At 41.3% G+C, this 124,082-nt stretch overlaps 1 protein-coding gene across 2 annotated transcripts; it reads left to right on the top strand.

The window, feature by feature from the left end:
- Nucleotides 1-2,563: 2,563 nt before the first annotated feature.
- MTR (5-methyltetrahydrofolate-homocysteine methyltransferase) lies at nucleotides 2,564-92,252 on the top strand. 2 transcript variants are annotated; one of them, XM_075596481.1, is made up of 33 exons: nucleotides 2,564-2,991; nucleotides 20,752-20,966; nucleotides 23,784-23,873; nucleotides 24,676-24,745; nucleotides 25,931-26,023; nucleotides 27,778-27,884; nucleotides 30,998-31,057; nucleotides 31,696-31,790; nucleotides 39,414-39,514; nucleotides 40,887-40,948; nucleotides 41,468-41,535; nucleotides 42,742-42,821; nucleotides 44,507-44,619; nucleotides 44,946-45,086; nucleotides 52,169-52,354; nucleotides 54,026-54,205; nucleotides 56,294-56,410; nucleotides 62,713-62,853; nucleotides 63,664-63,753; nucleotides 65,060-65,212; nucleotides 66,145-66,252; nucleotides 67,673-67,773; nucleotides 68,145-68,212; nucleotides 68,803-68,923; nucleotides 69,810-69,891; nucleotides 71,022-71,120; nucleotides 71,813-71,888; nucleotides 74,591-74,746; nucleotides 75,889-76,085; nucleotides 76,628-76,828; nucleotides 78,864-79,056; nucleotides 83,346-83,458; nucleotides 88,299-92,252. In XM_075596481.1, exons 1-33 carry the CDS (start codon nucleotides 2,958-2,960, stop codon nucleotides 88,386-88,388), a joined length of 3,801 nt encoding a protein of 1,266 aa, XP_075452596.1. In that variant the 5' UTR covers nucleotides 2,564-2,957; the 3' UTR covers nucleotides 88,389-92,252. The 2 variants fall into 2 exon arrangements, with proteins under 2 accessions (XP_075452596.1, XP_075452597.1); XM_075596482.1 differs by lacking the exon at nucleotides 2,564-2,991 and adding an exon at nucleotides 23,096-23,234 and having other exon boundaries at nucleotides 20,837-20,966.
- The last annotated feature ends 31,830 nt before the right edge of the window (nucleotides 92,253-124,082 follow it).

Here is a 124,082-nt window from a genome sequence, read left to right as displayed (position 1 = left end):
GGTGGTGGAAGGGAGGTGAAGGGGGGGGTGGAAGGGAGGTGAAGGGGGGGGGGTGGAGGGGAGGTGAAGGGGGGGGTGGAGGGGAGGTGAAGGGGGGGTGGAGGGGGGGAGGTGAAGGGGGGGTGGAGGGGGGGAGGTAAAGGGGGGTGGAAGGGAGAAGTGGAGTGAGGGGAGGTGAAAGGGGTGAGGGGAGGTGATGGGGGGTGAGGGGAGGTGAAAGCCGCTCACTCACCCGTCCGGCAGGTCCCACGTGGATCTGAGGCGGGAGGCAGCGTGTTGTGGCCGCTCTCCCGCTGTGTCCCGGGCGCTCGCTCGCTCCCCCGCTGACTGTAGTGGCGCCGGGGGGGGGGGGGTATCGGGGAGGCACTGACACTGGAGGGGAGGGGGGGGTGGAGGGGAGGTGAAGGGGGGGTGGAGGGGAGGTGAAGGCCGCTCACTCACCCATCCGGCAGGTCCCACGTGGATCTGAGGCGGGAGGCAGCGTGTTGTGGCCGCTCCCCCGCTGTGTCCCGGGCGCCGCCATCTTGGGCACTCGGCGCCGCGAGGCAGCCTGCCTGGCCACTGGCTGTTCCCCCGCCGGGGAGGGGTGAGTTGTAGCGCCGGGGAGGGGGGGGCATGTATATGTGTGGGGGGGGGAGAGGTGGGAGATATAGAGGGGGGGTCTCGCACGGCCGCTGACACTGGGTGGGGGGGGGGGGCGCTGAAGGGGTAATAATAGTGTGTGTGTCCCGCTGACTGTAGCGGCGCCGGGGGAGGGGGGGGGGGGTCGGGGTGAAAGCGCGGGAGACACGGGGAGAGGAGGAGGTGCGCGCGGGTGCTGCTAACACTGTGAGCCCCGCTAATGTATGTAACAGTGTGTGTGTGTGTGTGTCACTGTGTGTGTGTCTGTCACTGTGTGTGTGTGTCCCTGTGTCCCTCTGTGTGTGTGTGTGTGTGTGTGTGTGTCACTGTGTGTGTGTGTGTGTGTGTCCCTGTGTGTGTGTGTGTGTCTGTGTGTGTGTGTGTGTCCCTGTGTTCCCTGTGTGTGTGTGTGTCCCTGTGTGTCCTTTGGCCCGTCACTCCGCCTCAGGCCAATGAGAGGTGTGCGGGGGCGGGCGGGCCAAGGGACCAATGAGATTTCCCCTAGGGACACCGGACATCCAGGCAGGCAAACATACAGTGCTTTCACTAATATAGTATAAGAAGATACACACACTTCTTTCCTCCTATGTCATGCTGTGAAGTCCTTCACTGCAACATGTCTGCCTTTTGTATTCTGAAATAGGCCCCTCGTCCACACATTTTAACAGTGCTAGTAAACCAGGCCTGCACAACTCGTAAAGTGCGAAGGGCCGAACTGCTCCAAGGAAAAAAAAATTGGGCCGCACGTGTAAAATCATCATCATCGTCATCATTATCATCGTCGTCATCTCTATCTCTCCTCCAGCACCTCTCATCACTCTCCCCCCCTGTACCTCCCATCACTTTCCCCCCCTGTACCTCCCATCAATCTCCCTACCCTACACCTCCCATCACTCTTCCCCCACTGCACCTCCCATCACTCTCCCCCCTGCACCTCACAAGGAAAACAGAGTCCGCCGCACGGGTAAAACAGCATTTATTATTCAAAATAACACATTTATTTACTATGTTTACTTGAAACAAAATTACATTTAAAATACTTTCATTAAAATTAAATTAATTTGCACATATCAGCCCCCACAGCCCATGTCAGCAGCCCCCCACAGCCCATGTCAGCACCCCCCCTCCCATGTCAGCACCCCCTCTCCCATGTCAGCACCCCCTCTCCCATGTCAGCATCCCCCCACAGCCCATGTCAGCATCCCCACCCCAAGGCTGCATCCCCCACCCCAAGGCAGCATCCCCCACCCCAAGTCAGCATACCCCCCCCTCCCAAGTCAGCACCCCCCCCCGCCCCCAAGTCAGCATCCCCCCCCCCCCCCGCCAGCACCCCCCCCGCCCCCAAGTCAGCATCCCCCCCCCGCCCCCAAGTCAGCATCCCCCCCCCCCCGCCCCCAAGTCAGCATCCCCCCCCCCTCCCCCAAGTCAGCATCCCCCCCCCCCGCCCCCAAGTCAGCATCCCCCCCCCGCCCCCAAGTCAGCATCCCCCCCCCGCCCCCAAGTCAGCATCCCCCCCCCGCCCCCAAGTCAGCATCCCCCATGCCTACCAGATGATGTTGGCGGCGGTAGCAGACTCTGTTGCCGCCGACGGTGGCAAAAGGAGGAGAGGAGGTGGTGGATGGCGGCGATGGCAGGTGAAGCAGGGGGAACCGCGCTCTACTAACAGACCCTGAAGTTCCGGGTCGCGGGACTGGTGGAGCGCGTTCCCCTGCTGGAGCCGGGAAGGGGGGTTAGGGGGGTTACAGGAAGCGCACGCGTTTGCTGGTGCGCGCTCCTAGAGGGCACAGACAGCATGCGGCCCCGAGGGTTTACCAGTGAAGGAGAGGAGTGGGGAGGGGGAAAGAAGGGGGGCCGTCGCAGGGGGGGGGGGGAGCGGGCCGCAGAGGAGCTGCATGTTGCTTCCCCTTCCGCTCCACGTTGGGAGCAGGGGGGGGAAAGGGGCACCCAGAGGAGCTGAGAGTTGCTTGCCCTTCCACCCCACGTTGGGAGCAGGGAAGGGGGGGACCGCAGGGAATCGGCGCCATTTTTTTTTTCAAAGTTTTTTTTTTTTTTTTAATCTCATCGAGGGCCGCGTGCTGTGCAGCCCTGTAGTAAACGATCACAGCTATTGAGGGCAACATGAAAGCTAGCTTCAGTAACTGCTGCGTGCCCAGAGCAACTGCGCATGCTCAGTATTAGTAAGTCAGACATTTCGCACATGAAGCAGTTCCGGTCTGCACCAGCTGTGTGAGCCATGTGTCCGGCGAGAGCAGGGATCTGACACGCTGTTCCTGCACCGCTGCTCTGTGCTGAGCCTTGTTGATCATCTCCTACCCCCTGTGTGCCGGACTCGCACCATGCCTCCCACCATCCTGCACCACAATGCTGCGGGTAATGCCAACCACTGTGTGTGTTTGTCTCAAACAGTGTGGAGTGATTGTGTACGCAGTGCCATGTGTCATTTTGTCTGTTATTGTGTCGTGTGTTCTGCTGTTATATCATGCAGTGCTATGTGCATGTATGGTTGTGTATTGTCATTGCGTCTTGCTGTCTTGTGACTGTGGCATGTTGTCATTGCATCATGCAGTATCCTGTTGTGCTTTTTATAATTGTCAGGAATTAACAAATGTCTTCTGATCTGGAGAATGGCATTTAAGTTAATAGTTGTGATTTCAAAGCCACTGAAGTGTTGGATGCTATTTATGCTGGAAATAACAAACTGCCTTAAGTACAGTAGTGAGTGACATTTAACCGTGTGCCAATCATATTGAATGACATCTGGTGTGGGCTGTCCATGTTGTGTAACCCCACTTTGCGGTGGTGGCCAAACAATTTCAGATTGTGACCACATTCCCTATAATACTTAATTTTCAGTGCAGTGAGGCACTGATTGTTATCTCCTGTTCGTGTTATTTTGTACATTAGTACAGCAATACAATTACAGATTACCTGATAGCTGTGCAACATCTGAGTGTCATGTGCCCTGGACCTTTGTAACTACAAACTGGTCTGCAATCCTCTGATATGATGACAGGCTGCCACACACACTTCCACATCACAATTCTGCCTGTGTTTTCAGTATTCTTGTTTGAACAGACACTAAAGCATAAGGTAACCCTACACAGGCAGAATAAATCAATACAGGAAAAACTGCTATAGATGAATACGTGGACGTTTGCTATACAGTGTAGGTGTAAACATTAATTGGGAGCCTTTTACAGGTGTGAGAGAGAATGCATCAAAGCCTGTTACAGGCGTATGAATGAATAAAGTTGCTGGATGCCTGCAATAGGTGTATAAACAAATTATTGAAAGGGAGTGTGCTATAGATGTAGGAATGACTATAAATGGGAGTTTGCTATTGAGTAAATGGGAACTGCTAGAATTGTATGAATCAATTCTAGCCTGCTGTGTGTGTGTGTGTGTGTGTGTGTGTGTGTGTATATATATATATATATATATATATATGAGTATGTATGTATGTATATGTTACAGGTCTATGAATGGGTGGAATCCTGCAGCATATGCATTAGTGGGCGTAAACTGCTACAGGTGAATGAATGGGAACCTTGTCTAGGTGAATGAATGAAAAAAAAAAAAAGTGCTTCTGGTATATAAATGAGACAGCGGGAGCCTATTATAGATGAATGGGTGGGAGCTTGCAGTAGATTAATGGAAGGCTGCTATAGGTGGGAAAGTGAATAAATGGGAACCTATAACAAGTATACAAATGAATCTACAGACATAGTTCTCTTGTTATTAAAAATGTTTCATGCACTGAACTTTTAGAAACGGAGTTCTATTGTCGTGCTGGTCAAAACAGCACTAATTTCTTGGGGGGGAAGGGGGTGTTAAATTACCATTATGAGTCTGTGCATATATCTCAACTTTAAGGAGTTTTAAGCATATATCCTGATTTTATAAGTAATAGGGTAAATTACATTTTTTTGTTGTACAATAATAACATTCGTGGTATTGGTAAACTTTGCTGCCAGTGATCCTGTTTTCACATAGACTTAGAATTAAGTTCCACTAACAAGTATTAACTTACAAAGCTTTAGGTACCTGTGCAAACTGCTACATTGTAACAAACATAATTTTAATTGGGACGGAATGGGCGGCTGTGATACTATACCCCCTATTTTCTCTTCACACCCGCAGGCCCCTAATCAGGGAAAGTGCACTGTCAATAACCATATTCGACGCACTGTGCCAGCATCTTAAGGGTGAATTCACGATCTGTCACGTTGCTGGGTAACTCGCCTGATCCAACATTAACTGCCATTCAAGTTAATGCCAGTTAACGCCGGATCGCATACGGTATCGAACAATGGACCCTCGGTAATCATGCGGTCCTCGGGGACTTTACTTGTGGACCCCAACCCAGCAGCCCACTCTCCCTTTTATACTCAGTGCAGAGGGAGAGGAGATGTTGCTGGTGTGGATTGTAGCTTCTCCACATTTCCTCAGCTGCTCCTGTCCTGTGCACCATATATGTGTGGGTAATGTGCGGCTCTTTTGTGGTACAGTATATCATGTTGCCTACCACTACTCTGAGTAGTTAAGTAAGTCTATTTGTCTATGAGCGTGTGAACTGGTGGAGCTGTTAAGATGGGATCTGTAGCTTGCTGGAGCAGGCAGAGCTAAATGAGATGCTGGAAGGCAGAAATTCCTGCAGCTACCTTTTCCTTTCCTCAAAAAGGCAGAAGTATCTGCTGCAGATTACACAGCAGAAGTCTAAATGAGGGAAGTAGTGTATCATTAATACTGATGTAGAGCCATAGTTCCCAACCTTTTTAACATTGTGCACCCCCTGTAGAAAATATTTGTTAAGCGAACCCCGAATATTAATCTGATTGCTTATCAGACTATTGCTAACAAAACAGTTTGACCGATCCCAGACAGTAGTGTCCTGAGCCTCAGTGCGTGCAAGCAGCATGGGTAGTATAGCTGTTAATCATTGCGGGAGCTTTCAAAGTCACGCCAGACAATATCTTGCTATTGTGGGAAGCCACTTCGGATACTCCTTCTGCAATTGACCACCCACGCTAAGGGGCAGTTTGTGCTCTTACTGTGTGCAGTTCCTACATGAACCCACTATACTGCCTGGGATCCGCCATTACTGTACATGTTATTTTGAGTGAACACCATGGAGAGACACCTTACGAACCCCTAGGGGTTCTCTGACCTCTTGTTGGGAATTGCTGATATAGAGGACATCTTTGAGTAGCTGTATTTTGTAACCTTTGTTAAAACAGTTGTACCGGATAGTGTATTTGTTATACTATCTTTAATATCTCTAGGACTTCTTTTTCTACTTCAATATATTAGTTGACTTGGTTCATTTCCTACCCCCCTACAAGCAGCAAAAAAATCAGTCGGTGAGAATGCACCTTTTATCTTCATCTACTTAAGTTTGAATGCAATGACCTTTTGTTCTTAAAGGTGCAATTCCACATAGATGGCCAAAAAACGACCTTTTCTTGATTCCCTAAGCAAATCTAACCATACTACTAGCAAGGGTTTGGTTGCATAAATAATAATAATAAAAAAAAAATACAGGTTGTATTTCTTAGACGCCTCTGAATAGGGAAGTAGTTGTCAGTGTTTATTTACCCTAATCCCACCCTGTGCTTATCGGAGAACCAATACAAGTATTGGGGCAGATAAATAGGGAGACACTGGCTATACAAGCACACATAGGGTAGTAGCCAGGGAAAGTCGAAACCCTCCCAAGATTCGGCTCAAAATGTTTTCCTAGTATGTATGTCAGATTTGGGGAGAAAAGGCTTTGATTACCCAGATGTGAACCTTAAACATGACACTAGTACAGTTTTTAGTCCACGACAGTATTGCACCTTTAAGCTTTTCTTCTGGATAATGGAACCATGTTTATAACATTACAAATCTTGATATAGGTATTTATCATACCTACACCATTCTTCTATCAGTGTGTGTACATATTGAGGTCATTGGGTTTTTTCCTATGTAGTCTTATTAGGGATTTCTCATGGTTTTGGGCACAACGTTGGCTCATTAAAACTTTTCGTGGTTACGTAAAATATGCTGCCGCCAAAACTTTTCGGGCGCGTTTCTGTATTTTTTGTTTTGTTTCATACAGTGGATAAAATGCCTTAAAGTATTGGTACTGTGTCTGATTCAAACCAAAACTAAACCTGTTGACCCTTTGGGTGGCCTATGACGCAGCCACTATGTCATGGCTCTGGCACCCCAGGGGCTGCGCCATTACCTTTTTACGGCTAGTTTGCCCGTGTTGATCGAAAAACAGAAGCAAAAGATACTGTGAGTCGAAGTCATGTGATCGCGATGTGCCAGCGGGAGAATCCCCTCTGGCACCGAAAAGGATATTGGGAGAAAAGCTCTCTTGACCTCATTTTAGAAAGGTTCATACAGTCTTCCAGCTCTAAAATTAAAAAGGAAAAACACCTTATTTAAAAAACAAACAACCTAAATGCTTTTTAAATAAAGTATATATGCTTCAAAAATAATACAGTCCGCTTTATGAAGAAACAAATAAATGCTACTCTGTGCTTATAAATAAAAATAAAGCACAGGTGTTCCCTAGATCTTCATACCATCTCTCTAACGTCTTATGCTGTAGAAAACTTAGATTTCACACTATTTCTTTGCATTTGCAGTGGTAAAGTAGCTTTCTACTTTTAAGCTGACTTGTTAATGATTGAATGGAAGTTATATCTTGGGTCCTATCCCCTTGAAGTATAATTTGAGTGTCCATGTGCTGGTCATCAGTGCCTTCGTCTTGTGCATTTGTTTAGATACTAGATGAAAGCAGCAGTCCGTGCTGATTGCAAAAGAACAATGTTTATATTTATTTTAAGAGATCTCCTCTTGCCCTTTCAGGGAATGTTTGTATTTTTTTACGTCCTGTGCTTCCTTCAGGAGAGGTGAGCAGTTGAAATATTAGGTGTCTGGGAGGGCAAGATGGAGCTCTCCCAGAGCCGTGTGCACTCATTGGTTACCATGTTAACCTCAGACAACAGTAGCATTGTGTGTTCTACTTGTAAGCTCCTGGGGGGTTATTGCTGCTTTAAACAATCCAAACAATGGTATTTTGACCTCTGTTTTCTTTTGGGTTGTATATACGGACTACAAATAGAATGATTTCAGCTTGCCTTCTGTTGTTAGTCAGGCTATTATTATCATTATTATTATTAATAATATTGTTTAGTTGTTAAGCGCCAACACATTCCGCAGCTCGGTACAATGGGGTTACAGAGAAAGTTAATTTATATAAACGGCTGCATACCAAATAAGGACAAACATGCATGGTGAAGGGGGGTTTTCATTGTTTCATCCACAGGTAATAGTCTTGGTGGCATGCATCTGTGTATCTCCTGTATTATCATTTATTTCTTGGCCACCATAACATCCTGCAGTTCCATACAGGGGTTAAGGACAAAATATGAATATAGAAATCATACAGAAATGGTTTAATAGGTATTGTATCCCTACTCCAAAGAGCTTACAATCTACATTGAGTACTATGAGGATTGTGGGGCTCCTAGTATACCAGGAGTAAATGTTTTGGCAGTCAATTGGCCAAGTTCCTTATTTCAGCTGCATGCTATTCCGTGTCGGCCTGTATCACACATGACAGCTGCTCACCAGCTAGTACTAGAAGCGAAACTACTCCCTGCAGAGAAATTTTGCCTAAGGGCTTAAAGGGACAATCTATCCATGGACCAACGTATACTAATGGTAGTGACATGCTTTTAAAGAGTCACATCTGGGTGATTTGAAGGTTATTTTATTTATTTTTTAACCAGAATTTGAAACCTATGTGTATCTTTGACATTCTATTTTGTTTTTAAAGTTATTTTATAAACATGGTGCCTTGTTGGTCCTTCCATACCACCTACTCCCTCTCCCTCCCTTTTTTGTTACTTTATAAACATGGTGAACTGAGATTTACAGTAGGAGGGGTTAGATTTCCTCTGGTGTCTCCCTTTTTGTCTGTCACTGTGTTCAACAAGTGTTAGGCCCGGGCCATAGAGGGGTGAGGCGATCCGAGCCGCGCTGAGGCTCGCCTGCTGAAATCTGGGCTATTTCATGCCCATACAGGCGAGCCAGCGGGCGCGATCGGAGCCGGGGGGAGGTGGTTGGAGGCGGGGCAGTGACGTCGCTGGGCCAATCGCCCGCGATGCACTGACGTCGACGTCACGGCGCAGTGACGTCGACACTGCTGTGCTGTGATTGGAGGTTTTCAGCCGACAGCGCGCTGACAACCAGCTTGGCGCTCGGCTGAAACCTCCATCTCGTTAGCACGCGTGCGGACGCTCGCGTGATCCCCCTCTCAAGGCATCCTCATTGAGGATGCAGGGGCTCAGCGCGGAGCGTCCGCACGCCTCAGCACGGCCTGTCCATCTATGGACTCGGCCTTAGAAGGGGGCTAATTACATGGTGACTTTATCTACTCCAGAGATGCCAAAAAAGGTTAAATATTTACTGTCCACATGGGTGAAAGATACATTTGTTTACAAATGTTTTTTTTTTTTGCTAGCCACATGACATTGTACATTTAAAAGTACAGTACTATTCTGGACTAAACTGAGCTAGTGGCAAGTTGAAGGGGTTACATCTGGTTTATTCATTGCATATATACATACATACATACACAGACAAACAAGTTTATTATAGTTTCTGTAGTTTGATCATATCATCAAAGTTGGAACTTTATCTGCTACCTTAAGGCCTCGGGCATGGTCAGCGCTGAGGCGTGCTTACCAGTGAGCCCCTGCAGCCGCAATGAGAGCGGCTTTAGCAGGGGTTCGTGCACGCTTCCGCAAGCGTGCGGAAGCGTGGGTCTTAAGAAAATTTTAGATTCAAGCGCTCCCGGGAGCGCAGGGGCGGTCACGTGAGCGGTTCGCCCAATGAGGGCGAACCAGCTCCGTGACGTCACTGGCCCGCCCCCGGACGGTGCGCTAACCAAGGCCAGGGAAAGCACCCGCTTTCCCTCGGCCTCAGCGTGTCTCCGCACGGGCTGAGTCACCATGGACTCAGCCTAAGTGTCATGTCACGGTTTATTGAGCAAGACTTGCTCTGCTTTTCCACAGGCAAAGTGTCCTAGTGTTCCGCCTTTTTGACAGGGAGGGGGCTAGGAGTGGAAGGTACTTAACACACTTTTCTGAGAGGCCTGTTGTAATTAAACAAAATGTTCTTGGTTTTTAAACACAATAAAAGTGTTTTAATTTTTTTTCGTGGTGAACTAATTAGGACTGTCTCAGAAATCTTGCTCTGCATATTTTCTGTGCTTGGAGCTGTGCTAGATCATCAATTCATGGATGCAAACACAGGACTAGCTGTATGCATGTGTGCGCGCACACACATACGTCCTTAACAATTGAAGTGTGATGAAGTACAGTATTACTAGGTAGCAATCTTTTCTTTGTAAGCGGCATTTCAAAATAATAATAATAATAATAATTTACACTATGCACAAGTGCATGTCATTTCCCAGAATCCCTAGCTGCATTGGAATCATAGTATGCTAGGAGTTAATGGTGAAAAGCAGGGTTGCAGACCTGTCTGGGACATGTGAATGTGCTCATACGTGATATTTTTTACACAGAATTCAAACCCAAGGTAAGAGGATCCTTCAGAACTGAAACACATTTTTAACTCCGGGAACCCTCTAATTCTTGGCTTTTTTTAAGTTGCCGGTTTACTTCTTGGATGTTCAAATATGATGCCCACAGTCAGCCAATAGGAAGCCGCCACGTCATCCGTCTGCTGCTTCTTATTGACCTGCAGGATTTGGCGGCTATTTTGATTTCCTTAATCGGAGTTGAAACGCTGACAACTAAACGGTAAATATCTCGGGATAGTTTAGCTCTGGGGGACCCCCTGGCTCTTAAAATTCTGTAAAAAATATTGTAAGTATGTAGAGCAGGGGTAGCCAACTCCAGGCCACCAACAGGTCAGGTTTTCAGGATATCCCTGCTTCACCATGGATGGCTCATAAGTGGCTCAGTCTTTGACCTGCTTTTTGTGCTGACACTTGGATGCACAGGGTGGGGGGGGGAAGGGAGCGGTATTGTCAGGAACACACCAAAAAATAAAAAATATACACAATAATGGTGCAGTATATTAAAACAGTGGGGGAATGGGTAAATCTTGGCTCTCATGCAATGCCTACTTACAACAGGTCAAATAAAAGCAGGCAGTGGTCTGACTCTGTCAGAAGGATGTAGGTTCGGATTACAGCAGAGATGGGAATCTGATGGTATATAACTTCATGCAGGATGCTTTCAGGGTATATCGACTCAGATGCACGCAGAGTGGCATAAGAAAGAGAAACGGACCATAGTACAGATCACTAAGTACAAATTTATCCAATCAAAAACAGGGTGCAAAAAACGTACTTACAATAAGTACTTTAAAGATGTTCACGTAGCAGTATCGTGAGACAGTAGAGGGCTCTTTCACGATGATAAGCTGGCTGGATGTCTTCCCTTAGCTCCCACCTCTCCGTCGCGGTATGGCGTCTGACGTCAGTTCCGGCAACACGGGTGATGACATCCGGTAGGCAGCGGGGAAGATGGGTCTCAGCAGATCGCTTGTGTGGACAGCAGGCACCTCACACGTCTTCACGCTTCACGTGCCTGCTGTTTACACAAGCGATCTGCTGAGACCCATCTTCCCCGCTCCCTACCGGATGTCATCACCCGTGTTGCCGGAACTGACGTCAGACGGCAATACCGCGACGGAGAGGTGGGAGCTAAGGGAAGATATCCAGCCAGCTTATCATCGTGAAAGAGCCCTCTACTGTCTCACGATACTGCTACGTGAACATCTTTAAAGTACTTATTGTAAGTACGTTTTTTGCACCCTGTTTTGATTGGATAAATTTGTACTTCGTGATCTGTACTATGGTCCGTTTCTCTTTCTTATGCCACTCTGCGTGCATCTGAGTCGATATACCCTGAAAGCATCCTGCATGAAGTTATATACCATCAGATTCCCATCTCTGCTGTAATCCGAACCTACATCCTTCTGACAGAGTCAGACCACTGCCTGCTTTTATTTGACCTGTTGTAAGTAGGAATTGCATGAGAGCCAAGATTTACCCATTCCCCCGCTGTTTTAATATACTGCACCATTATTGTGTATATTTTTTATTTTTTGGTGTGTCCCTGACAATACCGCTCCCTTTCCCCCCCCCCCCCCCTGTGGATCAAGACTACTCCTGTAAGGAATCAGTACATATTCCTTGGAAGGTGGAGAAGTGTGTTTTTCTGGGATACACACCATTCCTAAGTATTGTATTTAAAAAAATTTTGTTATCACATTTATACTCTATTAAGGTGTTTATGAGCGCCGATACAAGTCATTTGGTTGCACTGACACTTGGATGGCCATAAAATCTGAATTGTTGGGGGGGGGGGGGTCTTGTTGGCCACCCGTGATATAGAGTCTGTGTGTCACAGGTACATACCCCTACTCTCCCAACATTCCTAACAAAATGCTGACTCCTAAAAATTCTGTCTGGTGTGTGTATGTGTGTATATGTATATATATATATGTGTGTATAATATATATATAACCATCATATTTTAAGTTATGATGGGTGAAAAAGGCAACAAGAAACCTCCACCGTATAGCATATAGCTAATAAAAAGATCACTTGTGAGCATATTCACATGTCTAGACAGGTCTAAGGCCTCGTTCAGGGTGCCAGAGGCAGGAGTTGGAGGGCATTTCAAAATAATGATCTTTTTATTTGCTGTATGCTATACGGTGGAGGTTTCTTGTTGTCTTTTTCAGCCACCATAACTTAAAATATGAAGGTAAATCCTACAGCCTTGAAAATTGCAAAGTCAGTACAACCAACCTGTCATGATAGGCTTGCCAGTCGTGTAATAAAGGGGTCAACCCCCAGTTGGCAGCCCCTACAATCGTGCAGGATGCGAGGGGTTAATGGAATCGTATACATGAATTTCTGCAGTCCCCTGCTTCAGCACAAAATGTATTCCCCTTTGTTTTATGTGTTCCCGCCCTGTGACGTGATTGCACCAAACATCTACACTGGGATCAGGCCGGGAGGGAAGGGGTTAACTGTGTTTGAATGTTTATGGCCCTGTGTTCCCCTTTGCCTTTTTGGCCACCATTTGCAGTGACATACAGAACACCATGTATTCCTATGCAGACGTTACAAGGCTGTTGCAATTACTGCTGGTTTTGAAATGTGGTTTGTGCAACGTGAGGTTTTAAAACCCAATATTGCTATCTCCGGTTCCGTGATAGCTGCAAGTCTGAAATTTGGCCACGAGGCACAGACCCCGAGTCAGGATTGCATGGCAGGTTTCAGCCCTCTCAGATTAACCGAACAGAGTATTTTTGATATATATAAATTGTGATATATTTCTGTATAGTCTGGGCTACCCAATTAGCCCATGAAAGTTCCTGGCCATGTGGAATTGTAATGAGCCATCAGGCGCAGATGAGTCTGCGTGCTTTGTCCGGATCAAGGCTTCAACCCCCAGATTGAGTGTGCAGGGGGGAGAGATAGCAGGATCTGGTTGTGTATGTTTAGGTGCTACAAATCACACCTCCAGTCAGCCTTTCCTCTGTGAAGAAATACAGACGGCAGACTCAGAGGCACCAGGCTTAGGAGTGGGGTGCACTAAATGGGACTCTGACTGACAGTATGTGCACATGTCACACCTACTAGGGGGCATGTACCAGCTTGCTCCCACGTGAGCTGGCAAAAGTTAATTGGGTCCAGATAATTGTTCTCCAATACCTGGGTCCCAATGTTAAGGAGTAGAGACTAACATCTATTTAAGTGACTGTAAGCCCCTCTACCCAGTTGTCTTCGTTTGTATCATGTATTGCTGAATTGATTGCTAGCCTGAATCCTGGCTACTTCATGGTCCCCTTCCTAAGTAAGTGTAAATATTCCGTTTGTTATTTGTCCAACATTGTGTGTCCACCTTATTTGAAGGAATAAAATCTCTTTATCATATCACAGTCGTATTCAATTCAACCCAATAATTATGTGTATATTATAACCCTGTAAATTATCGTGACAGGCTTATAAAAAAACTGGTGGCAGCGGCGGGACTGAATTGAATCTGTTACAGTTTACTGTGGGACTCTGTAACGCAGTGGGAACGCGTGAAAAGTGCGAGTCGTGACACAACGTCTCACTGATGAGATCCATTAAGGTTGAAATATGTCTGTGAATGGTTTCTCTGGCTTTGCATCTGATTCCCACACTGTGCTTAAAACTGTGTTAACAGAGAGCATTACCGCAGGTGTGCGCAAAGTTTTTAACTTGCGCCCCCCCTGCCTCTTTACCTTCTGCCTTGCGCCCCCTCTCCTCCTTGGCTCCGGTGTCAAATGACATCACGGGGTCATGTGACATCACGTGACTCCGCTGCATCATTTGGTGTCTGTTACCATGGCGACGCATCGTCAAAGATCAGATAAGTGAAGCTGCAGAGGTCTCACGCCCCCCCCCCCCCCCGGCACTTAATTTAAGTGCCTTGGGGGAGAGTGGGACCTCTACCCGCCGCGCCATGGCAGAATAGGTACCTGACAGCTCCGCTGTGGAACAAGCAGGAATACAAGGGGGAGCAAGGGTTAAACAGATTTCAGCAGTCTTCAGGTCAGACAAACCTCAAGGGTTAGAAAAGCCAGGAGGGCGGGGGAAGGGGAGAAAATGAATGGGAACAGTATATATTAATAATACTTACACGGCCTAGTGTAAGTACAATCACATCAAGAGGTATCTGTCACAGTCCAGTACTCATACCCCGGTCCGTACATCAGAGGGGCCGGATAACTGGAAGGTAGGGCAAAGGGAATCCTCGCTCTGTTCCTCTATCCTCTATCCCCGCGTCTCCCACGTGGAGTACACGAACAGATGGAGAGGCAAGTATTTTAGTAGAAAATCGCCAATTTAATCAATAATTGAAAAATATAAAGGCAAGGCACTCACATCACAACAAAGTCCTGGTCAGCACCCGTAATGCGGGCGCAAGTCCTACAGCTGCAGTCCCTGCTGTTTAACCCTTGCTCCCCCTTGTTTTCCTGCTTGTTTCTCCTGTCCAGGGTTTTGGATAACCCCTATTGGGGTTGTAGCAGAAGGGTTCATCAACTTAGGTTTTTTAATAAACTGCCTAGGGGTATTCGTCACCATCAACTGGTAATATTTAACCCTTTCTTTCTCCTTGGGGTTCCCTATTGTGGAGATTAGCACCAAGGTTTTTCGTTGTTTTTCTTGGGTCCGCTGTGGAAACCGCAGCTCTAGAGCGGATCTCCTGACACTTTCCCTCCTGAGGACCGGGTCTTGTCTATCTTCTCACTGCAGACCTCTCGAACCGACCGCCCCAAGCCCGCCTCTTAATGTCTCACTGCCATAATGCTCTTTGTGGGGATAGGCCTGAAGACTCCAGCGTAGGCCAGCGCCATTTTGTTTTGCCTTGTGTGGGTCAAGCATCCAGCACCCCATGGGGGATGTAGAATGGTTGGCCGGCCCCTCGCAACATTGGTGGACCACTGACCTTGAGTAGAGATATCCCTGTTGGTTTGCTTTTGAAGGGGTAAGTGACCCAAGACTGGTATGTCCCTGCCAAAGCTCTGCTAACAATCTGTGCTCTGTTCAGCTGCTGGCAAAACACCCAGGGTGCTCTCTATATCGGTCTCCAGGTCTGGATTGGTGTCCGTGGGGTGCACCCTGTGGCAGGTTCCAGGGTCCGCTGCGCCCTGGAATAAAGGCTCTGGTTCTCTGTGATCTCTCTGGCAGCACAGTCCTCAGTGCTCCAAGACAACCTTGTGCAGCACCCATTTAAACCTCCTTGATGAGCCAGGTGGAGACTTGTTAATTAACTCTAGCTGCAATTAAACAGCTCCTTGCTGGCATCATCCACTACAGACAGGCTTTAGGTTTGCTGCCTTCTTAAACCCGAGAGAGGCCCTGTCACATCTTACAATGATGTCACAGCTTTCTATTGGCCACCGATGGCAAGCTGACCGCAGTGAACATATTGAGCATGTATTTTAAATTAATAATATATTGTATTGTGATTTAAAGCATGTTTTGATAATTAATTGGTGCAACACATTGCATTGAATTATACGGCTGCGCTTCTAGTGCCGGCGACAGCGACTTGACGGTGATGTCACGCTGCGGTTGCTGGCAAAATCAAATTGGCTTGACTTCCAGCGCAATCGCATCGCTTCTTCTACAAGCGCACGCGACGGCGGCAATACGTGTGTTTTGCCGTGCCATCGCCGGCCCTATAAGCGCAGCCTAACACAACACATTGCAGACCTATCCTACCTCTTCTTTTTTTTTTTTTTTTTTCAATTTTTTTTATTATTTTTCAAGAGAATGACATCTTATAAACAAGTATTCACGTACAACTGTTACAACTTCAAATTTTACAGCGAAATGAGGTAATAAACGTTACATTCCACCATCAGTCGGATTTGGTTGTCTTCATTCCCTACATATTTAGTTTACGCCTGTTGTAATTTACAGAACTTTTCTTATTTTATTTTCATTTTTTTTTTTTTTATCACATCTTAGGGAAGCGGCCGCTTCCATGGATGTCACTCTCAGAGAGATTCAAGAATAGAAGAGAGAAAAGCAAGAAGGAAGAGGGTGGGGAAGGTGGGGAGGGGCTATCCTACCTCTTCTAACACGAGTGTGACCTTGTTTATAACTGTTACATACACCCATAATCCTATTATCTCTTGCTGTCCATGAAATGTCTGTAAATTGAATGTATTACCAATGTTCATTTAATGCAACCATGTGTTAATTGTATTATTTAAGTAATAATCCCCGAAGAACAGGGCATTACTGGCCAATAATGCCCTGGCTGGAAGAGTTGAAGGCCCGAGTCAAAGCCCAATAATGCCCTGTTCTGAGGGGATTATTACTATTATAGGCTAAATGTAGGCTTATTTAATAAATAATAGACACTTTTGTATAGTTAAATAGATTTTTTTATTAAAATAAAATGGTAAATACATGAAATTACCTCTATATATACGCTTACACTGCAGATATCTATATCCACACACTGCCGCCCCCTCTGTGTACGCGCACACGCACATGCGTGCGCGCACACACACACACACGAGCTCTAGACACACAACACAGCACCTCCTCTACACTCAACACAGCACCTCTACACACACACACGCACACACGCGCTGCTACACACACACACACACACACACACACACACACACACACACACACTGCTGCTACACACACACTGCTGCTACACACACACACACACACACACGCTGCTGCACACACACACACACACACACACACACACACACACTGCTGCTGCACACACACACACACACACACACACACACACACACACACACACACACACACACACACACACACACTTTTGCTACACAAACATGCTACACCCATATACACTGCTGCTGACACTGACACACACACACACACACACAAACTGCAGCCACAAACAAACTGCAGACAGCCACTTACTACTTTGCAGACTTCCCCCCAATTCAACTGAATCTGCTCAGAAAATCTCAGTCAGCTCGGGAGGGGGAGGTGTGAAACTGTGTCTGATACTTTTTGACCAATCCCCTGCTCGGTCTCAGAGCTGTTACTTAATTTGAACCAATCCCCTACCCTGTCTCAGCTGTTCTGATAGCTGATTTACTGGAAATAAACAGATTGAAAACGGCACTTTGCATGCTGCTAAAATTCCGGGCATTACTGATTGGTTAAAATTCCGGGCATTATCCAATCAGAGCAGGGTTTTCAATAATGCCCTGAATTTTACTGCTTTTGCCTATAATTCCTGGTAAAACATTTTTATAAATAAAACGTGAGCAAATTATCACTCGGGTTCAACGATATTCCTATAACTCTGGTATAGAATATAAAAGAATTGAACAACACTAATACCTAAATTGCATACAAAAAAGCGTTTCAGCGTAAAATACCCGTGAGCTAAGTGTGCCTACTGCACTAGTAATTGTAATGAATGTGCATACAATGAATAATATCAACCACTAATAAAGTGAAAATATCAAAACAGTGATGATTCCCTGGAGTGGTGTAAAACCCTTAATAGTAATGGCAGCCAAGAGGAAATGATATACAAGTTTTCCCAAACTTGTTACAACAACTGATAAACAACAAAGCAGATCCCTGGTGCAAAATGATACTGTATTACCAGTCCCAAGAGTCCATGAAATAATCCATAGCCAAAGAAGGTAAAACAGATCCTGGTATGTCCTTTGAGGTGTTCTCCTATGATTTAAAGCTGCAGTTCAGTCTTTTTTTTTTTTAAATTAATTTTTTTACTTCAATAGTTTCATGTGGGCAATCTCTAATTACCTAAAGAACTCTATAGCTGCAGGTCAATTCTTTCTCCATGTATTGATCGGCGAAATTTGGTGACATAATTAGTGAAGGGATCTGTTTATATTCTGCTTCTGTCTCTCAGTGGAAGCTCATGAATATTCATGAGCACTCCTGCACTGACATGTGCTAGAGGGAGGGCAGGGCTGACAAAGCGGTGTGCCAGGGCTTATGACAGGACATGAAGGGGCAGTGCCTTAGCAAATGGCTGTTAAAATAGAATACAAGAAAATTGGTCTTTCAAAGTTGTTTTTTTAAAAACAGAAAATGCTAAAAGTATTTTTTCTTACTACAGAACTGATTTATTAAAAAAAAAACCACACATGCAGGATATTGACTGAACTGCAGCTTTAAAACAGCGAAATCAGACCATAGCCCAGTAATCAGTCAGCAGAAAAAAATACTCCCATACGGGTTTGAAATGCCTTCTTACAGCATTCACAGTGGTTAAGGGCAGTGGATATAATCTGTGCTTTAACCTCCGGTCGTCTGGCTGAATCCACGAATCCCACGTAGTTCACGGCAACGATCCTCAATGTAGTCCCTCACACCAGTCACCAGCAAATGTTAACCCCAAATAATGAAATAAACACAGCGTGGTACAGTGGGGACAACTTTAATAAAAAGCGCAAGACCAATTTAACACTTACAATGTGCCAGATCTTGTCGCATAATAACAATTGCCGAAACGTTCTATCTTTACTTGAGAAAGACCACACAGTTGGTTGAAAAGTTGTGTTTAATGATTGAATAAATTCTTCTTTTGACAAATTCCGCTGTGCCCTGGAACATCTATTTTTCATATCTCTATCTGGGAAGGGCACTGTTCCCAATGCCAAAACAAGAAATTGGAATCCCAGCTCTATTATAGGATCATCTATACACTAACCTATATACGCTATGCACAGTGATGTCCCTCCACAGTGAACTTCTCTCAGGAACCTAACCGCAACAACTTTTTCCCTCACTATATACTGTATACAGGCAGTCCTCGTTTTACAACGCTTCGCTTTACAACGAATGGCTTATCCAACACTATGCAATGCATACCTATATTCATTTTTACAACGCCAAAATGGTTTATCCAACGCTCTTACGACGCTTTGCAACGTTGTGTATGTGTGTATATATATACACATTCACATAAACAACGTTGCAAAGCGTCGTAAGAGCGTATATATATAATATACTATATAATATTATATTATACTATATAATATATTATTTATTATGTTATATTATATATATAATACAGTATATACACTATATAATGTGTGCGCTGCATATGTTATTGCCTGCATAAAATATTTTGTGTATTTTAGCATTAAAAATGCCTTCAGGAACGGAACCTTTCATTTAAACAGTGTTCCTATGGGAAAATGTGTTTCCCTTTACAACGCCATTTTGAGTAACGCATTGTGTCGGATAACCGAGGACTGCCTGTACACTAATGTGATGTCACTGTCACCTGGTAGAACTGGGTGGGGCTTACTTTGTGAGAGATGTTTTTGCATAAGTATGAGCTACCCGAGTAAGGAATACATAACATTCTAATGCTTTGCGGTAATCCCTAAGTAACAGGATGATGCTGAGAGGGCACACTTAACCCTTTCATTACACTTACGACATTCTCCTAACCTAACAAGGGCTGTGACCGTCATGACATTTTTGCTGGTTTCCTCTGGACTTTAGGTACACCAGACGCCGGTAGAGGTGACCATGATATAGGTGGAAGAGTACTGTCCTGTTATGTTCCCTTCAGCAGGAAATACATTGTGGCAACATAATTGCCACCCAAGCATTCAGTCACAATCCTGGCAGTCCAGTAGCATTGATGTTATGTCTTCAGACTTCCAGCATCAAAAGGATTAAGTGGCACGTTCTTTCCTCTCGCTCACTCCTCCTCACCTTTTTAACTTGGGATGTCTTTTCACTTTGCTGCAAGAACAGAATCTACTATGGTTCTTTCCCCTCATACAGAGGTAAAAGGAAGGGTTCACAGTGTAGTGTAGGACCTGCATTAATTTGGTTATACCTTGACGTTGGTTTGCAGGCTTATGATGCTTTTGGCCAAAGGGTTTAACTAAATAACCAAGTTATTATTATTTATTATTATTATTGAAGTATTTAAACTTTATACTTATTACCAGTGTTCGACAAATCTATACATTTGCTCGCCCCGGGCGAGTGGATTTAACCCCCGGGCGAGTAAATATTGGCCCAAGCAGCACACGTTTGGTACTAGGTGGCGAGTAGATTTTTTTGTGTGGCGAGTAGATTTTTTGGTGATTTGTCAACCACTGCTTATTAACATATATGTTTTGTCAATTGGATGTAGCATTGGGCACCCCTGTCTTTTGTTGTATGCATTTGCCACGCTCAGTAGCACTCTTTTTGACATAAATATATATTCTTGATGTGGTGGGGGGTGTATGACTTTGAGCTAGCTGGGAATGTGTGTGTTAGTCCAGTAGCATTGATATGTCTTCAGACTTCCAGCATCAAAAGGATTAAGTGGCACGTTCTTTTCTCTTGGTAATATATATGATCTTTAGGAGGCTGTCGGGCTATTTGGATTTTGCGTGAGGCATATGAACAAGCTCTGTAATTTTGTTTTCTGTACTATAATATATACTGCAATTTTTTTTTATATCAATTTTTTTGTACCCTCTATTTTAATGTATCCATCGGATGAGTTGCAAATTCTAATTTTTGTGCGGGGTTGTTTTCTCTTTCAGCCGTCGGCAAGATAAGTTTGCAGGAAGAACTGGATCAGATACTGAAGGAGAGGATCATGGTTTTGGACGGTGGTATGGGCACCATGATCCAGCAGCATTCCCTAACGGAGGAATGCTTCAGAGGGCAAGAATTTGTGGACCACCCCAAACTTCTAAAAGGAAACAACGATCTTCTAAGCATCACTCAGTCGGACATAATATACAAAATTCACAAGGTATTGGCGAAATCTATGGCGAAATTTGTCAACTGTTTTTACCTCGACAAATCAAATGTCTGCATGGATTGTAACATGTAGGTTTGTGAAAAAAGGAAAAGACGGTGTATAAATAGCGCTAATGAAAGTGAGTGAATGGTGACCCCTCTATAGGGATTAACCCCCTAGTGGCGGGCTAGGCTGCCTGGTGGAAACTGATTTGTACAAATCAGAGTGGAACATAAAAACAAAAGAAATACCGGCGCCTTATGAGTCCAATGTAGTAACTGTCCTGGAAGTCCAAAACGTGAGGAGAAACGTCCAAAGGAGCAACCAATCAATTCGTAGACCGTCGGATGGTCAGATGCGACTTTCTCCATGCGTTGCGTAATATGAAATGAGATAAAGAAAAATATAGTGCAACATAGCCAGCACAGGATCAATTGATCAAAAACAATGACTAACACGCCTACATGACGATACAAAACAGACAAAACAAACATAAGACATACAATAGCAAGGCTGAGAATAAAAGCTAATTTAATACAAAATAAAAAAATATAACATTGGAAATATGCGAGTGACAGAGAGACCGCCAATCCGATGGAGTAAAACCGGAGCCCTACTCACAGGATGGTGGATGTAAACAGGCAGTGGATATCGGCTGTGGAGAGATGTAAATCACACAGTAGCACGCCTATGAGCGTCAATTCATGAGTCAATTCACAGGCTTTGGAGACATTGCAAGTCTTTTCTCTTGGTGTACTTTTTACCTGTTCATTAATCCTCTGGATGCAGTCTGGACGTGGCTACTATGTCATTGGGTCTGTCAATCCAGGGGTTCCATGACGGTAGCTATCTCATAATGTTCCTGCTGGTTTTTGTAGGGTAGATAGCGCTCGAACGCTATATTTACTGTATGTGGGAGCGGATTAGGAGGAGCACTCCTGTCCCACTCCCTTTGTCAGCAGCGACAGAGCGATCACAAGCAATCGTGATGGTGCATGCCGGAGAGGCCGTGACTCTGATCCCGCAGCCCGTTCCGGCACTGAAATGGTTTAAATGTATTACTACCTGCAGCCTATCTTAACTTCACTAGGACTGATGCTATACATTTTCTCTGCTGTTGGTTAAAAAAAGTACTTACATGGTCAAGTGTTCTTTTTTTTTTTTTTTTTTCTCTTGCTTTTCGTTAGCATTCTTATAAAAGCCATTTTACACAAACCCATTGCTAACATTTACCAACTAGTGAGGCAGAAACTGGACACCAGCATACAGCATTTTGCGGTATATTGACCTCTAACAAATGACAATACAGAAAAATGTACATACACACCGGCATTAACGCAAACATCTTCCTATTCAACCTGTCCATTCAGTAAACGTGCCAGACAGTAAACATTTTGCGTTTATTTTTGCTACGCTAATAATATGGCCATCTTTTGAGAAAGTGATGAGTATGTATCTTATTATTTACCAATGGGAGTATAGGTGTTTTGAGTGTATCCTTCTTTACATTTATTACAGAACCACCTAATTGGTCTTTCCGTTTTCTTTATTTTTATGCGTGAGGACGCGACTCTCATAACTGGTAAAGAAAAACATTAGGGAAACCAAATACTTTATTCCCAAGAAGATGTTGCTATTATTATTATTATTATTATTCAAAAACAATGTATAGAGGAACCAAATAAATATGGTAACACTTTTGGTGCTGCTGCCACAACAACTTGAACATGCCATGTATTCCTTCTGAAATTCAGAACTGCAGGCACACGCTTCAACCTCTCAATTCGGTTTAAAAAAAGATATCCAAGAAGATACTTCTCTGAAACCGTCTGCATCACTTCTATTTGTCCGAATGATTGGGCCTGAAGATCAGCTTCATTAAGTCACTGTAAATCAGATTGCTGGCGAGGATTCCAGATAATCGAGCCGCAGACATGATCTCCAGTGAAGTTAACAAAAGCTGAAAAAAACCACAGAACGATACTTTTATTAGGCCCTGATAAAATACATTATGTCCATGTTGTTCGAGGTGAAGAGTGTATTTTATCATGGCCTAATAAAGTACAGTATTGCTTTTTTTTTCACCCTGATCTATGGTGCCATAAATATTTGCGTAAGCACAGAGTTCTGTGTTTTTTCAGCTTTTGTCAACTTCACTGGAGATCGTGTCAGCGGTTCGATTATGTGGAATCCTCAAGCAACCTGATTGACAGCAACTTAATAAAGTTGATCTTCAGGTCCAGTCATTCAGACAAATAGAAGTGATACAGATGGTTTCAGGTGAGTATTTTCTTGCATATCATTTTTTTATTTTTTTTGTCATTTTTTTTTAAAAACCCTATTGAGACGTTGAGTGAAGAGTGTGACTGCAGTTTTTGTACCTTGCTGAATTTCAAAGGAATAGATGGCAATCAGTACCATTATTTATTATTCATTATATTTTTGCCATGCAGAATACTCCGACCTCAAATGGTGGGGCATAAGGGATGGTAATGGTAGTTAGTGTAATCACAGGCTCTTATATCAGCACCTCAATAGCAACTCCAGGATGGCCACAAAACTGTTTAATATCTTGGTCTGACTTGAATTGTTGAGTCTGAGAATTCTCAGTGGTACCTTTTACTCTTGCACGATCGATTTAATGTTCTGTTTTACAATACAAGAAGTGCAAAGTCTTCTAGCCTTATTAGTCCCATGTGTACTGTTCAGATGAAGAAGAAACATCTGAGGTTTCAAAAGCTCTGTATACACTTCTACATCTATGAAATACTTTATGTTCACTCATTAAAAGGTAACTAATGGCAGAATCCTTACTTTGTCCTGCTGCAGGAATACTTGCTTTCTGGAGCCGATATCGTGGAAACAAACACCTTCAGCAGTACCAGCATCGCACAAGCAGACTACGGACTGGAACACATGGTTAGAATTCCTTTTGCCATAACATTGTCTGCAGGCGCCTGTAGCTTTCCTTGCAGTGGGCAAGTTACAGTTCTGTTCTAATGCCCATCACATATTACCTTGCAAAGGCAATAACATTTTTCCTTCACATTTAAAGTACAACATCTAAAGTAACACAAAAAAATCATCACTGAGCTATGTGTAATGCCTTCTCTAACATTTAAGTTCAGAATGTAACCTTGAATAGCTTTTGGCTTGAAAGCCTGTTTCCAAATACAGTAGCATATTACTGTAACTATTACACCAACAAAATATACAAATACATATACATTGGATTTAGGGCCAATTAATTGTACCTGACTGAGTGCCACATGAATTGGAAATATGTGAAATGATGAACCATACAAATATAATGTCCTAGCCAACCTTAGGACTTCCCAAATGACCAAGTATTTATCACTTGGAATATACAAATCTCTTCTTTGTAGATTGTAGTAGAATAATATAACCAGATCAAAATCAGAGTTGCATCCATATATTATTAACCTTTTTAAATGTCAATAAAGACTAAGACTGGTACCCGCCTCCCCCACCCCATTTTTGTTTGATCTATTTTGATTTCCAACCACTCGCAATGCTCGATCGTAATCAAAGCATATTCACAGTTAACTCCCCTGAAGAGCAGACGTCATTAATATACCTACTGTAGATGTGTCCTGGAAGGGGCTGTATTATTATTAAGCCGTTTTCTTACGCTAAAATGCAGACCTGGGCATAAGTTTTGCAATGATAATTTTACTAACAAGATGCCATCTTTTTCCAGGCATATCGTTTGAACAAGATTTCAGCGGAAGTAGCCAAAAGAGCAGCTAAAGATGTAACATCTGAGACAGGTGAAATTTCCTTTCTCGATTTAATGTTCTTTTTGATACTGCTTTGACCGTGATCATAATGAGCTTATGATTGTTATGGCAGGGCAGTGCATTCTAAGGCCGAGCTCATGGTTGTGGCGCGGGTGTGCACTCCTGAAGCCCCAGTGATGTGTGTGTTAGCTGCAGGAGATTGGGCGTGCGTGGCGAACTCTTCACGGAGCTGGTTCACCCTCATTGGCTGAGCCAGCTCACGTGATGCTGACATCACGCGACTGCAGCCCGAAATCTCAATTTGAGTTGTGGAAAAATGTAGCAGCGTCAATGCGGGCACTGGAGGAACTACCATAGGCAATCGGGTAAGAGTCCCGGAAGTGCGCGCGCACGTAACGAAACCGCCACCATGCGCTCGGCCGAACAACTGATGAATTAAAGCAGACTCTGGGGTTTTGCGTGATGGAGAAGTGCACACATTGAGACAGGACTAGGAGTGGAGTGAGAGAGCTTATTAGGGAGGCACATGAGGACGTTGGCTTGTTTTTCACGTCTGCACCTTATCCTGTACTGTGTTCTTCATAGATGTAATAGTGTGCACAGAGCATTGAAAACCTCACCGTTCTCTTCCAGCGACCCAGTTTTAAAAGCTCTGAATACACTACTAAATCTGCAAAGAACTCTCTTGTTGGGTTACTAAAACGTATCTCAATCAACAATAAATCTGCACTTATTTGACTGCTGGAACTGTCCTGTACATTAGTGGTAATGCCAGTAAACAACTTGGCGCTTCTTTCCTTGGAAATGTGATATCTGAGCGCTAGGAAAATGAAGGCAATGGAAAGAATGAATGCAGTGGTAATCCCAATGAGAGAATGATTGAGATTAGGAGAATTAACGTGATAGTGGCAAGACTTTATTTTACAAGTTACTGAGCTAGAGAGTAGTTCACAACTTTTTAAAATTATGCATCTGTATGAATCACCGTAATATGTTGCACTATAGACAGACATTGCAGACACAGTACATTTATCCCACCTGTAAATTCTCCATGTCTAGTGGTTTATACAAAGGTAACTTTTAGCTGTAAAAAAGCTGCGCCTGTGAGATTTCCTCCAAAGTACAGTAACTCCAAAACCGATTGTTACCCTGTGCTGTTAGTTGATTTGTTATGTAGCTTAGACATTTACTTATAAGCTGTCTTTATTTGTTCAGGCGTTAAGAGATATGTGGCAGGAGCCATGGGACCAACAAACAAGACCTTGTCTGTTTCCCCGTCCGTAGAAAGACCTGATTATCGTAATATTAGTAAGTACAACACGTCTTTCTGTGGGATCAGTGTTTAAAGGAAGAGAAAGCACAAGGTGGTAAACTCCCTTTACGTTCAGTGAGGATGTTTTGTTAAAAATGATGCCGTTTTCTTTTGTGCAAAACTATTTTTGACATGTGACCAGTACTGACTGGCATCTTATAAACCGGCAGGTACATTGATATAGTGAGGAATCGCACTGAAAAACAAATATAATGCTTCTATACATGGGCAAAAATAATATACAGAGGTGGTGCTACATAACCCTGAGGTCACTGTCCATGACCCACAAACAAGTACAAAAATAAGAAAATATTGTTGTAAAAAAACTTAGTGCTACGTCTAACCTGACATATTATATACTGTAGTTAAATAATTTTCTGTTTATAAGCCAGAGTCTTTTAGTTCAATTCTATGGCCAAAATTATTTAAGCCTACAACCAGTTAACGGTATGGCCGATCAGTAGGTCCTAACATTGCTGCACCTGCAAAAAGCTCTCATAACCTCTGTAACGGAGGGAGAACTGTCTTTAATAGACTGGTCATTCACAGGTGCTTAGCAAGAACTGCAATTAAAAAGGTGGGATGAGTGCGCTTGGAAGCAGAGAATGAGGGGTCACTAACCTCTAAGTTGCTCTGCCGACTGAAATTAACACACACAGCCCCTGTAAGCTCAGGACCAACAGAGGGGCCATACCATGATGTGGTTGTAGGCTTAAAATACTTTGGCCAAAGAATTGAACTAAATGACCCTTTGCTTATTAACAAGTATTTGACTATATAATATGTCAAGTTAGATGTAGCACTAGGCCTTTTTTTGTCTTATGTTGTATACATGAGGTCACAATCCTAGTAGCACTCTTTGACGCAATATATTTATGATGTGGTGGATTTGGGTTCTGAGCTTACAGGGGCCGTGTGTATGTTACTAATGCATCATACTGGGTTAGGTGTACAATGTTTCTTGGTCGGGAGGGAGGCTAACCCCGGAACCTCTTTGTCAGGTGTAACTATCCCTATGTGATGTAAAAATTAAATGCAAGCCCCCTTTTTTTGCTAAAATATTTTCTGTATACAATTGTCCTTTATTTTCTTCTTACAAGCAGGTAGACATGGGTCATTAATAGAAAAAAAACCAGCTAATTTTAACAAGACCATTAACTTTGTGAGCCATATAAAAGCATTAAGTGAAATGGTAAGCAAATTAAGATGGCTGTATCTAATATTGGTTGTATTGAACATATAAAGCGGAAGATTACCCTAAATTGTAAAAGCTTGCACATCTCTTGGGCTAGTCCAAGCCTCTTTGTGTATGTTGGTGTCTTTTAAATGTACAGTAGCTCCTATGTTTCAGTTCTGTACATCTATAATTATTCTACATGATTTGAGACTCTAATCTAAATACAGTGTAATTTGCAAGATTTGTCTGTGTGCCACAGTGTTGCTTATGTGGGGTTGGTGTGATGTAGGCATCATAATGCATTTCTGCAGTATTCTCTCATATCTGAGATTCAAATCCTAAAAGAATGTCAAACTAACAGATGAAAACGTAGCTTTCCTGTATTAACCACTTTTTATGGAAATCTGCATATTGTCCAGTAAGGGGGAAAAAAAACACAGGATAAACTGGTGCCTCAAGACTGCAGGGAGATTTTGGTATGATGACTTTGATTTCCCATTCTAGTCGGGCATGGGTGATTTTAGGCATTTGATGGGACAGTGACAGAATTCACCTTGTTGCTCCATTCTCCAGCTTTTGATGAGCTTGTGGAAGCTTATACAGAGCAGGCAAGAGGACTTCTGGATGGAGGAGCTGACATCTTGCTGGTAGAGACTATATTTGATACAGCTAATGCTAAGGTGAGTGACTATGTGTAAAGAAGATGCAGTGCCACCCACTCATTTTATTAGAACCTTTGACAAATAGGCATTATTTTTAAAAGGACAATCTCCCTTAGCAGCGGATATAACGGTTTATAAACAATGTTACTATGTAATTGGCTTAATTACACACATCCATTCCAAAGCAATTTCCACTTCTGTACCACAGGCATTTATACAGCCGTCTGTCTCATTTTCCTTACCGCACTTTCCTGAGGGTACAGGAAAAAACAGCTTGCGATCTGACAGACAAATTTAACATTAAAAAGGCAAATAATATAAACTACACACAATACATGTTTTTTTTAAAATTTATTTATTTATTTTTAATGTACATACTCGAAAAACAATAGGGACTCTCTTAATCGTATTCTGATTTTTATGACTTGAATGCACTTTAAGAGATCCCAATCTGCCAATTCTGTCCAAAAATACGAATAATATTTACTTTAGTTAGGCGTCATTTTTAGCTGTAGGTGCTAGACTGCAGAATAACGTGTTTGCCTTTTGTAGAAAAGGTATTTTTATTCCTCAGAGGGCACAAAAGGCACGCTTCAGGCTCATGGTACACACTGCAGTATGAAATGGCAGTAAGTGTCGCTGTCAAAAATGTTAACCCCTTTGCTGCCAGGGGGGGCATTCAATGTGTTGCAGACCCACCTGGCAGCAAAAGGTGGTCTTAGATGATTGGGTGCTCCGTTAACCCCTTCAGTGCTGGTCATGTAAGACCTTGCAAAGCCTGGTCTTCACTGCTAATAGTGTGAGTTAAAGTGAGAACTTTTAATTTGTTTTTTCCAATTTGTCTTTGTATTTTTAATAACACCAAAGTGCGACCACCATACTTTGGCAAACATATTACAATATGGTGGAGTACTGACATTTAGATCAGTGTGAGCTGCTTAAAGCAGCAAAACATGGGAAATCTTATGTGTTTAAAAAAAAAATCAGTTCTGTAGTATTGGATAGTGACTACTTTTTTGTTTATACTTCAACTTTTCATGCCATTTTTAATGATTTCTATAGCAGGATTTAGCCCACATCCCAAGCAGTACAAGATCTTTGCAACACTTTCCTGTTTGGAAAAATATATGGCAAATGCTCCCAGCAGTTTGAGCTATAAACCGTAAAAATAAATAATGTTACATTGTAGGTGAGGTTGAAAGACATATGTCCATCAAGTTCAACCCATTTTTGTAATATAATGAATGGTACATTGGCAAGGCGAAGTGAGTAAAGACACTGGCACTGAGTTTGAAGCAGGGGAACCTGGTTCAATTCCCGGTGTCGGCTCCATGTGACCTTGGGCAAGTCACTTTATCTCTCTGTGCCTCTCTCTGTGCCTCGGGCACCAAAAACATAGATTGTAAGCTCCACGGGCAGGGAACTGTGCCTGCAAAATGTCTCTGTAAAGCGCTACGTAAAACTAGCAGCGCTATACAAGAACACGCTATTATTATTATTGTAGCAGTCGAGTTACACCAACTGAAGCAGACATTATGTTAAACACACTATCAGGATTGTTCCAGATTTATACCCGGAGCACCAAATGATTTCCTACCTAGGTAATAATGTAGAATTATACATTGTCACATGCTTTACATATTAAAATAATAAAATACAAAAAGGGGAAAGTTGTATTGCTGCTTTAACTAAAAGTTGCTGAGTAATTCGGGAATACACCTTTCATCAGGACAAAGTGTTGTAGGTGATATAAGCATGTATATTACCTGGTTGCGTAAGAACTATAGGTGAAATGTTAACAGTTCCAAAGCACAGATACTACTGTTCGGAGATCTGATTCACAATGACCTTTTCTCCTGATATAATTACTTTTTTCAAACTAGCTAGGGTTTTGTGTGTTGATATGATGTTAAATATTTCTAAAGTACGATAACACAACTAGTGAAGCATGGTTTGTTCAAATTCAAAGGTCGCTTGTTCGACAAGTTGCATATGGTCTAAAGTTCATTGTGATGAGGTCATCGAACTGAGTGTAAAAAAAAAAAGAGAGGAATAAATAAAGCAAATGGTTAAAAACTAAATAAATTTAAGGGATTTATACCTAGTTGAGGGATTTGCTATGGGAAAGTTCTGCAGTTCCACAGAGTGCGTTTTTCTGTAAGACCGTATATTACAGATGCAATAACATTCAGTGTCCATTCGTTCTTGTGGTACTTTGATGGTCAGGTGTGTAACACACTAGTGGTGTGGTTATATACAGTAAATCACTGCCACGAAATGTATAGAAAATAATTTGACGTTGTAAGATGTATGTATACGCAGACATACAGCACAAGCACGTTTCCGAAAAGAATAAGATGCAGTCAGAATTAGTATATTTTCATTGATTTTTGCTGCACGTGAAATGCGTTTTAATCAATGGTCAACAATTATGTCCACAAGTTAGAGGCTCTTAGATGACTGTAATTGAGTATTTGACTGGCTATACTGAGATTAAAACAAATTTCTCGAACATGACAAAATGCATCTTTTAGTTTTATAAAGACATGCTGTAATTTAACGTGGCATTAGTCCACATGTGATGTACAGAGAAACATTCACCCTTCCATACTTGGGAAAATGGCCAATTCCAGTAGTCTTATCGTCCAGACTTATCACAGATCATAATGGGACTCAAGAAGTATCTGCTATAAATAGTTTTCCATTCTATGCAAGTACACTACCATAGAAGTGTTTTTTTTACTTCTATTGTGTCATAATGCCCAATATAACTTTTCAGGAATGGAAATCAACCCATGATGTTGCTTTGTCACTTGATTTCTATTGTTATTTTTCTGTAAACGTACAAAGATTGTTGAAAAAAAGAATTGTTGAATATCTGACATCACGGTACTAATGTGTGTGTGTGTGTGTATATGTATATACCACACATTTAAGTTGTGTGTTCATTTGCATGTCATTTCCCAGAATCCCTTGCTGCAGTGGAAGCGCTGTATGCTAGGTGATAATGGTGAAAGGCAGGGTTGCAGACCTGTCTAAGACATGTGCATGTGCTCACAAGTAATATTTTTTTGTGTGTGTGTGTGTGTGTGTGTGTGTATATATATAAAATTTTTTATTTTATTTAATAGGCAGCTCTCTTTGCAATCAAGAAACTCTTTGAAGGAGAATATGAAGCTATGCCCATTTTTGTAAGTACATCTGATTGACCTCTCAAACATATTGTTTGCAAAGACTGAAAAATCTAAGCATAAGTATTGTAGTGTGTAACTAACGTAAAATACAGTAATGTTTACAACAAATGCATGTAGATAACTCAAAGGCCTTTTTGCCCCCAAAAGGACTAGTATTAATAATATCTTAGTTCAAATAGTCATTTTTATAGCACAGTGTATTCTGCACTAGAGGTGTGCACATGTCTGCAAATATGTTTTGAAAACTTTTTAGATGTTTTTCCTTTAATTTTGCGTTTTCTGTGAAATTATTTCAAAAGTTCACATTTGCCAAAAATGGCAGTATAAAGGATCATATGACCTCGGGTCAAATATCTCCCCCCCCCCCCCCCCCCCTAAGCTGCAGACACTGGGATTTAACTTATGTTCTCCCATTTCAAGGACTGTGTTCTTACCACTAGGTAGATCCTACTACAACTAGAGGTTGAAATGGTGAAAGTATGTATGGGCCATAGTCCCTCCCAGTTCCTTCTCATGCAAATCACACTAAACACGGTTTCTGTGTGATATTTTATATTCTTAAATTATAAAAATAATACATTCCTGTATATGTTGTACATGTGTTTGTTTTCTTTTTCTCCTTCACACCATTTTAGATATCAGGAACCATTGTAGATAAAAGTGGACGTACCCTTTCTGGCCAAACGGGAGAAGCGTTTGTCATAAGCATGTCCCATGCTGAGCCACTTTGGTGAGGGAGAACCTTTATTATTCGTTTACTGAAGGAGTATTTGTTTGTGTTCTGCTGTCTAATAAAACCAAGGGGTCACATAGCTGCAGTAGATCTTATTGATCACTTGCTTGCATGACCATTAACTTTCGATGAAGGTTAACATACTGAAAAGACCCCCATTCAAGACAAATCCAACTTGTGGGTAGATAAGAATTTATGGGGCATATTAGGTAAGCAGTGCTACTCCATAAGACTCCTTACAGCACAAGAAGACCCTGAATGACATGCTTGCATGGGTTGAATTGGTTGACTTCTTCTGCCCGAAGGTGTCGTTTGGAAAGCACTGCTAACGTAAAGGCTCCTATTTATATGTAATGCTTACTTTGGTTGCAGGAGCATTGAAGTGCATTCTGGTTTCTCTTGGTTTCTCTATCAGACATGTTTATTCATGACCTCTCAAACCATGAACATTGGTGGCAGAAAGGAACTGTTGTCTGATTTCCCTGATTTAGAATACCGGTGACGCAACATATTTTTACATCTCTAGTCTTCTGGGAAGCATTTCTATGCATCCACTAACCACAAATAATTTTTTTGGTTTATTTTTTTCTTGCAGTATAATTTAAAAATCAGAACATACATCAGCTTGGTGTAATTGTACAGAAATCTTAATTTAAAAATATATATGTTATGTTGGGTTTTTAGTTTGTTTTACATAATAAAATTAGTCTTTTGGGGAGATGGTGTTGGCATTTAATTACTTTAATGATTAATACATATTAAAGTATTCTCCCTTGCATGTTCTATACAAGTGTTGGTCTTGTAGGTATGGTCTTTAGATGTATCTACATGGCTCTCTGCAATTATTTCTTACCATGAGTGATGTCTCATCCTGCCCAGCTTTATATACAAACTCAAAGGGTTCTTTTTTTCTGTGTCCTTAGGGCAATGCACCCAAGTGGGAAATGGGTTCCTCCTCTAGCTGAGGTTAGGACAAAGTTCTTGGACTCAGCATAAAGATTGTGATCCTCCCTTCTGGGCCATTAACTTTGCCCATTTGGGGGTAGGGGCCTTTAACCATCCCTTCTACATTTTGTTATTTTCTTGACCAGGCCACCTTTCTGTCGCATATAGCAAGCACATTTGCTTGAAGCTTACCCAAACACCATAAATCGGTTGCCGCAGGGGAAGATGCACCGTTGGGGTGAAGGGGGGAAGAGAGAGCGCTACTTTGGTCTTCTGTTTTCCTGCCATTTAAATCTGAAATGGCAGCCATCTCAGAAAGGACCACATACCTGGAGACCACGGTGGAAGATATCTCTGAGCGGCAGATGGATGAGATGAGGACCCTAAAACAACAAGTCCAGTTGCTGAAAGAAAGGCAAGAAAAGGCTGAAAATCGCTCACGGCAGAACTATTTCAGGATTAGAGCCATCCCAGAGATGGTGTCCCCAGAACAATTAAAGCCTTACATGTTACGCTGATCTCACGCTAGAAAATGCTGAAGTGGACAGTGTCCATAGAGCTCTGAGACTCACAAATAGGGATAGTGGTAGATAATGGTAGACTGAGGGGCGTGATCTCAAGGGCACATCACTACATACCTGTAATTAAGGAGAAAGTCATAAGTGCCACAAGAAAACTACCGGAAATCCTATTTGAAGAGACCAGCCTTCAGATATTTAATGACATCGCCCTTGTAACACTGGCCCGAGAGAGATCATGGAGATATGTCTTGCGAAAGCATGAGGTAAAATACAGGTCAGGCCACACACGACAATAAGGAAGCAAGTATGAGAGATGTGAATGTGAGCCCTAGGAACGACTGAGACCTATCGAAATGGTGCAGGATGAACATTGTGACCGCTTCCCTAACCCTCCAAAGGCATCCTTGCTCCAGAAAGTGACGGCAATGCCTAAAGCTCTCTGCTCCTGAAAAAACAGTGGTCTCTCCCCGGGTTTGATACCAACCGGGCTCGAAACGCAAAATTGCAAAATATATATATAAAATATTTGAATTTGTATTCACCAAGTCCTCAGTGGTCCTACAAACATTCTGCGTTTAGGTGTCCTCGATCCTACACCGCTAGGTACGAAAGCTCCACAGAAATGTATCAAAAAGTATAGTAAATAAACTTGCATGTTCCTTTGGTATCAAAAGTTCTCCATTTAATATATAGAAATTCTTCCAGTTATGCAATGTTTAAAGAAACAAGTTAAATAGCCACATATTGTGTTTAAATCCAGTGGCGCCCTATTATTAATAAGCCTGACTAAGGGGCCTTGAAACGTTGCTTGTGTTTCAACAATATGTAATTGTATATTGTTTTATTAAGCATGTTATTAGACAAGTTCTTAAATCTCCTAATGAAGCTAACTGATAGTGAAACGTGTAGAATGTTGGCCTCCCAACAGACACAGCATCCTCAGACGCGTTACCGAGCTGGAAACCCAAAACCGGAAGTGTCATCACAGAGCCCACGAAAGACTCCGGCAGGGCAGAGGCGGCGCTCCGGACCACAAGCGGCATCCAAGGGGACGGTGGTGGTGATATAGCTCACGACGTCTTGCACTATATACTTGTGTTAAATGCTTTTAATATCGTACACATTATTCGTGGGTTTCTTATTCTTTTTATACATAAAAAAAAGCTATCTTGTTCTGTGCAATGGTCCCTTCCTCTCCTTTATATTGAGGTACCAACTACCTGATTTCAACATATAAGAACTACACTGCTATAGTTTTCGATGTGCCTATATAAACCTAACACACGGTGAGTAGGCATCACATAAGAGCCAAGTTTTTCTTGTACTTCATAATTTCAAGACACCTACGCTTAGATATTTTTTTTCTGTTTTTTTTCTCATGGTCGAATTCCTCCCATGCGCCTCCTGGATTTTAAAGCGAGCTACTACGGTCAGTAGCTATGCTCAGTTGGTGCTCATAAATTGCTATAGATTTAACCCTTATTTCAAAGCTCAGATTATAAGAGGGTTGGATCTGGTGTTTAGTAACACTACTTAATGGAGCTTTTTTACTCTGGACCCAACCGGACATACAGGCAAGGATGTGGAAGAGAATAGGTGCACTCACAATTATAGTGAAGAGCTGCCATGTGTGCTCTGAAAGCCCCAACGGGTTGAAGTGTAGCAGGTCCTTAGAAGAAAAAAAACAGCATGCCAGTGGACTTGGTCAAAAAAAAAAAATTTTAGTGGTGAAAAAGTACAGGGATCAAGGTTTTGGTTCTCATGTGGGAAAAGGTCCACACTAGGACCGAAATATTGATCCTTTTACTTTTTCACCACTTAAATTATTTTGTGACCAAGTCCACTGGAGTGCTTTCTTTTTTCTGCTAAAAGTATACCGACAAGCCACAATGTCTGGAAACAATTTCGACATATCCTTTACCATACCCAGGCATCTCACTTTAGTTATCCCACTCCCTCAAACACAGATTCAGTCCTGATTACACTCCATATACGGTACATATATCGAGTGTCAGACCACACAAATTCAGACATACAACATATCCTTTATTGTTGCAGACAACTACCATCCAATTAATAAGAGATGGCACCCTCAATACTTTATAAAAAAAAAAAAAAATGCAATCCACTGGATATTTAACCCTTCTCTCCTTAAATGTTAATGGGCTCATTTTTCCACTTGAAAGAAGACTAGCGATATCAGACTTGAAGGCTTAAAAATGCTGACGTGATAAGGATCCAGGAAACGCATCCATAAAAAAATGTATGTAGACTTCAAGATAAATAATATTAACACATTATTCATTCACCTGTATTGACGAATTGTGTATCATGCAAAGCTTCTCTTAAATGACCCAACTATAATGCAAACAAGGCAGATTAATAGTAGCGGTGGGTAAACTAGGTACGGTTTATGCACCTAATGAGAACCAGAAACGATTCCACCAATGGAGCTTTTACAAAATAATTAATTATAAAGCTGGGCACCTAATGATAGGTGATTTTTAATTCTGTACTAAATCAGAGGCTAGATAAATCCCGAATAAACTGGGCCAGCACAAGAAGGCATCTCTAAAACAATATTGAAACTATTAAAAAGAAATTGCTTGGTTGACGTTTAAAGGTCAATGAATCCAACTACCACAAGCTAGATCTTCTATTCCTCACCCAATCAGCAATACTCTAAAATTGACTTTAGTTTTGTTGGTTTAGACTTGATCACCTTTTATTCTGAAGCATAGATTGATAATAGAACATGGTCGAATAATTCTCCTGTGACCCTTAAAATCTCTGGACTAAAGCAGAGAACCTCAGGGCCCATTTGGTGCCTAAACTGGCTGTTGGGGATACCAGATGTCCGTGATAAAATTCAGAAAGTACTGACATACTATTTCCTTTTAAACAAAACAGAACACATTTCCCAATCTACCCTTTGGTCTGCTCATAAAGTCATAATGAGAGTGCAGCTAATGAAAATAGCGTCATATAGAAAAAGCAAAATGGATTAAGTGCTGCAGCTAAACTCCAGACTGCAAACACTAGAACAATTGGCAGCACATTTACATGCTACTAAGGTAGAACTACGGAATTCCCTCCTACAAAACACGGAAAAAGCAATGCGTTGGAAGCCGCATCTGTTTATGACGAGGCAGATAAAGCGGACAGGCTATTGGCTAGGAGACTATGTAATAAAATAAACAGTCCGTGTATATATGCTATTAAAACAGAAAAGGGCATACTAACCCCACACACCACAGAAGACATACTGTAAGCAATGAGTTTAAGCAATATTACTCTCAGCTCTAACTTATACAACCAAAACATATATCAACACAATGAGGAAGCTCTAGTTGCGAAGTATTGGTTAAGTTTGATAAATGCCCAGACATCAGCACCATTGGAACAACTTTTTTTTAATTAACCAATCAAAATTATTAAAACGCTTAAAACCTCTAAAGCCCCAGGAAGCTCCACTAATTCATACTATAAGAAATATACGCCAACTTTAATCTCACATCTGCTAAATGTATTCCATCAATTATTCAATGGGAGAACTAGGGTTGCCAGGTGTCCGGTATTGAACCGTTCTGTCCTGAATTTGAACACTCTGTCCAGTAAAAAATTAAAGGTAATACTTGACATGTATTACTTTTCTGGACATAGTTACCTAACCGGCTTGGGGGGCTGTGGATTTCCTCGAGCACGGAGAGAGTAGGGCTGTTGTTAGGGGGCTTGGTTGCTTGCTCATTCTGATTGGCTGCATTATTCAGCAGCAGCCAATCAGGAGGTGGTGTAAGGTGCCTTGGGGATGGAGCCAAGGAGATGAGGAAACGGCATGGAGCGGAGAGACAGGTGTGTGTCTCGCGCATGTTGCACCTTTCACCCTTGTGTCCAGTATTTTTGGAGAAGCCACCTGGCAACCCTAGGGACAACCACCCCAGCTACTGCTGTCTTTAATAATATCAGTCATCCCAAAAGAAGGAAAAGACCTCTCTCAGCCCGAGCTGAAGGGCAATTTCCTCAATTTATTCAGACGGCAAAATATTTGCACAAATCCGGTCTACAAGACAACGTAGTTCTGTGATCATTGATTCACCCAGACCAAGTAGGGTTTGTTCGCAAAAGGCAAGCAGCCAATAACGTGCGTAGGATAACTAACAATTATTCACAATTGTTATACTCCCACTGCGATACTAGGTCTGGTTGCAGAAAAGGCCTTTAATAGTTAGCCCATCATGTTTTCGGGTCTTAAAGGCCTAGATCTTTTTTTTTTTTTTTTTTTTCCTGGCAGGCATCCATGCCCTTTATAGCGTTCCCACTGCAACAGTAAAGGCTTCAAGCTTCCTGTCCAAACCATTCCCTATTTATAAAAAAACACAAAAAAAAAAACTGAACTGGTTTGCTCAATCTCACTACTTTTATGCCCTACTAATAATCAAGGCTTTAGCTTCCTCAATGACACTAAACTAAATTAGGGGAATAAAGGTATGTGACAGAGTGCAAGATTTTGTTATTTACCTACTACATACAGGTATACCCCGGTTTAAGGACACTCACTTTAAGTACACTCGCGAGTAAGGACATATCGCCCAATAGGCAAACAGCAGCTCACGCATGCGCCTGTCTGCAAGTCCTGAACAGCAATACCGGCTCCCTACCTGTACCGACACTGTGCGCAAGCGGGGAGACTATAGAGCCCGTTACAAATGTGTTATTTACATCAGTTATGCACGTATATGACGATTGCAGAGCAGTACATGCTTCGATAAGTGGGAAAAAGGTAGTGCTTCACTTTAAGTACATTTTCGCTTTACATTCATGTTCCGATCCCATTGCGTGCGGGGTATGCCTGTACTTCTGTCATTAACCAGTTCCAAAGTCTCCCTTCCTGAGCTTAAGGGAAATTGAAATATTTGGCAGGCTACCCAATTTTTAAATGAATAACACCAAGTCTGAGGCTCTCGGTCTTCACGTGGGTACCAAAACGCAAGCTAAAATACACACACTATTTAAAATGAACTGGAGCTTGCGTTATTGCACAAATTAGGCTTATTTGCAATTGGAGGCTCTATTTCAAGCACAAAATAGCCTCACATGATTTAATGATCCTCTTCTTTAGAGCTATTGCAAAATCCGTTCTGCTAGAAAGACTCCAGTACCTTCTGGAAATCTGTCGAACCCTTGGAGAAATTTCCACTCAAGATTCTAACGGGAGGGGGATGGGGAGGGGGGTGGAAGAATCCAGGCCCTTTCTCACAAGGATCCTTATCTAAAGTTCCATCGAGTTTTATAGTGGTCTTGAGGACGCAAACTTGTCTCAATTTTATCTCAACCAGTAGATCGTGGTTCAAACTTTCTTTCCACCCCCTTCTAATGAGAGAGATCGCTATAATCATGATGTGGTAAGAGCACCTTGGTGCTGTGCAAACAGAACAGCAAGTCAGATGGCCTGAGAATCTGTCTGTCCTATTTGGAAAAGGGCAGGCAACATTATCATCTATTTCAAGGTGGATAACTTATGTTGTTTTGGAAACCTATAAGTCATCACGACTCGTTCCACCCTTCAAGATCAAATCACATCCTACAAGAGCTATAACCGCTATATACAGCTGAAAAATCAGAAGTTTGCAGAGCAGTGACTTTGAATGTGTGCAAACACTGCAGGCTGGACATTCAAAAACTAGGATAACACACAGGTTGGCAGAATCTTACAGGTAGTATAGCGCTGTGAGTAGGTGTGTAAGCCCTCCCTCATGTATGGTATGGTTTGATATATCCTACTTGGGCGTGTTGCCATAGGGATGTAGGATAAAAAAAATATTCTAGTTCCTGCATGGCAATGCATATCTCCCCCACTGGTTTTTCTTTTTTTTGGGGGGGGGGGAGGTTGTGTCCAGCTTTGTCAGTACACGTAACTGGCACTGAAGGGAGGGAGAGTGTTTATTCTGGGACCAAGAACTTGGTCCTATCCTCAGATGGAGGAGCCTATGTTGCACTTGAGTGCGTTGCCATAAACGGACAAGAAGAAAAGCAAATATTGTATGTACATTTTTTTCTTTTTTTTTTTACAAAACTATCCTTGTGTTGGTGTCCTATGGTTTGAAACCACATTAATGCTAAATATTAATGTTTTTGATTTTTTGTTTTTTTTAAGCATTGGATTGAACTGCGCTTTGGGTGCTGTTGAAATGAGGCCTTTTATTGAAGCCATCGGGAAATGTACAATGTCATACATCATCTGTTATCCAAATGCAGGTAAACAGAATGGTCGATGAAAGCCGGTTTTCTGGCCAAATTAATTTATAAATAGGATTTTTTTACGTTAATAAATTCTCTATGTTGGAAACTGTTCAACTTGCAATTAAAGACTCCTCAATATGTTTTCATATATAACATATTCATGCAATGCTCAGAAAAGATGCTTCCTCAAGCTTTCCATTTTCCCCAAATACAGTCTATACCCTTTTCTACTGTTGCTCCTTTGCTTTCTTGTGCTACAAATATCATAATTAAGGGTTAACAATGTAACACTCCTTTCCCGACTTCTAGGTAGTTTTACATCGGATAGACTCTACCATTGGCTTACGTAGTATGTTACCTAATCAGGGTGCTGGTTCTGTGTGGCTGGGTGGTGTAGAAAGGTTGGGCGCCAGGAACTTTGTAGTTATGAACAGAGTGGTCTTTATTTACATTTCATAGAAATACAGCTTCTTCCCTAGGTGCGTTACTGCATTCCTGGAGAGGCACATACTTTGAACATGTGGTTAGTTGCTTGGATATACTGTACGTAACTGATTATTCAACCTATGGCATTCTCTTCTATTACATCTTGGGTCCTTGCTTGGGCTACCCTTTCCTCTCTTTACTAGAGGCCTTAATCTCTGTGTTCTGCCCTGCCCATCCCATTTGCAGCGCTTCAGTGCTGGGGTGGCAGGGGTGGATTCTCTTGTGTGCCGTACTCATACCCACGGGATGCTCACCAAGGGAATGTGTCAAGGGGCTCCAACTCTGTACTTCTCCAGGCTAGTCCCGGGGCTACTACCGGTTTTTGGGTAACCCCTAGGGACACAGGCCTCACATCTGGAAGCCTGTACTTTTTACTTCATACTAGTGGAGCCTAACTCCTAGGGCACTTCCCTTCCTATAAAAGAAAGAAAGGGATGCCTACCCTGTGCTACTTATTTATTAGTATATACAGGTGAGACCCCTTCTCTCTCCTTTAGGGATCTGAGGTTCTACCCCTTTTCCCCTCCTTATTTTTAGCCTCTCATCTCCTTCCCTGTCTCTAGGCAGAAATGGGGCAGCGCTTAGTCTCTGCTGAGTCACACTGGACCAGGTGACCAACTCTGAACCTTCCAGAAGAAAGGGTGTAATCAGGACCCTGCCTATTTACTTCGCAACATACTGTAGGAGGGACTTTACTCTGTAGTTAACTCCTTACTGCCCTTTAACCCTCTAAATACATATGGTAATCCCAGAGGGTTGTTACACTAATTAGAAATAAGGCCACTTAATTAATGTCTTGATTTGACTAAATCTAATATTCATTTAAATCAAATCAATTTTGTATATGTCCATTTTTTCATGGAAATATTTGTGCTTTAACCTGCAAAATGTATTTCTTAAGGTCTCCCCAACGCCTTTGGTGGGTATGATGAAACACCAGAAGTGACTGCCAAGCATATAAAGGTAACTAACACTATATAAGCATATGTAATACACTTTAAAACACGTCTTCATAACTATAGTCTTTATATCTTTCTTACATGAGTTACTCAAGTAAAAAGAAAAAGCATGGTGCATTGTATAACGATGCTGAATAAAGTCATAAATCCCAATCCACGATAGAAAATAGAGTTTAAACAGCAGAAACTAAAGTGCCCCCTTACAGAAAGTAATCACCAACAAAGCACATTCCCACACCATCATTTTTTGTGTAGGATTTTGGAGAGGGTTCGTTCACTTGAGAAAAGTTAGAAGGTCCTTTTTTTAATTTTTTTTTTTTTACATTTAATGAGGGTTGGGGGGGGGGGGTTGGGGGAAAGAGGATCGATTCTATAAAGAGACTACATGGTTTGAAGTATACAACCATTCTCTGTTGCTTCTTCTAATGGATGGAAGCAAGAGGTCCTGAAGATGTTATGCACAGCTATGGACGATGTTTCTAAAATAAGAGATTACATAGAAATTGCACTGCTTTGCTTGCAGGATTTTGCCATGGATGGTTTGGTGAATATTGTTGGTGGCTGTTGTGGAACCACGCCAGCACACATCAGGTAATTGAACACACAAGTTATTCTTAACCTAGGAGCTCCTACAACAATGTACATGGTGCTTAATAGAACTGTATCATGCAGATGTATTGCATGCAGAGCACTGATTGCATAATATGGGGGTAATAGTATCAGACCTAAAAATGAAACCTCAATCACGGTTGAGAACACCGTACAATATCAGTGATAAGTGGGAAAACTAACACACCTGGTAGAAGTAAATGTAGATGCATTTGCAGTATAGTTCCAAAGAAATGTCAGTGTAAGTGTATTTTGATGAACGTGGTAAAGTCATAATAGTTTCCAATCTGTTATGTTTACTTATAGAGTATGACCATAACAATTATTAGCAGATGCTACAAAATTCAGTACTTTAGGTGATTATACCTTTTACTAATTATCTCCCCAGCTGAAGAAGAACCCTGTGAGGTTGAAGACTTTTATAACGTAAACAATTGTTCGTCCAATAAATAATAGGGATCATAGCTTTTCAATTTTTTTTTTCGCAGGAGATAAGCGATCAATGCAACTACACAGTACAGTTCTTTATTTTATCCATATGTGTTCGTTATGTGTACATCCCACATTAATTTGTACCATTGATCTAAATCATTAGTGGCGGGTTTGATCTGGCAACAGAGGAAATCTGATAAACGTAAGCTATGCTGAGCGACTCCTTCATAATAAAATATTTATTGAACCGATCGCAATAAATATTTTATCATGAAGGTGTCATTTTAGCGTATCTTTTATTTATCGTTCTATTGGTGGAGAGGATAAATCCCACAGCTAGTAGCGCCGGATATCATTGACGTGTTTTCATGGTGTGCGTTTCTTTTCCTCGTAACGGAGGATATCTGCTCACATTCAATTTTGCAACTTTTCAGCTAGCTCCAAGTGCCTTCAGTGCAAAGGGTTTTTGAATTATCATGTGGTGAAGGTATAGCAGCTGCAGTACATGAGTAGTGGAGGAGGAAGATACTCTCCTGAAGAATAAAAATGCTACACATATATAATGATAAATAGTACTGCTTCGTACATGCAAACCCAACAGTAAAGGCCTTTATAACTGTACATACAATTGCCAGGGCTGGAATCTTTTACCCTTATGATACCACAACTTTCTTTTAAAATGACAAAGGGCACTTGAGGAAAAACACCTCAACAGGAATGACTTCCATTAATGACCTTTCTCTTCCCTTCCATCAGAGAGATTGCTGAAGCAGTGAAGCAATGCAAACCAAGAATTCCTGCTCCATCTGTGTTTGATGAATACATGTTACTCGCTGGTAAGTCACGGATAAAACAGCATTCAGCATTTTTAAGCACAGTGTTTGTATCAGATGATCATTTGTTTTGTTGATGCGGCTCCTTCAAAGTTATATTTTTTCAGAACAGACGTGGTTTGATAGAGATGTATAACCTTTGCCCAAGTTCACGATGTCTGCGAAATTTGCAGGGTTTTTTTCCCCCTCAAACTTTCAAAAATCTATCTTTTTTTTTTTTAAAGTTTAAAAGTTTGCTGAGTAAAAATATACACAGCCTGAAATGAGTTTAGAGCGAGAGAGAATTTTCAAACTTTTTTTGCAAGCTTGTGCAAACTTAGATGACCTGGATTTGGACAGGTTCACTCGTCTCTACTGTTCAAAATACAATAGTAACTTTCTTATTATTTAAAAAAAGATATGGGATACAATGTTTGTGACGATGTTGTAGGAGGGTTGGAAAAATGGTGGAAATAAAACGTTCATAAAACTTTTAACGACTCCAAAACCCGCCTGATAAGAAATAAAAGCGTGCATTAGTGCTATAAGACGGCAAGTAAACTTGACTCTAAAATATGCATTTGTTACTTTTTAGTTGCTGGGGACGTGGCAGAATGGTTTCTTTCATAGATGTGTCATTAGCAAAAGAACATAAATATGAAATAATAGGACATAACGTTCTAAAAAACAAAAACAAATTTGTTGTGTGAACTGTTGATTATATTGGACAATTCAATCCCCTAATCAGTCAGGCTGAGATTAGATGGACTGTTTTGCTTGGTAAACAGACTAAAAGATTAATATTGAGTAAATGAAGAAATAAAGTAAGTGTGTCTAACGTTTTATTAGACACAGTCTAAACCACAGTCAAGGTCTCGCTGCTTCCCCCGGCAGCGAGAAATTCTCTCTAATTCAGAACAGAATTAGGTGAGGTTAGACCTACCCCAGTAACAAGCTTCTACTTTGAATAAAAATAGTTTGAAAAAAAAAAAAAAAAAAACATTATTTGTAATTCAATTTATGACATTATTGGTAGGGAGTGAATACTTCTGCAAACCACTGTACTTTAACCACCAACACCAGACTTCCGTCACACACTATGAGTCAAGGTTATTATTTTTGAGACTTCCAATAATGTGTTTTGGATCTTCTTTTCACTATTTTAAATAAGCTTTGGCTAATAGGAAGTGAGCAGTATATCACTGTATATGATATATATATATATATAAATATGTATATATAAATATGTATATATATATATATATATATATTACTGTATGAAGCACTGTTTTTAGCAATTACGTGATCATGAGTATCTACACAGGGGGAGATTGCAATCTAAAATGTCAACATGGAGTCTGGGCAGTGGCGCCACTAGGAGCCATACAGCACCCACATTGATTAGAAAACCTCATTCTGACTGTTCTCTGAGAGCTGTATTACTGTAGCCTGACCATGAGCGGTATTGCAATTATGTTTATGAACATACAGATGTAGCAAGACTTCCTGCGACTGCTCCGGTGCCGGAGGATTATCGATATAACCAGAAACATGAATCCGCGTCCGCACCATCTCCGGAGCCGCGGCTTAAAGCTTTTTTGGCCGCCGCTCTGGAGACAGCAAGTCTTTGATATATCTGTGCATATACAGTACTTTATATAGTGTAGTTATATTACATTTTGAGCTGTTTTCTTTCTCTGCTCATAAAGGTCTGGAGCCCTTCAGGATAGGACCATACACAAACTTTGTGAACATTGGCGAGCGCTGTAATGTGGCAGGGTCAAGAAAATTTGCCAAACTCATCATGGCAGGGAACTACGAGGTAAGCCTGGGAAGAAGAAGAATGCAGGTTAGGGCTTTCTAAAATAGTCCTCAGTTGATGTGACCGTGTTTTGCATATACACTACAATTGGCACATACCCTGTACATGCTATCTGAAATGACTCCCTGTTAAACTATTTAAAAATAACCCCCGTTAACAACGTTTCTCTTGTTCACGTATTCTGATGAGCTGAGTTACGGAACTTATTTCTGCATATGATAAGCTTAGTATATCTGAAGTTAATTTGCTTAACGTAGAGTTATTCTCCCCGATTTTTACTGCTTCTTAGTGAATCTGGCCATCTACCTAATGTTTCCCTGCTGCAGGAGGCTTTGACTATTGCCAAGACCCAAGTCGAGATGGGAGCTCAGGTTCTGGACATCAATATGGATGACGGGATGCTGGACGGCCCCAGTGCCATGGCCAAGTTTTGTAACTTTATTGCTTCTGAACCAGACATCTCCAAGGTAAGGCTGCGTCCCCCGTGCCGCAGACCGAGCTCATGTTCGAGAGTGGTGACGTCACCAACTCTATAAGCATGAGCATTCGGGTGTCCGGCAACTTTTTCTATAAGTGGGGGGGGGGGGGGGTGGGTGGGGGGGAAAAGCGTGGCCAAAACACTGGCGCTGATTGGTTGAGGAGGTCAGGTGACCCCTCAGCGCGCCTCAGTCAATTTAATTTGTCTCGGCAAGGGCCCAGCGCCCGGGAGCTTACGTGCAGGATCACGAGCGCGCGCCACGTGAGTGTGGCCGAACAAATTGATCAAGCGCAGTCAGCAGTAACGTGGACGCAGCCTAAGTCTCATTCCATTATTTTCATGGAACATATCCTTGCAGTCCCTCCATAATATTTAGAGATGAAACACAGAAAATGTATAATAACCAATAACCAGTAAACAATAGTTTTTGCTTTTGTGGTTTTCAATTTAGATTGAAAATGATAAAATAAGCACTTATTATTATTCAGCCTCCTAACAGCTCCATGCAGCACTGCCTACCTCTGGCATAATGAACCTGCTATGTATCTTAACTTTTTTCTTTCTCCTGGCCTCATTTAGATGTTACTCCCTCTATACACTACAAACTCCTCCATCCGGGCCCACACCCAACATCACCATACACCCTGGACTACTCAAAAGCCTTGCACTATCTACGGAATGTTGGTGGAGAACCCTAAAAACCAGCACACCAACCACTTCTCACTCTAATGGCAAACACCACAAATTTACTACTTGCAAACAACTATCCAAATTTCTACTCATAATATTACTCTCTTTAGCAGGTGATATTGAACCTCCTCCCATTTCAAATCTGTCCCATGCCCCTGAGAATTCCACCTTTAAATTCCAAAAAGGGCTATCTGTCGCCCATATAAATATCCAGAGCCTGCTGCCCAAACTGGACGAACTAAGGGCATGGTGCCTTATGCATAAACCCAAAGCCATCGTTCTTACAGAAACATGGCTAATCCCTAAAACCCCTGATGCAAATATCGCCATTCAGGGATACTCCATTTTTAGGAGAGATAGGTCAAAGAGAGGAGGAGGGGTGTTATTTGATATTGCAGACACATTACAATTTACACTGTTAAATTGCCCCCCAAGCCCACCCTCTTTTGAAATTCTAGTTGGCAAAATCTGCCTCCCCTTTTCTAAGCCCATCTTGCTCGCTGGCATCTACCGCCCCCCTAAAGCCCCTCTACAATCCCTGGCTGATATCACCCAGTTTCTTGGCTCCATTTCCTCTCTGAATGAGAAGAGTGAGCTGCTAGTTCTAGGGGATTTCAACTTCAATTGGCTTGACCCTAAAAACCACAAAATCCAGATACAACTCAAGTCACTTAACCTATCACAACTAATTTCCCAAACCACACGGACAAACCTGAAATCGCATAACCATTCCTTGCTAGACTGGATTCTCTCCTCAAAGCCCAGCAGAATCCAATCCTCTGGCATCCTTCCTGATATTTTCAGTGTTAAATCAATATAGAAGAACCCCGCTTCAGCCAAGTACAAAGTAATAGTGTGGGGGTAGGGTGCTAATGGGTGATGTATAAGGTGAGTATTAAAGAAGCAAGAACTCACTATAAGCACTCAATACCCCCTGATGTATGATGTGAAAATTAAAAATAATTTTTAATGCTATACTAATTAAAATAATGGGTGTTAAAATTCAACAAATGACACACATATATGATACCCTATGATGAATATATATGGTATTCCGGGTAACTAAGTAAGGCGACAATTTGAGGTTAATTGGATCAAACTGTCCCAGGGAGCCGGTATACAGTAATCCCTATTAGTGGTTAATTAGATGTACGCTGGTATCAGTGAGGGGCTGTTCAATACCTGTCTCAGGTGTCAGACAGCTCCCAGATGGTAAAGGTGAAATGTGAAATTGATCATAATATGCTAGGTACAGACAAAAAAGATCAGTATTTCAAACCAGTGTGTTCTCACTTTGCAAATCATAAATCCATAAATGGAAAGTATAGACTCTCTCTACAATCCAACATGTAGCCACCTAACAGCAACTGGTTAACTCCAGAATAGTAAAGGAGTAGGCTGTTAAACACTGAACACAATGTGCAGAGGCTCATAGACTCCTATAGGCAGTGTGGTTGTCAGTATACCTGTGCACATATTAATGAATGTGCTTCCACTGTCAGGAGTGCTAATGCCACTATAAAGCTGTGTATGGTGGAAAGACACCTGTCTAATGTGCAGGAAAAGGTTCCTTGGTGGATGCTGAGTGAGAAAGAGACACTGTTATAATACTGCCACAAAGCAACACTGAACACACTGTTAGTAAACTGCCCAATGAGCATATGGTATACAGATCTAGTGAAGGTAAATCAGTCACATATGCACCATATTAATTCACATATAAATCACCTGGGTACTAGCTCATGAAGTCCATAAATACAGAGAGCTAATACCACTCATAAATGCACACACCGTGGCTAATATACCCCTAGAAACGGTGTGGCTGTTGGTATGCCTATGCACATATTAATGAATGTGCTACCACCGTTAGGAGTGCTGGTTACACTAATGCAACAAAATAACAAGGGAAATCAAGCAGCCCTCGCCTCACCATGCGTCACCGAGTCACCACAAAGACTCCTGCCCAACATTGAAGTGAGTACATGTTAGCCGTCTGGCAGCTGTTTGCTCTGCAACTCGATAATGCTGCCACGTGAGTACTGATGGCGCGCATGCACGTGACAGATGCCGACGCGCGCGTTTCGCGATTAGAAACGCTTTCTCAAGGCTAAGTGTGAGGGGGAAGTCCCATAGATCGTAGTAAAACTTATATATGCATTGCAGTGTTTCTATTGGCTGGAAGTTTCTTCCTGGAGGTGTGTCCATGCAGTGCTATTGAAAAGTCACTAATACAGCACTAACTGATAAACCTAGACTCTCCTTAAATAAATGCAGTTGATGTAGTCACAATCTCAACTGCAGCAGTGCATAAATTAAAGTAAACTGCACTGCTGCACTTGATCTCTGCAATCAGTGTTTAATACTCCTGATGGTCAGCGAATTGTGAACATGATAATTGGGTAAAGATACAGTATTAACCCCTGAGAGGTAATATAATAAAAACGCTCTATCAACATGGATGAAACTTGTAAAGTACATTTAATCAGGTTATAGCATACTCATCTTCTGTAAATGATGCATACAGAGTTCAGATGTTGTAGAATTCATATCTAACCTGTTATAAGGGATATTAAATACAACTAATAAAAATGGCAGGTGAAATTGACCCTGTGGTATAATGTAGATCGGTGTATCATACACTTGATGTAACTTAGCTATGTGGCACTGTGTACTATGTAGTTGACGGACAGTTAAAAATATACAGTATGGAGTCACGGTGTAACAAAATGTGATTGCTGGGTAACACATTTCTGTGCAGCAATAGAGGTAAGTAACAGGTAAGTATATATACAAAAGATGGAATATATACCCCTATTTATAAAGGGAGAGACACTCCTATGCCACTAACAGTATATTCAGTTGTACTCATATGTGCCCTGGGTCAGTTGACGTGATCTTAAATGAACCGGGTAAACACAAATCCCTCGTTCAAACCTTTGGGCGATAGTGTCTGTAATGTATATGTCCATCTTGCCTCTTTTTGTAACAGAACTGTGTCCCAATCCCCATTTCTACGGTCCATTGAGAATTGGTCCATACCAATAAACTTAACAATTGTTTGTTTATCTTGGTGCACAGAATTAATATGTCGCGCTAGAGGTTTATCCGTTTTATTGCGTATGGAACCCATATGTTCCAAGACCCTTACCTTAAATGGGCGGCGGGTCTTGCCAACATATACTTTGCCACAGTCGCAAATGGCTTGATATATAACGCCTGTGGTCTGACAATTAATAAACTTTCTGATGTTATAAGTCTGGGTTCCATTCCAATTTGAGAATGTACTGGTGGTAAGTATGTGATCACAAGCCTTAAATTTGCCACATTTGAATGACCCTTGTAGTTTCGGGGGTATCCAGGTCCTCTTGACCTCTTCATCAAAGTGGCTATGAACCAAAACATTGTTCAAATTTCTTGCCCTCCTGCTGACCATAGATGGATGGTCCTGCAAAAATTCACCAATAATATTGTCTGCCCTCAAAATATGCCAATGCTTACATATAATATCCCTAGCATGTTTCCATTGGTTATTAAAGGAGCCAATAAATCTTACTGTTTTGTCATCCGTTTCTGTAATCTTATCTTGTAACAATGAACAGCATGGAGTGTACTTGGCCCTTTTGTATGCCAACTTCACTATTCGCTTGCTACAGCCACGTTCATAGAACCTCTCGGCCATCAAGCCTGCCTGTATCTCAAAATAAAATAAAATAAAATTAATGAGAGATTTAGGATGATGACTGCTGGCAGTAAGAAGGCTGTTTGTATCTGTGGCCTTGCGGTGAATCGTGGTAGCAATGGTGTTATCAATACCCCTAGAGATGCACACATCTAAGAACATCACTTTGTCATGATCATGTTCTAAAGTCAAAAACAAATTAAGTTCGTTACTGTTAAGAATGTCAACGAACTCCTGAAGTTCATCAATGGTGCCATTCCATAACATCATCACATCATCGATATAGCGTACCCCTATATCGATGTGTGATGTGTATGGCTCCATTTCTTCTGAGAAAACCAGCATAGTGACCATGCAATAGTGTACTGTGTCAGGAAAATTAAAACGCCCCATTCAAGCCCTAAAGTTCTCCTCACTAGAACATTTAAAAACTTTAACCCACAACAGTTTCTGGATGACCTTACCAACTGCCCATGGCACAGAATCGATTTAATTCCCGCTCGACTATTTCCAATCCGAGTTCTTAAAACTCTGCGATACCCATGCTCCATTACGCAAAATAAGGGTACGGGGGGCCCATCTTCCATGGGTTACAACTGACCTTATTGCACTCTACCAGCTCCGGGATACCTTGTGGAAACGCTACAAAGTAACTGGCACTACCAAGGATCTCAATCACTACAGATGCCTGCGGAACATGTGCGCAAGGCACACAAAGCACAATATTACTCTGACAATCTCCACCAAAATACATCAAACCCAGCTAACTTCTGGAAGGTTATCAACAATATATTCCAGCCTCCTACCCATCAACAACCAAGTAATATCACTAAGGGGGATATTACTCTGACAAACCCCACTGACATTGCAAATGCATTCAATGATTACTTTGTGGGGTGTGCCACTAACTTATTAGCGAAACGCAGCCCAAACCACAAACCTGAATCTCATCCTGGGAGTACCCACATAGCCCGACCCCCTCCCAACACTGCCCACAATTTTCAATTTGGCCCAGTATCTGAAGAGGAGATTACACAAGCGCTCCTCAAACTAAAACTAAGCAGCCAATGCGGACCTGAGTTACTACAATCTAGGTTCCTACGACTTGGTGCCCCAGCCATTGCCAAACCAATTGCTTCCATAGTCAACTCTATCCTGTCTGCAGGCCATATCCCTAAGACCTGGAAAACTGCCAGAGTTGTCCCAATCTTCAAAAGTGGAGACAAAAACACTGTCTCAAACTACAGACCAATCTCACTTCTCCCAATTCTATCCAAAGTCATGGAAAAATGTGTCCACTCCCAATTAAGCGATTACTATACCAAGACAAATTTCCCTAGCCAACTCCAATCTGGCTTTCGTCCCAAACACTCCACCGTAACTACCCTGCTAGAAGTTTGCAATGAAATCCAGTGTGGAATGGAACGGGGACAACTCACTGGTGCAGTATTCCTAGATTTTGCAAAGGCTTTTGATACAGTTGATCATGCTAGCCTGCTTAACAAACTCCAGAGCTCTGGAATAGGGAAGCATGCTTTAAACTGGTTTCAGTCCTACCTATCAGGAAGATCCCAACATATGTCCATCTCAGGCTCTAACTCCAACCCCCTGGATATCACCTGTGGGGTCCCGCAAGGCTCTGTTCTGGGGCCCCTACTCTTCTCAGTGTTCATTAATGATCTTCCCACAGCTTGTAAGGAAGCCTCAATACACATGTATGCAGATGACACAATCCACAGCCATAGCCTCTCTGACCTTCAACACATACTTCAGTCTGACTTTTTGAGACTCGAAAACTGGATTTCTCCTTCTCTTACCGTGCACCCCAAAACTGGAACAACCTACCAGAGACTCTCACATCAACCACCAGTTTAAGTTCTTTCAAATCTAAGGCTGTCTCACATTTTAATCTGGTCTGTAACTGTTTCATTCGCCTATAATATATATATATATATATATATATATATATATATATATATATATATATATATATATATATATATATATATATATATATATATATATATATATATAAATTTTATTTTATTTTTTTACCTGTGCATGCAATGTCTTGTATATAATGTATACCCTATTCATTTATGTAACTGTATCTGTAACCATGTATTATTTGTCTTAACTCTGTGCCCAGGACATACTTGAAAACGAGCGGTAACTCTCAATGTATTACTTCCTGGTAAAATATTTTATAAATAAATAAAATAATCCTGGCAGTCATTTTATAAATGATCAGGAGCCAGAAAATTCACAGCTTTGTTGTGCTGCAGCCCAGAAATAAAATGAAAGAATAACTGCACACCGTAAAATGTTCATGTGGCAACTTGTACTGTTTATTCTTACTTGCTCTGCCCCACTGAGCTGTTTTTTTTCTGCATACTTAAGAGGCCTTTCGGAGAAACAGTCTGAACCTCTCGGATAAGTTCAGTGATGGGTCTGACAGCCAGCCGTGTTAACCTCTGTTTTGGGCTCATGGTTTGAGAAATAAAAACACATTTGAACTATTTTACTGCGAGAGAGGACTGCAACACATTTCAAAGCAGGGAGAAGGTTAAAATGCAGTAAGCAGGGACAAAACGAGAGGTGGAAACAGACACTGTGCCGGTAGAGAAATCTTTAAAAAAAATGGATGTGCCCGAACACGGCACCTTTAAAAAGTCACCTTATTGTTCATCTCCTGCCCACAGGTACCTTTGTGCATTGACTCCTCCAACTTTGCAGTGATTGAGGCTGGATTGAAGTGCTGTCAGGGAAAATGTATTGTAAACAGCATAAGCCTGAAAGAGGGAGAAGAGGACTTCCTGGAGAAAGCAAGAACAATTAAGCGTTTTGGAGCTGCTGTGGTGATCATGGCTTTTGATGAAGTGGGACAAGTGAGTTTCTGGTACCTCATCAGCCTTTTTCTGTACAGTATATCATTCATTTACATGATATTCCAGTGGCCTTTAATATACTGCCAACTGTGGTGGACTCTGGGAAAATGAACAGTTAATAGGAAGGCTGTCGCTGCCTTTACTGCAATTTACATATCGATCACATAATGCTTCTTGGTGTCATTAAAACACATGGCAGTGGAAGTTGTAACTCTAGTAGGTAATGGGGTTAGTGAATTGTCCTAGTACTGTATGTGTAACTGGACATCTTGTGCAAAGGATTACTGTGAGAAAATTAAGCATAACCAGGACAACTTTGTAGGGCAATCAGATCATCCGATCTCACCCGATGCCCGCCTAAGAAAAATCAATTAAAACTATACAGTATGCAAGAAAGTCCGGTCAAATAGGTGGAATATATAATGAAAGACCATTATATTAAAATATGTGAACTTGTTCTTCTCCCTGCTTCTTCTGATTAAATATTATGTAACCCCTCTTTGCCCGGCACAACAAGGAGTCACATCAAAGTGTAATTATTTATGTGCAGGTTGTGCTCGGAGTCGCTGTTTACCTTCTCTGGGCTTGAACACATCCGTGTAGGCTGGTGTAGTAAGCATTGAGGTAGAATGAAGGGCGCCAGGAACTTTTATATTACAAACAGGACAGGCTTTATTTATAGAGTTCGCTGAATAACAACTTCCCCAGATGTATTGCTGCATTCCTGAAGAGGCACAATCTTAGGATATTTAAACTAGTTAGATAGACATTAACTGGTGTCAAACAGTATCGTTGCATTAGGTATTATTGCCCAGACGGCTCTTGCCACTATCCTAGGGAGGTTCTTAACTTGGTACCCGTAGTTCTGGATCTGTGTGGTATTCGCTGTCCCCGAGTTTGGATTTTCCTCCTTCCCACCAGGACCCGTGGTAGAGATACTCCCACCGTCCGGGATACATATCCCATCACCGAGTAGTATACTGCTTATCCCAATGCATCAGTAGGGGCTCTCATTTGAAACTGGGCTGTATGTGCCAAATACACGGTGCTCCAGAACCCTCTATTTAAAAGGATTCTCCCCCCCCCCCCCCCCCCACCCCCCACCCCCAGAGTACCACGCATCCTCCTCTTTCAGGGCAGATAATTAACATCAGACAATTACTATGGGCTGTGACCAGAAGGGACACGATCTCGAACTATAAAATAATAGAAGTGACAAGAAATCCTTAAACACAACTATACACTTAAATATCGCTTACAGTGTATATACAAGTGAGATCCCCCCTCTGTGACGCCTCCACTGACCTAAGGGTCTACAGTAGAAGCTTTTGCAGCTATATTTATACCTTTTGTGTCACCATCCACCTGGATACGGGGGGAGGGGTTTGGATATTGCTCCGCCCTTCTGACCCAGGTGGCAGACTAAACATCTTCCAGAAGGTAGGTGGAGCTAGAAGAATACTTTGTGTCCTTTACTAATTGACAGGATGAACACCTTCTGGAAGGTGGCTAAGCTTCTGCTGAGCTACTTTGCAACAAATATGGGAAGGGGAACAAGTACTTTGACACAACCCATGCAGTTAACCCATTAGGGCCTTAACTTCATAGCTGGCCATAGTAACTCCAGAGGGGGGTTTACATTATAATATTATAATATTGTTCATTACACAGGCCACAGATACGGAGACAAAGGTCCGTGTGTGCACTAGAGCTTACAACCTCCTGGTCAAGAAGCTGAACTTCAACTGCAATGACATAATTTTCGACCCAAACATCTTGACGATCGGTACCGGCATGGAAGAACATGACAAGTACGCCATACACTTTATTGAAGCCACTAAAATGATAAAGGTGCGTGGAGAGAAAAACAGGAAAGGTTTGGTGGCTGAGTTTACATTTACCAATAAATATAGCATTCAACCTGTTCATACTGTACACTGGTAAGATTTCTGTTGGAAAGAGCAAACAAGTTGACGTCTATGGCTGCAGACAGTATATGAGTACAATAGAACGGCAATAAAAGATTTTAATGGTAAATCAGAAACAGGCTTTCAACAGGTTTAAATTTGGAACCGTAATTTTAGCTACAGTAAGGTGTGTGTGTGTGTGTGTGTGTATATATTTAAGTAATAATCCATGAAGAACAGGGCATTACTGGCCAATAATGCCCTGGCTGGATGAGTTGAAGGCCCGAGGCGAAGACGAGGGACTTTAACCCAGCCAGGGCATTATTGGCCAGTAATGCCCTGTTCTGAGGGGATTATTACTATTATAGGCTAAATGTAGGCTTATTTCATAAAGAATAGACACTTTTGTATAGTTAAATAGATTTTTTTTTATTCAAATAAAATGGTAAATACATGAAACCACCTCTATATACTCTTACACTGCAGATAGCTATATCCACACACTGCCGCCCCCTCTGTGTACACACACACATGCTCACACACCAGCTCACACACACACACACGCACACACCACAGTGCCTCTACACACACACACACGCACACACCACAGTGCCTCTACACACACACACACACACACACCACAGTGCCTCCACACACACACACACACACACACACACACACACACACACACACACACACACACACACACACACACACCACAGTGCCTCTACACACACACACACACACACACACACACCACAGTGCCTCTACACACACACACACACACACACACACACACACACACACACACACACACACACACACACACCACAGTGCCTCTATACACACACATACACACACACACACACACACACACCACAGTGCCTCTACACACACACACACACACACACACACACACACCACAGTGCCTCTACACACACACACACACACACACACACACACACACACACACACACACACACACACACACACACACACACACACACACCACAGTGCCTCTATACACACACACACCACAGTGCCTCTATACACACACACACACACACACACACTGGAGCTCTAGACACACAACACAGCACCTCCTCTACACTCACTACACAGCACCTCTACACACGCAGCACCTCTACACACGCAGCACCTCTACACACGCAGCAGCTCTACACACACAAACTCTGCTACTACACATACAACAGCACAACACACACAGACACACACACACACACACACACACACACACTGCAGCCACAATCAAAAATGCAGCCACAATCAAAAATGCAGCCACTTACTAAACTTTGCACTTTCCCCCCCCAGCTCTACACACAACACAGCACATCTACACACATACACACACACACACACACACACACACACACACACTCATACACACACACACACACACACACACACACACACACACACACACACACACACACACACACACACTTCTTTGCAGTCTCACCCCCCCCCTCCCCCCCCCCCCAATTCAACTGAATCTGCTCAGAACATCTCAGTCAGCTCGGGAGGGGGAGGAGTCAAACCGTGACTGATACTTTTTGACCAATCCCCTGCCATGTCTCAGAGCTTTTACTTAATTCAAACCAATCCCCTGCTCTGTCTCAGCTGTTCTGCAAGCTGATTGGCTGGAAATAAACAGATTGAAAACTGCATTTTGCAAGCTGCTGAAATTCAGCGAATTACTGTGGATAATGCCCGGAATTTTAACCAATCAGAGAGCAGGGTTTTCAATAATGCCCTGAATTGTACTGCTTTAGCCTATAATACAATATAAACATTCATCTTATAATGAAGAGTAATGGTGCTTGTAACTGTAATTGAACATTTCAGTCATATGGACTGCTAGTGGTCTTGTAATTTACCATATAGTTTCTGGTTAGTAATTGTTCAGTTGATTTAGTCTCTGTGCCTAATTTCTATGGTGCATTATTCTGCATAGTAATATGCCATGCTATTTTCGGGATAACAATGATTTGAATACTAAATTGATTAACAGGAGTCTCTGAGAGGAGCCAAAGTCAGCGGGGGTCTATCCAATCTTTCCTTCTCATTTCGAGGAATGGAAGCCATCCGGGAGGCCATGCATGGAGTCTTCCTTTACCACGCCATCAAGGTATGTCTTGCAGACGTGGACACGTTCCATAAGACACTAATGCTATTAGGGTCATCGTAATGCCATATTACACGGTCTGATTTGATGGCTTCTCTGACAGCGAAGAGGTTGAAAATACAAATGATCAAAATAAACCAGTTTCATCTAAGGAGGTAGTGAGGTAACACCATGTCCTAGATCAGGGGTGGCCAATTCCAGTACCCAAGGGCCACCAACAGGCCAGGTATTAGGGATATCTGTAAGGAATCCGCTCCGCAGTTTACTGGTTGCCTTACCTTGCAGACGTGTGCAGTCCTGGAGCACCTCTCCTGATGTTTGCTGCAGCCTGGATTCACTCACCAAAGCTATACACACTCCCTCTGGTATCTACTGCAGCTGTGCAGCCTATCACTGCAACCTAGACTTGCATTCATTCATTGGAGCAGTACCTTCACACCCCCCTCCGGGGATTGGCCCGCTGGCCTTTAAGTATTGTCTTCCCATAATGCTCCCTGCCGAGCATAGTCCTTCCTGGATGTCACTATCTGTTCTGCCACAAGCCCTCGCTTGTTCCTGTCCCTCATGCTGAAGCGGAGTATTCTCCTTGTTGTCTGCAGCTCCAGGTTTCCTAAGGCCGGCTGCTATATTCACGCAGCGGTCTGCTCCAGTCTCCTGTGTTGTAGCTGAGTACTCTTCTTGTTCACTTCAGCTCCTTGTTCCTGGGACCGGCTGCTATATTCACGCAGCGGTCCACTCCTGTTCTCCTGTGCTGACGCAGAGGTTTCGTCCCTGCGTCCTTCAGCCTCCTGGATTCCTGCACTGAAGCGGAGGTTTTCGTCCCGGCGTCCTTCAGTCTCCTGGATTCCTGCACAGTAGCGGAGGTTTCCCTGTGTATCTTCAGCTTCCTGGTTCCTGGGGCCTACTCTTTCCCTAATCTAGAGAGGCCGTGTCCTGGTTCCTGCGCTGAGACAGAGGATTCCCTAGCCCGCTCAGGACTCTTGCGCTGTAGCACTGGTGCACCCGTGCAGCAAAGCGGTGTGCTACTCTGGTCTGCTTACCATCTCCTGTGACCAGCACCATGGGCCATGGCCGTCGCTCGCGCAGAGCCCAACCCCGCGCTCCTAAGCTGAAGCGGGGTTCTCCTGACTACATGTTGCCGAACTCTTGCCTGAACAATGTTTATCCTGATGTCTCCTGTCCTGACCCTGGCTTCTACAACGACGACGCTGTCTTCTCCAATCCTGATCCTGCGACATATGACTACGAACTGCGCAATCCGGATCAGCCTGCGCGGTCTCAGGTCGGTGCTTTTACAACCCCACCTCAGCCTCGCGGTCCGGTCCTGGTTTGTGGCGAGCAGAACCCTGACAGTATGCTCGGCCGCACAAACTCGGACCGCCCTGTGGTGAGGGTTGGTAAGTTTCTGTCTGAAAGCCTCTCCCAGCCTGTAAACCAGTCCTAGTGTGAATACCAATTTCTATGTGAGATAATACCCCTGATTGAAGATCTGATTGTGTTTGTAGGTTTAACCCCTTTGCAAAACAAATGCCGTAATGATCTCATGATGAAGGTTTACCGCCTCCGGGACTTAAAACAATCGCTGGCCGCTTGTATTTGCTTTCCTGGTTACCCTTTAACTTGGGAAAATGTGTACCCTTTAGAATTGGACGACGCCCAAAAGGAACTCTCTTCCCTGGCCTTGTCTTTAGACATTTATATAGCAAAAGAGGACCCTCTCCTCATGTTGGCTGATGCCCAAAAAACACTCTATATCCTTTCCATGACATTGGACATTTGCATAAAGGAACAGGATCCTCCCCTCGCCAGCTTCGCTGCCGCTTGGCTGTATCCCTGGTCTACCACGGATCCTTGCCCTGAGTGTATGCCCGGGTTCCCTGACACCAATGATATGTTTTCGTTAACCCCTGCCGATCAGTCCTGTGAGGTCCCCCTGGAGAATACATATGTTGCTCTACCCAGCCCTAATGTTCTTGTATCAGAGAATAAGTTCATTAGTTCTCCTATTTCTAGCTCAGAAGTCCTTTCTCTAGGTCTTGAGGGTTTTCCAGCTTTAACCCCTGCCGAGCAGTCCTGTGAGGTTCCCCTGGAGAATACATATGTTTCACTAGCCAACACTAAGGTTCTACTATCAGAGAATAAGTCCCTTTGTTCCCCTATTTCTAAATCCGAATCTGTCACTCCAGCTCTTGAGGGTTTTCCAGCTTTAAACTCTGCTAGGCAGTTCTGTGCGCTTTCCCCGTCAGAGAAAGAATCCCTAAGTTCTGTTCCCAGGGTCATTTCTGTATTAACCCCTGAGGGGCAGCTCTCTGAGTTTCCTTTGGTAAATCCCTGTTCTCTGTCAGCCATGGTCACGCCCCTAGCTTCAGAGGAGAGATTCCTGGTCTGTCCTAATACAGAGAGATTACCTATGTTTTACTCTCAGGCATTGTCTGCATTAACCCCTGTAAATTCTTGCTGCCTCCAAGTTAATGCCTTCGTTTTAGCCTCAGAGAATGAGTCCACAAGTCAGACAGCAGAGGTTGCATTGAGGGATTCCCATAACCGTACGGAGTCCCTAGAGATTCTTTGCTATAAATCCCCTGCTTCAGCTCAAGTTTCCGCAGTTTCGTCTCCGGAGACTTCGGCTAAAGTTCTGGTTCCTGATAAATGTATTCAGGAGTCAGGTTTTTCCCTAAGCTTGCTCGCAGAGTTCCTTCTCCCGGGTGTTTCGCTGAACCAGCCTGTCGCCCACATAGCGGTGATCCCTGCTTCAGCGCATAGTTCCCACATTATGGAGTCTGCAGTAATTTCTGGTTTCCCAGACATTCCTTACCAAATACCTACTTCAGAGACCAGTACAGTTATGATTCACCCCCGTGTACTGTCTGAGTTCTCCTCCTCTTTAAGCTTAGGGTTAAAAGCATACAGTAGTCTGTATGTCCCTCCTGGGGTTCATATTATGTTCCCAGGAATGTTTGCTGACGCACGGTTTTCTCCCCAAAGTGACGCTTTTTCATATAGATTAGTAAAAAGCTTGCACACTGTATCCCTTTTCGCTGAATTGTGTCTTACTAGTTTTGAGACTCTGAGAGGTAATGATTCTCCTTCTGATTCTGAAGCTCTTCCTACAAGGAGTATCCTGATTGCGGGTCCCCCTGATTTCTCTGTCCAGGCTAATTCTCCAGGGATCAGCATATCTGTGGTCACTTCCTTAGTACTGTCTGAGGTCACCATGCATATATTACAAGTCCTGGGGTTTAAATCTGAGCTATTTAGCTGTCCTGCCTTTGCTGAAACCCAGTCCCTCAGTACTGTGTCTAAATATGCCCCAGCAAACATGGGGTTACTCTGGGAAGAAATGAAAACTCCTGTCTTAAAGGGTATTTTTTCTCACATGTCCAGCAAATCTAGAACCTCAGTAATTGTTTCTAAGTCACTTATCAATACATCTGATTTTTTCTCTAATCAAACCCAGACACCCTCACTATCGGTTAGGAGTCCTGTGATCAGAGATTTTGCACTAGAAAACACACCAATTCATGTTTTTGTCAGGTTAGGTACCCCTGTGGTTAGGGCCATTGCAGTTTCGGAAAAGACTCCTTGTACTCCTAAGGTGCCTGTCATTAAGAGTTTTCATAGTTCATACTTGCTGCTTGTTGATTCTCAGGGCCCTGTCACTGAGGTACAGACTTCAGCTTCTGATGTTAGCTTCCCTCCCACCACTACCCTGGCTCTGCCTTTTTCTCAAGCTACTGATTTAAAGATCCCAAGGACTATTCCTGATTCACTGACAATATTATCTCCCAATGAAGATTTCCCAGTATTGGAGAGCTCTACTGTTGTTTGCTTCTCTGCTCCTGCTAAACCATGGTTTTGTCCCTCGGAATTTTCGGTTGCCCCTGTTATTTCCTCTCAGTTGGAAATACTCTGTACGTATCCCAAGATTTCGGTCCCTATGCCTGGTTTACTGCTTGCCTTGTCACCTTCCATACCAATACCGGGAGATGCTTCCAACAAACCTATACCCTTACTAACCATTACCTGGGAGCCTTCTAGAGGAAAAATTCCTTGCAAATTCCAACATGCAGTGGTCAGCCAAGACTTTTTCTGTTACAAAGTTCCTCCTGGTGTATTCGATCAACTATCAGGGCCGCTGATCCTAGAGTCCGGTTCATTTATTAAAGACTGGGCTTCCTGTAGGGGTTCTCCTGCCGTTTCTGCTCTGGAACCCTCTGGTTCTTCACAGCCCTGGATTTCCAAGTCATTTTGCGAGGCGAGCCATGTACCAAAGATGTTTCTTCCATCAATCTCATATCCTAGAACTGTACTCACCAAAGAACTGCTCGTTTACGGATGCCCTTTCCACCTAAAGAATTTTAGGAACAACTCAATGTCCCCAAGACCCATGGATGGTCCTGTCTGGCCGCAGTTCTCACCGGGGGGTGGGGGTACACTAAGGACTAACCACGAGTCTCTGGACCACGACTCTAACCCCAATCCTAGACGGTTCAGCAACAATTCCCGGTCCCCCAACTCTAGGTGTGCTCATGTTCGCCCGGAGGTCTCGCGTGAAGGGGGGGGTACTGTAAGGAATCCGCTCCGCAGTTTACTGGTTGCCTTACCTTGCAGACGTGTGCAGTCCTGGAGCACCTCTCCTGATGTTTGCTGCAGCCTGGATTCACTCACCAAAGCTATACACACTCCCTCTGGTATCTACTGCAGCTGTGCAGCCTATCACTGCAACCTAGACTTGCATTCATTCATTGGAGCAGTACCTTCACACCCCCCTCCGGGGATTGGCCCGCTGGCCTTTAAGTATTGTCTTCCCATAATGCTCCCTGCCGAGCATAGTCCTTCCTGGATGTCACTATCTGTTCTGCCACAAGCCCTCGCTTGTTCCTGTCCCTCATGCTGAAGCGGAGTATTCTCCTTGTTGTCTGCAGCTCCAGGTTTCCTAAGGCCGGCTGCTATATTCACGCAGCGGTCTGCTCCAGTCTCCTGTGTTGTAGCTGAGTACTCTTCTTGTTCACTTCAGCTCCTTGTTCCTGGGACCGGCTGCTATATTCACGCAGCGGTCCACTCCTGTTCTCCTGTGCTGAAGCAGAGGTTTCGTCCCTGCGTCCTTCAGCCTCCTGGATTCCTGCACTGAAGCGGAGGTTTTCGTCCCGGCGTCCTTCAGTCTCCTGGATTCCTGCACAGTAGCGGAGGTTTCCCTGTGTATCTTCAGCTTCCTGGTTCCTGGGGCCTACTCTTTCCCTAATCTAGAGAGGCCGTGTCCTGGTTCCTGCGCTGAGACAGAGGATTCCCTAGCCCGCTCAGGACTCTTGCGCTGTAGCACTGGTGCACCCGTGCAGCAAAGCGGTGTGCTACTTTGGTCTGCTTACCATCTCCTGTGACCAGCACCATGGGCCATGGCCGTCGCTCGCGCAGAGCCCAACCCCGCGCTCCTAAGCTGAAGCGGGGTTCTCCTGACTACATGTTGCCGAACTCTTGCCTGAACAATGTTTATCCTGATGTCTCCTGTCCTGACCCTGGCTTCTACAACGACGACGCTGTCTTCTCCAATCCTGATCCTGCGACATATGACTACGAACTGCGCAATCCGGATCAGCCTGCGCGGTCTCAGGTCGGTGCTTTTACAACCCCACCTCAGCCTCGCGGTCCGGTCCTGGTTTGTGGCGAGCAGAACCCTGACAATATCCCTGCTTCAGCACAGGTGACTCAGTCATTCTGAGCCTGTATACATAGTCATTCTGATTGAGCCACCTGTGCTGAAGCAGGGATATCCTTAAAACCTGATCTGTTGCTGGCCCTTGAGGACTGGAGTTGGCCACCCCTGTTCTAGATCTTTACTAACGTCCTTTGCGAAAGTATCGCGATCTATAGTTTAAACCACGGGTGCGCAAACTTTTTGTCCGGCGCCCCCTCCCTGCTTTCCCCCACTGCTCGCTCCGCCCCATACCTTGTATCAAGCGTCAAATGACGCTGCGGGTCACATGACCCCATAGCGTGGCGTCATTTGACGCCGCGTTGCTATGGCGACGCCTCAGACCAAGCCTTCTGAATCAAGGTAAGTCAGTTGCAGAGGTCTCAAGCAGTCCCCCGGCATTAATTTAAATGCCTTGGGGAAGAGGTTGGGGCATTTAACGGCCGAGCACCCCTGGTTTAGACTAACGTGCCTCTACGATTCAATTTACATGACGGGAAAGATACCTGTAGCTTGCATGGCCACTCGCAGCACCTTTTCCAAACATATATACTTGTCAAGATTTGTATTACCATACCAATACATAATCATTGATTTGTCCCTCTGTCTTTTGTAGATCGGCATGGACATGGGAATAGTAAACGCAGGAAACCTTCCTGTGTACGACGATATTGACAAAGAGCTTCTTCAGCTGTGCGAAGATCTCATCTGGAACAAAGATGCTGAAGCGACAGAAAAACTTCTAAAATATGCCCAGGTATTACGGTGTATGGCTCAATGACACAGGGTGGTTATGTTGCATGTACGGCAAGAGCACTGTTTTTGCAAATATATCAGATTCCCTGTGAATCCAAACCCGCATTATTTTAAAATGTTAGTTTGTGTAGTAGTATTTTGATATGCTACTAGTGCATTTAGTAATTCATTATACATAAAGCAAGAAAGAAGAGGTCACCTTCTTATTTCATTTATTTTGTTTGTGTGGAAGGCGGATAAGGACTGAAACATTTTTCAATGGTTGGAACAAATAGTTTGTGGGTACTTCTTATGTTTTATTTTCCCATACATGCAGACAGAAACCGGGACAAAGTGGGATAAACGGGCTTTCTTGTATCTGTAGCTGCATGTTCTATATGTAAATTTTTTTTTTTAAAAAGAGATGCCTTTTTCATGCCGCCTTTTGTTTCATCTTTGGATATTCAAATTTTAAATATCAGATTTATCAAGGGCACATTTTTTTCACAGTTTTTCTTTTACAGCTTGTACACGTAATATACAAAAAAGTATCTTAACATGTTTTAAGAATTTTGGATTTGGATCTTTAATAAAAAAAAAAAAATCCAAGACGAGTGCAACAGAATTGTACGTGCTTTATTTAAATGTACTTCAGTTATATGTACAGGGATTACATGAATAACCAGATTGAATCTGTATAATTAACCCTGTTGCTTCTGTACTGACCAGTAATAATACCACGCATAGCTTTTCTGTAGTGATATGGTACTGTATATAAAGCCTTGTTATAATTAATATACAGTACTTCAGCTAATATGAATAATGTATTCAGACAAAGGCCAAAGGTGGGAAGAAAGTGATCCAGACTGATGAATGGAGAAGCAACTCTGTAGAGGAGAGGCTGGAATATGCACTTGTCAAGGTAAATATGCAAGGAGTATAGCGCTATAATATCTATGTATTTTATGAAAGGGAAGCATGACAATCACAGGTGCACTATTCTACGCAGAGTAATAGATAAGTGCCTCATTTCGCTGCTAAGAATAGGGCTGTAATTTAAAAAGTGGCTTAATGAGTGCAGCCGCTTTTAAATGATCATTCATTTAAAAAAAAAAGACTTCTCAAGTCTCCCCTGCTTTGGGTTCTTTTTTGTTGACTGATATTATCTGCATCATAATTATAATAAATATAATGGGATACTGGCTGTGCGATTGTTGGGGACCCGGGAGAAAGCTTTGGTTGCTGATGATTTCTGTTACCTGCAGTAATTATAACAGAAACACTCATGAAAGGGTAGAGCCCCTTCAAATTTCCTTGTGCTGCAGAGATTCACTCCAGGTATATGAAGTCCATTTAAATCAGCAACATGATAACAGACCATAAGGGGTTAACACATATGATGAACAGCAAATGAGTCTACTGACTCTCCCCTAGTATGGGAGCAGCCTGGCAACATACAGAGGGTTGACCCAGTAGGTTAAGTAACCTGCTAGGGACCCCTCAAATGTATAAATAGTGCACTAAAAGTGCCTGTTCCCCTGGGGTGCTTAAGAATAAGAAATAAACTTACTCAGTTCTTTCATTGGTCTGTTCCAGTTGGCGTGCTCCAGGCTTGTGAGCAATAAAGTAGCAGGATATCCTCTCCATAGGAAAGTAATCAGCGGGCACTGCTTGGACAAAAAATGGCAAGAAGGCTGGACTGTGCAAAAAATATAAAAGCCTTTATTGGTTCCCGGCAAACATGGATAAAAAAGGGGAGAAGGAGTCCCCTCTTAGCATATATATATATATATATATATATATATATATATATATATATATACACACACACACACACACACACACACACACACACACACACACACACACACACACACACACACACACACACAGCACCTGTGAGTGAAACATGCTACAGGCTTGTTATGAAAGGATGGTGCTTGAGTACATGTATTAAAAAAATAATCTGTTTTTACAGTAGTTGTATAGTTTGACGCAGGCATTTTTAAACCTGCATTCTGATGAAATACATCAGGACGCTGCAAAATGATTGTGAGGTTAACAAAATTAAGAAATGTAAAAATGTGTTGCCTAAAATGTTGGCCTACAAAAGCAAATTGGTCTATTTTTGACCTAATGGAGATCAACTATGGCAGTAATTACATTTGAAAAAAAATAGGAATTATAAACTAACATCTCGCATTTATTTATTTTTTATTATTATTCAGGGTATTGAAAAATATGTTGTAGAGGACACAGAGGAAGCAAGAACAAACAAGGAAAGGTATAAGAGACCTCTCCACATCATTGAAGGACCTCTCATGAATGGCATGAAAATAGTCGGAGAGCTGTTTGGTGCTGGGAAGATGTTCTTGCCTCAGGTACACTGAAGCAGACACTTTATCGGTAGTAGACTTTTGCAGAATGAAAACTCTAAATGTGGTTTTAGCCAATACTGCTCGACCTGGGCCTGGAGAAGGTGACAAAGCAGCACTGAGTACAGATGGGCCAATGTGTCTTGGTACACACCAGGGTATATTTCACAGAATTCACAAACATTTGTATGCATTTTGCATAGGAACCTGCTATTGAGACTTACCTTGACGTTGGTAAGCAGGCTAATTATTTGATGAAAAGATGCAACCACAAGTCTCCTTTGTCTTACAGATTTGGTTTCACTATGTATATTTATTTCCCCATTTATTGTTAGCCCAGTGGGAGAAGCGCAGGGGTTCACTTTCTGTTTTTTGATACCCAACAGGGCAACAACAATTCTGGTTATTACTTTGCAGTCGGCGAGGCTAATTTATAGAAGATGATTACAACATCATTGTCAAGGAACTTAAAACTAAATGAGTTGGAGTACTCTCAACCTGTACCTCTCTGATGTATAAGATTACGAATGTTGTTTAGAAGAGCAGTTCTGTTTTGATTGGAAAGATGTTGATCCTTTGGCATAAAATGTAATTATAAGGGAATAGGATTTACCTGTGTGTGAAATGAAAAGTACAAACACCTTCATTTAGAGACACTCACCGTTAAATTCTATCAAATTAACTGTATTCTGTAAAATGCTTAATTAACAGTTCGGACCTCAGAGCGATCTTCCTCGGGATGATAAAATATTGTCGTAGGAAACATTTTAACCGGTAGCGCAGTTTTTTTGCACCCGTTTTACTTTATTTGATAGCTGCAGCACAAATCGGTATACTATTCATTTTAGATATATGTTGTGCTTTCTGTCACTTCCTTGGAAGAGATAATGACAAAACAATTCCATATGATAATTTGTCTTCTCTGTTTATGGGTGCAGGTGATAAAGTCAGCTCGGGTTATGAAAAAGGCAGTGGGACACCTCATTCCCTTTATGGAAAAGGAAAGAGAGGAGATGAGAGCCTTGACAGGCAGCGTGGAAGAAGACGTAAGTCCTAATTATTTATTCATTACTTATTTTTACATAATGCACATGGTAAAAGCAGAGTTTTACATCATAGAAATAACAGGCACCTTATTAGATACATATATTACAGTTTCTTATAAATGTGCAGTTGCGTCATATTTGCAGCCTTTTCTGGGCCATTTATGTCAATAGGCCATAAGGTAAATATATAAAATAGAGCAAATTGTCATGAAAAATCACAAGATACCAAATGATGTTCAAAGAAGATTATATGTTTAGTATACGTACAGTGATTGTACACATTGTAATATGATCAGTCACAAGAACTAAACGATCACCCAAATATACAGTACATACAATGTGTGGGGAGTAATTACAATGACAAGAGACTAATACAAACTGAAAACACAATATCAAAGTAGTATCTTGCCAAAGATCTAGATGTATCACAGGCTGACACCTTAGAGAAAGGGACTCAAGGTTTCAGGCTGCAAAGCGCCCTTTATCAAGACTAACCGCACATGTATCCAGCTAATTGTAGGCGGCTGCCATCTCCTCATCACGTCCAAGATTACATCACAACATGTGAGACAATGGCGTTATGCTTATTTATACGTGCAGACGTCTGAACTAGTAGAACACTGAATGTGCTTTATTCATGTGAATGCATTAATGTAATAAAGTTACAAAATGCAAGAAAGAGAACACAAATCTTTTATCCAAACCAGTGCTTGTCAAACATTTCCTGGGGACACCTCTTCCTGACCAGATTTTTGGTATAAGCATTTGAGATATACTGTATATTGTATGAAGTTTGATTACACTAATATGTACTGTATAAGCAGTTTATACCCAAAAAGTTAAAGTATCCCTCAAACCTGTTTGGGATGGGAATACCTAGGGACACATTTCACATCCTCTGATCCAAACAGAACATATTATCTTTGTGGATGCTAGACCTTAAAACTTTGGACATTTGGGTAAATCAAGTGTCACACAGAATATGCTCTTATCAGTCTGGTTTAAGTACTGGAGCAGTGCAGTAACCCCACGTATCACATTTTGTGAAAGAAACATACAGTGGAAGCATCTAGTGAAGAGTCAAACGCGTGTGTGTGTGTGTGTATACTGTACATATATCAAAAGAAGTGGGCACTCCAGGATTCATAGTGATTAAATGTATTCAACGTTTCCAAGACGGGATACAACTAAATGACTCCTTGCTTATGGGAGCCTAGTTGCTAAATATTTTTTTAAGTAAGGCTCATTTTCAATAATAAAGCAATTAAGCAATCTCTTTGCATCAGGGTGTTCTCCTTAACTAAAATATTGTTAATTCAAAAAAAATGTGTTTGTATTTGGTATATTGACATAAGTGAGTTGAACATGTGCAACATACTGTAGCTTGTTTTATACATGGAATTATTATGCCTGTTCGTAGAATCCATATCAAGGCACCATTGTACTGGCAACAGTGAAAGGAGATGTACATGACATTGGCAAGAATATTGTAGGAGTTGTGCTGGGATGCAATAATTTCAGGTTGGTATTCCGTGAAATGTTTTGTATAAAGTAACCCTCCCCCATGTTTATTTGCATAACTACCCAGAATCCTCTGTGTTATGTTGGTAGCAGTACTTTAATGATCTACTATACAGTATATCGGTGACGGTAGTAGTATATTAAAAGTATAAGTCCCCATTGCTAAAGAGCTTACTATCTAAACTTGAGAGTTTCAGGGAGGAGATGGAAACTGATTTACCCAAATCAGAGTGTATTTTCACCCCTTTAGTGCCAAGTCCTTTCCTACATGATAGTAAGGCATTTGTAGTTAATTGGAAAGCCAAGTTACGCTTTTCCTTAAAGAAAAAATGTATTGCAAAGATATATTTACATTTTTTTTTTATTTTCAGGGTTCTTGATCTGGGAGTTATGACTCCATGTGACAAGATACTCAGAGCTGCAATCGAAAACAAAGCAGGTGAGCAGTACACATACCTTATTTCTGGACATTTGATTTGCTATTTACAGACGACTTTGTAATGGTCTAAATATCTTGTTAACTCGCTGTATCTTTCTGCTGTGGAACACAAATGATAATAAGTGATTTTACTTTTTCCGTTCACTAAAACAAAATACAATGATTATTTTTAAAATCTCATTCCCACAATATTGCAACCTTGTATCTTTTCATTTTGGTTGCAATCTTCGATGTGGGTAAAATGAGGAAAGACCTTATAAAGAGGAAAGGACACTAAATTCATGAATTATGAGGCATCAAATGTAAATAAATTGTGGGTAGTGTGAAATTGGGGAATGGAATGAAGAGACGTATATGAAACAAGTAGCATGGATGAATTTAGCAAAGTGTAAATTTTGTCCTCAAAATTTCTCTGCCTTTGAATGCTGAGAATATACGATGTGGATCTCTGCAGAGGGGAAGCCATTACAAGTTCAGTGTTTACTGAACTAAAAAAAGTTTGGTTCACAAAACATTTGAACAAAGATATTGATCACATGACGACACAACTGAGCTCACTTTTGACCGTCTTTGCCCTTGATCCGTTGTAGACGTAATTGGACTGTCTGGTCTCATCACTCCGTCTCTGGAAGAAATGATTTTTGTTGCCAAGGAGATGGAACGACTTGCAATAAAGATTCCTCTGCTCATTGGTGGAGCAACAACATCTCGGTATGTGGTATTCCAAACAATCAGTAGCTCAAGAGTTTTCATGTTTTGGAGTATAGCCAAACAGAGCTAAGTAAAAACACCTGCATGGAGTTGATACTCAAAAACAGAACTACTTTCCTTTTTATCCATTTTTTTTTTTGTTTCCTGTTTACATACTTCATTGTGAAATACTGCCAAACATACCTGAAACTAGGAATTAAATGGCTAAAATATTTAGGTGAAATATCATCTTTTGTTGTGATTCTTAAAAATGTCTGCCATGGCAATTTTCCAAAAACTGGCTTATAACTCGGCACTGATCACTTGGACTTTAATTGCTACATTTTCGTTTCCCAATTTTTTTCCCACCTCAAAATGTTTTTACAGTAAGTTAACAGTTCCCCCCTCCCCCCCCCCCCCAAAAAAAACCTAATAGACTGATTCACGCTTAGTTATAAAGCAGTTTTTAGAACATTTATATTTGTTTTTAAAGAGGCAGTCACACTTGGTGGCACAAACAAAACGGGGAATAAAATAACATGACTTTCTAATAAAAATAGAAAGTTAGTACTGTTGGTTTTATTTATCTTTAATGTTTCAAAAAACATTTAGGTGAATGCAAATTGATGTTACATAGCATTTTTGCAGGCAAGTGTCCCTGCCCTGTAGACCAGGGAGAAAAATTGATTTACCCAAGGTCACAAGGAGCTTACACTGGGATTTGAACCAGGTTACCCTGCTTTAATCTCGGTGTCATTGTTTACAGAGCCAATGTCTTTACTCATTGAGCCACTTTTCATTCTGTGTCTTGAAAGACAAATTGAGGTTGAGTGATCCTATTCTATATATCGTTCTGTCAGTGAGGGAACGTGCCCGCCAGTCAATGCCATTTCATTCACCTTTGCAGAACTCACACTGCTGTGAAAATAGCACCACGATACAGTTCCCCAGTAATCCATGTGTTGGACGCATCCAAAAGTGTGGTGGTCGTAAGTTTTATATTCATCTTTTTATTTTCTTTATAGGAAAGTGTGTGTGTGTGTGTGTGTGTGTGTGTGTGTGTGTGTGTGTGTGTGTGTGTGTGTGTGTGTGTGTGTGTGTATATATATATTACATATATATGTGTGTGTGTATATCATATTCAGTTTGTATATAATATTTGTAGGATACTTGCTTTGATTATTTCTTAGTATTCTTTTTACCATGGTTGACCGTAGTGTTCAGAGCTGAGGATTCCATTGTCTGCCCTCTTTTCCACAAACCTCAGACCCTTCAGTTATTTAAACTAGGCAGAGGGCTTTCATGACATAACTTCTGTATGTATGCATTGTGATAACTATAGTTATAAATTGGCTTTGTACGTACAGTACTATATCTCTAAATTTATAAACTAATTATTATTATATTATTTTAATATACATTTTTATATTTGCTATATAATTGATTCTGATTTTTGCCTTCCTTATAAATGTTGTCACTCTCCTCACTCTTCTTTTGGTTGCCTAAATGATTCTGTGACTAGTAGCTGAAGCTTAGCTTTATGGCCCTGCTTTGAAGATTCCACTTTGACAGCCAGTGGAATATTATAAGAACCATGAAAGTTCTGTAATAAACTGAAGTAAATGAGCATGTTGTGTGGCCATCATAAAACCCATGCTACAGCCAAGTTAACCTTATAATAAGCCTGTTGTGGCTCATCTGTAACGTAACAACTGTTGATCTAGCCATAGTTAAAACAATAACTAAATTATTGATGGCATTTCCCACAATCCTATAATATAAAGTATGTGGTTACACACACACACTGCATTTTAACCCCGTCACTGAGAGGGACTTGCAGTACTTTGCATGGCTGCTCTAGCGTGATATTCAATATCCTCTTTTGTTTATCATTTTTCTAATATTTGATGCAGAACATTTGGCACATGAAGCTTAGCAAGTGTGTGTTATTCCAACGCTAGGCAGAGATGTTGTTGGCACCAAGGAAAGGAGAAAAGACCGACAGACAATTTATACATCCCATCATAATGGTTTACCCCTCCCAGTTTTTTGTGATTTTGTTAAATCACAGCTGAAGCACTAAAATGTTACCCTATTTTCTTTTCTTTTTTTTATCCAGTGCTCTCAGCTACTTGATGAAAATGTGAGAGATGACTATTTAGAAGAGATAACGGAGGAATATGAGGACATTCGTCAAGATCACTACGAGTCCTTGAGGGTATGTTTGTATGGTTACTTTATGTGAGCTGCTTGGAACCATACACTGATTTACATCTTGTTCCAAAGTGTAGTCTGGAATGCAAAATGAAGACCTATATTGTGAAAAATAACAATTACATGTTCGGACCTGTTAAAAGTGAGAACTTAAATTTTTCTCAGAATTTGGTGGTATCCCGTAAATGCTTCTAGCAGGGATTTTTACTGGTTTTTTTTAACGATAGGGGTTTGCAAACATCTCCTTAGAGATCAGCAGCCAGATCTGTTTTTAGGGGCAACCAATGAATTGATAAATGTGACAGAACATAAAAAGTGTATGACCTACCTTTGGGTATACCAAAATGGTGGTCTGGCTTAGAGACCCCAAGTGAAATTTTGTGAATTCTGCGGCCAGAGTGGTCAGCAAAATATTGTTGTTGGCCCTTCAGCATACTGCGTTAAACCCTTTTTTGAACTGAAACACTACAGAATATGGTTGCATATATTGGTACTTTGGGGAAGTTTGGTTACTGTCGATTAGTCACCCATTGACCTATTTATTTGAAGAGAGGCCCTCAATGCATCGCTCATGTAAAATTAATGGGATAATGCTTACTAATGAAAAGGGTTGTTACCTATTCGGTTACCATTAAAAAAATCACCTTGGAAAATGTATCACAAAAGATTTATTACCAAATATGTTTTTTCACACAGGAAAGAAGATATATGACTTTAGAACAAGCTAGGAATAAAGGATTCCATATCGACTGGCTTTCTCATCCTGCACCAAGTAATTTGTTACTGCATTACAGTATATGTTGGGCTATATTTACCAAGCAGTGAAGTGGCGTAAGACTCTTTCTGGCATGTTTAAGTGTAATTTACTGTATGAGTTATGCAGGAGATTGGAATCGGATTGATCCTTGTATTCTTGATTCAACAATTTGACATCAACTAGGCAACTCTATTGGCAGCCTTGTAACCCTGTATTTCAACACTTTCAACGCTACTAAAGTAAATGCCTGGTGTTTTTTTTATCTACCTTTCTGATAATTAACTTGCTACTTAACTCAATTCTGTTCTTTTTACTGTGGCCTCATGTAAATGTTACTCTATCCACTACAAACTTCTCCCTCGTGGCCCACACCCAATGTAATCAAACACCGTGGACTACTCAGAAGCCTTCCATTATCTATGGAATGTTGGTGGAGAGCTCTGAAAGCAAGCACACCTAGCACCACTCATTCGAACACCTATGGCAAACATTGCACATTTTCAGCCTGCAAACAATGATTTACATTTTGATATTGAACTCAACCCAGTCCCTTCCCTTTTCAATTCTGTTCCATACCCCTGATAATGTCCCTTTCAAATTACAAAAGGGACTATCTGTCGCCCACGTAAATATTTGTAGCCTGCTGCCCAAACTGGACTACCTAAGGACATGGTCCCTTTCATAAGCTTAAAGCCATCATTCTCACCGAAACGTGACCAACTTCTGAAACACTTGATGCATCTATCTCTGTTCTGGGATACTCCATTTTTAGGAAAGAGAGGGGAAATAGAGGAGGAGGGGTGTTTTATATTGATGACTCCTTATAATTTCCGCTACTAAATTGCCCACCCATCCTACTGTAGTTGGTAAAATTTGCCACCCCTTCTCTGTCTTTTCTTAATGCTTGCCCCTAATGCCCCACTACAATCCCAGACTGATATCACTAATTTTCTTGGCACAATTTCTTCTCTGAATGTGATCAGTGAGCTGTTAGTTTTTGGGGATTTCAACCTCCATTGGGTTGACCCTAAAACACCAAAATCTGGACACAATTCAAGTAATTTATCCTCTTGTCCCAACAGAATCCAATCCTCTTGTATGTAGAATGAGAGAGAGAATGAGAATATTAATTGTAGTTACACCACTGCTTTAAACTGACTTTCCTTGGAGCTATTGGTTAGATCCCAATATGTGTCTATATCGGACTAGAACTCCAACTCCTTGGATGTCACCTTTTGAGTCCCGCATGGTTATGTTCTGGGGTGCCTATTCTCTTTAGTCTTCATTAATTATCTATCTGCAGCTTGTAAGGCAGCTTCAATGCACATGTATGTGGATGACACAATCTTATATGTACACAGCCCTAGCCTCTCTGACCTTGAATACTGTATTTTCCAAAACAAACTGGTTTCAAACACTTAACACCATTGTACCAATGGTATTTTGGGATGTACCAATGGTATTTTGGGATGAAGGCTACATTTCTAAATCTACCAATGACAGAACTACAGATCAGAACCAACTCTGAGACCATTTTAGCCCCTAGTTTTACATATCTGGACACATGGCTTGACTCCCATTTAACATTTGAGTAGCATATTGATACCCTGACATCCAAAACCTATGCCAAACTAGGTGTATTTATAGGAACAAATCCTCCCTAAGCTGCTGGTCGGAAAGCGCATTGCACAACAGATGCTAATGCCAACTATAGATTATAGGGACATAATACCTTATATGGTACATCACCCCAAACTCACCTTAGCAAACTTGATACTCAATATGCTGCTTTGTCCTACAATGTAACTACAACACACATCACTGCGAAATGCTCCAAAAACTAGATTGGCCATCTCAAGTCTAGACTCAAAGTACAATTTTCCTAACTTGCTTTCAAATACTTTCCGGGCAACTTATCCGCTTATCTGAGCAAACTCCTCATCACTACCACACGCAGAACTTACCACATGATCTCTGACTACAAAAGACTATTCACGGTCCCAAGGTTCAACAGAAAATCCGGTTGCTCCTCCTCTTACCGTGCACCTCAGTGAACAACTTACCAGAGACTCTCAAAACCGCCTCCAGTTTAAGTAATTTCAAGATATCAGCTGTCTCACATTTTAAACTTGTCTGTAACTGTTACATACTCGCAATCATTCATTATCTCTAACTGTCCATGAAATGTCTGTAAATTGAATGTATAACCTCTGTTCATTTAGTATAACCATGTATTGTCATCATAACTCTTTGCCCTGGACATACTTGAAAATGAGAGGTAACTCTCAATATCTTATTTCCTGGTAAAACATTTGATAAATAAATAACAGAAGACCGCTTCTGGTCCATTCACATTAATGTCTTCTGGCAATGTCTTGGGGCATTACACCGCTTACCAAGTAAGGGCCTTTGTCTACGAGATTCAAACTGCCACTGTGTCCCCATTGGATGTCAAGGTAGTCAAATGTCCCAAATTTGGAGGGACTGTCTGGAATTTGTAGACATCTCTGAGGTGTCTGGAATTTGGTGACACCTTAACCCTTGTGAGAAGCATCTATGCTTTTACCTACCTACTGTACGTAGCAAGTTTGAGTTGTATCTTTTGCCACCCCCAAAATAGGGACATTATATAAACCTGCATAATTACTCAAACCCAAGTCTCCTCCATCAACAAATGGAACATGAACATCGTCATCTTTTCCCTTGCTTTTACCCAGCACAGCCCAAGTTTACAGGTACTCGGGTGTTCAGAAACTACGACTTGGAGAGACTGAGCCAGTACATCGACTGGAAACCTTTCTTTGATGTGTGGCAGCTCCGAGGCAAATATCCCAACCGTGGATTCCCCAAAATCTTCAATGACAAGTCAGTGGGTAAGAAGCTTTTTAAGAAAAGTGCTTTGTCTTTGGGCATGGTTTTCAATGGTTTCCTTTATAATTATTCAGAGATGCTTATTTCCCCCTCTTAAATCAGGAGGCGGTCACCTTTTCACAAAGGGCAGATTTAAAAGCTCTGATAAGGGGATATCAGAGCTTGATTGCATGTTAAGTGCCATTCAAATCAATGTGAGCCAACACTGGATCGAGCTGCTTTACTTTTGATTTGAGCTTTATGAATTCAGCCTATGAGACGAGTGCATTGAGCAGGCCCTCAAACATTTGACCCCATAGAAATAAGTATGCCATACAACTGCTTTTAATAGGTACAGAAGACAAAAAACATGTACACTTGGAGGACATGATTGAGGTCCATTATAAAATAACTCCTGTTGTGAAAAAGCACAAATCTGTCTATTCCACCTCTCGAAATTCACTTAATGTATTAACATGGGAGCAGTGAGGGAAATGCAGCTTTGTACTGTCCCTAAGGGATTAGAAATACATTTAGCTGATTCAAATGATGACTGCACAAGCAGACAGGAAATATGTCAAAATATGTTTTTGCGATTTTCTCTCAAATTTAGAATTTTCCCAAAATTGTTTGCTTTTTTAATTGATAACAGACTTCTGTAGATTAGAACAACATTTCCCCAATGTTTGCTGGAATTTCTGCATAATTTCGCTAATGTTTGCTAAAATTCCACATAAAGGGCAGGGAATGGTAGCATATAAAGACCACGTAACAATACCTGGCAAAACAAAAAAGAAATCGGAGATTCACTATTTCACAAAATGTTTCACACTAAAACCGATGAGGAAAACTTGTAAATGTGTTAGATCTAAACTAAACGGGTAATTCTATATGGTCCGAACAATATAGCGTTACCCCCTTCGTTTGGAAACATGTCTTTTTATTTTTTGCCTAACCACAGTTACTACAGTATGTTGCTAAATGTTGGACTTTAAAACCTGGAGTGACATGGTGTCTGATGATGGGTTGAAGAACCGCTTTTTTTGAGCACCGGCCATTCGGTTTACGTGCTCACATTTTGCATTGAGTTTTCTCAGGTTTGTACAACATTCTACTGAATTCTGCGTTTTCTTCCCGATGTGACTGTCCTTTTTTTCTTTTTCAGGCGAGGCAGCCAAGAGCGTTTATAATGAAGCCCAAAAGTTGTTGCGGACTTTGATAAGTCAAAAGAAGTTTGAAGCCCGGGGTATCGTTGGCATCTGGCCAGCTCAAAGTGTACAAGACGATATTCTTTTATATGCAGAAGAAGCTATTCCACATTCCACTAACCCCAGTGCTACATTTTATGGCCTGCGGCAACAGGTGACTGAAACGTGACGCAGCTGTCATTCACAGAGACGTGTAGATGGCGTTATTAAAGCAGGAGACACACTGGAGCCTCCCTCCCCCCACATTTGTGTGAAGGAAAAAAAAAAGTATCTAAGCTTTCTAAGAAATCATGAGGCACCAGACTCTGGGATTTGTGCAGAGCTTAAAACTTGGATACTGTTTTGTTTTTCAACATTGTGACAGACCCTGTCTACCAAACAGTTGCCTTGTGAACTGTGGAGCATTTTATGACCTCAAAGTCCCTATTTTTAAGAAGAGGTGCTATTCCATTAGATATATACTAGTGCTGGAAGACGCAATCACAGATAATGTGTCAATGGGCCATGAGGAATAACACCTTTTAGTAAATATGGCACCTAGTGTCACTTCCTCAATGGCGAATCTATAGACCCCTACAGTAACTCTGTAATTGTACAGAATGAAACCAGAAAGCACAAGAGGTTAAAAATCAACATCGACAAAGCTATGTTCTGAATGCGCCTTCTAAGTTACCATTTGTTTGTTGTTTGTAATAGGCAGAGAAGGACTCTGCATGTACAGACCCGTACTACTGCCTGTCTGACTTCATCGCCCCTTTGGAGTCTGGGGTGCGAGACTATTTGGGCATCTTTGCTGTGGCAATTTTTGGGGTGGAGGAGCTGAGCAAAGAGTATGTGGAACAGGGAGATGACTACAACAGCATCATGGTGAAAGCGCTGGGAGACAGACTAGCTGAGGTAAGCTATAGATAAATCAACACATCTTGCAGGGCTTTATTTTTTTATTTTTATTCAAATCTAAAATCGGGTAAACTTGTTTTTATTTATATAACTACAGGCATACCCCGCTTGAAGTACACTCACTTTAAGTACACTCGCGAGTAAGTACATATCGCCCAATAGGCAAACGGCAGCTCACTCATGCGCCTATCATCACGTCCTGAACAGCAATACCGGCTCCCTACCTGTACTGAAGCTGTGCCCAAGCGGGGAGACTATAGAGCCTGTTACAAATGCGTTATTTACATCAGTTATGCACGTATATGACGATTGCAGTACAGTACATGCATCGATAAGTGGGGAAAGGTAGTGCTTCACTTTAAGTACATTTTCACTTTACATACATGCTCCGGTCCCATTGCGTATGTTAATGCGGGGTATGCCTGTATATATATCTATATCTATCATGAAAACGCAAAACTAAAGGCAGACCATCATACAGACCTCACGCTTAGTGTCGGTCTGTAGTCTAGTTTGTTCCTGGTCTGCAAACGGTAAATTTATATAGGGACTGTTATTGCTCCTGCCTCCTCTAGGCAGGAGTTAACCTTTCGCTGAGTAAAGAGTTTTAAGCTCTTGTTATCGGGGCTGACCCTGTTACATGGACGAACATGAGTTTTTCTTTGTAGATCTACAGTACTTGAAAGCTCATACATGAAGACCTCACAAGTCTCTTTATCAAATGTCTGAATGTGAAGCTTCAGATGATAAAGATGTATAAAAGTCAACAATGATCTATGGGGGTTATGCATCAAAGTCCTCCGTCTGCAAATCTGGGGCAAAACAGGAGCAGAAAAACTGTACCATATTTATCAAAGCAAAAAATGCCATGGTCCTACATGACCTTTTTCCTTGGTAAATCTAGTGCCGTCAGAAGACTTTACAATGTAACACCCCATCTATCTATAAAGAACTATCCTATTTTCCCAATTAAAGGTATCACTTCCTCTAGAATAATCCAGTTTTCTTCAAGATTAATGCAACAACTAGATTTTTCTGTAGAACTTGTATTGTAATCTTATAATGGGCCACGGCTTCCTGCATGAATGTTCAAAGTAAAAGTTTGTTGCTAATTTTTATGTTAAACATACTGGACACCCAACAAGCTCCTCAGACTTAGAACTTTGCAACTAATATTGACAGATTTACTATAAATCATTCTTCCTGTTACTACACAGGTTATTAAGAATTTATATTAGCGTTGGGGACCCCTGAATTGTGGTCTGTCGTGCAGTTGGCTCACGTCTGTCTGTGTTTTATGTTCTGTCTCTGATTTTAAATATATATTGCCATGCTCAGTAGCACTTCTCTGTGACACTCATATGCTTATATATATGTTGTGGTTATTTTGGGGGTTCAATAGGAGCTTGTTGGGTGTCCAGTATGTTTTACAATTGTTGTTCAGCTAGTCTTGGCTGAGTGGAGGGTGGCAACCTCCTACCTAATTGTAGCTCACCCCCTCCCACATTTAAATGGTTAAGGGCTCACTACATAGCATCTTCCACTCAGGGGAACTTGCTGGCTTGCAGTATGGTTGTGACAACTCTAATACAGAGTGCTTTTCCTGGTAATGTACAGGTTATTAAAAGCTTCAATCAGACTTAGAACTTTGTAACTAATATTGACAGATTTACTATAAATCATTCTTCCTGTTACTACACAGGTTATTAAGAATTTATATTAGCGTTAGGGACCCCTGAATTGTGGTCTGCCGTGCAGTTGGCTCAGGGGCTTACAACAATTTTGGCCAAAAATGTTAAACTAAAAGACCATTTAACTCGATATTTATACATATATATTCAGGCACTGTACCGTGTATGAGTTTCACTGGATGTGCTAAAAACTGAGCTCTGTCTGTGTTTTATGTTCTGTCTCTGATTTTAATTTTTATGTTATGCTGTAATTTCTGGTATGCATCTCTGCAGTGCAAATCCTTGTGATAGCCAATATTTTAACCACTCCTACTGTACGTGCACTTCCCCTCCTATCCAAGGCCTTTGCTGAGGAGCTTCATGAGAGCGTGAGGAAAGATCTGTGGGGCTACTGCGGTAGTGAGGAACTGGACGTCGCTGACTTGCGCAAGATACGCTACAAAGGCATCCGTCCTGCTCCTGGGTATCCCAGCCAGCCAGATCACACGGAGAAAGTCACCATGTGGAAACTGGCAGACATTGGGGAAGCAACAGGTACCGTTGAGGGTTGTACATTTGTTTTGCATGTAAGGAGCAGGGTTTTGAAGTCTCTTGAATTTTAATGGTAAAAAATCAGCACCACATGGTCTACAAATTACATTATTCATATGCGCTCGACTATTTCCAATCCGAGTTCTTAAAACTCTGATACCCATGCTCCACTACGCAGAATAAGGGTGCGGGGGTCCCACCTTCCATGGGTTACAACTGATAGTTAACAGAGAAAATTGAGCGCAAATAACACTACTTTAACAAAATACAAACAAATAAGATATATACTATCCTTAGAAAGTGCAGCTCCTGAAACAGGGCTCAAGACGAGCTTGTGGCTCACAGAGCGCGTGTGCAGTGTTGAAGCTGACAAGCGGATGGAATACTGAGTTTGAACCCAGACAGAGCGGGATTGAAAATTGGCTCCTATGAAATTTTAATGAAATTTGCGCACCTGCTGTTCTTCATCGTTTGCTGTATGGGTTACAACTGACCTTATAGCACTCTAGCAGTTCAGGGATGCCTTGTGGAAAAGCTACAAAGTAACTGTCCCTACCAAGGATCTCAATCACTACAGATGCCTGCGGAATATGTGCACAAGGCATGCAAAAGCACAATATTACTCTGACAATCTCCTCCAGAATACATCAAACCCAGCTAATTTCTGGAAGGTTATCGACAATATATTCCAGCCTTCTAGCCATCAACAACCAAGTAATATCAGTAAGGGGGATATTACTCTGACAAATCCCACTGACATTGCAAATGCATTCAATGATTACTTTGTGGGGTGTGCTACTAACTTATTAGCGATACACAACCCAAACCACAAACATGAATCTCATCCTGGGAGTACCCATATAGCCCCAACCCCTCCCAACACTGCCCACAATTTTCAATTTGGCCCAGTATCCGAAGAGATTATTACTCAAGCGCTCCTCAAATTAAAACTAAGCAGCCAATGTGGACCTGACTTACTACAATCTAAGTTCCTAAGACTTGGTGCCCCAGCCATTTCCAAACCAATTGCTTCCATAGTCAACTCTATCCTGTCTACAGGCCATATCCTTAAGACCTGGAAAACTGCCAGAGTTGTCCCAATCTTCAAAAGTGGGGACAGAAACACTGTCTCAAACTACAGTACAGGCCAATTTCTCTTCTCCCAATACTATCCAAAGTCATGGAAAAATGTGTCCACTCCCAACTAAGCGATTCCTATACAAACACAAATTTCCCTAGCCAATTCCAATCTGGCTTTCACCCCAAACACTCCACTGTAACTACACTGCTAAAAGTTTGCAATGAAATCCCGTGTGGAATGGAACAGGGACAACTCACTGGTGCAATATTCCTAGATTTTGCAAAGGCTTTTTGATACTGTTGATCATGCTATCCTGCTTAACAAACTCCAGAGCTCTGGAATAGGGAAGCATGCTTTAAACTGGTTATAGTCCTACCTGTCAGGTAGATCCCAACATGTCTGTCTCAGTCTCTAATTCCAACCCCCTGGATATCACCTGTGGTGTCCCGCAAGGCTCTGTTCTGGGGCCCCTACTCTTCTCAGTGTTCATCAGTGATCTTCCCACTGCTTGTAAGGAAGCTTCAATACACATATATGCAGATGTCTCAATCCTATATGCACACAGCCATAGCCTCTCCGACCTTCAACACATACTTCAGTCTGACTTCAGTCAGTTTTTAAACACTGACAAGACTGTAACAATGGTATTTGGGACCAAGACAATTTTTTTAAAGCTTCCAGTGACTGAGCACCAGATCAGAACCAACACTAACACCACCCTAACTCCTGTTACTAGTTTTAAATACCTGGGCATATGGTTTGTCTCCCACTTAACATTCGGGATGCACATTGATACCCTGACATCCAAAACCTATGCCAAACTAGGTGTAATTTACAGGAACAAATCCTCCGTAAGTTTGCTTGTCAGAAAGCGTATCGCACAGCAGATGCTAATGCCAATTATCGACTATGAAGAAATAGTATATGGCTCGGCACCCAAACCCACCTTGACAAACTTGACACCCTCTACAATTCAATATGCCGTTTTGTTCTCCAATGCAACTACAACACACATCACTGCGAAATGCTCAAAGAACTAGAGTGGTCATCACTTGAGTCTAGGCGCAAAGTTCACCTTTCCTGTCTTGCTTTCAAATACTTTCTGGGCAAGCTACCCATCTATCTGAACAAGCTCCTCACCCCTACCAGATGCAGCACTTGCCATCTGAGATCAGACTCCAAAAGAGACTGTTCATGGTCCCAAGGCTCAACAAAGTATCCGTCCGCTCCTCCTTCTCTTACCGTGCACCACAAAACTGGAACAACCTTCCGGAGACTCTCACATCCACCACCAGTTTAAGTTCTTTCAAAACTAAGGCTCTCTCACATTTTAATCTGGTCTGTAACTGTTACATACGCCTATAATATATATTTTCTTTAACTGTACATGCAAAGTCTTGTATATAATGTTTACCCTGTTCACTTATGTAACTGTATTTGTAACCATGTATTATTTGTCTTAACTCTATGCCCAGGACATACTTAAACGATGGGTAACTCTCAATGTATTCTTCCTGGTAAAATATTTTATAAATAAATTAAAATTATTAATATCATTATTTATTCCATTTAACATATTAATACATTACTCCACTCCATTCCTTTTTGTTGCCAGTTTAGCGGTTTTATGCAGATTTTCTCTTTTTACAAATGTGCAACATTTGGAAATCTATTGGATATGGTTAGAATTAGTAGACACTTTCTAAAAGTAAGACATTGCTGTTATTGTTTCATTTTGCCCATTCAAATAACTTGCACCTGTATACAGTACTTTTGAAGCATTCATGGAACTACCTCCATGGTAAAATCCAGGCAACACATTTCTGGTGCTCCAATCTGCAGGCAGCTCCAAAAATTAAGCTACAATAAGCATGCTACTTAAAAACTAAATGGACTAGCGTTTGGTCAATCCTTGATGGAGAAAGATTTAGAAATGCTTGTAGACAGCATTCTTAGTGATAGTGCTAAGTCAGGCAGTAGCTATAAATGCTACCTGGATGTTATAAGTTAAATGCCGTATTAATAAGAGGGAACCAAGCATAATTTGCCTTGTGTAAATCCTCCATAAGAGAAAATTTTGAACATGGAGTCAACTTTTGGGCGGTCAAGGACTTTTTCACCGAACAAATTGCCCCCAGCCGCCATAACTACTGACTACAGGATGAGTCGACGCAGGTCACCTCGTCGTCACCGTTTTTTGCTATCCCACCTGGGCACATCCGATGCTCGTCCTCAGCGCCTCTCCCAGCCACAGGACACCTCCGCTGCTGCATGTCCTCAGCGCCCGCATCATGTCCTCTGTGTCTTTCCCAGCCACAGTGCACCTCTGATGCGCAGGATACTCGGCGCGATAACACAAAGCCAGAACACATTTTTTCATTTCCCGCGCACTGCGCAAATTCCTGGTGCACTGCGTGTCGAAGGTGCCCTGCGGCTGGGAGAGGCGCTGAGGACATGCAGCGCAGGTGCTGGGCCAGGAGTGCGGAAGGCGGTGACTACGAGGTGACCTGCGGAAACTCGTTCTGTGGTCAGTAGTTATGGCGGAGGAGTGCCGGTGGCAATTTGGGCGTGGCCAAAGGTCCCATTCAAAGTTTTGGGCATATGTCCATAAAAAATAAAAAAAGACATGGAGCTGGGGCAAGTACCGAGAAGAGACAACAAATTAATTCAGGTGATGGAAGGTCTTCACAAGAGGAAACATCTAAATTAGGATTGTTTACATTAGAGGAGAGGTGTTTAAGTGGGGATTTGAGTACTTTTTATAAATGGTTGATGCAAATAAATTTCAAGGGCACTTTTCATCCCAAGGGCAGTACAAATGAAATGGGGTCAACGCTTGTGATAACAGGAAAGGATATTTTTTTTTCCAGCAACATAAAAAAATGTATTTTTACAGCAAGAATATTTGGAATTTACTACTCAATAAGAAGATATTAGATTATTATTTTTTTGTAGAAAGGTATAGTATATATTGATATGCTTATTAACTAAATAAAGGATGGGTATCTCGGCAACCCGAATCGAATCTAGTATCTACTATGTTGCGATGTAATGAAGATGCTGAAGCAGTAACAGATCAATAGATTTACTCAAGATTGCACTTGCATCAATCAAAAGGAGTACATTAACTACACCAAATCAATACCATGTGACCTCTCTTACAAAAAGTTGATGGATCACACTTAATACATAATTTTTTTTTCTCTTACAGGCATCAAGCTAACAGAGTCTCTAGCCATGTACCCTGCCGCTGCAGTCTCTGGTTTGATGTTCTCCTGCCCAATGTCCAAATACTTTGCTGTTGGAAAAATTTCTAAAGATCAGGTATGCTTAATTACACTACTTGACAATACCCTATACGGTTGAAATGTGTGTGTGTGTTTTCGTTCCCTAATTATACTATATAATCAGACTTTGTGTTATGAGAGTGTTCCTATAACATTTCAGACCCATCTCCTTCTATGGGTGAACAAAATTCAAATGAAAAAAAAAAAAAGGATAGGAAGGAAGCACTCAAATAATTACCGTAAGATCCATTTTTATTCAACTGGCCCTTAAACATGTATTCTTTTTAAATTACTGAAAAGCTCAAACGGCTAAAAAAATTGGAAATACAGGGGAAAAAAAGAGGGCGGTCAAATGCAAAAAGGAGTAAAAATAATACAAAAATCAAAAATGTATTCTCAAAACAGGATTCGTCCTACCAGCCGATACATTGATGTGTTAAAACTGGCGTGCCTGATCGATATATCGAGATAGAGACCGATCCTAGTGTAATACCAGTGAGTCAAATGTAATGGTCTTGAGCAATAACAATTTAAAACTCACAAACATCCGAGATTTTAAAGCATTGTATGAGATCTCATGCCCCAACATGTGATCCAAGACACTGCTCTGCTCGATCTGTAGTGAGAGAGCCTCCTTGAATCCTCTCAGTGGGTGTTACTATTTAGGGAGTCTTCCGGCAACCAGCAGTTGTTCAACAGCGGTCCGACTGGAAAAGTTCTTGATACTCTAGGGCAGCAGTGCGCAACCTGGTGTGTGCGGGCCGGCGGACGCTGTGCGTGGAGGGGGTGAAAAAGCTGTGTGCAAGCAGGCAGCCGAAGAAGATGTGTGCGGGCAACCAAAGATGTGCGCGGGCGGCCGAACATGATAGTGCAGGTGGCGGCCACGTGATGGTGTGTGTGCAGGTGCGGGGGCTGCAGAGGTACGGGGGAGGAGCACGCCTAGAGCGCTGTGATGTCAAACTCCCCTCCTTCCGATGTCTGCCCTGCAATAGCGCTGTGTTCCTTCTCTCATCCGCTGGCAACCTGCTTCGCTGCGATCCTCTGCAAGTGAAAGGGTAGGCTGCCACTATATCAATCATACTATGAATGTACAAAAATAATTAAAAACAAAAAAACAAAAGTGAAAACACATTGAAAACTGAAAAAAAAAAAAATTATACATAATACTGTAGGTAGGAGTTTGGATGACACTGGGGACAGCAAGCCAAAGAGCAGGAGCATAAAAAAAGGAAATGGAGAAGGAAAAAATGGGAGGGGAAGGGGGAAAAAAAAGAGAGGTTATGGGGGAGAGAGGGAAGGGAGGTAGCAAAGAGGTGGATGAATGCTTCCCCCCCAAAAAAGGATTGCCTTTGTGCACGTACGCTCTCCCAAGCTTGACTTTGAAGCTCGCTCAGCAACAGTCAATTAACATACAAACACACACACACACATAGCCCCGATCCATGCTCCCCGCTCTTGCTTGCAAAATTATGCAGGTCACCCTGTGCTCATGCTTGGAGAATTGGTGATGTCACCGCTCTCAGAGGCAGCGTGGACGCAGCCTAATTTTGCAAGAGCAAGCTGTTGAAATATGTAAGTATTTAGACATATTTATATTTACTGTAGTGCCGGCGAGTATTCTAAAACAAATCTGGGGCAATAACCAACAAGACCCAGGCACATGCTGGTTACATGCTGGGTACATGCTGCAACATTTCAGTGACATTTCTGCAGACAGACTAATGGCCCATCGGATTAAAAGCAGGGGTCCCTGGCAGTCCCCTTCAAACTGAATGGGACTGCCAGGGACCCCTGCTGTGTTTATTCGATGGGCCATTAGTCTGTCTGTAGAATTGTCACTGAAATGTTGCAGCATGTACCCAGCATGTGCCTGGATCTTGTTGGTGATAGCTCCAGATTTTTCAAGGCAAGTTTTAGAATACTTGTCGGCGCACCTGTACATTTTATACCGTTTTAATAAAGGTTTTTTTTCCATGTGATTTTGATTACATCAGGCAGAGGGGGCCCGAGAAATTTCATGCATGAAAAGGGGGGCTCGGCATAAAAAGTTTGCTCACCCCTGCTAGGTGCTTTTCTGGTGTTGTGATTAAAAATCTTTACACACAGCTTCTCACAGCAGTACGTGACCCTACGCGTTTCCTCAAACCAGGCTGATTTCATCAGGGGAGGTAGTTGTGCCCATGAAGGCTGCCAGTATCCTAAAGATTTACTAAGATTAACCTATTGTGGTCATCAGACTATTTTTTACGGTTTTTGGACTTTTTATGTTCTTTTTTTTAATTATATATTTTTTATATATTATTTACATACTTTATTAGCTTAGCAGCAGTATAATCTATATTAACATTTGTTCTAGTCTTTGTTATTGCTAATGATTTATTGACATACTGTATCAGTTCAGTAGGAGTATTAATTTGCTTGCAAATCTCTGTTACTGATTATCATTAATTGAGCAATTTGATATATCTTTTGCAAATACTAACCTGGAGGAGCTCCTCTTCCTGACGAAGTGTGCTGTGTCACGCGAAACGCGTGTCAGGGTTTGAAGTCACGACGGTGATGTTTGGAAGCGTGGCGCCACCATCTTGGTGCAGCAGGTTCAGCAGCTCCAGCTAAAGATACGGCTTGTATTGTGGTTGCTGATGCATAACATTTGTGCTATTATACTATTCATACTAGACACTCACTTATTGACCATACTAGGTTACAGTATGTGTCTATGCTTATTGGCACCATACAATGTTGATCACTGAATTACTGCATGAGATTGTGTGATTACCTTTGCTATCTATGAGAGAGAGAGAGACTCATGTGTATAGATTTGTAGCGTGACATTTTGGGATTCGGCTATGTAGGCTTATTCTCTACTATCACATTGCATTGGGAGACATTTGGTATGTTCATGAATGCATTATTTGTTTCCTTATGATCATTGGCATTGCTGTCCTTTTGGAGCTTATGTGGGACTGTTTACTGTGATAAAGTTTTATTGTTGATAGTATCCTACTCAGCATGGTCCCTGGTTAGTCATCCTATCTCCTCTCTGGATATAGTGAGGTTCTACATTTGACATCTATCTGCATCACTACTGCACTATTTGGTTATCATTGGCACACCTATTATTTGCCCTATATTTATTGTGTGTGGGGCTTATTTGTACATATATTCTACATCTGGCTATTTGATGTGTATGCTTTTTGATGTGTATGCTTTTTGATATATAGGTGATGCCCACTTCCTATGAGGATTTTAATACACCACACATTGTATGTTCATGAGTGATTTTTCAATGTTGATTAAAAGTTTATTGTTTTTTTCATTTTTAGTCCTATGTGGACATATATGTATATTATATATGTCAGCTGATGGTTAGCCTCACCTATTTTTTGGGGATATTTATATCCCATTTAGTAATTACTCATCCACTATTTCTCCACAGTGAGTGCTAGATATAGGAACTTTTTCGGGTTCTTCTGGGACCCACTCTGTTAATAAATGTTCTACTCCTATGTTGAGATACTTCCTGCAAAGTAACTGGCTGTTTGCCTGGACACTTGTGGTCGATCTTCATTCTCTCTGAGTTGGACGTCCGTTGCAGTAGAGTTGTTACACTCCAAAAAAAAATTTCTTCCCTTGTAAATGCAAGTCATTGTGACTTTAATTTTTATTAAAACTGTTTTATACTGAGTTACACTATGGAGCCTGTAATTTTCTTTTCAGATTTTTTTCTTGTGATGTGGTTTATCACTTTTGAAGTAGCATTGAAGGCTCCATTCATCACAAGCTCATCTGTTCTTTACTTCCATACACTGATCTATTGATCTACATATCACAGCACTGGGACTGGGTTTTACAATGTTTATTGATATTACTGTTATTACTACTCCTTTCCCTTTTTATATAGATAAATATATTGATCGATAGATAAATAGGTGTTTATTACTTTAAAAAGGATGATAGCACCAATAGTGTAATACTGTTTTTCAAGAAGACATATGGTTAGTATTGCACACGTATGGTATCAAATATAAACAAGCATATAAAATATTATTCCGCGTGATCTCTTTCATTTGAGGGTAATCCCGTCTGGTTGTTTGGACGCTGGGGTGAACACCGAGGGCCGTTGTCACTGCTCCCTGCACTTCGTTCCCACAATGCATTGCGTCATGAATGACTGACTGGTTACCAGAAGGATCAAAAAACCTCGGCAATCTCCCAATAAGCCGGCGAGTGCTAGGAGTAGTGTCCGCAGACCCCATCATTCACCCCCCCGTCCAAACAACCCGGCGGAAGTACTTACACTGTTGGTGCTCTCTCTACGCTGGTATCTTTTTGCAAATAGATGTTTTAGAAAGTGGGAGGGGAGTATCTCGGTGTGACAAGCTGCAGCCGGAGCAGATTTAGGATCACAGTATCTCCCCACGGGGGTAATCCCAACACCACAACTGTCTAAATTTGAGTTCCTTGTTTATTACTATTGAGTTCTTGACTACTGATAATTGTGTTACTGTGTACATATTGCACTTCTAATCACCATAAGTCATATAAAATGTGATATTCATTGTCGGTTTAAAAGAGTTTAAAACACTAGCTCTTGTTAGAAATTAGATTTATACACATTTGTCTTATGATTCTTTTATATACACTTTTTAAAGGAGTGAATCACTAATTCTATACACCCCCCTAGCGCATTATATACATACATACATACATACACGTAGCAGGCTTCACTGTTCCCCCAGATACCTCAACATACCCAGCCGCGCTTCAGAATATGTATTTTCGTAGGTTTCAGTAGTAATGCAGCCTCAGTTTATGCATGCTGCAAAAAAATAAGAGATCAATCTCTTAAATACTATGCTTTTCCTGCTTTCCAGGTTGAAGATTATGCTCACAGAAAAAATATGGCAGTGGAAGAAGTTGAAAAATGGCTGGGCCCTATTCTGAGCTACGACCCTGACGAATAACAACGCTGTCCTTCTTCCTTTTATGTCCGTTTTATAAAAGGAGAGAAGAAAAAACTGTTTTAAATGGCTGCTCCTAAAAAACTTTCTCCGTACGGATATCCGAACTAATGCTTGATCAGCAGCTGAGTACTTTTCTTTGTAAATGTAACAGAGTAATTTTTTACCTAAATTGAGACTTTATTTTTAGAGGTAAATAACTTGTGGGAATAATATACCTCCAGATTTCATCTCAAAGTTACTAAGTAATCCAAGTCCTAACGGTCTTCAGACCTCCCATTCTCTTGATGAGGTTAATGCAGCATTTTTTATTGCCCGTTTTGTGAGTTTTTGTTTTTTACATTTACGGTAATGCAATTTTCTAAGCTGCCGATCGATTCGTTCTCCCTTGATCGATCGGCGGAGGTCCTGCTTCCCAGGGCACCCAATATGGCTGCCTATTTCAAAAGAGGAAGTGGTGTCGTTTCCTAAAGGGTTGCTGTAGCAACCCACGGAACCTTAAGTATTATCTAGTACTAAAGAATCCTACTACTACCAAATCCTATAATGTATGTGTTTTGAAGGAAATGCTGCTTTAATGCAAGTGGTTCATGTTTTGGACCTCCTTGAAAAATGACCCTTTTTTATAAGGCAACTCCTGGTATTAATTATTCTATATAATCACCAGGAACAAGTGTTATTGACCCAAGAAAATTACCCAAGCAGCAGCCAACACTACCCTATTTCCTTAATGTACTTTAAATGCAGCTATCATTGCAGAAAAGGGTACTCCAGAAAATATAGATTACAGAACTATCAAAAATATACATGTCTCTAATTTTTGTTTTTCTTTGGATTGCCCAGTAAAAATCACATACTATTGATTTATTATTTTATTTTAGGCAGGAAAATAATGGAGTATTTTCTTTTTTTTCCAACAAAACCTAAAGAAGATAAAGATATCTGCAATGTGCTACAGCATAAAAGGGACAGATACGACTTCCTGGGCAAAATAAAGGGGTACTTTTTAAGCAGAGGGGATTGCTGCTTTCCCAATACCAATTTAGAAACACCTGCTGTGGGAAAGGAATTTTAATTTGATTATTATTGTTTGGGGTCATAAATGCAACAAAATCAATAGTAGATCTTGAGAGCCCTGTGTCTTTAGAGCTTACTTAAGATGTATGTTCTGAATATTTTTGTTCATTTGTTTTTTAGAAGGTATCTGCTGCTAGAGCATTTTAAGATTTTGTTTTGTCACAGTGAATGTTATGATATTGTCAATGCCATTTTTGTGTAGGAAATTCAGATAATGTCATATTTAAATAAAGACATACAATACAATAAAGACATACAATTTGGTTTGAGATAAACAAGTTACAGTACGGCTGTAGTCAGGCTAATCATTTTCCTGCCAAAGGTTGTTTCGTAAGATCGCTTGATTTATGCAGTCTACGCAAATTCAGAGAGGTTGGTCAAATGAGAGGGAACTAAAACTGTAGTTGTATAACTATTTTTGTACTAGTCGGAACTCAATAACTGGATAGCTCATGGATCACTGAAATAGTTTAGGGAGCATTCTACATCACATAAGTTGGAGAATGTATTGTGTGTGGGTGTCGAGTGTTGAGCTTAGTTGGAAGTGAACCGTAAGCTTGGGGGTTAATATAAGCAACCAGCCCCATACACAGAACAGATACGTTGACACACCTATTGAATAATGGAACTCTTATGTACAGTATGTATTTTTGTAAGCAAAACAGAAATATATCTAGCTTCAGAAAAAAAAAAAGCATGTTCTGTATAGTACTAGATCTTCTATATGTAGTGTTGGACAATGTGGTGATGGTTAATTTACATACTGTATATTACCAATACAGTGTGTTTTAGCATGGAAGGGGGTAACAGCTAGGTAGTAATAGGGGTATGGGAGTAGTATGCAAAACTGGCTTGATTTGGATCTCGTGAACAAGCCATGGTGTCAGACAAGCTATTGATGTCGTTTGTGGGTACATCTAATGTCTGTATCATTAAAGCAGCTTCCCTTTACTATATGTGAGGAAGTAACTGCTAATTTTCGTTGCTGATTAGGGTTTTGCCTGTATGCGTAACGCCGTCTGTAATAATAATATTTATTTAAATGATGCTGTACTATCTGCTTTTCTTATCCTGGTATAAGAAAGTTGCCACCACTGGATTTTGACTTGAAACATTGTACACATTAATTGCCACATTGCCCTGATATGTAGTGATATTCTGTCATATATTGTGTTTTGACATTAAATCAAATGAAAAATGTAATGTACTTGTAGCCCTTGCACCCCCCCCCCCCCTTCCCAAGTGAGATTTGGGTCGGTTTCTTCTGCTACTCCATATTTGCGGTGGTGCGTACTTGTGTGGCAACAAGAGGGCTTAGTGCTCCGCGGTGTTGTGTGGAGAACAGGACAGGGTTTACAGGGTACCTTATTCGTGGTTGCAGTGCCTCCAGTCAGCATGGGTCCTTTGGATGGAAGGAGAGTCCATACTGACACCTTTCTGGTCCTTAGTGAATCACACTGATGATGGTACAATGGCGTTTATTGTAGGTTCTGATCTTACAGCAGTGCATAGCTTTCCTCTGCATGGTGATGGTGCTCCTCCTGAGGCCTCCTAGTGAGAACCAGGGTAGCTGCTACTCACTCCACAGGGGGAGTAAAGAGACACACCTACTTTTATGAAAGTGCCAATATTTATACCCTTTGGTGTGATTGTAACTCTGCCTCCTAACAAGACAGATATGGATACTGACAGGCCATCACATCCAGTTTGTGACCCAATCCGTATCCACCCCTCAGGCTGACACACTCTGGCTGTTGCTAGGCCCGCCCTTGCATACATCAAAGGTATCCAAGGCTGCAAAAGCACACAAGGCCTTTCTGAAGGAATTAACCCATCCACTGCTGGCACCTAACAGGACTTACACTGGGAGGGCCCAGGAAAATAGGTAGCGGCCGGGAGGCTGTGTTACATACTGTAACATGTTGGACCATGACATAGATTAAACCTCTTGTTTCATCAATTGTCTATTTAGTACTGGGAGTTTGCCTTGACATGCATTGCTGACCTCTCCAGAAATCAAAACAACATACTGTACAATGATGTTTCTTTAGTGGCAAACACTTCAGTATACAGTTCAGATGTTTTTATGTTGCAAATGGTGTTTGTGTTGTTGGTTGCACACTTATCAGACTTTTTTTTTTCAAATTACTAAAAAAGGATAATTGCACAGAACACAAATTATAGTTGAATGAGTTGAGTTGTGTTACCCATGTACAATGTTGCCCTGTTTATTGAATGGTACTGTACTGATACGATTTTTGTTTGTAGAGAATACTGTATGGGAACTGTAAATCATTATCGAAACTTCCATTTAGAAGAGACTGCTAATTGTATTTAAAGGGTACAAATAAGTCATTTAATTTTCAGGATTTATTAGAGAAGTACACGTGTTTAACAGAATTATCAAAAAGTTGAGCTCGTGAATATTGCTAAGCATTTGCTGCTTTAAGTATTTATCGGCTACAAAACAGGGAAAAAGACAACAGTCGTACTTCCGATCTGTAAACTGCAGCTGCAGAGCGATGTTTAGATTATCCCAGAGATTTGTAAATTTACAGGGAACATTTCTCTTCTGTTACTGTATCTCTCTGCTATGTTTCACCCATCCTCATGTACCACTGTAAATGATGGACAATCACTAAGCCTTTCTTCTGGTTAAGAATCTCTTATTATATATGTTGTTTACCATGATTTGAAAAGTACCACTTACATCTGTAATGCAAACCAGCTGGTACATTTGACACACAATAGTATGCAAGATGTCAAATAAAAGCAATCAAACTTCCCAAAGTGTTTTTATATTCATTTATATTTATTTGCATTGCCCTGCTGTTGTGTGCACAATAAAGTCACCTGAAAAATAAAAATGTTAACATTACACATAACCTTGATCTACAAAAAAAGTATTAATTCATGTTTACATTTGGCTCTTTCTAATCAATGGATTTCTGAACCCACCTTATTTTTTCATCAACAAACAGATCCTCAAGTATTTACAGTGAGTCAAATCTGACCAAATAGAGAGTCCAATCGGGGGGTAGCAAGCAGTCCTGAGGGGAATCTTCAATGAAGTCTCACAAGGATGACAAACAAACATAAACAACAAAAAAGACAAAAAGAAAAAACATAGTGTAACTCTAAAAAACCAAACACATGAGAAGAATAACTAAATGATTATTACAATTTTAATAAAATACAATTAATGAATATATAACAACAAACAATTGTCCGTTGGGCTTAGGACCAAGAGATGCAGTACCATCCAGTAGGAGTAAAATTAAAATCCTACTTACAGCAAGGCTGAAAATAATGGACCCATAGAGCAGATGTCCTCCCTCCTCAGACACGGAATCCTCTGCAAAGGATGTTACACGAGTCCTCTGGAGATCCACGCTATCAGAACAACCACCGCCGCTGCACTCACAGGCCCGCACAGTCCATGAGGGGTACCATACGGGTAAGCCGGAGCTTCACGCTGCTAGGACCGACTGCACCGCCGCGCACACAGGCCCGCTGGACGCGCGGTGTGCTAATGACGTCACAATGCAGCGCTGGTACACGGGGAAGTCCTGAAAGGCTATAAAGCTCTTGGGGCTCAGAGGAACGAAATCTGGGCAGGTCATAGCTCCAAGGGAGGGGGATGATGCAGGTCCTAAGCCAATAGAACCACCCTACGCGTTTCATGATGGAAGTCACTTCGTATGGGGCATGATGGGAAATGAAGCATGCTTCCTTTCTAAGTAAAGTTTCTTTAGTAATAAATGTAATAATAATATTATTACTATTTTCATTTTTATCATTAGCGCTGTCAACACTTTTTCCTTTTTTCAACAAACAGATCCTATTACACCAATTTTATATACTTTACCTAAAATTCACAAATCACTTAATTCTCTCCCTTTCAGGCTGATCATCTCTACTAGGGGTTCACTATTTGTCTCTTTCTCAATATTTAGACTTCCACATATCTCAGACATTCCTTATTACCAAATAGCCTTTACTTGCTAATGATACTCTTCTTGTTACTCGAGTCTAGATGTAAACAGATTGTATGCTGATTTTCCCCATATTGAAGGGATTGAGGCCATTTAGTGGGTAATCTACTTTACCAAGGCTCGCCTTTAATAATTTTTTGTTTTGAAAATAATTTCTATCTTCGGTGATGCTATGGGGTCAGCTATTGCCAACTTGTATATGCATAATTATGAGAAGATGCACATTCTTCACCAAGATAATCCACACATCGTCTATTACACTTTCTACATAGATGATGTGTTCTTGATCTGGTAGGGTAACTATCTCATCAACATTTATTACATTGAATCATTTGGCTATCCCTATCCACTACGCTTAACTTCACTGCTACCTCAATAGATTTTTTTTTTTTTTAGATGTTCAAAATACACTACTGCATGCTACTAGCTGTCATTCTGTCTTCCTGAAAATGGGTTTACCATATTTGTTAATGTTAAGGGGTGATTTGAAACCATGCTGATGAAAATGTAGCATTTTAACAATTGAAAGCCATGGGGGATCGATTTATTGAAACGGACTATTGCCCCGAAGACGTTCGCAGTGCCATAGAGCGAGTACAGAAACTCTCGAGAGATTCTTCTGAACGTTGCTACCTTATTAAAACTAAGAAACAATCTGTTTTATATTTTGCGTTAATTTTATTACAGCCGCTCAGGAATTAAGTGCGCGGTTAATCCTTGTTGGACCATTATTTCTAGTGACCATAATTTACCCGAATCCTTGCACAAACAACCATTGATGCGTTATACAGTAGATATGGCAGACAATTTGGGAGATTTACTGGTTAAGGTGGACCCTATTGGATGTTATCAACATAATCCATCATGGTTATCAACTGTGAAACCTGGATGTTTTCAATGTCTCAATTGTACTACATAGAAGTTTTGATATCAGAACAGACATTCAACCATGCACATCCAGGTTGTCCTCTTCAAATTCGATATTGACATGTACCAGTGATAACGTGGTGTATATTAAAATATGACCATGCGGTGTACACAACGTTGAAAATACGGCATTCTATGAATGCAGGGTAGGACACTGATCTTCTATAAAAATGGCCCTGCGTGATAACTTTTCCAACAAGCCTATGGCTAAACATTTTCTTTCTACAGGTCACCAACTACCAACAGTATGATACATGCTTATAGACCCTGTACTAATACCACACCATGGTGGGAATCGCTCCATGACCTTCCTGAGGTTGGAGGCTCAGCGGATACATAGGTTACAAACCATATCCCTGCGAGGTTTTAGTGACCACTTTAATCTGGGATGTTTTTTTTAAATATCATTGCTACAAGATAAAAAAAAAACAATTTTATTATTGTCCTTGGCAACTCTCGCCAAGATGTGACCTCTGAGACTTTGAGATAGATGTGTGGGTATTTGTCCCATATCTACCTAACATCGCCCATGAGGTAATATGATGTCATAAGCATGGAGGGAGGCTCTTGTCTGCTGAAATTCTTTCCCTTGATGTGCTCTATACATGAGTGTCATATTCAAATATTTGTAGATGTGAACCTTTATTACTGTATATAACAAACATTGTATTTATTGCAATTGGGTCCTTAATGTGTCTGTCTTCTTACCAATTTTGTTTTAATGATGTGCTATGCCGTTCACTATGGTCATTTATCTTTTATTTCTATTTTTTATACATTTTTATATGGTTGATTTATATTGTTGCTTTATACTATTGCACTATATATTTTATACTCCTATTGTTGAAACATAAAAAATGTAATGTTGTAGCACTTCATGTTTTTTACTAGACAATAGTTGGATACACTGATTGCGTGTTGATTGCAATTAGCTACACTGATTCTGTCCAATAACACACTTTATAGATCCACCCATTGGCGGCAGTATATATTTGCTATATACTGTATCTATTTTTTTGAAATGTATTTAAAAATATATATATATTTGCTGCTTTGATTGTTCATTAGATGTATGTATGCATGTACAGTTGTGTGAAAAAGAAAGTACACCCTGTTTGAATTTTATGGTTTTACATATCAGGACATAATAACAATCATCTGTTTCTTAGCAGGTCTTAAAATTAGGTAAATTCAACCTCAGATGAACAACAACACATGACATATTATGTGTTCATTAATGATCTTCCCACAGCTTGTAAGGAAGCCTCAATACACATGTATGCAGATGACACAATCCTATATGCACACAGCCATAGCCTCTCTGACCTTCAGCACATACTTCAGTCTGACTTTTTGAGACTAGAAAACTGGATTTCCAAAAACAAACTGTTTTTAAACACTGACAAAACTGTAACAATGGTATTTGGGATCAAGACTAAATTTTTAAAGCTTCCAGCGACTGAGCTCCAGATTAGAACCAACGCTAACACCACCCTAACACCTGTCACTGGTTTTAAATACCTGGGCATATAATTTGACTCCCACTTAACATTCGGGATGCACATTGATATCCTGACAACCAAGACCTATGCCAAACTAGGGGTACTTTACAGGAACAAATTCTCCCCAAGTCTCCTGGTCAGAAAGCGTATCGCACAGCAGATGCTAATGCCAATTATTGACTATGGAGACATAGTATATGGCTCGGCACCTCAAACCCACCTTAACAAACTTGACGCCCTCTACAATTCAATTTGTCGTTTTGTTCTCCATTGCAACTACAACACACATCACTGCGAAATGCTCAAAGAACTAGATTGGTCATCACTAGAGTCTAGGCGCAAAGTTCACCTTTCCTGTCTTGCCTTTAAATTCTTTATGGGCAAGCTACCGAGCTATCTGAGCGAGCTCCTCACCCCTACCACATGCAGCACTTATCATCTGAGATCAGACTCCAAAAGACTGTTCATGGTCCCAAAGCTCAACAAAGTATCCGGCCGTTCCTCCTTCTCTTACCGTGCACCCCAAAACTGGAACAACCTACCAGAGACTCTTACATCCACCACCAGTTTAAGTTCTTTCAAATCTAAGGCTGTCTCACATTTTAATCTGGTCTGTAACTGTTTCATACGCCTATAATATATATTTTCTTTAACTGTGCATGCAATGTCTTGTATATAATGTATACCCTGTTCATTTATGTAACTGTATTTGTAACCATGTATTATTTGTCTTAACTCTGTGCCCAGGACATACATGAAAACGAGAGGTAACTCTCAATGTATTACTTCCTGGTAAAATATTTTAGAAATAAATATTACACCGTGTCATGATTTATTTAACAACAATAAAGCCAAAATGGAGAAGCTATGTGTGAAAAACTAAGTACATCCTTACTGCTTCCATAGGAATTAAGATGCTAAGTAGCAGACAGGTGCTACAAATCAAATGCCCTTGATTAATTGATCAGCAAGTGTGACCACCTCTATAAAAGCAAAAGTTTTAACAGTTTGCTGGTCTGGAGCATTCAGGTGTGTGCTAACACAATGCCAAGGAGGAAAGACATCAGCTACTTCCAATATGACAAATATACACAGTGCAATACCTATATATCTCTTGTAAAAAGGGTCATTTAGTTTAACCCTTTGGCCAAAGCTTGCCCCACCCCACTTTCCAAGTCGGCAGGTCAGTTTCATTTTGCCAGGTTACGACAGATCCAATGGGATCATTCTTCCTGTAATTATACAGGTAAATAAGAATTTTAACCCAGGTGAGTGTTAGGACCTGCTACGGTCATGCCTTGTAAGTGGCAGCAGGCTTAAGATGCTTTGGCCAAAGGGTTAAACCAAATGACTTTTTTTACAAGAGATATATAGGTATTGCACTGTGTATTTTTGTCACATTGGAAGTAGCTTTGGGCATTTTTGTTTTTTGTTGTATGATCTTAGAGAAGCAATTGTTGCTGCCCATCAACCCAGGTGAGTGTTAGGACCTGCTACGGTCATGCCTTGTAAGTGGCAGCAGGCTTAAGATGCTTTGGCCAAAGGGTTAAACCAAATGACTTTTTTTACAAGAGATATATAGGTATTGCACTGTGTATTTTTGTCACATTGGAAGTAGCTTTGGTCATTTTTGTTTTATGATCTTAGAGAAGCAATTGTTGCTGCCCATCAATCTGGGAAGGGTTATAAGGCCATTTCCAAACAATTTAAAGTCCATCATTCTACAGTGAGAAAGATTATTCAAAAGTGGAAACATTCAAGACAGTTGCCAATCTTCCCAGGAGTGGTCCCAGCAAATTCACCCCAAGGTCAGACCGTGCAATGCTCAGAGAAATTGCAAAAAAAAAAAACAAGAGTTACATCTTACAGGACATGAAAATTTGCCTGAAGTATGGGTAGTGAAAAAACTCAGTTCACACTTATTATTTAGGCAAAAGCAATCTGTTGAGAAACTTTATTGCAGCAGCCGCTTGCAAGGGTACATTCAGATAAAAATCAAGACATGCGTCTGATCTAACAAAATGCACTGCTGAGATAGTCCAAAGCAGTCTAACTTATACTCCAAAAGGAGGCGGGCATGCATAATTTCATATGTCAGTATATTTCTTATCTTATGATGTCATTATTGGTTACACATTTCTTTGCTTGGGGGAGAGGAGGAGCGCAGAGGAGTTTAATGATACATGTGAAAGAAAAATAAAGCAAATATAGTGCAGACTGTAGATATTGGTATATATCACCCTGTTAGCTATAAAAAATAGCACTCACAAAACTTATCGTGATTTCAAGCATGTCAGATATCCATCTCTCTCTGACTGGAGCCCTTGCGATGCACAAGTGTCAGGATATCCCTCAATGGATAAGTAAGGTATATATAAAAAAAAGAAAAAGCCACAATAGTGCATACTGTTCGACCAATATATTCAATAAAAGTATCAGGAGTAAGTTGAACTCACATGTTCCAAATAAAAAACAGGCATGGGAGAGAACCGCCGAAATGCAGAAGGACCCCGTCTGTGCACAGCTTCACAGTGTCTCACTCGCACCTCACAGTTGACTTCCACGTACGTCACTTCCGTGGTCGCGTCATAGGTGAGGGCGGAAGCGCAGTCTGCCTCTGGAGTCAGCCCCAATCTTGCCAGTCCTTCAGCTCTCCGGTTCTCAACTCTAACTCTATGCGTTTCGCTAATTGCTTCTTCAGGAGTTATGTTGCATGGGTCTGCCTAATTACTTTATATAGACCCACCAATCAAAAGTAATATGCAAATTTTAACTCCCTCGTCGCTCAAACATAGCGCGAGGTCAAAAACCCAGTGTTAATCCTATGATACATTTCTCATCCAATAATAAATCTTTATTAACCCTAAAAATATATACAAAAAATATATAAAAAATGTTGATGAAGTGACTAGAGGAAGAGAAGAAAAACAACATTAACCTCCTGCAAAATATGAGTATTTAAAAATGAAAATAAAATATTCATTAAACACATCATGTGTGCAGACAATTAAATAAAAGACTAATACAACTGCAACCCAAATAAGGACTGCATAAAGCAGAATGATAATAACTTATAACACACCTTTAAGTTAGGAAAGCACCTATATCTATATCTAGAAGCAGCAAGAAAAGAGCAAATAGCGCACAGCCAGGGAGCCAGGTGGTGATTAAAAATAAAGTTCCATTTATTTCAGTGCATGACTGATGACATCATCACCCCGTTGGGGAAAGAAAACACACCTCCTACGTGTTTCGGACCGGTGGGTCCTTTATCAAGGAGTCTGGTAGATGGAGCAATCGGGTGTCTTATATACCCCTAACTAAATTAAGACAATGAGGCACATCTATGTACGATCGTGTAAAACCTCATTGCGCCTGCGCGTGATGTCACAAGGGGCGCCACCACATCAGGCACCAAGGCCTGTGGGTAAGGAACGCCCCCCGCGCTAACCCGCGCCTGCTCACTGAGGTACACAACCGAAAGTACTGGCCTCTGAATCGGCAAAAGGACCCGCCCCATATGACGTCACTACGGGTATCTGATTGGCTAGAGCGCACCGCTATTCAGCCAATGACAAGCCAGGCTGAACAAGCGATACGCCCACCCCTCGTTCCACCCAAGCAAAGCCGAAACGGAGCGCACACCTCTGACAGTACAATAATATAACTGCAATCGTAAGGAATACAATCATTTTTTCATAAATGAAAAACACAATCACAATGTCTTTGAGACAGATATCAGACCCCCATTGCTCCAAATCCCACAAAACACAATTCAAATATATGATAATAAAAACAAAAACTTGTCATTGGATCAGTACCTACGTGACAACAAAATTATAATTAACTACATAACATACAAACATTACCCAAATGATTAAAACCTATATCAAGATATTAAAAACAAATTAGACATTCTATTTATAAGTCTACAAATATCCTCCAAGGAGTGAAGAAATAAATGAATCAACAATTTCAGATCCTAGCATTGACAGTAATCAAACTTATATCAATAGCATTTAACAAGTTGGAACATATCCAAAAAAGTAATTACAATATTACATGATTACATGATACGTCCACGTTAATGGTATGCAAACTAGGATATTGGTATCGAGTCTCTTATCCGTAAACAGTCTACAAAATATTAGTAATATTCCAAAATCAGAATGAAGATGAATAATAATTTCACAGAATTTAGTGTTTTAGGGTAAACTACCCTAAAAAACTAAAACCTTTTTCAAAAAGGTAGACAGTAATAACTTCATATTAGAAGATAGCTGCCATAATCCACAATGGATTAAGAATATCCCATATGGCCAATTGAGAAGACTCAAAAGAAATTGTAGCGATGAAAACACATATCAGCAGCAATTCAAAATTCTCATTAACAGATTTAAACAGATTCTGATGATGAATAATAAAGATTTAACAGATTCTGATGATGAATAATAATTTCACAGAATTTAGTGTTTTAGGGTAAAACCCTAAAACACTAAATTCTGTGAAATTATTATTCATCTTCATTCTGATTTTGGAAAATTACTAATATTTTTTTGGATATGTTCCAACTTGTTAAATGCTATTGATATAAGTTTGATTACTGTAAATGCTAGGATCTGAAATTGTTGATTCATTTATTTACTTTTTCTACAGCTTTATTTAAAGTGTGTTGATTGTAATTTCGTTCTTTAAATCTGTTAATGAGAATTTTGAATTGCTGCTGATATGTGTTTTCATCGCTACAATTTGTTTTGAGTCTTCTCAATTGGCCATATGGGATATTCTTAATCCATTGTGGATTATGGCAGCTATCTTCTAATATGAAGTTATTACTGTCTATCTTTTTGAAAAAGGTTTTAGTTTTTAGCTCCCTGTTTTCTATAAAAATCACCAAGTCTAAGAACTCAATTTCATGTTTGCTCCATACATGGGTAAATCTTGTTGGACCATTATTTCTAGTGACCATAATTTACCCGAATCCTTGCACAAACAACCATTGATGCATTATACAGTAGATATGGCAGACAATTTGGGAGATGTACTGGTTAAGATGGACCCTATTGGATGTTATCAACATAATCCATCATGGTTATCAACTGTGAAACCTGGATGTTTTCAATGTCTCAATTGTACTACATAGAAGTTTTGATATCAGAACAGACATTCAACCATGCACATCCAGGTTGTCCTCTTCAAATTCGATATTGACATGTACCAGTGATAACGTGGTGTATATTAAAATATGACCATGCGGTGTACACAACGTTGAAAATACGGCATTCTATGAATGCAGGGTAGGACACTGATCTTCTATAAAAATGGCCCTGCGTGATAACTTTTCCAACAAGCCTATGGCTAAACATTTTCTTTCTACAGGTCACCAACTACCAACAGTATGATACATGCTTATAGACCCTGTACTAATACACCATGGTGGGAATCGCTCTATGACCTTCCTGAGGTTGGAGGCTCAGCGGATACATAGGTTACAAACCATATCCCTGCGAGGTTTTAGTGACCACTTTAATCTGGGATGTTTTTTTAAATATCATTGCTACAAGATAAAAAAAAAACAATTTTATTATTGTCCTTGGCAACTCTCGCCAAGATGTGACCTCTGAGACTTCGAGATAGATGTGTGGGTATTTGTCCCATATCTACCTAACATCGAACATGAGGTAATATGATGTCATAAGCATGGAGGAGGCTCTTGTCTGCTGAAATTCTTTCCCTTGATGTGCTCTATACATGAGTGTCATATTCAAATATTTGTAGATGTGAACCTTTATTACTGTATATAACAAACATTGTATTTATTGCAATTGGGTCCTTAATGTGTCTGTCTTCTTACCGATTTTGTTTTAATGATGTGCTATGCCGTTCACTATGGTCATTTATCTTTTATTTCTATTTTTTATACATTTTTATATGGTTGATTTATATTGTTGCTTTATACTATTGCACTATATATTTTATACTCCTATTGTTGAAACATAAAAAATGTAATGTTGTAGCACTTCATGTTTTTTACTAGACAATAGTTGGATACACTGATTGCGTGTTGATTGCAATTAGCTACACTGATTCTGTCCAATAACACACTTTATAGATCCACCCATTGGCGGCAGTATATATTTGCTATATACTGTATCTATTTTTTTAAATGTATTTAAAAATATATATATATTTGCTGCTTTGATTGTTCATTAGATGTATGCATGTACAGTTGTGTGAAAAAGAAAGTACACCCTGTTTGAATTTTATGGTTTTACATATCAGGACATAATAACAATCATCTGTTTCTTAGCAGGTCTTAAAATTAGGTAAATTCAACCTCAGATGAACAACAACACATGACATATTATGTGTTCATTAATGATCTTCCCACAGCTTGTAAGGAAGCCTCAATACACATGTATGCAGATGACACAATCCTATATGCACACAGCCATAGCCTCTCTGACCTTCAGCACATACTTCAGTCTGACTTTTTGAGACTAGAAAACTGGATTTCCAAAAACAAACTGTTTTTAAACACTGACAAGACTGTAACAATGGTATTTGGGATCAAGACTAAATTTTTAAAGCTTCCAGCGACTGAGCTCCAGATTAGAACCAACGCTAACACCACCCTAACACCTGTCACTGGTTTTAAATACCTGGGCATATAATTTGACTCCCACTTAACATTCGGGATGCACATTGATATCCTGACAACCAAGACCTATGCCAAACTAGGGGTACTTTACAGGAACAAATTCTCCCCAAGTCTCCTGGTCAGAAAGCGTATCGCACAGCAGATGCTAATGCCAATTATTGACTATGGAGACATAGTATATGGCTCGGCACCTCAAACCCACCTTAGCAAACTTGACGCCCTCTACAATTCAATTTGTCGTTTTGTTCTCCATTGCAACTACAACACACATCACTGCGAAATGCTCAAAGAACTAGATTGGTCATCACTAGAGTCTAGGCGCAAAGTTCACCTTTCCTGTCTTGCCTTTAAATTCTTTATGGGCAAGCTACCGAGCTATCTGAGCGAGCTCCTCACCCCTACCACATGCAGCACTTATCTGAGATCAGACTCCAAAAGACTGTTCATGGTCCCAAGGCTCAACAAAGTATCCGGCCGTTCCTCCTTCTCTTACCGTGCACCCCAAAACTGGAACAACCTACCAGAGACTCTTACATCCACCACCAGTTTAAGTTCTTTCAAATCTAAGGCTGTCTCACATTTTAATCTGGTCTGTAACTGTTTCATACGCCCATAATATATATTTTCTTTAACTGTGCATGCAATGTCTTGTATATAATGTATACCCTGTTCATTTATGTAACTGTATTTGTAACCATGTATTATTTGTCTTAACTCTGTGCCCAGGACATACTTGAAAACGAGAGGTAACTCTCAATGTATTACTTCCTGGTAAAATATTTTAGAAATAAATATTACACCGTGTCATGATTTATTTAACAACAATATAGCCAAAATGGAGAAGCTATGTGTGAAAAACTAAGTACACCCTTACTGCTTCCATAGGAATTAAGATGCTAAGTAGCAGACAGGTGCTACAAATCAAATGCCCTTGATTAATTGATCAGCAAGTGTGACCACCTCTATAAAAGCAAAAGTTTTAACAGTTTGCTGGTCTGGAGCATTCAGGTGTGTGCTAACACAATGCCAAGGAGGAAAGACATCAGCTACTTCCAATATGACAAATATACACAGTGCAATACCTATATATCTCTTGTAAAAAGGGTCATTTAGTTTAACCCTTTGGCCAAAGCTTGCCCCACCCCACTTTCCAAGTCGGCAGGTCAGTTTCATTTTGCCAGGTTACGACAGATCCAATGGGATCATTCTTCCTGTAATTATACAGGTAAATAAGAATTTTAACCCAGGTGAGTGTTAGGACCTGCTACGGTCATGCCTTGTAAGTGGCAGCAGGCTTAAGATGCTTTGGCCAAAGGGTTAAACCAAATGACTTTTTTTACAAGAGATATATAGGTATTGCACTGTGTATTTTTGTCACATTGGAAGTAGCTTTGGGCATTTTTGTTTTTTGTTGTATGATCTTAGAGAAGCAATTGTTGCTGCCCATCAATCTGGGAAGGGTTATAAGGCCATTTCCAAACAATTTAAAGTCCATCATTCTACAGTGAGAAAGATTATTCAAAAGTGGAAACATTCAAGACAGTTGCCAATCTTCCCAGGAGTGGTCCCAGCAAATTCACCCCAAGGTCAGACCGTGCAATGCTCAGAGAAATTGCAAAAAAAAAAAACAAGAGTTACATCTTACAGGACATGAAAATTTGCCTGAAGTATGGGTAGTGAAAAAACTCAATTCACACTTATTATTTAGGCAAAAGCAATCTGTTGAGAAACTTTATTACAGCAGCCGCTTGCAAGAGTACATTCAGATAAAAATCAAGACATGCGTCTGATCTAACAAAATGCACTGCTGAGATAGTCCAAAGCAGTCTAACTTATACTCCAAAAGGAGGCGGGCATGCATAATTTCATATGTCAGTATATTTCTTATCTTATGATGTCATTATTGGTTACACATTTCTTTGCTTGGGGGAGAGGAGGAGCGCAGAGGAGTTTAATGATACATGTGAAAGAAAAATAAAGCAAATATAGTGCAGACTGTAGATATTGGTATATATCACCCTGTTAGCTATAAAAAAATAGCACTCACAAAACTTATCGTGATTTCAAGCATGTCAGATATCCATCTCTCTCTGACTGGAGCCCTTGCGATGCACAAGTGTCAGGATATCCCTCAATGGATAAGTAAGGTATATATAAAAAAAGAAAAAGCCACAATAGTGCATACTGTTCGACCAATATATTCAATAAAAGTATCAGGAGTAAGTTGAACTCACATGTTCCAAATAAAAAACAGGCATGGGAGAGAACTGCCGAAATGCAGAAGGACCCCGTCTGTGCACAGCTTCACAGTGTCTCACTCGCACCTCACAGTTGACTTCCACGTACGTCACTTCCGTGGTCGCGTCATAGGTGAGGGCGGAAGCGCAGTCTGCCTCTGGAGTCAGCCCCAATCTTGCCAGTCCTTCAGCTCTCCGGTTCTCAACTCTAACTCTACGCGTTTCGCTAATTGCTTCTTCAGGAGTTATGTTGCATGGGTCTGCCTAATTACTTTATATAGACCCACCAATCAAAAGTAATATGCAAATTTTAACTCCCTCGTCGCTCAAACATAGCGCGAGGTCAAAAACCCAGTGTTAATCCTATGATACATTTCTCATCCAATAGTAAATCTTTATTAACCCTAAAAATATATACAAAAAATATATAAAAAATGTTGATGAAGTGACTAGAGGAAGAGAAGAAAAACAACATTAACCTCCTGCAAAATATGAGTATTTAAAAATGAAAATAAAATATTCATTAAACACATCCGCATGTCCGCATGTGTGCAGACAATTAAATAAAAGACTAATACAACTGCAACCCAAATAAGGACTGCATAAAGCAGAATGATAATAACTTATAACACACCTTTAAGTTAGGAAAGCACCTATATCTATATCTAGAAGCAGCAAGAAAAGAGCAAATAGCGCACAGCCAGGGAGCCAGGTGGTGATTAAAAATAAAGTTCCATTTATTTCAGTGCATGACTGATGACATCATCACCCCGTTGGGGAAAGAAAACACACCTCCTACGTGTTTCGGACCGGTGGGTCCTTTATCAAGGAGTCTGGTAGATGGAGCAATCGGGTGTCTTATATACCCCTAACTAAATTAAGACAATGAGGCACATCTATGTACGATCGTGTAAAACCTCATTGCGCCTGCGCGTGATGTCACAAGGGGCGCCACCACATCAGGCACCAAGGCCTGTGGGTAAGGAACGCCCCCCGCGCTAACCCGCGCCTGCTCACTGAGGTACACAACCGAAAGTACTGGCCTCTGAATCGGCAAAAGGACCCGCCCCATATGACGTCACTACGGGTATCTGATTGGCTAGAGCGCACCGCTATTCAGCCAATGACAAGCCAGGCTGAACAAGCGATACGCCCACCCCTCGTTCCACCCAAGCAAAGCCGAAACGGAGCGCACACCTCTGACAGTACAATAATATAACTGCAATCGTAAGGAATACAATCATTTTTTCATAAATGAAAAACACAATCACAATGTCTTTGAGACAGATATCAGACCCCCATTGCTCCAAATCCCACAAAACACAATTCAAATATATGATAATAAAAACAAAAACTTGTCATTGGATCAGTACCTACGTGACAACAAAATTATAATTAACTACATAACATACAAACATTACCCAAATGATTAAAACATATATCAAGATATTAAAAACAAATTAGACATTCTATTTATAAGTCTACAAATATCCTCCAAGGAGTGAAGAAATAAATGAATCAACAATTTCAGATCCTAGCATTTACAGTAATCAAACTTATATCAATAGCATTTAACAAGTTGGAACATATCCAAAAAAGTAATTACAATATTACATGATTACATGATACGTCCACGTTAATGGTATGCAAACTAGGATATTGGTATCGAGTCTCTTATCCGTAAACAGTCTACAAAATATTAGTAATATTCCAAAATCAGAATGAAGATGAATAATAATTTCACAGAATTTAGTGTTTTAGGGTAAAACCCTAAAACACTAAATTCTGTGAAATTATTATTCATCTTCATTCTGATTTTGGAAAATTACTAATATTTTTTTGGATATGTTCCAACTTGTTAAATGCTATTGATATAAGTTTGATTACTGTAAATGCTAGGATCTGAAATTGTTGATTCATTTATTTACTTTTTCTACAGCTTTATTTAAAGTGTGTTGATTGTAATTTCGTTCTTTAAATCTGTTAATGAGAATTTTGAATTGCTGCTGATATGTGTTTTCATCGCTACAATTTGTTTTGAGTCTTCTCAATTGGCCATATGGGATATTCTTAATCCATTGTGGATTATGGCAGCTATCTTCTAATATGAAGTTATTACTGTCTATCTTTTTGAAAAAGGTTTTAGTTTTTAGCTCCCTGTTTTCTATAAAAATCACCAAGTCTAAGAACTCAATTTCATGTTTGCTCCATACATGGGTAAATCTTGTTGGACCATTATTTCTAGTGACCATAATTTACCCGAATCCTTGCACAAACAACCATTGATGCATTATACAGTAGATATGGCAGACAATTTGGGAGATTTACTGGTTAAGGTGGACCCTATTGGATGTTATCAACATAATCCATCATGGTTATCAACTGTGAAACCTGGATGTTTTCAATGTCTCAATTGTACTACATAGAAGTTTTGATATCAGAACAGACATTCAACCATGCACATCCAGGTTGTCCTCTTCAAATTCGATATTGACATGTACCAGTGATAACGTGGTGTATATTAAAATATGACCATGCGGTGTACACAACGTTGAAAATACGGCATTCTATGAATGCAGGGTAGGACACTGATCTTCTATAAAAATGGCCCTGCGTGATAACTTTTCCAACAAGCCTATGGCTAAACATTTTCTTTCTACAGGTCACCAACTACCAACAGAATGATACATGCTTATAGACCCTGTACTAATACCACAACATGGTGGGAATCTCTCCATGACCTTCCTGAGGTTGGAAGCTCAGCGGATACATAGGTTACAAACCATATCCCTGCGAGGTTTTAGTGACCACTTTAATCTGGGATGTTTTTTTAAATATCATTGCTACAAGATAAAAAAAAAACAATTTTATTATTGTCCTTGGCAACTCTCGCCAAGATGTGACCTCTGAGACTTCGAGATAGATGTGTGGGTATTTGTCCCATATCTACCTAACATCGAACATGAGGTAATATGATGTCATAAGCATGGAGGAGGCTCTTGTCTGCTGAAATTCTTTCCCTTGATGTGCTCTATACATGAGTGCCATATTCAAATATTTGTAGATGGTGAACCTTTATTACTGTATATAACAAACATTGTATTTATTGCAATTGGGTCCTTAATGTGTCTGTCTTCTGACCGATTTTGTTTTAATGATGTGCTATGCCGTTCACTATGGTCATTTATCTTTTATTTCTATTTTATTTCTATTTTTTATACATTTTTATAGGGTTGATTTATATTGTTGCTTTATACTATTGCACTATATATTTTATACTCCTATTGTTGAAACATAAAATATGTAATGTTGTAGCACTTCATGTTTTTTACTAGACAATAGTTTGATACACTGATTGCGTGTTGATTGCAATTAGCTACACTGATTCTCTCCAATAACACACTTTATAGATTAACCCATTGGCGGCAGTATATATTTGCTATATACTGTATCTATTTTTTTTAATGTATTTAAAAATATATATATTTGCTGCTTTGATTGTTCATTAGATGTATGTATGTATGCATGTACAGTTGTGTGAAAAAGAAAGTACACCCTCTTTGAATTTTATGGTGTTACATATCAGGTCATAATAACAATCATCTGTTTCTTAGCAGGTCTTAAAATTAGGTACATTCAACCTCAGATGAACAACAACACATGACATATTATGTGTTCCTTAATGATCTTCCCACAGCTTGTAAGGAAGCCTCAATACACATGTATGCAGATGACACAATCCTATATGCACACAGCCATAGCCTCTCTGACCTTCAACACATACTGTACTTCAGTCTGACTTTTTGAGACTAGAAAACTGGATTTCCAAAAACAAACTGTTTTTAAACACTGACAAGACTGTAACAATGGTATTTGGGACCAAGACTAAATTTTTAAAGCTTCCAGCGACTGAGCTCCAGATTAGAACCACCGCTAACACCACCCTAACGCCTGTCACTAGTTTTAAATACCTGGGCATATAGTTTGACTCCCACTTAACATTTGGGATGCACATTGATACCCTGACAAACAAGACCTATGCCAAACTAGGGGTACTTTACAGGAACAAATTCTCCCTAAGTCTCCTGGTCAGAAAGCGTATCGCACAGCAGATGCTAATGCCAATTATTGACTATGGAGACATAGTATATGGCTTGGCACCTCAAACCCACCTTAGCAAACTTGACACCCTCTACAATTCAATTTGTCGTTTTGTTCTCCAATGCAACTACAACACACATCACTGCGAAATGCTCAAAGAGCTAGATTGGTCATCACTAGAGTCTAGGCGCAAAGTTCACCTTTCCTGTCTTGCCTTTAAATTCTTTATGGGCAAGCTACCCAGCTATCTGAACAAGCTCCTCACCCCTACCACATGCAGCACTTATCTGAGATCAGACTCCAAAAGACTGTTCATGGTCCCAAGGCTCAACAAAGTATCCGGCCGTTCCTCCTTCTCTTACCGTGCACCCCAAAACTGGAACAACCTACCAGAGACTCTCACATCCACCACCAGTTTAAGTTCTTTCAAATCTAAGGCTGTCTCACATTTTAATCTGGTCTGTAACTGTTTCATACGCCCATAATATATATTTTCTTTAACTGTGCATGCAATGTCTTGTATATAATGTATACCCTGTTCATTTATGTAACTGTATTTGTAACCATGTATTATTTGTCTTAACTCTGTGCCCAGGACATACTTGAAAACGAGAGGTAACTCTCAATGTATTACTTCCTGGTAAAATATTTTAGAAATAAATATTACACCGTGTCATGATTTATTTAACAACAATAAAGCCAAAATGGAGAAGCTATGTGTGAAAAACTAAGTACACCCTTACTGCGTGGGGCTCCTGCTCTCCTCTGTCTGCCGTTACCGAACCCTTCCTATTCCCCCCTCTCTTGCTTTTCCCTCCTTTGAGGCTCACACTGTCCAGATCTTCTCTCCTCTCCCTGTTCATGTGGCGGTCATCTATCGCCCACCTACCTCTACTCATCCCCCTTCTGCCTTTCTCTCTCACTTTGAATCCTGGCTCTCTTTCTTTCTCTCCTCAGACTCCCCTGTTCTTCTCCTTGGGGACTTCAATTGCCACATTGATGACCCCTCTCTCTCTTGGGCTTCCCGCTTTCTTTCTCTAACCTCTTCTTTTGGCCTTCAACAGTGGACTGCAGCCAGCACCCACAAGGATGGCCACTACTTAGACCTGGTTTTCACTAAAAACTTCTCTCTCTCTGATTTCTCCATTTCCCCTTTTCCTCTCTCTGACCATCATCTCATCTCATTCTCTTTATCTCGCTTCTCCCCTTCTCCACCTCCATCTACAACCCGGTTCTGCAGAAACCTGCGCTCTATTCACTTACCTGACTTTGAGTCCACTTTACACTCCTCCCTCTCCTCTCTCAGCTCTGCTACAGACCCTGACAACCTGGTCAGGAACTACAACTCTGTCTTGTCCTCGTCTCTTGATCTACATGCCCCGCTTTCTCTCTGCTGCCCTCGCCCTTCTAACCCTAGACCCTGGCTAAATTCCCACACGCGCATGCTGCGTTCCTCCACTCGTTCCTCTGAACGCCTCTGGAGGAAGTCTCACACTCTCGCAGACTTCCTTCACTACAAATTTATGCTATCCTGTTTCAACTCTGCCCTCTCGCAAGCTAAACAAGCCTACTTTTCTGCACTAATCAACATGCACAAGTCTAACCCACGCCGACTGTTCTCTGTCTTTGATACTCTACTCAAACCACCCTCAGCTGCCTCTCCTTCCTCCATCTCCGCTCAGGACTTTGCTGACTATTTTAAGGAAAAGGTGGAATCCATACGGCAGAACATCCCCTCTGTTTCTTCCCCCCATCCTACACATCTTCCTAACTCTCCTCCTGCCTTCCTTGAGTCTTTTTCCACTGTCTCAGAGGAGGATGTGTCGCTGTTGATCTCCTCTTCTCCCTCTACCACTTGCCCTCTTGACCCCATTCCCTCCCATCTCCTAAAACCTCTAGCTCCTACTATAATCCCTACGCTTACACACATTTTTAACTCCTCCCTCTGCTCTGGAACCTTTCCATCCTCCTTCAAACATGCAACAGTCATACCATTACTCAAAAACAGCAAGCTTGACCCTACCTGTCTTTCTAACTATCGACCTGTCTCCCTCCTGCCTTTTGCCTCTAAACTACTTGAACGTCTTGTATTCTCTCGCTTGCTCCATTTTCTCAACACCTATTCTCTCCTAGACCCTCTACAATCTGGCTTCCGCACTGCTCACTCCACCGAAACAGCCCTCACCAAAATAACTGACGACCTCCATGCTGCCAAAGACAGAGGTCATTACACTCTGCTCATATTACTCGACCTCTCTGCAGCATTTGACACCGTGGACCACCCTCTTCTCCTCCACATTCTCCATACTCTAGGTATTCGGAACAAAGCTCTATCCTGGATCTCATCCTACCTCTCCCATCGTACTTTTAGTGTCTCTTCTGCTAACACCTCCTCCTCCTCTATTGATCTCTCTGTGGGGGTACCCCAGGGCTCTGTCCTGGGACCTCTTCTCTTTTCTCTGTACACACTCTCTCTAGGTGACCTAATAACATCTTTTGGGTTTAATTATCACCTCTATGCCGACGACACACAAATATACTTTTCAACACCTGACCTTACACCTGCTGTACAAACCAAAGTTTCTGAATGTCTCTCTGCTATATCATCCTGGATGGCCCTCCGACGCCTTAAACTCAACATGGCTAAAACAGAGCTCCTCATACTTCCTCCCAAACCTGGCCCTACTACCTCCTTCCACATTACTGTTGGAACTACAATCATTCACCCAGTAGCCCAAGCACGCTGCCTAGGGGTCACGTTCGACTCCTCTCTCTCATTCGCCCCTCACATTCAAAACATTTCTAAAACTTGTCGCTTTTTCCTCTGCAATATAACTAAGATACGCCCTTTCCTCTGTTGTTCGACTGCTAAAACTCTTACTCAGGCCCTCATTCTCTCCCGTCTTGATTACTGTAACCTCCTGCTGTCCGGCCTTCCTGCCTCTCACCTGTCTCCCCTACAATCTATCCTAAATGCTGCTGCCAGAATCACTCTACTCTTTCCTAGATCTGTCTCAGCATCTCCCCTCATGAAATCCCTCTCCTGGCTTCCGATCAAATCCCGCATCTCACATTCCATTCTTCTCCTCACTTTTAAAGCTTTACATTCTTCTGCCCCTCCTTACATCTCATCCCTAATTTCTCGGTATGCACCATCCAGACTCTTGCGTTCTTCTCAAGGATGTCTTCTTTCTACCCCCTTTGTATCTAAAGCCCTCTCCCGCCTTAAACCTTTTTCACTGACTGCCCCACACCTCTGGAATGCCCTTCCCCTCAGTACCCGACTAGCACCCTCTCTATCCACCTTTAAGACCCACCTTAAGACACACTTGCTTAAAGAAGCATATGAATAGCACTGTGGATATTCTAAACACGATACATAATGCTTGGCCCCCTGCAGACGCACTTACCAGAACTCCCTCCTACTGTCTCTGTACGTTCTCGCTACCTACCAATTAGACTGTAAGCTCCTCGGGGCAGGGACTCCTCTTCCGAAATGTTACTTTTATGTCTAAAGCACTTATTCCCATGATCTGTTATTTATATTATTTGTTATTTATTTGATTACCATGTGTATTACTACTGTGAAGCGCTATGTACACTAATGGCGCTATATAAATAAAGACATACAATACAATACAATACTGCTTCCATAGGAATTAAGATGCTAAGTAGCAGACAGGTGCTACAAATCAAATGCCCTTGATTAATTGATCATCAGCAAGTGTGACCACCTCTATAAAAGCAAAAGTTTTAACAGTTTGCTGGTCTGTAGCATTCAGGTGTGTGTTAACACAATGCCAAGGAGGAAAGACATCAGCTACTTCCGATGTGACAAAAATACACAGTGCAATACCTATATATCTCTTGTAAAAAGGGTCATTTAGTTTAACCGTTTGACAATTTCAGATCCTAGCATTTACAGTAATCAAACTTATATCAATAGCATTTAACAAGTTGGAACATATCCAAAAAAGTTATTACAATATTACATAATACGTCCACGTGAATGGTATGCAAACTAGGATATTGGTATCGAGTCTCTTATCCGTGAACAGTCTACAAAATATTAGTAATATTCCAAAATCAGAATGAAGATGAATAATAATTTCACAGAATTTAGTGTTTTAGGGTAAAACCCTAAAACACTAAATTCTGTGAAATTATTCATCTTCATTCTGATTTTGGAAAATTACTAATATTTTTTTGGATATGTTCCAACTTGTTAAATGCTATTGATATAAGTTTGATTACTGTAAATGCTAGGATCTGAAATTGTTGATTCATTTATTTCTTCACTCCTTGGAGGATATTTGTAGACTTATAAATAGAATATCTAATTTGTTTTTAATATCTTGATATAGGTTTTAATCATTTGGGTAATGTTTGTATGTTATGTAGTTAATTATAATTTTGTTGTCACGTAGGTACTGATCCAATGACAAGTTTTTGTTTTTATTATCATATATTTGAATTGTATTTTGTGGGATTTGGAGCAATGGGGGTCTGATATCTGTCTCAAAGACATTGTGATTGTGTTTTTCATTTATGAAAAAATGATTGTATTCCTTACGATTGCAGTTATATTATTGTACTGTCAGAGGTGTGCGCTCCGTTTCGGCTTTGCTTGGGTGGAACGAGGGGTGGGCGTATCGCTTGTTCAGCCTGGCTTGTCATTGGCTGAATAGCGGTGCGCTCTAGCCAATCAGATACCCGTAGTGACGTCATATGGGGTGGGTCCTTTTGCCGATTAAGAGGCCAGTACTTTCGGTTGTGTACCTCAGTGAGCAGGCGCGGGTTAGCGCGGGGGGCGTTCCTTACCCACGGCCTTGGTGCCTGATGTGGTGGCGCCCCGCGTGACATCACGCGCAGGCGCAATGAGGTTTTACACAATCGTACACAGATGTGCCTCATTGTCTTAGTTAAGTTAGGGGTATATAGGACACCCGATTGCTCCATCTACCAAACTCCTTGATAAAGGACCCACCGGTCCGAAACGCGTAGGAGGTGTGTTTTCTTTCCCCAACGGGGTGATGATGTCATCAGTCATGCACTGAAATAAATGGAACTTTATTTTTAATCACCACCTGGCTCCCTGGCTGTGCGCTATTTGCTCTTTTCTTGCTGCTTCTGGATTTCCCTATATGGCTGGCACGCCACTGCTTATCCCTGGAGATGGTGCGAGTGGGTAAGAGACTTCATGACTGCAATAGTTGAGCACTTTCATGTTTATATGGTTCAAGTGACACAGGTCTATTTATTACACCCACTCCCACTGGTTTCTTCATGGAGTCGTTATACACTGAGTCATCAGTTTTCATTTGGATGAAGTTATACTGGGGTTGAGCACCCTATTTCCCCTTGTTCCGGTTTATATCTATATCTACATTTAACCCATGGGGGGCAAGGGTCTGCATTTTGTGAATCCAGTATGTTTCCCTTTTAGCCAGACTGTTCAACCTGTTGCCCCCACTCCAATGTATGGTCACATGTTCAGTACCTATAAAACTCAAACACTTGGGATCAGAATTGTGAAATGTTAAAAAATGTTTTGATAAATTGTGGGTAATGAGACCTTTTTTAATATTTCCCACATGTTCCAAAATGCGGGTACGTAATGGTCTCGAAGTACGTCCAATGTACTGCAGCCCGCAAGTGCATTGCAATAAATAGATCACAAATTCAGATTTGCCGTTAATATAGCTATCTATTTTGAATAATTCCCTTGTTTTTTTGGATGTGAATTGGAATTTCTCAGTTTCTTTGAACTGACATGCTTTGCATGAATAGCAACCAAAGAAGCCTTTCGGTTTCTCCAGCCAAGTGTTTGGTTTTACAACTTGTATTGTTTTAAAGGTAGTAGGTGCCAACTTATTTTTCAAATTTGGGGCTCTTTTAAATATGACATTAAGGATGTCGGGAATATGATCCTTCAGAACGGGATCATTTTTTTAAGATATGCCAATGATTGCAAGTGACCTTCTTAATTTCATTTGCATCTTTATTGTAGGGTGTAAGGAAAGACATATTAAATGTTTTGTTAGTAGTAGTATTCTTAACCCTATCAACCAAAAGATCCTTTCTCTGGACAGAATTTACTTTTTCTACAGCTTTATTTAAAGTGTGTTGATTGTAATTTTGTTCTTTAAATCTGTTAATGAGAATTTTGGATTGCTGCTGATATGTGTTTTCATCGCTACAATTTCTTTTGAGTCTTCTCAATTGGCCATATGGGATATTCTTAATCCAATGTGGATTATGGCAGCTATCTTCTAATATGAAGTTATTACTGTCTACCTTTTTGAAAAAGGTTTTAGTTTTTAGCTCCCTGTTTTCTATAAAAATCACCAAGTCTAAGAACTCAATTTCCTGATCACCCTGGCAGTGGGCACCATTGGGTTAATCCCTTCTCACTCTAGGTAGGACAGGAAATAGACTTTTGCAGGTAGGCCATATAAGGCCCCTCCCTCTACCTGCACCTTAGTCTTTTTCCTGTCCTCACAGCTAGGAGTAGGATTTTTTATTTTCTAATAGGACTCACCTACTGCACCTAGTGCAGATATCCAGGGTCTCTATCTCTCTGCCCTGAAGCTCCGATCGACGCGCCCTACGGGTGGCAAGACGGAGACCCCTTAGAGTCGGGGGAGCCCCTGGAACCCATTGGGTGGGGGGAGCAGCTGCAGCCGCGGGCGGGGAAGCTTATGTGCAAAAGCCCCAGGACCAAACGAAGGTGCACAGCAGCTGCAGCTGCAGCTGGGAGCCGTAGAGGCCCAGACTCGCCGCATTAGCGTCTGGTACGCTGCGGTAAAGTACCCAGGAGCCCGCTACACGCGGAGGGGGGAGCAGCCATAGCTGCGAGCCGGTGAAAAGGCTCAGTTGACCGCGCTAGCGTCTGGTACGCGGTGGTAAAGTACCCCAGCAGCCCTGCTACACGCGGAAGGGAGTAGCAGCCCTAGCTGCGAACCAGAGGAAGGTTCAATTTGACCGCGTTAGTGTCTGGAACACTGCCGTAAAGGGTACAGTGCACGCGGCCATTCGGGAGCGCGCGCGTCACATCCGGCCGGCAGATGCGTGCACAGACACTTGATGACGTCATAGAAGCGACGAACACACTGTGTGTATGTATGAGTGAGAGCTGCTGCATGGAACGCTCAGCAGGGAGAAACCAAGTGCTGGAAATGGATTAAAAAATGGAAACACCCAAAACTTCAGTTCCCAAGGCTAGGTGAGTCCTTAGTTTTAGTTCTACAGGGGAAAGAGAGATGGTATATATACATTAGGGTGTATGTTTAGTATTTATTTTGTTTTTATAATTTAGTTCGGTGGTTATCCTCCCAGAAGCAGAATCTTCAAAAGGGACGGGGGAATCCCTGCAACATAAAAGAAAGGTTGCTAAAAAAAACTAAATGGTGTTCAGCTTGTGAGAAACCAGCTCTAATAGGGAAGAAATTATTACAGTGAAGATTGTCTTAAGGCAGCAGCAGGTGATGCCAATGAACAAATGAGCAAGTTCCTTGTATTGATGAAGGAGGCAGTTAAACAGAGTGTGGATGTAGCAGTCCAGCAAGCTGTTAACCCTACGCAGAAAAGATCTAGATCCCAAACCAGTCTGGATAAGGGGAAAGGTTTTTCGTCAGATGAGTCTGAAATTGATTGTTTTCAAATATCAGAGGGGGAAATGGATTCATCAGATCAAGATATTCAGGAGGAAGAATCTGAATTTGATGTAGAAATGGTGGATCCACTTATCAAAGCCATGAGACAGGCGTTGGAACTAGAAGACACCGAGGAGTTAACCCACAAGAAAGATAAACTTTTTGGGGCAAGACAAAGAAAAGGTAGAGTTTTTCCTATCCATCAAGTGATTAAAGACCTCATTCAGGTGGAACTGGCTCGACCAGACGCCAGAGTATTTGCGCCTAAAAGATTTGGGAAGATGTATCCATTCCCACAAGAAGAGGTAAAAAATTGGGAGGTTAGCCCAAAGGTGGATACTGCTATTTCCAGAATAGTAAAAAAGACCACAATCCCAATAGAGGAAGCTGCGTCACTAAAGGACGCTATGGATAAGAAGATGGATTATGTATTGAAAAAAGCATACGTTACCGCAGGAACAGCCTACAAACCTGCCATAGCAACTACGTCAGCAGCAAGGGCTATGCGAGTATGGATTGCCAACATTGAAGAGGCAATAGACAAAGGCGTAAAAAGAAGTGCTATTCTTAAGGCACTGTCAGAAGTAAAATGGGCAACAGATTACATAGCAGAAGCCTCGTTGGATGCAGTAAAATTAGCTGCCAAATCTATGACACTGGCGGTATCAGCAAGAAGGGCTTTATGGCTCAGACAGTGGATGGCTGACACAGCATCAAAGAACACCTTGTGTGCATTACCATTTGAAGGTGAATTCCTCTTCGGCAGCAAACTGGATGCAATAATAACAAAAGCATCAGGAGGTAAGAGCACTTTTTTACCTCAGGAATACAGAGCCAGAAGATTCGGCTTCCAACAGGCTAATAGAAACCAGTATAAAGAAGCAAAGGCATATAGACCTGTTAGGTCTTTCCCAAGGCAAACAACATGGAGAGGTGGCCAGAATTGGCTTTTTCGTGGCCCCAGAGGAAGAGGATCATTCACAAAGAATGAATCCACATGAAGGTCAGAGGGCCCAGCAGTTGTCCGTAGGAGGGCGGCTGAGACAGTTTTCTGCAACATGGGCCCAAACAATACAGGACAATTGGGTATTACAGACCATTCGTCAGGGGTACAGTATAGAATTCAGGGAGATACCAAGAAGGAATATGGGCGTAATAACATGTATACAGTCCAAGGAGAAAAGAAGACAGATGAATTCGGCTTTAAAGAAATTATTACAAGCAGAAGTAATAAAGAAGGTACCTCAGGAAGACAGAGGAAGCAGAATTTATTCCAGGATTTTTCTAGTAAAAAACCTACAGGGGATTACAGAGCAATCCTAGACCTAAGAAGGGTAAATTCATTCTTGAAGATAAGAAAATTCAAGATGGTGTCGTTGAATCTGATTATTCAAGAGGTACAACCAGGAGACTGGATGGTGGCGATAGACTTAAAAGACGCTGATCTACATGTGCCCATAGCAAAGGGACATCAAAGATTCCTAAGGTTTGCAGTAAATCAAAAAATAGTAGTGAAAAAGCAGAGCACTGCCAAAAATAATAAAGAAGGCTTGATGCAAAAAATGAGTTTATTTATTAGGCATAATAGCCAAAAAAGGACAGACACACTATATTTAAAAACTCTGACGCGTTTCCCGCCGTGGAGGCGCTTTATCTTTATCTTTATCTTTGATAAAGCGCCTCCACGGCGGGAAACGCGTCAGAGTTTTTAAATATAGTGTGTCTGTCCTTTTTTGGCTATTATGCCTAATAAATAAACTCATTTTTTGCATCAAGCCCTCTTTATTATTTTTGGCAGTGCTCTGCTTTTTCACTACTATTTTTTGACCTTCTCCCTGCATTGCAGCACGCACCGGCACTTCATACACGGAGCAGCTGTTCCATCCGAGAGGATTTCCTTCACTAGCTGCGTAGTGTCTTGGTCATAGCCAGTGTGCAGCCGATAACCCCTTCCCTCACCTGCTCCGGGATATTCCAGCATTGACGGACCCAGCTTGGAGGTTTTGAGTGTGCCGTCCTCCCCACCAACAGCCGCCACTTACCCCCCTGCAGCAACGGACCGGTTCATCAGGAGATTTCCAGCAGGCACCCGGTTAGACGGCCAGAGACTCTGCTTGCAGGGCTCCATTACACCTGTCAGTCTCCTTCACCGGGTCTGCCGCACGTTCAGCCGAGGAGGTTAACACCAGCAATCATCTCCTCCCCGGGGGGGGTGTGCTCCATCGGCGTGGGGACATCGTTTCCAACGGCTCCAAACAGGTGAGGTGGGGGTATTCAGGCCCGCACATACCATCGGCATACCAATTGGGACACCCTTACCGTTTATTTATTCAGTATTTGGTTCTCTATTAAGTGCTTATTTTTTACTGACTGCCTGGCATATTTGTAGCACCACCAGGGGATTATCCCCATTTTTCTTGCAGTAAATCAAGATCATTATCAGTACACAGCACTGCCATTTGGTCTGGCTACTTCCCCAAGGACGTTTACAAAGGTTCTAGCCCCTCTAGTGGCAGAAATGAGAAAAAGGGGGGTAGAAATATACCCTTACCTGGACGACATCCTGGTAAAATCAAAGGATCTGGAGAAACTCCAACAAGACCAAAATATGGTAATAACCTTCCTAGAACATCACGGTTGGTTAATAAACAGAGACAAGAGCCATCTCGTACCCACTCAGCTGTTAAGATTTCTGGGCGTAGAATTCGATACAGCAAAAGGAGAAGTGAGACTACCAGAGGCAAAGAGGCAAGATATAGCCGTACAAACAAAGAAGCTCAGGAAAGCTACCAGGACTTCAGCAGAAGAATGCATGAAGCTCCTAGGGAAATTCGCTTCAACATTAAGCGTCACAAAATGGGCAGCACTAAATATGATACCACTGCAAAACAATTTGCTACAACAATGGAACGGGAATCACAAAGACACAAGACAAAGAATCTTGTTACACCCACACACAAAACAGGAATTAAAGTGGTGGGAACATACCCGAAACCTGGAGAAAGGAAAAACGCTACAACCAGTACACTGGGTAAGAATTACAACAGATGCGAGCAAAACAGGTTGGGGTGCCCAGATGGGAGAAAAGGTGGTGCAAGGAACCTGGGGAAACCAGGAAAAGCACCTGCCATCAAATCTACTGGAATTAAAAGCAGTACAAAGGGCCCTAGAAGCTTTCCAAGATCATATAAGAGGTGGCTGTATAAAAATAGAATCAGACAACAGGTCAGTTGTCAAGTATATAGCCAAACAAGGAGGAACCAGGAGCAGAAAGCTGATGAACCTCACAGCAGAAATCCTCTTTTGGGCAGAGTGCCACTTGTCGGATATTACAGCCATACATATCCCAGGACTAGAAAATATCACAGCAGACTTTCTAAGTCGGAACATCATACACCCAGGAGAATGGGCATTAGATCCACAGGTGTTTCAAGAACTGGTAGAGCAATGGGGTCAACCAGACATAGATCTCATGGCGACACACAAGAACTGCAAGGTAAGGAACTACTGTGCCAGACAGTTTCATCCAAGCGCACAAGCTACAGATGCTCTCAGTCTCAGATGGGACTTCAAGTTGGTATACCTGTTCCCTCCAATTCCCCTAATTCCGAAAACAATCAGGAAAATCAGGGAAGACCAAGTAGAGGTGATATTCATAGCACCATACTGGCCAAGAAGGCTTTGGTTCACACACTTGGTAAATATGGCAGTAGATACACCATGGCACATACCAGATCGCAAAGGGCTGATGCGACAAGGGCCAATATGTCATCCGAATGCCAAACAATGGGCTTTGACGGCATGGCGATTGAGCAGGAAACATTGAGACTGAAAGGTTGTTCAGACAAAACAATTCAAACCCTTTTACAAGCAAGGAAAAGTTCCACATCGAGAGTATACCATAGAATCTGGCTTTGCTTTTGCGATTGGTGTGAAAAAGAGAAACAAAATTTCCTTTCACCTAGAATTGTATCTATAGTGGAGTTCCTGCATAAAGGATTTGAGAAAGGTCTCAGTCTCAGCTCGTTGAAAGTACAGGTGTCTGCACTATCAGCCTTGTTGGAAAGAAATCTGGCAATGGAAAGATTGATCATCAGGTTTTTTCAGGCAGTTAAAAGGTTAAGACCTCAAATCAAGAACAGGGTACCTACATGGGACTTGTCTCTAGTATTGGATGTACTAACAGCAGATCCATTTGAACCTATACAGGAGATAGGCCTAAAATGGTTGTCATGGAAAATGGCGTTTCTGATAGCAATCACCTCAGCAAGGAGAGTGGGAGAACTATCTACCAAGGAACCATTCCTAGTCATACATCAAGACAAGGCAGTTCACAGACCAGTGCATCAATTCCTGCCAAAGGTGGTATCACAGTTCCACATGAATCAAGAAATTGTGATTCCGTCATTTTGTCCAGAACCAAAAAATAAGAAAGAAGAAAGACTACACAAATTAGACGTGGTAAGATGTCTAAAAGTGTACCTGGAAAGGATGCGAGATATCAGAAAGTCAGACAAACTATTCGTCATTCCAGAGGGACCAAAGAAAGGACAAGCAGCATCAAAGACAACAATTTCCCAGTGGGTTGTGTCTTGTATTAATAAAGCTTATGAAAGCAAAGGACAAGATAAACCTTTGAACATTAAAGCTCATTCTACAAGGGCCATGGCTACTTCATGGGCATTTAAGGCCCAGGCTACACCAGGACAAATATGCAAAGCAGCTGTCTGGTCCTCATTCAATACATTCTTGAAATACTACAGACTAGACGTACAATCATCAGCTGATGCAAGCTTTGGTCGTAGAGTGTTAGAATCTGTAGTTAAATAAAGTGTAAAGTATATTAATAAAGGTCAAACTGATAAAGCATTAAACTGGTGTTGTCTATTCTGATGTATCCCTCCCTAAAAATTTGCACTGCTTGGGTATGTCCCAATGGTGCCCACTGCCAGGGTGATCAGGAAAGGAGAAAATTTAAACAACTTACCGTAATTTTCTTTTCCTGGAACCATGGCAGTGGGCACATAGTTACCCTCCCTATGTATGTCTAATGCCTATCATTTATATTTTTCAACTATGGAAGAATCGTAAGACTAAGGTGCAGGTAGAGGGAGGGGTCTTATATGGCCTACCTGCAAAAGTCTATTTCCTGTCCTACCTAGAGTGAGAAGGGATTAACCCAATGGTGCCCACTGCCATGGTTCCAGGAAAAGAAAATTACGGTAAATTGTTTAAATTTTCTCCTTTCATGTTTGCTCCATACATGGGTAAATCTAATGTTACGATCATTATTATCTAAAAACACAAAAAATTGAATCAGCTCTTCCTCACTCCCTTTCCAGATGAACACCACATCATCGATAAATCTGTGCCAGGAGACAAGGTTTGCACTGAGACCATGGGGGGACTCTATGTAGTCCTCCTCCCATACCCCCATTAAAATGTTCGCATAACTTGGTGCAAACCTCGTCCCCATGGCAGTGCCACACCTTTGTAGATAATACTTATTGTTGAACCAGAAAAAGTTATTTTCCAGGATAAAGCGAATAGCTTCTAAAATAAATTCTGCTTGTTCTTTTTTAATATCTCCATCTTTGTCTAAGACTCTCCTCACAGACTCTATCCCATCTGTATGGATAATTGATGTGTATAGGGCTGATACATCAGCCGTGACCAGAATGTAATGATCCTCCCATTTTAATTCGTTCAAGATCCTAATGATGTCAGTAGTGTCTTTAATATAGGATTTAAACGTAGATACATATTTGGATAGGAAACGGTCAATATACTGTGATAGATTGTTAGTAAGTGAATCGATCCCTGATATAATAGGTCTACCAGGGGGATTTAAAACATCTTTGTGAATTTTAGGTAAGAAATAAAAAAGAGGTAGTCTAGGTTTATCCTTACATAAAAATTTTAATTCGTTGTCATTTGATATTCCCGAATTTTTCCCTTTTTTTAGAAATTCTTTTAGCTGTTCAAAGAAGGAATTAGTGGGGTTGTGATCTAGGATCTGGTATGTATTGCTATCATCCAATATTCTATTGGCTTCTCTTAAATACAAAGATCGATCCATGACCACAACCCCACCCGCCATATCAGCTTGTTTTATAATAATATCATCATTTGTCATCAGACTTTCCAGAGCTTCCCTTTCGTTCCTTGTTAAGTTTTGTTTAAAAGTGGTACAGTTATTAGTCAACTTTGTAAAATCTGCTGCAACCGCTGGGATAAAAAGTAGATCTTGGTTTCAGATCTGTGTGTTTAAAATCATTGTGTGTCCTATTCAATGGCAATAAGTCATCAGCACTTTTGGAATCTCTATTAGCAGATGCTTGATACAGAAAGTGTCTTTGAATCGTCAATTTTCTCAAAAAGAGATTAGCATCTATAAACAGTTGAAAAGTGTTAGACTTTATAGTAGGTGCAAATGTTAAACCTTTTGAAATTACCTTTTTTTGAGGTTCTGTTAGTTCCCATGTGCTTAGATTAAAAATATTGCCATATTTGGACATTATCAGATTACTGGCGGTTAGTAAATTTCGTCTTCCTCTTCTTCCCCCTCTTTTTCCTCTGTCCTTCTTTTTTTCTGGCTCGTGTTCAATTCCATTTCTTCTAATGGGGAGAACCGATTTTTGATCTCCCAAAGATCTAAGAACTGGCCTGACTCTAAAAAAAACTAGTCTGGGTAGATGGATTGTTTGGATTATTTAAATTCTCTCTACTTTGTTTAAAAACGTTTTCTCTATGTGGGATGTGATTTGGTGGTACTTCTCTCTTGTGTGAAGGTTTGTGATATTTGGTGGTATGCTGTGGTTGAATGTGGGTTGGTGAATTCTTTTTAGGTTTTGCTCCATTTTTGGAGGAATTAGTAAAATCCCTTCTAGAAATTTCTTTTTGGAGAGTGTTGGAATCATTACATTTGCCATTACTTTTGTTTGTGGTCCAATTTTTACTATTACCTTTGGCGTAATCTTCCACATCACGTTCATATTTTCTATCCTTATTATCTTTTAGATTAGTCTCCAAATTTTCAAGTCTTTTCTGTAAAGTCTTATCATTCTCCTTAAAAACAGGATGGCCCATTAGAGGTTCTATTTTTTCTTTATTGATGTTAATTTCTTTGTCTAAACTGGCCATTCTCTTTTTATGTTGTAATATTATAAGTTTCATGAGTTCAGATGAAACGTGATCCACAATGCCTTCCCAGGCTCCCATGAACACCGCATCATCTAAATCAAATGAAGGAATTTTCTTTATTCTGAGACCTCTCGGGATTAATTTATTAGTCAAATATTTGTTTAAATATAACATATCAAACCATTTTCTGGTATCCTTACACAAAAGGGCTTCTAGTTTTGTGAATTCTCTATTTAAAATTTCTCTCTCACTCAGTGGGGCAGATTCCATCTGATGAGCAGTGAAATTTGGATCATTATTTCTTAGTTGTCTTCTAGTGAAGACATTTGAACTGGAGTGTTCCATGTTCAATTAAAATAATAGATGCAGCCACTAGAAGCCAATAAGCTTAAGTTTTCA

This window comes from Ascaphus truei, chromosome 4 (assembly GCF_040206685.1).
Source record: "Ascaphus truei isolate aAscTru1 chromosome 4, aAscTru1.hap1, whole genome shotgun sequence".
Classification (NCBI taxonomy): domain Eukaryota; kingdom Metazoa; phylum Chordata; class Amphibia; order Anura; family Ascaphidae; genus Ascaphus; species Ascaphus truei.
This window is presented reverse-complemented; position numbering and strand designations above follow the sequence as displayed.

Excerpts from the sequence above, each read along its gene's own strand:
- MTR (XM_075596481.1), top strand. The coding sequence starts at position 2,958 with ATGCCTCCCACCATCCTGCACCACAATGCTGCGG. Across the intron at positions 62,854-63,663 it reads AACTTCTAAAATATGCCCAG|ACAAAGGCCAAAGGTGGGAA; the intron begins GTATTACGGTGT and ends TAATGTATTCAG. Across the intron at positions 67,774-68,144 it reads CTGGGATGCAATAATTTCAG|GGTTCTTGATCTGGGAGTTA; the intron begins GTTGGTATTCCG and ends TTTTATTTTCAG.